Genomic DNA, 121,896 nt, shown 5'->3' with positions numbered 1-121,896 from the left:
TTCTCAGTTGGAGAATCAGAAGGACGTTCTTGTTTTAGACATGGGTAGGATTGCATCATGAATACAGAAATAAGAAAAGCAGGCTCCTTGTAAATCCCATATATCTAAAAAGAATTGCTTGAAGTTTGGTGGAGCCTCAGCTGCCGGGGAGAGGGCTGAAGTAGATTTCCCACTGTTACGCTCTGGTTCTTTGTCCAAACAAAAGCAGAATAAATGAGGCCAGAATTTTAAGAGTAAGAAAAACATCATGCTTATTTGCATTACAGTGGGGCAAAAAAGTATTTAGTCAGCCACCAATTGTGCAAGTTCTCCCATTTAAAAAGATGAGAGAGGCCTGTAATTTTCATCATAGGTATATTTCAACTATGAGAGACAAAATGGGGAAAAAATCCAGAAAATCACATTGTCTGATTTTTAAAGAATTTATTTGCAAATCATGGTGGAAAATAAGTATTTGGTCAATATCAGAAGTTCATCTCAATACTTTGTTATATATCCTTTGTTGGCAATGACAGAGGTCAAACATTTTCTGTAAGTCTTCACAAGGTTTTCACACACTGTTGCTGGTATTTTGGCCCATTCCTCCATGTAGATCTCCTCTAGAGCAGTGATGTTTTGGGGCTATCGCTGGGCAACATGGACTTTCAACTCGCTCCAAAGGTTTTCCTTGGGGTTGAGTTCTGGAGACTGGCTAGGCCACTCCAGGACCTTGAAATGCTTTTTATGAAGCCACTCCTTCGTTGCCCGGGCAGTGTGTTTGGGATCATTGTCATGCTGAAAGACCCAGCCATGTTTCATCTTCAATGCCAGTAGGTATGGTGTTCTTCTTCACAGTAGGTATGGTGTTCTTCTTCACAGTAGGTATGGTGTTCTTTGGATGCAACTCAGCATTCTCTCTCCTCCAAACACGACAAGTTGAGTTTAGACCAAAATGTTCTACTTTGGTTTCATCTGACCATATGACATTCTCCCAATCCTCTTCTGGATCATCCAAATGCTCTCTAGCAAACTTCAGACGGGCCCGGACATGTACTGGCTTAAGCAGGGGGACACGTCTGGCACTGCAGGATTTGAGTCCCTGGCGGCACAGTGTGTTACTGATGGTGGCCTTTGTTACTTTGGTCCCAGCTCTCTGCAGGTCACTCACTAGGTCCCCCCATGTGGTTCTGGGATTTTTGCTCACCATTCTTGTGATCATTTTGACCCCACAGGGTGAGATCTTGCATGGAGCCCTAGATCGAGGGAGATTATCAGTGGTCTTGTATGTCTTCCATTTTCTAATTATTGCTCCCACAGTTGATTTCTTCACACCAAGCTGCTTGCCTATTGCAGATTCAGTCTTCCCAGCCTGGTGCAGGTCTACAATTTTGTTTCTGGTGTCCTTCGACAGCTCTTTGGTCTTGGCCATAGTGGAGTTTGGAGTGTGACTGTTTGAGGTTGTGGACAGGTGTCTTTTATACTGATAACAAGGTCAAACAGGTGCCATTACTACAGGTAACGAGTGGAGGACAGAGGAGCCTCTTCAAGAAGTAGTTACAGGTCTGTGAGAGCCAGACATCTTGCTTGCTTGTAGGTGACCAAATACTTATTTTCCACCATGATTTGCAAATAAATTCTTTAAAAATCAGACAATGTGATTTTCTGGATTTCCCCCCCCCCATTTTGTCTCTCATAGTGACAATTTATGACAATTTCATCTATGATGAAAATTACAGGCCTTTCTCATCTTTTTAAGTGGGAGAACTTGCACAATTGGTGGCTGACTAAATACTTTTTTGCCCCACTGTATGTATAAAGGAGGCAGAATTCAGCCATCTGGAAGCTGCCTTACATCATATATTTGCCTATTGAGTGCATTATTTACTAGACTGGCAATGGCTCCATCCAGGGTCCTTCCAAATGGAGGGATAAAGAATAAAACATGGGATCTTCCACATTTAAAGCAGATGCTCTACTACTGAGATGTGCCTCATGCAACTTTACAGCGTGAATAGATTTCATGCCCTAGAACAGGGTTCCTCAACCTCAGCAACTTTAGGATGGGTGGACCTCAACTCCCAGAATTTCCCAGCCAGCATGGGGAATTCTGGGAGTTGAAGTCCACCCATCCTAAAGTTGCTGAGGTTGAGGAACCCTGCCCTAGAAGGTCCAGGAACAGAGCAGAGAGAGGAAGTCATCTTTGGGTGGCCGGGTTTCCTGTGATGATTCCAAGGAGCTGCCACGAGCACCATTCTTATGAAAGCTTGAAAACCACTAGGTTGGATTCTTGTTTCATCATCACTTTTAGTCAAAGGAGAACATCACAAAGGAGGGAGGTATCCAAATGTCCGTTCACGCTACCAGATCTGAGCTGTAACAAACAACCACTAGGTGGCCACAAAGAGATACAGAAAATTTAGATTCTTCACAGCCATCTAGTAGCCTTGTTTTTGCAGCTCAAATCCAGCAGACCTAATGCCTGTAAAGCACCTGACAGGATTCCACTAAAAAGTATTTCCGTTCTGAAATGTCAGTAGTTTAAGCATGAACTGATCTTGATCTTGGTTTGGAGAAAAAACAAACACATGGCCATTTCCTGTCCAAATTCCTGGATTAGGGAGACAGAAACCATATATAACGTTATATTTAGAAGAACTACAATGAATAGTTTCCCCAAATTGCAAATCTGAAATGATGAAATCTTTCCGAGAAATGACAGAGAAATTTTGAATCTTCAGGTCCAATGTGGGGCACAGACTACACTGAAGTTTATGTTCTTTGTGGAAGAGAAGAGTTATCTTAATACCTCACCGATATTCATCAAGAAAACTTTAGAAAGGAAGAACCTTTTCTATTGGGAACCAGCATATTTTACTCTTTAGTAGACAAGTTAACCTGGCTACTTTTGGACCCAAAATGCAGAAAGGTTTGGCGTACAGAAATAGAAAACAATGTTTCTTAATACTCTTATTCTCTCTCTTTTTTTTTTTTATCTGCGCTCAGCCGTTACCGACTCTGCAGTGACTGCTTGGACGAGTCCTTGCAGTTTTCAAGGCAATTGTTTCAGAAGTGGTTTGCCAGAGCCTCCTTCCTAGGGCAGAGCCCAGCTGGCGAGCGCAGGAGGCGGGTTTCCGTTGCTTCGCGCCCTTTTTGGGCGCGCATGGTTTTTCGCGCTTACCGGCAACTGCTCCCGGCTCCTTTTTGCAAGGCGCCGCCAGCATTTTTCCTCCCACCGGAGTGAGAGTACCCATTTATCTACTCATGTGAGTTTTTGAACTGTTGGGTTTACAGGAACTGGGGAGGAAACAGGAGCTCACCCTGCTAACGCGAAGGCTGGACTCGAACCGCTGAAGCGTCGACCATTTCTGGCCGGCAACTTTCAGCGTCATTAAGCCGCTGCGCCACCGCATCCCCCACCTTACTCTCTACTACCTTGTAAAAAAGGTGCATAAAAGTTTGATATAATCTGTTTCTTGTCTAGATGTTGAACTTCTATCATACCCAGAGAGTGTTAAAGCACAAAGGCAACATACAATAGTCAAACTGAGTAACATTTCTACCTTGCACCACTAAATAACTATTTAAGAGGATGCAGATCTGAGTAAATGGTGCCCTGTTTAGTTATTCCCTTAATTATCACATATTTTAACAGATCTGTATAATAACAAAAAATAACTTCTCTTCTGCAAAATGTTGCTTGCCTTTTTTCTTTGAGATGGTTGAAAGCAGAAAAAGATATCTTTTTCTGAGTTCATTTGCAGTCTGGGCATCATCTATTGCCATACTAGAACTGAGGTACACAAAGGCCCTAGGACTGTAGATGCTCAAAAGACTTGGAAGTAATATCCCCATTGAGAACTCCATATACTGTTGTCAAATTATGTATTTTTTTAATGTGTCAGAAGGAAAAATTTATTAAATACTTAACTGGAGAATAATCCTATTAAAAATTAGATCACATTTAGTTTTTGTTCTGGCCCCATCTACTACTCTGGGGAGCGCAGCCACCTATACACTAGATAAAGGCCAAGCAAAGCCTTCAATCCAAAACTGTTGGGCACTCAGCTCTATGACAAGAACATGTAACCTTTTCCTAGGTTGTTCTTGTTTTTCCCCCCCAAAACAATGAGAAGTTCTACTTAAGAATTTATTAAAAAAAAAAGTTATACTTTGGTCCCACCTTTTTCATATATAGCTCAAGGTAGTGAACGTACCCAATCCTCCTGCCTCCTATGTTTCCCACAACAACAACCTTGCAAGGTAGATTGGGCTGAAAGAGTGACTGGCCCAAAGTCACCCAACCAGCTTTCATGCTTAAGGCAGGCCTAGAACTCACCGTCTCCTGGTTTCTAGGCCAGCCCCTTCCTCACTACACCAAACTGGTTCTCCTAGCATGAAATGTTATAATGCTATAAGTGAAACAGGAATGTTGCCAGCATTTTAAGATGTACCAAAGCCCTCTGAAATGGGAACCTAAATACTAAACACTAGATTGTTCCTCAAGGTCAATGCGGCAGGCAAAGTTTTAAAAATAGATCAAGAGTATCATAGAGGAATCCAGATGAAGCCCTAAAGAGTCATCCTCAGAGAAAGAACTGTAGAAAATGTAATGAATTCAGAGCAATTAAACAAAATATTTTCTTGTGTATACACTAATTTCAGGTTAAAACTTTCTGATGAACTCTGCCCATATTCTTCAACATATATGTTGGTAACTTGTTCAGTGGTACACAATTATGCAGTTCAGATAACTTTTGCAAAGTTTTGTTTTCAGATGTGTTTCTCATTATTGCACACTAATCAACAATACACTATTGAACTAAATTCAGATTACACATGGAATCTTTAAATGAGCCTTTATTTTATTTTTAAAAAAGGAACAATTAGATTTTTTTTTTTTAATAAAAGGGGTTAATTTGTTATAGAGTTTGTTCATCCTATTCTGTGTTCAACGTAAGCTCATTTACTCAACTTGGAAGATTTGATCTTCCTTATGTCACAACTATGAAGAATCAAAGTTCCATTTTTAAATTTTCCCATTCGTCCTGTTGGCAATATATTCTGTTTTGTCGTCTTCTTGGATTTTCTGTTTTTTTAAAGAGAAAACATGCATTTGTGTATATGTGTACGTTTATATACTGACTGATTTTATATTATGTGCCATCAAGTCGGCATTGACTCTTAATGACCATATGGATAGATTTTCTCCATGGTATGTTTCTACACACACACACACACACACAAAACAAATGGAATCATAACTGTTTCTAGAGTTTGGCAACAAAAGTTTTAAAATAAATACATATTTTAATCACAATTATTTCAACATTTTGTACTGAAGTGTTTTCAAAACTGAATCCTGTTTTGGTATGTAGGACTTCATGAAAAACTAAAATCAGAATCCAATAAACTATTTGGATTTTGTACTCAAATAGCAGCTCTGTATGCAACCAGTCTGATGTTCCAAGAAAAAAGATATTTACCTGTCTTGTGTGCAATGCTAGGCACCAATGTGTGCAATGCCCTTCCTTCCCTCTGGCGCTGCAGTAGGGAAGTCACAGCCATCTGCCCGCATTTTCAAACTAACAAGAAATCCCCCTAAAACTGAACCATTGTTTACATTTGCCAAAACTATCAAGTACCATTCACCCACAAACACTTGCTACTCTCTCCTTACACTCTGCACACAGTAATAAAGGAGAGGCTAAAGGCTCAGTCCCTTAATGTCAAAACTACAGTCTTGTTTAGCATTTGATGTGGAAAAGCTTAATAAGCAAAAACAAAAATAAAAAAAAATCAATTTATTACATCTTGTTTATATAAGATTGAAAATATTGACTCACCTCTCTTCGTGCCCTCTTTTCTTTCTCCTCTTGAGTGAATCAGATTTATTTTCCTGTTAATGGACAGCAATAAGAATATTTTAGTTGGTCATTCACCACATTTTGCATAAATCAAACATGGCTCCCAAATGCAGTGGAGATTGGCTGAGTACTACAGATCTGTTGCTATAGTTGTCCTGTAGGTAAAGGCATAGCCCAGGTCCCACTAGAAAGTATTGTACGAGGGCTTTCCTATTGAATTTTACATTTGATTTTTATCTGAAACATTTCATACAAACCACCATATTTTCTTTCTTCTTTGCTGCTTGCTTTTCTTTGATTTGTTCTTGGAGAATTTTGTAGTTCACATATTCCTTTTTTGGAGGCTGCAACAAGAGTTTAATAACTCATTTCAGAAATTTTTAAAAAATACACCAACAAATGTAAAAAAAAAAGTTCATACTGATAGTACAGCCATGTACAAAAATGGTTCTTTAAATGCTAAAATATCTTGATTCTTTCAATAGAAAGGTGGTTAAAATAAGTCTTATCAATGATGTAGCTATGATCTTTGGGAATATGGCTATTTATGAGTCGATTAGCAATTCATAATCACTGTTCTGACGTCTTTCAATAGATGGGATGCTCTGAGACAACATTATGTAGACACTGTTTTGACAGAAATGCAAATACCACCTTCCCTATTTCTTAAATCTTGATGTGAATGCGTTGCTGGCAATACAAATTCAAAGAAGCACAAAGCTGTATTATGTAAGATTTGTAAATATGTTTAATACAAACACAAAATTTTTTTAACAGTTACGCAACCACCACATGTCATGACTCACATTTGCAGGTTAAGAACTACCATATATACTTGTAGATAAGCTGAGAATATCAGGTGCCAATTCACCCAAAAAATCAAGTTTGACTTATCTGCATATGGGCTTATCTATGAGTATATATGATAATACTTTTAAAAAGTATTTTAAAGTACCGTATTTCCCATATATACTCATGGATAAGCCCATCCGTGGATAAGCCACCCTTAAATTTTTAACCAAAATTCCATAAAAAATGGTGGGTTGGCTTACCCGTGGGTGGCACATTTTTCATGATACTTTGGTTAAAAATTCAAGGGTTGGCTTGTATATTTGGTACTACTAGTTTTCAAATCTTAAAAGGCATTTAATATAGAAAACTCTGGATGAAGAATGTTACATTGATCGCCCACAATTTACTTCTGAAATCTCCCCCCGCCAACCCCGCCATGGACCCTGTGATTGGGTACATGTCCATTTGAGGAAAAACAGCCAAAGGGTTTGGTAGACAGGAAAGTTTAAGGATAAAGTCTCTTCTTTTGTAAATCACCTATTGACTGACAATAAAGTGTCATACCTTTGCCCCCAACATGATAGCACGTTCTTGCTCCAAACCCCGCTGTTCTTTCTTTGTAAATCCTGTAATACCAAGACGGTGTACTTCCAAGCGGGCCTAAAGCATTTCAAAAACAGTTAACTTTTTCTTTGGCCTTTTGTAATTCTGCTTTCCAAGAAATACAAACATACAATTTGAGGTTGTCATAGGAAATTCATTTGAAGAATTGTATAACACACCATGCCACCATGTTGTGTAAACAGAATAAATTTTCTATACCTGGTTTCACAGACAATAAAAACTTGAGTCTCCAAATCAACATTCATCAGACTCAAACGTAATGGCAAAATGTTATTTTAGACTTCGCTCCTGAATAACGGACAAACTGATACACTCTGGCGTAATCTGCATCGTAACAGATCTTTTTATGTTATTTGTGTTGATTTATGTCATTTGGGTCATTACATAAAAAGGTCAGGTACTGTAATGGTCTGTGAGAATGTCCTTGAGAGACAGGAAGAGGAGCTGCAGACTAGACAATGGTCAGATAAGAGGCAACTTAGCCCGCAGAAGGAATATGGGTGTGGCAAATGTCTCAGAAGGGACCATCCTTAGTTTCTTGGACTGTAAAGGCATACATTCCCCCCACCCAGCCAATTGAGCTTTCATTGTTTATAAAACAATGGCATCACCTTAGTGAACACTCTAGGAGATGATTAGAGGCTGACAGGCTAGTGGGCATCCTGTTATTTGAAGCTCAGGAACTTTCTGTGTGATGGGCAGATACGGGATGTGAGGGTAGGCCACCTGAAGGTTCAGCAAGGACTGGAATTCCTTTTTCTGGAGGTATTCTATGCAGGATTTCAGGTTTCCATCCAGATTCTTGATACAACAGTTCACCCACTTCAGCTATAGATTGGTGTCCCTGTCTTTGTTCATCTTGGGAATGTTGGGAAACAGGAAGCATGTGGTAGATTTGCCATTGGGAAACCCTCTACTGTCAAGAATCTAACAAGGGGTCCATGAGCACATGGTTCTGGTTTCAGACCTAAAATATTGCAGACTTTCCTAAATCATTGTGGAAAGTCTGCTTCATGAAAGAAAAACCCGGTAGGTTTGGGGCCTGGTCATCGATCTTTTTCCTCATCTAGGGACAATTCTACCTCCTCTCCATCTCACTCCATGCCATCTACATACCTTTAAACACACATAAAATAACTTACTTTTTCCAAGTTAAATTCTTGGGTGTCCATACATGTTTCTTCAGCAGCCGTTTTTGCCTAGATACAATTTACAGCAAGATTTTTGAATATGATAATGGTTCCAAAATTCTTAAGATAGAAAACTATATTATTTAAACAAACACACGAATATTATTATAATAGATATATTCCTGACAGTAAGTCTCACTGAATTCAATGGGACTTTTGAACATATACAACAGACTTGCTGTGGATCTTAAAAATCTTAAATGAGGTATGTACAAAGACTAATTTTTAATAGTTTTCTTTATTGTTTTGTAGCTTTTGTAAGCTGAATATTCTTGATGCAAAGTTGTTACACAAGTATACACAAACAGAATTTAAGCTTACAGAACTTAAGAACTTAAACAGGAATATTAATAAAGCATGTAATATGCTTTATTATATTAAACTGAAGAATTACACACTCTTAAATTTGTAGAATTATGCTTTTTAACACCTGACACCTGGGAAAATATACATATTAACTTGGTCTGCTGAAAAATGAAGAAACTGGAATGTAATTATGTACACACAAAAGCCTTGATTTTCCCCGTGAGAACTTACATATTATGCAAATGGGGTTTAAAAGGATGGGCCTAAAGGAAAATGGAGAGATAACAATCCTCATATAAAGTTTGTTTTATTATTACAAGAGCCAGTTTGGCATAGTGGTTAAAGCACTAGGCTAGAAAGTGGGAGACTGTGAATTCTAGTCCTGCCTTAGGCATGAAGCCAGCCACTCTTTCTCAGCCCTAGGAAGGAGGCAATGGCAAAGCACTTCTGATAAATGCTGCCAAGAAAACTGCATGGGCTTGTCTAGGCAGTCCTGAGGAGACAAGACTGACTTGAAGGCACTCCCCCCCTTCCGCCAAAGCTTATTATAATTGGGGATTGTAGGGCATGGTGAAAAATGAACTATATCACTGAATGTGGGAGAACAGCATAACTAATATCAAAGTCTTTGTGCGATGCTCAATTCAGGTGATAGCTCTTCAACTAGTCACATCCCTATCTAAAGAAAATCTCAAGTATGCTAATAATTGGTACAGGCCGGCCTGTACCAAATCTGATCAGAAAAGAGAGGACTTGTTTAGCAACTAGGATGTAGCAGGATGACAACACAGATACTGGCCCAGTTTACATGTGGCAATCAGGTATTAGCATTTTAAGTATTAGTGTTTCACCAGCATTAACTATAAAATATTCACTAGCACATCTTCATTTCCCCTCATCAGGTACAGCATGAGGAAACATTTCTTTTTGTTTCCAATTTCTTTTAACCACAACCTAAACTTTTAACCATAATTAACCTTAACTTTGGTCAATTCAAACACGGCATTATCATACCACACAGGCTGGATCTAGAATAAACCCTCCTTAGAGAAAACTGCAGGAAAACTTCTAATATAGTAGGGCATTTCTGCTGGTAGAACAGAAGACATGGATGTATTCACCAGTTTCTTCCTTTCTCTGAGACCAATTCCCTCTCCAGTAGAGTGGGAGACATGGACCCAAAGAGAAAAATCTGTGAAAAACGGCTTCTCCATGATGGGAACATTTTGACTGAACTGAGCCCTTTCTGCAGGATGCTCCTATTGGAGCAATGAAAACGCATCCAACTTGAAATTGTTTTTTTTTTAAAAACTAATTGCACTAAAGACAAACTGTTGCTCTATGTTTGGGCATGATGAGTTAAACTAAAAAGGGCAAAATCTTCTGAATTGCCTCATTCTGACCACATCTAAAGATCTGAGAGGGAAGCAGATGCCCTAGCTCTTGGTGGCTTGCTTGCATAAACGTAAACCATGATTTGCATCAGATCCCTTTCGAATGCACTACTGAAACATACCTGCAGTGTATTTCAAAGCTTTTGTGGAGATGAGGAATTGCGGTTTTCATTAGTAAACCTAGTGGGCAACATCTGGTGTGCTACTGACATGGACTGTAGCATCTGCAATTCCTCCTTTCCCTTCTCCTGCCCTGTCATGTCTTTGTGAGCATGAGGGGAGGTTTGATCTGTCCCTTATTACAGTACGACCTGCTCTGGAAGCCTTTAAAGATGAAGGCTGAGATACAAACAGAACTCTACTAAAGGCACACTGTGATTGCAGTCCTGTGCTTGCTTGTGTAATGTATACACCTATAAAAGGGTTTTATAACAATTGCTTTAAAAACTTGTTTCTGGAACGAGATAGGTAATAAATAAATACAATAGAAGTACCCCAGTCCTACTAATAATAAAATGGCTCAGGGGGACGGGATGAGTCCACTTATGGATCTTATGTTTATGCAAAATGTCATGTGCTCAAAACATTCTTGAACCTGACTCCATCTGTTCCTAGTCCAGAACAAAATACCTGTATTCTGGAATTTCATCCTGAGCTCAGAACAACATGGGGCGTTTTATATCATGCTGTTTCACTTGTTTTGAGTGCCTTATTTGTTTTTAAGTTCTCTAAGCCAGGAAGACTTAGTGTGTTAGGCAATAAAACAGGCAATATTTTCAATCTTGCTGCCATTAGTTACAATACCCAAAGCAAGAGAAAGCTGGAGAATGAGGAAGAGTCATTAAGTACATGTTCACAGACTGAGAATGATTTTTGCTGTAAGAAGAAAACTGTTGCCTTTCGGCCCGATAGGTTGAAATTTTGATGCATTTAAATTAATTCCTTTGGGGAGGTTACATGTCTTGGGTGCTAAAGAAAAAGTTGCAGTTGTGTTATGCTTCTTTTTCAAACAAGTTGCCAAATGCAAAAGTGTGCATTGTGCAAGTGTATTACACATAGTGCAATATACTGTTGAGCTAGGAGGGCTGATTTTTTTTTTTTATTATTGTGTTGTTGAAGTGAATCCATTGCTGGCCTCAGTTCTGTTGTTGCTTATGCAGGCTGTGTGCATAAGTGTGCTTAACTGGTGTTCCCTTGTTTGCTACAGAAATGTATTTATTTTTAATTAAGAATAATTAACTTAGTTTTGCATCAGGGTAGGTAGCAGGTCATATGCATCATGGATTACTACTTAAGATGAATATTTTTTTCATTTTGTGTAAGCCTCTAATGATTGTCAACATGTTCTATAAATTATTAAACATATGTGATTCCATAGTCAGTAAACTGGCATAGATTAAAGGAATACAGCAACAGTCATCACTGTGGACAAGTATTTAATTATTATTCCAGTTCTATTCCTCTGTTTATAACGCTCCTTGGAATATTTACATAATGTGAACCAGTGCTCCAAAGCTTTAAACACTTGACTATAAAACTTGTCTGTGCCCCAGAACATCTAAGAGGGAGGAGGGGTAATAAGATTGTAATTATCTGTTGAAAAGAAGGTCGGAAGTCATTCATATATTTCTAAACTTTAGTTTTTTTCTTTTCTGTTTCTTGTACTTTTTTCTTTCTCTCTCTCTCTCTCTCTCTCCCCCCCCTTTTGATTAGTCTTTTATTCTATGTAAAATTCTTAATAAACATAATTAAAAAAAATTGTCTGTGCCCCAGAAGCTGATGGTAAAACTCTGGTAATTAAAGTCTTAATTCTTTTGAAATACTGGTATTTGACAACAACAACAATCATTTGAATTCTACTGAACTACCTGTTTATGAGTCAGCCCCAAACCAGTTTCTTAACAGGTGGGTCCCATGTTGCAGTTCTAGATTTAAAATAGATACCAGGATAGAATAGGCTAGAAATTAAGAACCAGACTAGCCTGATCCCTTGATAATTCCCATCTTCTCCTGTCAGCAAGATTTTGGAAGAATGTTTAAACAGAAAAATTCCTGTCAACTGATTAGATTCGGTACTGGACCTCAAAAGCCAGGAGAGAGATCATAAAATATATGTGCAGTATACACATATAGAGCAATAATATAGTAGAAAAGAAGAGTATTTTATTTCAGTTTCCCACAGCTGCTATTATCCACGGAAGTCCAGTAAGCTCCACTGAGTGCTCTGGTTTGAACAAACTTTACCTTGTCTTAAGAAGCTGAAATACAAGTATAGCTTTGCCTACCTACTCATCTTGTTTGCAAGCACAAGCTAATCAAAGTCTCCTACTTTATTTGATATGGAAAATTATGACTAGTAACTTAGCTTTTTCTAAAGAAAATAATTTTAGGTCTACCAAATCTAGGCTGCAAAAATTCATTCAATCAAGAGATGGAAGCAAAAGGATACATAAACATCTACATGTTTTGTTACTGTCTGAGTGGTCATGTGGACTTCTGCAGACCAGATCAGGAAGCACAGTTCCAAGCTGACTTAACATATGGAGCTGTTCTGAAGTTGGTACGGCATCTCAACCTCAAACAAAATGGGAAGCTATGAATTAATCAGAAGCTTCCTGATGTGACTACTCATCTTGCAAAGAGAAAAGGGGCTGTGTGTTGAGGCAGAATGTTTATTCACATCTCAGCTTGCAACTAAACCACAGTATAATTTTAACACTGAATAAATTTATTTACGAATACTGTGTATTGAAAGATTCTGATACAATAAAACAGGCTTGTAAATGGTCATTTGCTTAGCCAGCAGAGTAAATTCCCGAAATGAAAAGACCTTTCTTTCTCCCTGGTTATCTGGTGACAATGTAGGCAGCCAGGCAGACCAGTAATGCTTTCAAGGCGATTTGCAATTATTTTTGAGAAACGCCTTTTAGAAACTGAATGTCCTACTTCTAAACATGAAGGAATTAAATAAGAATGCCTTACCTTTGACTCATCACCTTCAGAGATTTCAAGTTTAGCTTTCTTCTTTCTGTGTCGACCATGAAATGTCACAACTTCAATCTGCACTGCCTTTTCTTCTTGGGCACTTTTGAATGGGAGAGGATTAGGGGAACTGGATCCTGAGACACACTTTTTCTGATTAACACCTGCCAGTTCATCTTTCAGATTGTCAAAGAAGCTGGAGACACTTTTCCTCTTGCCTGAAAAAGGTATACCAGGTTCAGGACTGACAAGTGATACAGCAGGGTTGGCAGCAGCTGTTGTTATCCGTTGAGAGCGTCTTTTCTCGCTCCTTTTCTTTTTGCATTCATCTGGTGATGATTCGCCTATAGTTTAAAAGCAAACATGTGTTCATCTCCTTGTTCAACTCAACCCAGAAAGATCTAAATATCCTATTTTTTTGAATATTTAAATTAGACTGATTTTTTACTTTTAACAAACAAAAATCATACAAAACACCTCCCACTTAAGTGGGTAGCAATGTCCTCACTCTATCTTATGGTCAAATCTGGATAGCTTCAGGATTCAATGTTCACATTCACAAATTGCAGTATTAAGTGCCACCAATATGGTCTCAACCACATAGGTAAGATTTTCTCCAGGATGATCTGTCCTCAATCTGGTCTTTTAGGACTCTCAATGGTGCATTCTTTGCTATTGTAATCAAGTCCATTCACCTTGTTGCCTGCCTGCCTGCCTCTTTTTCTCTTTCTTTCCACTTTTCCCAGCATTTCAGACTTCTCAAGGGAGCTGAGTCTTCACGTAATGTGCCCAGAGTATTATAGCTGGATATTATTATTATTTGTACCTCAAGTAAGAACTTGGGATTGACTTGTTCTATGATCTATTTGTTTGTTTTCTTGGCTATTTTTGGTGATCTCAAAAGTCTTTTCCAACACAATTTCCCACCAATCACGCTAAGCCATTTTGTTTTACTTTTAAATATACTTCTTATACGGTTCTGTATGTTGTTAGAAAATTCTTGATTCTGGTAAGGATTTTAAAAAGTTATCTACTGTAAACAATTGGGCAGACTAGCCTGGGTGGCACAGGTGATAGATTCTACTTTTATGCAGAATGTTTTCACAAGTATTATCATGGGTGCCATGTATAGTGAACATTGTATAGCGAGCATTGAAGATGTTACCTAGCCAGGTAACAAAATATTTGCAAGAAAGCAACCAAGCTCAGAGAACCCCAAGGACTCCACAGTGAACATTTTGCACATATGTATGAACTAACGAATGTATGAATCACAGCAGATGCCAGCATCTTACTGTGCTTGGGTGACCTCGAAAAAGCTAAGCAGACTTGGATCTGCTTACTACTTGGGTGAGAGACCACCAGGAAATTTCTAGGCTAAACTAAAAAGCATACTGGGAGAAGCCAATGGAAAGGCACTTCTATATAGTTGCCATGAAAGCAGAAGCATTTTTGTGTACTCACTAGGAAGTGAGCTCAACCAGCAAAAGACCTTTTCTTTTTATATGTATTCAGATATATATAAATTCATATTTATGTTAATTGTATTGTGTTTAAGCTTTACCTAAATATGTTAACAGGTGTTACTCTACAGTTGAACATTTTAATTTGTTTAAAAATATTTTATAGCCTTGACACTGTCGATGTACAGTGAGGCAAAAAAGTATTTAGTCAGCCACCAATTGTGCAAGTTCTCCCACTTAAAAAGATGAGAGAGGCCTGTAATTTTCATCATAGGTATACCTCAACTATGAGAGACAAAATGAGAAAAAAAATCCAGAAAATCACGTTGTCTGATTTTTAAAGAATTTATTTGCAAATCATGGTGGAAAATAAGTATTTGGTCACCTACAAATAAGCAAGATGTCTGGCTCTCACAGACCTGTAACTACTACGTTAAGGGGCTCCTCTGTCCTCCACTCGTTACCTGTAGTAATGGCACCTGTTTGACCTTGTTATCAGTATAAAAGACTCCTGTCCACAACCTCAAACAGTCACACTCCAAGCTCCACTATGGCCAAGACCAAAGAGCTGTCGAAGGACACCAGAAACAAAATTGTAGACCTGCAGCAGACTGGGAAGACTGAATCTGCAATAGGCAAGCAGCTTGGTGTGAAGAAATCAACTGTGGGAGCAATAATTAGAAAATGGAAGACATACAAGACCACTGATAATCTCCCTCGATCTGGGGTTCCACGCAAGATCTTACCCTGTGGGGTCAAAATGATCACAAGAACGGTGAGCAAAAATCCCAGAACCACACGGGGGGACCTAGTGAATGACCTGCAGAGAGCTGGGACCAAAGTAACAAAGGCTACCATCAGTAACACACTACGCGGCCAGGGACTCAAATCCTGCAGTGCCAGACGTGTCCCCCTGCTTAAGCCAGTACATGTCCGGGCCCGTCTGAAGTTTGCTAGAGAGCATTTGGATGATCCAGAAGAGGATTGGGAGAATGTCATATGGTCAGATGAAACCAAAGTAGAATGTTTTGGTCTAAACTCAACTCGTCGTGTTTGGAGGAGAGAGAATGCTGAGTTGCATCCAAAGAACACCATACCTACTGTGAAGCATGGGGATGGAAACATCATGCTTTGGGGCTGTTTTTCTGCAAAGGACCAGGACGATTGATCCGTGTAAAGGAAAGAATGAATGGGGCCATGTATCGTGAGATTTTGAGTGAACACCTCCTTCCATCAGCAAGGGCATTGAAGATGAAATGTGGCTGGGTCTTTCAGCATGACAATGATCCCAAACACACCACCCGGGCAACGAAGGAGTGGCTTCGTAAGAAGCATTTCAAGGTCCTGGAGTGGCCTAGCCAGTCTCCAGTTCTCAACCCCATGGAAAACCTTTGGAGGGAGTTGGAAGTCCGTGTTGCCCAGCGACAGCCCCAAAACATCACTGCTCTAGAGGAGATCTGCATGGAGGAATGGGCCAAAATACCAGCAACAGTGTGTGAAAACCTTGTGAAGACTTACAGAAAACGTTTGACCTCTGTCATTGCCAACAAAGGATATATAACAAAGTATTGAGATGAACTTTTGATATTGACCAAATACTTATTTTCCACCATGATTTGCAAATAAATTCTTTAAAAATCAGACAATGTGATTTTCTGGATTTTTTCCCCCATTTTGTCTCTCATAGTTGAGGTATACCTATGATGAAAATTACAGGCCTCTCTCATCTTTTTAAGTGGGAGAACTTGCACAATTGGTGGCTGACTAAATACTTTTTTGCCCCACTGTAGGTGCTTGGAACAGTGAAGAACACAGAACTTTCCATAAGAACTTAAATGAGATCTATACAGATCTAAATTCATAGAATATTCAGAATAATTCACCTACTGTATCTCCTTACACATCACTGAGCACAGGCAACACACCAAACGTGAAAACAGTAACTGTATGATTGGCTTCTTTAAAAATAATTTGCACGCGTGGAACTGCCAGGATACCGAAATTAGGGCCTTGGGGTAAGGATTTGGAACAGGGTTTCTGTACAGAATGAGTAAAAGATGGATCCCATGGAAAATCTGTTATCTTGTTGCTTGAAAGTTCTTTTAGTTTTATGGGTCTAGTCAAAACTGGCTGGTTTCCATGGCCGGAAAGTGCTTTAAGTAGGCTTCTCCTTGGCTTAAAGAACTAAAACCATTAATAAAACACTAATACGTGAAGGCTTCCCAGTCCTTCAACATTCATTTCTACCAACTCCCCTTGTTTCCAGCATTCATTTCGTTGCACAAGCCCCTTGCCCCGCAGAAATGTTGTTAGCATTTGCAGCAGGAGGTGGCTAAGAATCCGGAACGGGAACAAACAAGGGGAGAGGGGGTGGCACGAGAAGAGGGGTGGGGGGGAAGCGACACCGAAACCCGTGGGCCCTGGCAAAGCCAGATTCGGAGACGCGCGGCTCCTCACCCACCGAAGTCATACAGGGAACCGAGGACGGTGTCCAGCAGCCGTTCTGCAAAAGCGGAATCCTCCCTCTCGTCCGCATCTTCGGCCGGCGGGCTCTGCCCGCGCGCGCTTCCAACCATGTCGCGCCTCTCTTTGCCCCTTCCCTTCCCTTCCCCAAAGGCGATCACCGCCCCAGCAGAGGTTTGGCCCCGCACGAGTACCATCGTCCCCAAGATGGCGGCGGCCGCCGGGTACTTCCGCCCTTCTCCCACGAGTGACAGATTCCCTTCTTCGGGCTTGGCTGAGAGCAAGGCGGCGAGGGCGTCGGCAAGCAGGGGCGGGTTGATGGGTGCTGTCGGTAACCGACGGAGAGAGCCAGCCAGCCAGGAGTGAGCGCAGCCGGGCACCGGCAGGAGAAGGGAGCCTGGCGATGGCCGCAGTGGCCGGGGCCGCCCCCCGGCGGGCTCCCCCCGTGTACTCGGTAGGTAGCTGCCTCCGTCTCATGGGGTTGGCCGCGGCACAAGCCGGGGCGGGGTTGGTTCTCGCAGGCTGAAGGGGGGACGCGGAGAAGGGGGAGATGGGGCGCGCTTGGAAGCCCTGCGGCTCCGACGGCCGAGGGCCTCGCTTTTCTTTTCTGTCCCTTCACAGGCGTGCTCGCGCGTGCAGTAACGGGACAGCCGCTTCCTTGTTTGGGGCTAGAAGAACTGGATAATGGTTGCCTGGCGAACAGCATTTTACAGCATTTTACAGTAGTAGCGGCCTCTTTCCCCGGCGGCCGCGAGGGGTTCGAGTGTATTGCTGCCTGCCAGTTCTTGAAGCAGGCTGTCTTCTGCTTTCTGGCTGGGGATGGTGGGAGCTCTGATCCAACACTGCGGACAGGGATCAGGCTGGGGAAGGCTGGCACAGACACGTGCTCTGCACGATCAGAGACTTCTTACATGCATGGATTCAAGGACCAAACCTGCTTGTTTGAATTTCTCTGTACCCATGTTCTTATTCTGGAGTAACGCAGCCCTGATAATTGGAATTATGACATTAGAAACAACCTTAACCTTGAAAGTGTAATAGGGGCTTTAAAATACTACGATTTTATGCTATAAAGCATGAAAATAAGCTCTCAATGTGATGACAGTATGTATGCCTTCTGATTCCTTAAAATTAAGCACTAATGAACTGTCACTTGACTTGCCCACTTCTGTTACACCTCCTCCATTGCAAAGCTGTATGTCTGTTCTAAAGTGAAGTAAACCCTAATCTAAAGTGAAGGATAGACCAAAAAATTTACTATCAAAAGATGTAATTATGGCTTTAAAGGAGAATTATCTGGTTGGGTATTGTATAGTTGGAAAATGGTGGAGTAGGTAGACCTTTGGTCTACTCCAGAACAATAATAATTATGGTGTAAGTTTGTGCCACACATAAATTTGAGCAATTTAAATATAGTTGACTTGAGTAATGCTTTAATTTCAGATATTACTGTGATTGATAAAGGGTGATCCAGACTACCTCTTTGATCCTAAAGGTTCATAATATGCTGAATGTATTTATTTTTTCTTTTTTAGGACATAAAGAAAATAGTATCTTAGGATGCAATAATGCTTAGTGTGGTGGTTAAGATGTTAGACTAGGACTAGGAAGACCAGGTTCAAATCTACCCTTGGCCATGGAAAATCACAGGGTGACTTTGGGTCAGCCACTCTTTCTTAGCCCAACTATCTCCCAGAGTTGTGGGGAAATACTAGAGAGTGTTATGTATGTTGGTTTCAACTACTGAAGAAAAGGTGAGAAATAAATCTCAACAAATACTTTAATAAACTTCTACTTTGTACTTCTCTGTGTTGCCACCAAAGACAAATCTTTAGTTTAGATAGCATTGTCTGTTTTTCACTCAGCATTTCAGCATGTGTGTCCTCTTGTTAGAACAGTACGTGACTTATCAAAATACTTGCCTTATCAAAAGATAATAGATTGCTGACTCTGTTGAAATGTAGAAGGGGTTAGTATCTGTATACAGTAATGCTTACAATTTGGAGATACCCTAAAATAACATTTACTAACCACACATCAGAAATAATTACAGTAGGAATAAGGAAAGATGGGGTGTCACAAAACTGATATACTGCATCCATGTGGTCTTGGAAGAATCTCTAGCAACCAAGAAATTTTGAAGTCCTGACAATTGCTTCTGTATCTTTAGAGCTAATTATTTTTTTTAAAAAGATTGCAGAATAAGTTTATTAAGAGTATCTTTAATAATCTGTATAGGACATATATTACTGTCCCTGTAGAACAGGGAAGCTAAATACAGTACTTAAAGGTTGCAGCAAGCTGGAAAATGTGTAAATACCTCCACAGAGCCTCCTTTCCTCCTCTCAGTGCTAATGGCAATATGATAGTGCTTTAACTGATTTCTTGTTCTAGACTGACTTGTAGATATTTTACATTCTCACATATTATTAATATGCATATTATGCTAGAGGCTTTCTTTCTTTCTTAGAAGTGAAGTTGAATTCTGTATTATAGCACATTACATCCTGCCAGTTTCTTGTAAAACAAAGCTCTTGTCAAAACAGGAAGATTTAATAGTGTTGCTCTAGCAAATAGAACCATGCATCTGTGTGGTTATTCATTAGTACAAAACTAAAGTTTCTCTGGGCAAAGCAGCATAGTGACAAATATGCGTATTTTTACCACATGTGCATCTCTTTGTGGGAAAATATATCTAAGGAAGCTATCAAGCCATTTTTATATGGAGTCACAGTATTAGATCATCTTGCTGTCTATTCTGGTTAAAAGTGGCTCTTCAAAGTTTTGGGCAGCAGTTCTTTCCCACCCTTTCTGTCTGTGATATTTGAAACTGGAAATGCCAGCATTTGAATAAAGATACTTTCCATGTCTTGTTGTGTACTCTGTTACTGAGTTGAAAGGAGAGCAGAGGTAAAACAGGAGGGACTGTATTGTGCAAAGGGGAAAAGGTTGGGAAACTGGTCAAGAAGCCAAGGTGATAAGTCTATTGTCTACATTCTCTTGCTCTTTGAAGATACAGCCCATCCCCCACATTTTCCCATTGAATCCTTTTTGAGGCTTGCTAAGGCAACTTCAGAATGAGTGGGCCCCAAAATGTAGGGTCTAATTTGCATGTTGGAAGGAAATTTGATGGGTTAAATTGGTGCCTAAAGGTTGGAGAAACTTAAGACACATTCTTCATCCCTTAAAACTCTACCCCCATAACAGTTCCTGGTTCTGCCCACTTTTGCAATGCAATCCTTGCAGTGCAAAGCCTGCTGTGGGTTTTGCATTGCAATGCAACACTTTTGCAATGCAGGCCTTTAATGCAAAGTTTGCTGTGGGCCTCGGGCCAACAAAGCTGCACACCACGTTTTCAAAATTCAAGAGAAATTTGTTCCTTCTACTGTCATGACAGCATTATGATTGGATTGTTTTATAGTCAGTGAAGCAAAGAAAGTGGGATGAGGAAAATAATTTGAACTAACGAACCAGTTCCTTGGCAGTAAGTTTCTAGCTAGTCTGTGCAGTTGCTGATAAGTTAGCAGATGTTTTCTGGAAGGGCCAGTGCATTCATCTGATGATATTCTCTGGCAGGAAATTAAAAAGTCAAGTTATGAAAATGACCTGGATCTGTATTGCAAGGTTTCTATTGATCTTGTTGGATGAGTGATAGATTTGGAATTTTGTGAATATTCCATAGATGTTCCCACAAATTGGTGCCAAAAATATTTATTTGTTAGAGACAGTTCTCGCCTTCCATTCAGAAGTTCAAGGCAGCTAACACAGCGTTCCCTTTTCCTTTTTTTCCCCCACAAGCACAACCCTGTGAGGTAGATTGGGCTGAAACAGAGTGACTGGCCCAAAGTCAGCCAGTTAACTGCGGCTGACGGAGGACAAGAAATCAAGTCTTCCTACTTCTAATCCAGCATTTCAATAATTATGTCACATTGGTAAATATCCATGTACTAGAATGCACACTGGTGAGATTATGTCCTGTCAGATGTTGTAGCCTTCCAAGATGTTTCTTATTACTCTAGATGACCTTTTTCTTTATCTAGGCTACTGGACACATCTTCAGACAACTTATAGTACACTAAAACCCTGATTCTCCAACCCCCATTCAGTGGAAGCCATAACTTTTTAATTTGGACTTTACCCACAAACAACAGGCTGTTTATGAAGCAGTGTAGACTACTGACATAATTTGTGTAATTTGCATAATGATGTAGATGCTCCCTTTTGGTGTAGTGGCCAAGGTACCGGACTAGAAACCAAGAGACTCTGAGTTCTAGTCCTTCCTTAGGCATGAAAGCCAGCTGGGTGACTTTGGGCCAGTCCCTCTCTCTCAGCCCATCCCACCTTACAGGGTTGCGGTTGTGGGGCAAATAGGCAGGAATATTTTGTACACTGCCTTGAGTTGTACAAATAAAAGTGGGATATAAATTAAATAATAAAAATTAATTAATAAAATGGGTATTTACATTGGTGTCATTATGAAAATGGCACACATTAGTGCAAAGGACTAAAAGTGCCAATTGCATGACACAAATGATGCATGTTAGATCAACCACAGATATTTGGATTTTGTAGTTATTTAATAGACATCCATTACTTCCAATGATCAGTTAAAACTAGGTTTTATTGTGTTGATGTTCCATTAAGCTCTGTGATGCCAAGAAGGAATCTGGTGCATCAGTTTGTTATATTCAGTCCCACTTTGGGATTACTTTTACCTTTTAACAGGGGGAAATCTGTTAGAAGTAAAGGCAATGCTATAAGATGGTTCTTCGATTTTTGTTTGGAGCCTGGCTTAGGCTTTTTAAAAAAAGCCTAAGATATTGCTCAAGTAAAAATAACAGAAGAGCATTCCAACCCTCAAGTCTATATAAATATCAATATCTTTTCACCACTCTTTTTTACCTTCAGGAACTAATTTCTAATTCCAGTTTTTTATGTGTCTTGTCAGATTATATTGTAAGCCTGGGGGTGTGGTCCATCTCTTTGTTAACTGATTTAGGAGACAATAATTGTTTGAAAGATACATCAGATACATCAGATATATTCCACTAGGCTTGCGTGATCATTTCTGAGTCCTGTTTCTCACACTTTTATCATCTCTGTTCATGTTTTAACATTTTTAAGGAGCTCTACTAATGTTGGGGATTTCACTTAGACTCTAATAATGCAATCTTCTGTGTACACTTCTGTGTACATACATACATGCATAAGTTCCATTATGTTCAGTGGCACCTACTATCAGGTAAGTGGGTAGAGAGATGGTTATGATCCCAGGAATATTTCTTTTGGAGTGTAATATTTGTTGGATCCTGTGCCTCCCTCCCCCCCAACTCCTTAGTCTGATAGTGTTCCAGCTTCAGAAAAAAATATTTATGCCAGAAGCTTGTATAAAGGTTTTCCACTTCTGCTGGGGTCACATTATTAGGACTTTAACATTCCAGGAACCTTTGAAGTTGGAGTTCTTCAGATTTGCGAGTAGGATCACCCTGTGACTATATTATTACTAGCTGTGTTTAATGATGTAGCTTCAAAAGAAAAAAGCAAGACATGGCAGCATCAGTAGGATATGTTTTCTAGAACATGTAGATGCCAATAATTATGCCTTGTGGCTCATTTGTGTGGGCTGAATGTGTCTTACAATTAACAGCAAATATTACAAAAGTATTACATAACAATCACTATAATTCTTACAAGCTGAACAAAGTCATTAAAGCTGCAATACCTACCTGGGGATAAATCTGTTGTGGTTGCTAGGACTTACTTTGAAGTAGATGTGCCTAAGATTGCACAGCAAACGACTTAAAACCTGTGTTCTGTTTGTCTTAAATACAAGTTGCATGCAGCTATAGGGTATTAATTCCTCCCTACATAAATAAATTAGGCACAGATAGTTTAATATTGTATTCAAAACCATGATTATGGTTTATTACATCAAATGAACAACATGCAGGGTAATTCTATAAACTCAGGTTTATAGGTTGGCTTTGAAATCCTGGCTTTTGGGGAGATACAATAAACCGCAACTCTATTTTAGAACATAAGAGCCAGTTTGCTGTAATGGTTTAAGGCACCAGGCTAGAAACCAGGAGACTCTACGTTCTAGTCCTGCCTTTGGCACGAAGCCTGCTGGGTGACTTGGGGCCAGACACCCTCTGTCAGCCCTAGGAAAAGGCAAGGGTTCTTCCAAAAATGTTGCCAAGAAAACTGCAGAACTTGTCCAGGTAGTCACCAAGAGTCACAATGACTTGAAAGCACCTAAATAAATAAACAAATAAACAAATAAATAAAACATTTACTTCTCTGTGCTTTATTTGGTTGCCCACTCATGCAGGTGGGAATGCAAAAACAGGAGCAATGTGTTTCTGTATATAAAAATTTAATAAGCTAGGGTGTTAATTTTAAGTAATTTTAATAAGCAAATATGACCAGTGTCTAAGTCTTCATTTGTATTATTCCCAGCAGAAAAATCTCACATCAAAGAAAAAATATGAATTTGAAGATATTTTGGAGGAACGACGGCAGTCCAGTGACCTCAGATATGCAATGAGATGTTTTACTCCTGCTGTTTATAAAGAACTTTCTCCCTGCAAGCCAAGTGCCATTAAAAGTATTGTTCTACAGTCTGAACAAGTTCAGTATGTCATCCGGCAGGTGAGCCAAACTTTTATCTGCTCCCCCTTCAGTTGTTTATTTGTCAGTTGCTGTTTATAATAACTTGAGCAGTAACTTTGTTATCTACCAATTTGCTAATTATGAAGTCTTATCCTGGCTCCCTAAGTTTTTTCCTCTTCAAGGTTTGTGATAGAGATCTTTCATGAAATAGTTGTGCTTTTTCATTGTAATTTTGTAGCTCCTGGATTCATGTTTTCATATCAGGGAGATTTGTTTGATTTATGTTTATTGTAATTTATTGAGTTTTTGTTTGAAAGTTTTTTGGAGATACAGTGTACTACTCAAGGGCATATCATTCTGATGTTTTGTTAATCAGCTGAGACTAGTCCCACTTCTTTTCTTCAGCAGGATACACACATCTATACAGTTGCTTCTGTTTAATAAAAAGAGAGTACCTTTGGTACGTGACTGCCATTCAGCTCCTACTGTCAGGAATTTATATTAATTGTAATTTTTAACTATTACATACCATCTTTCTCCTGTTGTATATGATTGAATTTTGTTGCTGTTTTTGCATAGACTATAGCTTTTGTACTCCACTTAGAGTTGCTGTAACTGAAGCAGTTTATAAATTCATAAATAAATGCATTAAAGAGGCCTTACGGTTTGACCAATTAATGGAGGTTAAGCTTATCAGTGGCTGCCTTTCATGATGCTTATGTACAGTGGGGCAAAAAAGTATTTAGTCAGCCACCAATTGTGCAAGTTCTCCCACTTAAAAAGATGAGAGAGGCCTGTAATTTTCATCATAGGTATACCTCAACTATGAGAGACAAAATGGGGGAAAAAATCCAGAAAATCACATTGTCTGATTTTTAAATAATTTATTTGCAAATCATGGTGGAAAATAAGTATTTGGTCAATATCAAAAGTTCATCTCAATACTTTGTTATATATCCTTTGTTGGCAATGACAGAGGTCAAACATTTTCTGTAAGTCTTCACAAGGTTTTCACACACTGTTGCTGGTATTTTGGCCCATTCCTCCATGCAGATCTCCTCTAGAGCAGTGATGTTTTGGGGCTGTCACTGGGCAACACGGACTTTCAACTCGCTCCAAAGGTTTTCCATGGGGTTGAGTTCTGGAGACTGGCTAGGCCACTCCAGGACCTTGAAATGCTTCTTACAAAACCACTCCTTCATTGCCTGGGCGGTGTGTTTGGGATCATTGTCATGCTGAAAGACCCAACCACGTTTCATCTTCAATGCCCTTGCTGATGGAAGGAGGTGTTCACTCGAAATCTCACAATACATGACCCCATTCATTCTTTCCTTTACACGGATCAGTCGTCCTGGTCCCTTTGCAGAAAAACAGCCCCAAAGCATGATGTTTCCACCCCCATGCTTCACAGTAGGTATGGTGTTCTTTGGATGCAACTCAGCATTCTCTCTCCTCCAAACACGACGAGTTGAGTTTAGATTAAAACGTTCTACTTTGGTTTCATCTGACCATATGACATTCTCCCAATCCTCTTCTGGATCATCCAAATGCTCTCTAGCAAACTTCAGACGGGCCCGGACATGTACTGGCTTAAGCAGGGGGACACATCTGGCACTGCAGGATTTGAGTCCCTGGCGACATAGTGTGTTACTGATGGTAGCCTTTGTTACTTTGGTCCCAGCTCTCTGCAGGTCATTCACTAGGTCCCCCCGTGTGGTTCTGGGATTTTTGCTCACCATTCTTGTGATCATTTTGACCCCATGGGGTGAGACCTTGCATGGAGCCCCAGATCGAGGGAGATTATCAGTGGTCTTATATGTCTTCCATTTTCTAATTATTGCTCCCACAGTTGATTTCTTCACACCAAGCTGCTTGCCTATTGCAGATTCAGTCTTCCCAGTTTGCTGCAGGTCTACAATTTTGTTTCTGGTGTCCTTCAACAGCTCTTTGGTCTTGGCCATAGCAGAGTTCAGAGTGTGACTATTTGAGGTTGTGGACAGGTGTCTTTTATACTGATAACAAGGTTAAACAGGTGCCATTACTACAGTAACGAGTGGAGGACAGAGGAGCCTCTTAAAGAAGTAGTTACAGGTCTGTGAGAGCCAGACATCTTGCTTGTTTGTAGGTGACCAAATACTTATTTTCCACCACGATTTGCAAATAAATTCTTTAAAAATCAGACAATGTGATTTTCTGGATTTTTTTCCTCATTTTGTCTCTCATAGTTGAGGTATACCTATGATGAAAATTACAGGCCTCTCTCATCTTTTTAAGTGGGAGAACTTGCACAATTGGTGGCTGACTAAATACTTTTTTGCCCCACTGTATCTATTTGTCCTTTGGTACTAGTTGTGGCGGAATGTGAGCAGAAAGTGCTGTTAAGTCTGATGCCCTCTATATGGGTTTTAACAGACATTTGGTGGGCCTCTATGGGGCAGAACTCTAGACTGGAAAGGTTTTGCTCTGATTCAGAAATTCAGTATATCTGAGGAATGTCTTTATTCATTATAGCTCTTAATTTTTATGCTCAGCTATCGAAAGAGACTGGTGAATCCCTTGATATTATACAAGAAGAGGCAGCCGAAATTCTGGATGAGATGGGACACGGCATGCATATGGGAGCTATTCGTTTTTTTGCTTTCACACTGAGCAAAATCTTTAAAAGCCTTTTCAAGAGTGTTTGTGTGAATGAAGATGGTATGCAAAAAGTAAGTATGGGTATGAATATTTCCTGAAAATAAATAGCATTTTAGGCAAATGCAATCAAGTGAATTAATGCAAGAATTCTAGTTACAGTCCTTCGGTGAAACTCTGGCAGTTTAAAACACTGGCTCTCCTTGAGGTAAACTTTCCAAATTCCTTGGGTTGTGCATCTATTACCCATTAACATGACTGTTCACTGAAAGTTGGAAACTGTTGCAGAACTTTACACCAGGATGCAGAACAAGGGACTGGAAAAAGTGTGACTGCAGATGCCCACATGCAACTATCTATAAATATTAATTTTTACAAAATTATATGCAGTTCTTAATATGGGATTAGAGTAAACTGCAAAATAATTCTAAGGGTCTGCTGTTTCTTTAAAATTGCGTATCTCCCTGCTAACAAAAGTAAAAATAAAGGGCTGGAAAGTGGCATCATATCATCAGCCTGTTTACCAGACTTTGTTAGCTATCAATAAAAGCCAAAAAAGCCAACATCTCTTCCTGCTGTTCTTATACATGCCCCACAGAGATTGGCTCCTGTTTTGATGAGTTCTTTCCTGCCGTTGCCCAGCTACATTAAGGGGCCTAGCTAACTTTGACTTAGAAAGCTAAGTAGGCTTAGCTTTTTCCTACCTTTAGAAACGATAGTTGAGATGTGAAACACTGAATTCTATTTTCACTCCACCACACTTCCATTTTAGTGCAGTATATTCTCTGCCCATAAAAGATAACTTAGCAGAAATTATTCTTAAGATGGATTTCTTTATCCCAAATAGGGAAAATCTCAAGGTATAAACAAATCAGACTCCTACAGCCAAGTATAATAGCTCTCTGGAGGCAGGTCTTTGTTTGCTCAATGTTGTGTAACTAGTTGGTAGGTACTTGGAAGATTTACCCAGCTGGTAGAACATTAGTCCAGTGGGAGAGAACATCAGTAACCAATTATGCGGCTCAATCTTTTAGTGAAAAACTGTGATTTTTCATTATATTAGATGTATCGGCTGTGTCACAATTGTCCTCAGCATTGAGGGACTGTTAGATTACTTTGGTAGGGTATATAGGAATGGGTATAGTGGCCTTCTTAAATGAACAATGCAAAGAAATTGAGGAAAACAATAGAATGGGGAAGACTAGAGATCTCTTCAAGAAAATTGGAGATATGAAAGGAACGTTTAGTGCAAAGATGGGCATGATAAAGGACAAAAAAGGCAGGGACCTAACAGAAGCAGAAGAGATTAAGAAGAGGTGGCAAGAATACACAGAAGAACTATACAAGAAAGATCTTAATGTCCCTGATGTCCACGCTGGTGTGATCACTGACCTTGAGCCAGACATCCTAGAGAGTGAAGTCAAGTGGGCCTTAGGAAGCATTGCTAACAACAAAGCTAGTGGAGATGACAGGATTCCAGCTGAGTTATTTAAAATACTAAAAGATGATGGTGTTAAAGTGCTGCACTCAATATGCCAGCAAGTTTGGAAAACGCAACAGTGGCCACGGGATTGGAAAAGGTCAGTTTACGTTCCAATTCCAAAGAAGGGCAACGCCAAAGAATGCTCAAACTATCGCACAGTTGCACTCATTTCACATGCTAGCAAGGTTATGCTCAAAATCCTACAAGCTAGGCTTCAGCAATATATGAACCGAGAACTACCGGATGTACAAGCTGGGTTTCGAAGAGGCAGAGGAACTAGAGATCAAATCGCCAACATTCGCTGGATCATGGAGAAAGCACGAGAGTTCCAGAAAAATATCTACTTCTGCTTCATTGACTATGCAAAAGCCTTTGATTGTGTGGATCACAACAAACTGTGGCAAATTCTTAAAGAGATGGGAATACCAGACCACCTTACCTGTCTCCTGAGAAATCTGTATGCGGGCCAAGAAGCAACAGTTAGAACCGGTCATGGAACAACCGATTGGTTCAAAATAGGGAAAGGTGTACGACAAGGCTGTATACTGTCACCCTGCTTATTTAACCTATATGCAGAGTACATCATGAGAAATGCCAGGCTGGAAGAATCACAAGCCGGAATTAAGATTGCAGGGAGAATCATCAACAACCTCAGATATGCGGACGATACCACCCTAATGGCAGAAAGTGAAGAAGAACTAAAGAGCCTCTTGATGAGGGTGAAAGAGGAGAGTGCAAAAGCTGGCTTGAAACTCAACATTAAAAAAACTAAGATCATGGCATCTGGACCCATCAATTCCTGGCAAATAGAAGGGGTAGAAATGGAAGCAGTAACAGACTTCATTTATTTGGGCTCCAAGATCACCGCAGACGGAGACTGCAGCCATGAAATTAAAAGACGCTTGCTCCTTGGGAGGAAAGCTATGGCAAGCCTAGATAGCATATTAAAAAGCAGAGACGTCACCTTGCCGACAAAGATCCGCATAGTCAAAGCTATGGTTTTTCCAGTAGTAATGTATGGCTGTGAGAGCTGGACCATAAAAAGGCCGAGCGCCGAAGAATTGATGCCTTTGAACTGTGGTGCTGGAGAAGACTCTTAAGAGTTCCCTGGACTGCTAGGAGGTCAAACCAGTCAATCTTAAAGGAAATCAACCCTGATTGCTCATTGGAAGGATCGATAATGAAGCTCAAGCTCAGATATTTTGGTCACCTAATGCGAAGAGAGATCTCTTTGGAGAAGACCCTGATGCTGGGAAAGATTGAAGGCAAAAGGAGAAGAGGACGGCAGAGGATGAGATGGTTAGATAGCATCACTGAAGCAATGAGCATGAAACTGAGCAAACTCAGGGAGGCAGTGAAGGACAGGAAGGCCTGGCGCAATATGGTTCATGGGGTCACGAAGAGTCGGACACGACTTAACGACTAAACAACAATAGTGGGAGAGGAGCAAGGAACAATTATGCAAACCAAATTTGCTTGTATGATATTGCTCCTGATAAATGGTATTAAAGTTCCTAAAATTTTTCTCTATGTGCACAGCATCAGCAAAATAATAGGTGTTCTAAAGTGGGAAAAAAGCAGGAGTTGGGTTGGAAAATGAAGACAACTGTAAAGGTGGGATGGGGTAAGCGAGAGCAGTTACCGTCTAAGTGTCTGTGGATAGCTCTGTCACATTACTCCAGTTGTTGCAATGGATAGATGTATTCTAGAAGTATGTAATTATTACATGCTTGCATCATATGACTGAAGCAATGTTAATATTATGTGGAAATGTGCTTTGACATATAAATTGATACTTTAGGAGGGTTTCTTCCAACAGCCAGCTTTTTCTTTTCTTTTCTTTTCTTTTCTTTTCTTTTCTTTTCTTTTCTTTTCTTTTCTTTTCTTTTCTTTTCTTTTCTTTTCCTTTTTTCTTTTTTCTTTTTTCTTTTTTCTTTTTTCTTTTTTCTTTTCTTTTGCTTTTTTGTTTGACCTCTTAATTTACATCTTGAAACTGATCTTATTTTCTCTCAAGTTTTTTGCTTTCTCTTTGTTGCTCTCCAAAATAAACTAGATTTCATCTCCATGTGGGTAAATAGGTCTGTCATAGTATCAGAAGAAAATGACCAGGTGTGTCTGTCCTATTTAACCACACCTAATGAGCAGATATACAGTCAGGTCCAGAAATATTGGGACATCGACACAATTCTAACATCTTTGGCTCTATACACCACCACAATGGATTTGGAATGAAACAAACACAATGTGCGTTAACTGCAGACTGTCAGCTTTAATTTGAGGGTATGTACATCCAACTCAGGTGAACGGTGTAGGAATTACAACAGTTTGCATATGTGCCTCCCACTTGTTAAGGGACCAAAAGTAATGGGACAATTGGCTTCTCAGCTGTTCCATGGCCAGGTGTGTGATATCCCCTCAGTACCCCAATTACAATGTGCAGATAAAAGGCCCAGAGTTCATTTCAAGTGTGCTATTTGCATTTGGAATCTGTTGCTGTCTACTCTCAAGATGAGATCCAAAGAGCTGTCACTATCAGTGAAGCAAGCCATCATTAGGCTGAAGAAACAAAACAAACCCATCAGAGAGATAGCAAGAACATTAGGCGTGGCCAAAACAACTGTTTGGAACATTCTCAAAAAGAAGGAATGCACCGGTGAGCTCAGCAACACCAAAAGACCCGGGAGACAATGGAAAACAACTGTGGTGGATGACCAAAGAATTCATTCCCTGGTGAAGAAAACACTCTTCACAACAGTTGGCCAGATCAAGAACACTCTCCAGGAGGTAGGTGTATGTGTGTCAAAGTCAACAATCAAAAGAAGACTTCACCAGAGTGAATACAGAGGGTTCACCACAAGATGTAAACCATTGGTGAGCCTCAAAAACAGGAAGGCCAGATTAGAGTTTGCCAAACGACATCTAAAAAAGCCTTCAGAGTTCTGGAACAACATCCTATGGACAGATGAGACCAAGATCAACTTGTACCAGAGTGATGGGAAGAGAAGAGTATGGAGAAGGAAAGGAACTGCTCATGATCCTAAGCATACCACCTCATCAGTGAAGCATGGTGGTGGTAGTGTCATGGCGTGGGCATGTATGGCTGCCAATGGAACTGGTTCTCTTGTATTTATTGATGATGTGACTGCTGACAAAAGCAGCAGGATGAATTCTGCAATGTTTTGGGCAATATTATCTGCTCACATTCAGCCAAATGCTGCAGAACTCATTGGACGGCGCTTCACAGTACAGATAGACAATGACCCAAAGCATACTGCAAAAGCAACCAAAGAGTGTTTGAAGGGACAGAAGTGGAATGTTATGCAATGGCCAAGTCAATCACCTGACCCGAATCCCATTGAGCATGCATTTCACTTGCTGAAGACAAAACTGAAGGGAAAATGCCCCAAGAACAAGCAGGAACTGAAGACAGTTGCAGTAGAGGCCTGGCAGAGCATCACCAGGGATGAAACCCAGCGTCTGGTGATGTCTATGCATTCCAGACTTCAGGCTGTGATTGACTGCAAAGGATTTGCAACCAAGTATTAAAAAGGGAAAGTTTGATGTATGATTATTATTCTGTCCCATTACTTTTGGTCCCTTAACAAGTGGGAGGCACATATGCAAACTGTTGTAATTCCTACACCGTTCACCTGAGTTGGATGTACATACCCTCAAATTAAAGCTGACAGTCTGCAGTTAACGCACATTGTGTTTGTTTCATTCCAAATCCATTGTGGTGGTGTATAGAGCCAAAGATGTTAGAATTGTGTCGATGTCCCAATATTTCTGGACCTGACTGTATAAGATGAATGGCTCCCTGTGGGTTTAATTTTGGAGTACCGTAACTAGGTTTATGCCTCCACAACAGAACTGCTTCTCTGTTTCACAATTCCCTGTTTCCTCCCTACCCCAACACAGAATCTGCTGGGGAGGACACAAGTATTTGCATGTGGAAGATGAGTTTAATAAACTGACAGATGATATTGAGTTGGAAGATGGAAACCATTGTGTTTTGTCAAATAATTCCTTTTCAAGCACATCTATCTATCTGATTATGTATTTTTGTCAAAACAAGCTGCAATATATGCTGATTGGTTTCATATTCCTATTTTCACAGCAGTATTTAAAGAAGGGAATGGGGGCAGATTGGTAACACTGGTAATGTTTTAGAAGTGTGACAATCATGGTAATCAAAGATTTGGGTGGAAATTATCACTTTCATATGTAAAATGTTGACATAAAGTCATTGTTCTCAAATACGGTTAGCAAATATATTGGACTTTTAACATATTATAGTTGTTAATTGATAACATACTTGTGCTCTGTCTCACATGTAACCTGCATCTATATAATCACCCTGACTTCCCCTCCCTTTCCCCCACCTTGTATTGTTGTTTTAGTCCACCCTAGCATGCTATTGCATTTCTGTGCTCCATGCACCTGGACTTTATGTGCTTCATTAGACTTGAATATTCATCATATGGCTCATTAAGCTCAATATCAGTAGAAAAAGTTATGTGCTGGACAGGTCTGCAAAGAGGTTACATTCCATTCATACATGGATTTTATGTGGTTCAGCTAGCCTTTGGTCCCTCTGTATTCAAAGTACTCTTCCAACAAAGACCCCTTGCTCTCTGTTATAAACATGCAAAAATGTAGGTAAGAAACTACATGTTAATTCCATGGGAGATGATAAGTTTAAAATTTGCTGAGGGGGTAATGCAAAGCTTGTTAAAACAAATTTGTTCAAATTAGATTCCACAACACTGCTTTTGTTGCAAAACATAGTCCCCACAATGAATTCTCTTGATCTGAGTCCCAGAGGCAAATTGTCAGATCTCATGGTATTTGATCAATCTCCAAATGAAGAATATATTTAGCTCCATGGCTTTCAAGAGAGTTTTGAGCAAGGTTGAGAGAGGGGCAGAATGTGTTTGCCCAAAAATGCATGGTTTATATGAATGAACACAAAATTCTGTTTCTGGGCCTTTCTTTTTCCCACATGGCATCTGTTTATCTGCCACAATAGCATCCTCAATGTTTACTTTGCAATAGGTTGTGTAAACTCAATGACTCCAATTCCAGGTTTCCCAGATTACTGTCAAATAGCTAGTTTTCTCTCATCTTCAAATCAGGAGCATGTTAATATGAACTAATGTGTGATCAATTAGTTAACTTTTTGTTGTTATATGACAGATTGGTACTAAGCATTATATAATTCAACTGAAGATTCAATTAACTGACGATGCAACTGAAGTCAAGCCACCATTTTTCCCAGATAGAAATAATTGGGAATTAATTAATGCAAAAAATGTTGCATGCTGGTTTGGGGGAAAGCAAAATAAAAAATCCAATAAAAGGAATTTTATCAGTGAAAGATGGGAGAAAAGAGTTGTGAGCTATAAACACCCCATAGGCTGTTATCCTGTCAAAGTATAGGGCTAAATCCCATGTTATGCAAGCATGTTTTTGCACATCTATTTCCTATATGCCCTCCCAATTCCAGTCTTCCAAAATTTTATTTATTTATTATTTATTTATTGTTAAATTTGTATGCTGCCCAGCTCCCCCAACGCAGGACTCTGGGCAGCTCACAGTTAAAATCAAAACCCCGAGAACAATTAAAAATACCCCATAAATAATAAAAAATAATTAATCCATTAAAATCAATTATAAAAAACAAACCCTATACATAAATACTAAAAACATTCAAGATGATGGGCGGGGGGGCAAAGTCAATCACCCGACAAGCCACCTCCACTGGTGCGAGCCCCCATCCGGCCGCAGGCCTTCTGGCACAGCTAGGATTTCACACCTTTCCTGAAGGCCATGAGAGTGGGGGCACACTGCACCTCGGGAGGTAGGTTGTTCCATAGAGCAGGGGCCACAGCAGAAAAGGCCCTCTTCCTAGATCCCACCAGTCGAAATTCCTTGACTGGTGGGGTCTGCAACATGCCCCTTTTGCTGGCCCGAGTGGGGTGGGCTGATATAAAAGGGGCGAGATGGCTCCTCAGATAACCTGGTCCTGTGCCATAAAGGACTTTAAAGGTAATAACCAACACCTTGAATTGGACCTGGAAGCAAACTGGTAGCCAGTGCAGCTCGCATAACAGCGGTGTTATATGTGCCCCTCTAGGGGCATTCAAGACTGTGTTGCAGCATTCTGCACCAGCTGTAGTTTCTGGATACTCTTCAAGGGTAGCCCCATGTAGAGTGCATTGCAGTAATCCAGCTGGGAGGTGACCAGGGCATAAGTGACCATGCGGAAGGCCTCCTGATCGAGGAAGGGGTGTAACTGTTGCACAACATGAAGTTGCACAAAGGCCCTCCTAGGCACAACTGCCACCTGTTCTTCGAACAGGAGTCATGAGTCCAGGAGGACCCCCAGATTACGCACCGGGTCTGTGTAGTGCAACCCCGTCAATAACCAAATGTCAGGCCTAGCTCAAGGAACTCCAAGAGACCATGTAAATTCAGTCCAGCAATGTTTATTAGCTACAACCTCTAGCAAGAATCTTCCCAGACTGAAACCCCAGTTCCCAAGTAATGCCAGCCACAACACTGTGAATTCCTCAGGGAGGTGCCAGTCTCATCCTCTTATCTCTCCCTCACGCCTCAGGAGATGAAAGAAAATGTTTTTCTCCCTGAGCCTGGCCTTCATAATTCCATTCCATCATACCAAAGATGATAAACTCCTAGATCTTGAGGCTCCCTGCGCCCACAGCCACTCCATCTTACCAGGGTTCAACTGAAGCCTGTGGTCCCCCATCCAGGCCCCCACAGCCTCCAGGCACTGCGAGAGGATAGCCAGAGCATCACTTAGGTCACCCGGGATGGAGATGTGTAATTGGGTATCATCAGCATATTGATGATACCTCATCCCATGATGCCGTATGATCTCACCCAACAGTTTCATGTAGATGTTAAATAGGAGCGGCGAGAGCACCGAACCCTGCAGAACCCCACAAATTAGGGGCCGTGGGCTAGACCTCTTGCTCCTTATCAACACCGATTGGGTTCGGCCTTGGAGAAAGGAGCTGAACCAGCATAGCACTGTGCCACCCAGCCCCAACTCCTGCAGCCAACCCAAAAGGATACCACGGCTGATGGTATCGAAAGCTGCTGAGAGTTCAAGAAGAGCAAGGACGGATGCACTACCCCCATTCTGCTCTCGCCAGAGATCATCCAAAAGTGCGACCAATGCTGTTTCTGCCCCATAACTGGGCCTGAAATGTGACTGATAGGGGTCCAGATAATCCGTTTCCTCCAGGATTCTCTGAAGCTGCCGCGCAACCACCGGGAGACTTGACGAAAATTGTCCAGAAGGGTGGGATCTAGCGATGGTTTCTTGAGGAAGGGGCGGACCAAAGCCTCCTTGAAAGGCTTCAGGAACACCCCCTCCTGCAAGGATGAATTGACCACCGCCAGTATCCACCCTAAGGTCACCTCCTTGGTGGCTTTAACTAACCAGGAGGGACAAGGATCTAGAATACAGGTAGCCGCACTAACAGCCCCAAGGACCCTGTCCACTTCCTCAGGGCCAACAGGATCAAACCGTTCCCAGATAAGAACGGGTAAGAACATTCCCTGGGCAACTCCACTGGACCCGCCTCATGCTTGGCCTCCAACTGAGAACTAATCTGAGCGATTTTATCTGTCAGGCGTTCAGCAAATTCCTCTGCACACCCCTGTAAATAGTCCTCCGAGCCCTCCCTACCCAGGAGGGACTGAGTGACCCTAAACAGGGCTGCTGGGCGACACTCTGAGGATGCAATAAGAGTGGAGAAATACTGGCGTTTCGCCGCCCTTACTGCCACTAGATAGGCCTTAATAGCAGCTCTAACCCATGTTAGAGATTTTAGGATAGGGGATAGGGAGATTTTAGGGTAGGGTAGGGGGAAGGTTGCAGGTGGGTTGTAGGAAATTTAATCCATTGGCATCATTATGTAGAAGGTTGCAGGTGGATGTAGCCCATGGACTTCAATGCAAAATGCGCATTTTTAAAAAATAAAATTAGCATTTTAGTTTATATTTCAATTTAGTTTCTCTGCAGAAAAAAATGAGATAGTTACAGAACATGTTTTAGTAAAACACTGCCTTTTTAAACCAAAGGCCATTCAAAATCTCTCAAACTTTACAGTAATAAATAACATGCTGTGTTCTATTAGTTACAACAGGCAATTCAAGAACATCCTGTTGTCCTGTTGCCCAGCCATCGAAGCTACATGGATTTTCTCTTACTGTCGTATGTGTCATATACCTATGACTTGGCTTTGCCTGTCATTGCAGCAGGAATAGGTAAGCATTTTAATTTTTTAAAGTTTGCTCTTTCAGTCCCCAGAATTTTGTGTTAATTGAAGCTGGCTTGCTCTTACTGTTATAAAATTGGATTGAAATATTTCTTCTTTCTTTGTGGTCTTTGTGCATTTATCATAAATCATATATTCCTGGGCAAAAAAATTGTTGCTGAAAATAAAATAAAAAACATTTCAAAAAGGCTGAACTCACAGCCCTCCTGTTCTCACTGTAGGAAACACAATAACATGTCTTGAGGAAATTATAGTGGAATTTCATAATTGAAATTTGTGGCTGAAAATAATCCATTTTCAGAAATTACTTTGATCTTTATTTTCTTTGAGTTTTATTAGCCATGCTGTGTCTTATGTCTGAGAGCCTTAAGTTGAGTAAAAGCCTTGCGTCTAATTAAGCCATGCAGAGTATCCAGGAAACTCTGCTGAGATCTAGCCAGTGAGTCTGACATAGACTTTCCTTGATGGGCTAGAAGTTGCACAGTAACAGTACAGATATGGCTTCTTAATATAATTTATGTTTTAAATATTTCCCTTTTTGTTCAGTAAATGATTCACACTGGCATTTTTCTCAGAGTGGTGAACTGTTTTTCATTCTGTTTAGAGCTAAATACCACTTTAGGGAAACTGGATGTAATGGTATGTAGGAATGAGCTTGGGAGGCAGGAGGAAGAGCCGCAGACTAGACAATGGTCAGATAAGAGGAAATTTAGCCCACAGAAGGAATGGGGGCCTGGCAGACAGCTTAGAAGGGACCCTCCCTTGTTTCTTGGACTGTAAAGGCAAGCGGGGGAGAGATGTATTTTCAGACTTGCAAGATTCTGTTGATGTAACCTTACAATAAAGTTAAAGCTAGTACTTCTGGACTTATCTGGGCTACTTCACGAGGCCGACACTGATTGACTTCATCATTCTACATTCTATGTTTTTGCTAGATTTCCTTGGAATGAAAATAGTTGGTGAGCTGCTACGAAAATCAGGTGCCTTTTTTATGCGACGCACATTTGGTGGAAACAAGCTATATTGGGCAGTGTTTGCTGAATATGTCAAGAGTATTTTGAAGGTGAATAACTTTAAAATTGCCTGTAATTTTGTGTTGGTTTTTGCTAAAAGTAGCTACTTCATCTGCAATATGTAAATACATTTCTGTCCTGTAAAACAAGGGATTGCTTTTAATTTTAGATTTTGATTAATCAGAGTTAAATGTTTTCCTCCTAATTACATTTTATGGTTATTGCTGTTTCAGATTGTTTCTTAATTTTATGGATTGCTTGTTTGAAAAATGTATGTATCTCAGTTATTTTGTTAATTGTTGACTTTCTCTCTCTCTCTCTTTTTTGCTTGCTAAAGAATGGATATGCTCCTGTTGAGTTTTACCTTGAAGGGACTAGAAGCCGCACTGCAAAGACATTGTCTCCAAAGTTTGGTACGTTGGTCAAAAGGTTATAGCTGCTGCAGGTGCAGATGATTTATTCTTGGTACAATGTAGCGGTGAACATTTAAATTCATATTAGAAATCTGATAGGAACAATCTAGTGGACTTCTTAGAGACTGGCGGATTCCACAACATTACAGGGCCAGAATGTCTGCATATTCCTCCCATATCAGGGAAGTGAGTAGCAATCTCTCCCTGCTTCAAAAGACAATCAGCATTAGGATAAATGAATCCCTACCATAATGAATTTAGTGATAAATGAGATGCTGAAGGACACTTAATTTTCAAGGTTCTGTAACCTCAGCCTGTTTTTCCTTATAGTAAATCTGGCTAACAAACTTTGGGAGAATCTAGCCTTCTTATTATGAATAGCTGCTAGGGACTGACACGTGTATGAAATGAAAAATGTGTTTAGTTCTGCACATGGAACAAATACACTGTGGCTTGGAAGTTTAGCCAGACCATTCCAGTCTGGGTTGTGGTCTAGTCAAACTGAAACCCAGAACATCTTTCTTCCTGGTTTGGGTCAAGACATATCTGGTAGGGGCATCTGGGTGAGTCAAGCTAGGCTTATTCCCCCCACCCCTGCTCTGCATGTGCCCCCTCTCAATCTTCCCATTCCTTTCCTTTCCTTTCTCTTCCCTACCTTACTCATTGTGATGGAATGCTTCGATGAAGGCCACGCTCAGGGAGATAAGCATTGCCTTAGCCCCCAGCAGGAGCGTGGGAAGGTTAAGAAGATAAGACTGGCACCACCCTAAGGAATTTGCAGGGTTTTGCTTGCTGGCTTGAGAAGTTTAGATTCAGTCTGGCAGGATTCTGTCTTGTGGTTGGAAACTAATAAAAGCTATCGAACTATACCAGTACTGTCTCGTGGAGTTCTTTCGGCTGAACGTGACACTCATAGACACTCATTGCTATCACTCTTTAACCCTGCTGCAGATGCTCAGGTAGTGACTGCCCCTCTCCTGCTCTTCCCACTTCTTCCTTTCCCTTACCTTTTAAAAATCCCTTTCCTACATTTTGCACAGCACTTGTTGTTTTATCTATTCTGGAACACCTTTGTCCAAGGTATGTGTATTCCAATTCTGTGCCTGGAACTAACACACATATTTTGGGTCTGTGTTAAAAAAAAAAAATGACTTGTTTGGACATGGACTGCCAAGAACTGCTTGTTCTGTGCATGAAAACGATTCACACGCAGAACCTTTTGCATAGCCCTAAAATCTACGATTGAATTCCTCCATGAAGATTAAGTATTAATTTTGATTTTTTTTAAAAAAAGGCTTTTTGTACTTTTTAATTTTTTTTAAAAAAAGACTTCCTTGTATTTGCAGGTCTCCTCAATATTGTGATGGATCCTTTTTTTAAAAGGGAGGTTTTTGATATATATCTTGTCCCGGTCAGTATCAGTTATGAGAGGGTGTTGGAAGAATTTCTTTATGCATACGAACTTTTAGGAGTCCCTAAACCAAAAGAGTCTACATCGGTAAGGAATCAGATTGATGTACCTTGTGGGGGAAATGTTGGATACTGTGCTGGTTTGAAAACCTTGCCTTGTCATTTGCTGTGGCCTTGAGTAGTTGTAATACTAAACTGTAAATCAGCATTATGAAAATAAGATGGGGTGAGTTTTGGAGTCATACACTCCCCTTTTCTTTGTCCAGTGCAGCTTCTAGAGGAAACTGAAAATTTAGGTTAATTCCAGCCAACTTTAAACCATAGTTTATGAAATTGATTTATTTCAACTGGCCATAGTTAGGAGTCTGAACAGTACACAAAACTGTTTAATCTAAAATAAAGGCAGAAGCTTCCCAACTCTTTGCAGTTACACTTAAGAAGAAAAGGGAGAAAAGAGAGTTTGTTGCCTTCCTTTTTAATTCCTACTCTACTAGATTGTAGTTGGTTACTCTCTTTAGGGTACCAGCCTTCACAGACCTGCTTCAGTTTTACTTCTGTAAAATAATAGAAATAATAATATTATACTTTATAGACTTTTTGTGAGGATGAAAGAGGTAAGAATCATAAAGCTGTACAAATTTCAGAAGTACTACAGAAATTATGAGAAAATAAATAATAAATTTAATATATTATATTATATTATATTATATTATATTATATTATATTATATTATATTATATTAATTATATCTGTATATAAAGATGTGGGTTTTTTTCCAGCAGGCCTGGGGATCCCTTTGGAACAGGGAGCCCATGAGATGGCTTTATTATGTAGGAGTTTTTAAACACTTTCCCGTAGTCTTGTTATATGCATGTTTCTTTTTTTTTATGGCTATTTTAAAATGTGTTTTTATTGTTTTGTTTTTATTGTATACCACTCAGAGTCACATTCGTGAAATAGGTGGCTATATAAAATCAATCAATCAATCTTCAAGATTGTAAGTATCTGTGTTACATTTTATTCTTATTCCTTAGGGACTCTTGAAAGCCAGAAAAATTTTGAATGAAGATTTTGGAAGCATACATGTGTATTTTGGGCAGCCTGTATCACTTAGAACATTGGAAGCTGGGAGAATGAATAGGTATCCGTTTAACTTAGTTCCAAGGTATACATTACATGGTTGGTTATTTTTTTAATAGTTTGTAAGAAAAGAAAGGTTTTGGTATCTGTTTTCTATAGGACTCCTAGGTTATCTGCAAAAGTCCAGATAACCATTAAATGGTAATGTAGAGAAACTAAAACTCTGACTCTTCATTGGCTTCTAGTGATTGTTCAGATGTTTGCAACCCAGATCTGGTAGCTCTGTTTTTGTTAAATTCTGAAATCATTGGATAACTGGAATCTAAGAAGTGTGTGGGTTTGTGTGTATGCATGTGTCTGTGTGTGTATGTGTTTCAAAGGGCTGAAAGATCCTTTGCCAAAAAAACAAAGACTTTCCAATGGTTCAGTTAAAGCTAAAGTGGGTTGCAAGATGCCCATTATAAATGCTTTGCTCTTTATACATTTTCTTCTAGGCATGTTCCACAAAAGCCATCTGAAGAAATACAGAAATTTGTCAGTGATGTAGCCTACAAAATGGAGCTCTTGCAAATAGAAAACATGGTACTGAATCCATGGATGTTAATTTCTGCTATCCTGCTCCAGAATTTACCAGCCATAGATTTTGAACTTCTAGTGGAAAAAACACTTTGGTTGAAAAATTTAACTCAGATATTTGGAGGATTCCTAGATTGGCCTGGTATGTAACCATACTTGTATATACTTTCCTTTTCTGAAAGCAGTATAGCTTGTATTATTCTTTGTTTCTATTTTCGGGTAGTCAAAGACTGGAATTGCTTCTGAACCATTTTCCTTTAGAACTCTAAAACTGTTCTGATCCCCTTGAAAGATTGCATGAACATTACTGTAGAATAAGAATACAGGATTGTAACAATTGAAAATGTTTTTAAAAAAAGACTACTGCAGAATCCTTCTAGATGATTGTCATGGAGAATAAAGAACTTTTTGCATTTAAAAAAAAAATTATTAGGTTTAAATCCTGCCTTTATTTTGTGCAACTCAAGGTAGTGTTAATCATGCTCTCTCCTATTTTCCCAACAACAACCCTGTGAGGTGTGTTGGGCTGAGAGAGAGTGACTGGCCCAAAGTCACCCAGAGAGCTTCTGGGCCTAAGGGAGAACTAGAACTCATGGTCTCCCAGTTTCTAGTCCAGCAATTTAACCACTACATCAAAAATTGAGTTGTGTCCTAGTTAAGATGCCAATAGAGATAAGATTTGATGAATTTATCCAGCCCTTGTTCAGGAGTAGATTTGATCTTCAATTATGTATAAAATATTATCATTTAGAAGTAGAAGACACTTTATAAATCATTTTTAAAAAATGTTCTGGCAAATTTAAGCAAAATCCTTCCCCCATAAGCCCTTCTCAATTTGTCACTACAATAAGGTTCAGAAAGGCAGAATTAATATTACTTGGGGAGGAGGGCAAATCTTCCCCAATTCCCATTTTACCTGATGCTTAGCTGCAGTTCTCTGTTGGGTAGAGATTTTGTTCTTTTTCGCTAGTTTACCAAGCAATGTTATAGATATTTCTGCTAGCTATTGAGGGCAGGGAATAGTATAATGTTGTACCTGTTAGTTGTTTGGGGATGGGTGGGGGGAAATCACCATTACTGAGTAAGTTCCCAATTCAGACATTTTGCCTCCATGTACCCAAAATGCAGTCCTCCTTTCCGGTTTTGCCTCTGTTTGTAGGGGTTTAGTGCTACCTCCTCCCCTCCCATTTGCCTTTGATCTTCCTCCTTGCGCTTTCTTAGATTTTGCAAGAGGTGGCTTAGTTGCTTCCAAGTTGTTCTAGTATTAGCTAATATAAAGTCTGGGAACCTTTTTAAAAAAAATCTTCTAGCTCATTGACTAGTCGGGTTGAAAATGTCCTTCTCCAGAATGCCATCAATAGCGAAGAATATGTTTATTTTGGATAAGTCCTCATTTTTTAAGTTTGGACACTTTAGGAAAAACTTTAGCCAGAAGCCTTGGCTGCTGTTTTCCCTTCCTTTCCTCATTCTTTGGTAAACTTGGGAAGGGTTTTCTTTTTTTCTTTTTTTTAAGGGCTAGGGACAACAGAGGAGCTCCTTCAAGCTGGGTCTTTTGGACATTTTCCAAATTGTTTTTTCCCCTGAGAACTTTCCCCAAGGCTCAGAAAGGCTCAGTCCATTCTGAATGCAAAAGAGGCCACTGTTGCCCATTGTTTGTGGAAATGTGTTAATTGTTCTGCCTGGCACCCCCCCCCCCAATTTATTTTCATAGTAAAACAGAGAGCAAAAAGAATACCTTTGTAGATACTGGTATTCCTTTACATTTGTTTATATTATTATGGTTGGTCACACAGTCAGCCAGATGTTTAGGCTCAATTTGGCATTTTTATCCACCTATCGAGTCCTTCCGAAGGACCTGGAATAGGCAGATGTTGTTTGATGGTGTTAAAGGTATTGTCGTTGCAGGATGTAAGCTGTTCCAAGTAAAACTGTCTTTTGCAATTGACTGTTGGTGATTTTGTCAGTGTCAAGGGTCTTCAAGTGGTGCTCTAGATGTTTTGGGATTGTACCCAAGGTGCTTATTACTATTGGTAGTATCTTTGCTTTCTCTTGCCACAGTATTATTATAATTATTATTATTATTATTATTATTACTATCATCATCATCATTATTTATTTATTAGATAATCTTTGTGCCAGCAAAGCTGTAAGATCTGCCTTGGCACTACATTCCAACATTGCAAGCTTGGTCAATGGGCAAGTGATCCTCAATAACAAAGAAATGGGATTTGTTACTACAGAGGAACCTATTTTTAGGCGAGCCCTCTTCATCCTCCTGTGTGGCTCCTATAGGAATCAGTTGCTTAACATCTTTGTGCGACCAGCTCTTGTAGCAATTGCACTGCAGATTACACACAGTTCCAGAAAAGGTAATTTCACTTCTCTGTTGTAATTACAAAGCTAAAATCTAAATCACAGATAAACTCCATTGCTCTGTTGCATAAATCACTAAGTAGACAAGTGTTGACCTTTAGTGCTGTCCCTGGGCTCAAGAGCTCAGTGCATGGTGAGAATACAGGTGCACCAGATGAATATGTTTTGTGAATAGCTATAAAGAATTTTTTTGATGTGGAAATCTTCCTTGTGCTGGATTTTAGGCCTATGAGCTAACCAACACTTGGTGAATGGATTTCAGCTCATGCAGGGCAAGGTTTCCTTTCTGAGCAAACCCTGTCTGTCACCTTAGATCTGCTTTGGTGGGCCTCTTAAAACCTCTGTAGCAGATGGCAGGTTTGCAGGGAGAAGGGGAAATAAATCCACCAGCGGTATCAATTCCAATAGTGGAGGCATACAGTTAGACACAATCCATCAACTTTTTTTTTCTCTCTTCTTTTCGTTCTCTTTATTCTGGAAGTAAATAAATGGTATCAAATCAAGTATGTCCAGTAAAACAGTTTGACATGCCCTAGTATTCATTATGCACACAGATTAGTTTAGTGTAAGTAAAATGTGAAGCTTAGGTAAGTTTGAACTTCATGAAGGTGGGATTGATAGGACTTTATGTTCCATATGTGCTCTTCCCATAGCCTGAATAACTGGGGCTCTGGGCTGAAGTATTTCTAAGCCTTGTGAATTCAGCTAGAATAATTCCTGTGCAACTTTGAACAGGATTCCAGGCTTTATTTGTCAAACCATAATTCTGCAACAACTGTTTGCTGGAGATGTTGATGGATAAGCTAGAAATTTTATTTGCACTGTTTACCATTGAAACAATCATCTTGCTTTTTCTGGAATTCTGAATCATTTCAGTGGAGTTTGTGCAAGAGAAGCCTCTGAATGCATTTCCAAATTGTGTCCACAATGTGTACATGTTCAGTTTATGTAGCAATTGTTCCACTGTATATATATTTTATAATAACATCCTGCACATATTGTCTTTTAATAGCAAAACACTTTGAAGAAAGGGCTTATTCATAAATAAATTATGTTTTCCAGAGGAGGTCTATAACCATTTTTCATTCTGGCGTGATATTTTTTCTGAGGAGTTTATCTTCTTTCCTGGAATATCCCTGAAGGTAAACTTTCTGGTCTTGACCTCTTAATATTTTGGGGAATTTGTCATGATTTAATTGAGATTAAGACTAGAAGCAGGTCTTTATGTTGGAGGTTTTGTTTTTTAGTTTAGTTTTTGATATTCTTTTCAATGAAAAAATAATATAAACAACATAGAAACAATCATATAAACAAAAAAAAAATCCCCTATTTTGAGTATTTTGGGCTTGAAACAAAGTATTTCCAAACTCAAAATATTGGATTTCAAGCTCAGAGCATTTTCGGAATGCTCTCATGAAATCTCAGATTCAAAACAGTTCAGAAAAAACATTTTGCACATCCCAACCACCATCCAGATGTCTTCCCCTTTATTTTAATCACCTAAAAAAATCATAATCTATTGGTAAACAATTGCCATTCAAAGTTTTTTGAACTTTAATTGGATTAAATAAACCTATAGCCTCTGTCCAGACAACTCCAAATTATTTTTGCTTACATTCATATCCCAGTTACGAGTGTTTCTCAGTTAACCTAATTGCTCCAGTTATAATAACAGTTTTAAATAGAAATATATTTAAAAGATTAGAAAATAGAAACAAAAAAGAGCCAAGAGCTGCTTAGCAGTTTGTAGGATCATTTTACATGGGTAGACTAACATACTTGTCCCCCTTCCTGCATGCCCTCATCTATCTTTGCAACTTTCTAGTTTTGTAACTTTTTTCTTCTAACAATCCATCCTCTTTTTCTACTCATTTCCACTACAACTGCTCTTATCTTGGGGTGTTACCTCCTCTTTCCACTGCTCTGCTTGGATTGAGGCCTTGCCACATTTAATTCATACCCATTTTGACTCGGAGGAAAAGCCACCACAAACAGGCTGGCAGAAAAGTACATGCACAACCGCTTAGTCTAGTTTAGCTGCTTAAAAAAAAAAAAAAAGGAGAGGTTCCTTCAGCCCAAGTTTTCTCCAAGTGTTGCTATTGTGCCATATTCAGTCCTTCACTTTGCTCTTATATAAGCCAAGCCACAACTGTTTGCTATGGATATTGTGGTGCAGTTCAGTTACTCTGCCTCTTCAGAATTTCAAGTTGAAAAGGCACTTCATCTTGTCTCGGTATAATAGTTCAAGAATCCTCAAAGCAGTACAGAATGCTCAGTTCTAAAATCTCCATGTGATGCCTTTTCAAGTTCTATGCCTTTTTTTTCTAATTTTGATATAGAGAACTCTTGACAAACTCTTTCTCTTCCACCCTGACAAACTGTTTGCACTTGCTTGACAGAGTAGTTGGGAGCAAAACTCCCAATGGAAGACCCAGAATTCTAGGAATGGCAGTGGGGCAGGTGATCTGATAATGAGGATGATTCCAGAGCACTCCTGGATCACACTGATGATTTTCAGCTATATCATTTTTCCACAATTTTAGAAAAATACATGTGCAAAATAGGATTATTAAGCTTCCATGAGGTTTAGTGTATGTATTTTGCTCCTTTAGCCCCCTCCCATCCCAAAAACAAGCAGAAAAGGGCTACAAACTACACCCCTGCTGCTTTGAGGGGCTGGAAAAATTACTAGATGGGCAAGCATGATTTCCAGGAGCAAAAAGGTTGACTACTGGCGATTTAAATCTAGACAATTTACATAATGATTGAGATGGACAAGGAAAGAGTACAAATGAAATTGTGGGGAAAATGGAAAATTAATCTTCTAACTACATGCAAACCCTACAGTGTGGATATTCTTAATTGTGGTTAGTTGAAGCCAACTACCTTCATTGGTTATATTTTGGATTAAAATGGACTTGTTTCAAATAAGCAATAAATAATCTGCTGAACTGATAATCTTCAGTTAATCAAAGCTGCAGGCAAAGCTCTCAGTCACCATCTTGCAACTGTATCAGAGAAGGTGATGCATATGAGAAGGTGGTCCTAGCCTTTCTGGAGCTCATTTCTGTCCCAGTAAAGCAGGCCATTCAATTAGGTCAGATGCATTCTGGCTTACAATCCTTCAATCAGTATTAGTTGGGAAAGAAGAATGTTGTAGTGCAATAGCTCTGACTGAAGAAGGCTATAAATAATTGGCTATAAAACAGTTGTGTCTACAATGATAAATACAATAGAAAATAAATGCTTGGAGGATTCTTAAAGATCTGTATATTACGTATCATTTAAGTCAGAGTTGAGAACCTGTGCTGAGCTACAACTCTCAGCAGCTCAACTTCGCTAGGAGTGAGGTCTTCTGGAAGATGTAGTTTGACATTTGAAATGCAATTGGTTATTTACCAGCAGGTTTTCTGTCAGTTAGCAGGCACATACACATTTTCTCTCCCCCTCCCCTCCCCTCCCCTCCCCTCCCCTCCCCTCCCCAGGATCATACAATGAGTGGTATAGGCCCCATTGAGGCCAGGAATATGACTGTGTTCTCTGATCTGTCTGCACACTATTCCTCTTTTGTTGTCAACCCACTTTGTTTGGAAAGTAGTTCATACTCATTCTGATTGGAAGGTTTTGTCTTTGGGCTGGATCTCTGCATGGTTAACTTACATTCCCAGTGCTGTGTGTTTCAATATATTGCTATTTTTATGATTTGATGTTCCTGCTATTTTATTAGAATGTGTATTGTCCGTTTTAAGGCAGTTTATGAAGGTTGCTCAAAGTCAGCTGGGATTTATAGAGTCAGCAGTTTATAAGCCCAGTAAAATAAATAAATAAAAATAAATTCTTCATGTCATGTGAAACACAGTTGTATTGCACTGCTGAGTTTTGGGGCTTATTTTGTAATGCTGTATTTCCATTCCCTCAAAAAATATACTGAACTGAGCCCACGATGGATTGGTTAGACTTAAGGTGCTGTTAGACTTTAGTTGTATATATACAAGGTATAACAATTATTCAAAAAGTGTTATCTAATCTGAGTATCAGTGAAGGACAGGAAGGCCTGGCGCAATATGGTTCATGGAGTCACGAAGAGTCGGACACGACTTAATGACTGAACAAAAAATCTGAGTGTAGAGATGAGGCTATGTGGCAAACTGGAAGTAGCTATGTAACTTGCACCTCCCTTTCCTATTTGAAAGTTGTTCACATCCTAGCAGAGATGAGACAGGAATTTTAAAAAAATGGTTGTAATATTCTGGCAAAGGGACTGTATTAGTCAAGGTGCATATCATGCCTAGTGTCTTTTATCTTGAAAAGCAGGTTTTGATTTGGAGTTCTATAATTGGACTCCATTTCCACTATATTATTTTGCTTCATGTGTCCATAGTCTGGTTTTGTTTATGATAGATTAGAGCAGTATTTTTCAAGTTTGGCAACTTTAAAAAGTTTGGATTTCAACTCCCAGAATTCCCAAGCCAACATGCTGGCTGGGGAATTCTGGGAGTTGAAGTCCATGCATCTTAAAGCTGCCAAGCTTGAGAATTGGATTAGAGTATTACTTCACAAATGAGCCAGCTGGGCTCTCAGAACAGTAAATGCTGCCAGTGATTTTCAAGATGACATTCCTGATTCCCTACCCTCCCTCCAGTTATTGAAGTAACACTTTAATAGAAGAATAATATTTAGACAGCATGTTAACATTATCAGTAGATTTGTTTTTCACTCTTCTGAGCATATTGATTGACATTAGAACAAAATATGGATGTTACATTTGGGTTTACATACACTAAAAAATATAACCAACTTTATTTAACCTCTAGGATTTTGAAGAAGGTTGTTTCTTGCTTACAAAATGTGGAGCAATTCAAGACACTCCACAGCAAATCTTTGTCACGGAGAAAGGAAGTACAGTAATTGCTTTCCTGAATGCAATGTTTAAGCCATTTGTAGAAGGTTACCAGGTATGAGTTTGTCAACATTCTTTTCATTAGTGGTCGTCCTTTTTTGTTGTTGGGAGTGATAATAAATATTACATGCCAGTGCTGAGCTTCTGTCTTTAAGTCTTGTTGTAAATATATCCTGTTTCTTAATTCCAGTAGTTTTTGTGTCTGTAATACAAGTATGCTTGCTGAGTGTAAAAAGGAAGAAGAATCTCAAAGTCCATCTTAAAACAAGGTTGCAGTGCTTTATGTATATTTATTTTTTTATTTTATTTATATGTCACATTTATATAGCCATCCATCTCACACAAAGTGACTCTGTGTTTCTATATACAAGAAATGAAACAAAAAAATTAGTGATAAAATGCAAACGTTATCTAGCATTGGGTTATACGCCTGGCAAGTAAAGAGGTCTTTGCTCAGCAATTACAATTTATCACGTCAGGTGATAACATGAGCTTCCCTAGGGAAGAGTTGAGGGCAATACCATGAAAAAGGCCTTCTGCTTGCTTTCCTTCTGCCTAATTTATGATGGCAAAGGCACCTGAAGAAGGGCCCCCACGGGACTACCTTGATTTACAGTACGTTCAAATGGAAGCAGGTAGTTTTGTTACTTTTCAGATGGCTGGGTCTTTAATTGTCACAATTTCATGCTGGGCTGCCTGGGCCCAGTAGTACTGGAGTTGAACTCCAGTACTACTGGGGAGTCACCATGTTGCCTATTCTGGCTTTATTTGAAGCTGTTTAGGGCTTTAGAGGTTAAAACCTGGGTTGATTTATTGAACGATAACCCCCCCCCCGCAAATCTTTCTACTTTAAGCAAGTACCAAAGGCAACTTTAGTATTACCAATGTGCTCTAATTTAATCAATTAGATATGTTAAAAGGAAAATGAAACACACACGGCCTTTTATGTAAAGTTGCATCACCTCACTAAGTGACATTTAAGATATAATTGAGCATTATTATATTATAGCATTATAGTGTATTCATGATCCAGTGAAATGAGTATTGTATGGAAAGGCTGAAATTGTCTTACCTATGGAAATAAGCCTCTTCCTATAGGACTTCCTGGTTTTTTTTACTTATCCTTATGTCATTCATGATGCAAACAATTCCAGTTTTTGCTTACAAAATGTTTTGTAAAAGTAATATAAAATTTCCAGAAACAGATTGAGCTATATAGTATGGGAAAATTTCCATTCAAAGAAGAAAGAAAGAAACTAATTTTACTGGGAATACTGAATTTTTGGAAATAGGTCTTAACCTCCAGCTTCAACGCTTTCAAATACTGGGAAGTATTTTTCAGCTCCCATGTTTTCAGTTTGTTGCATGTTGTCCTTTCCAGGGAAAAGAACAATGGCTATTTTGTAATGTGCTTAGTAACTCCAATGTTTAAATGTCTTTCTTAGATAATCTGCAGATACCTTTCTAATGAAACAAATGAAGCCTTTACTGAGAAGCACTTTGTATTTGGAGTCAGAAGCCTTGCTTCACAGCTTCTGGAGACAGGTGTGGGGATTTGGACATCCCAGGGCTATATTGATGTTAGCTCTTAAATAGAAAGACTGAATTTTTCATTGCTCCCATTCCTCCTGTTTAGGGAGCACTCATTGTTATGAGGTCCTGTCCTCGGATATGCAGAAAAATGCTTTGGCAGCTCTTGTGCGATTAGGCATGGTGGCAAGAATGAAAACGTGAGTAGATACCTGGAACTCACAAAAGAAGCTGAATTACTGTTCTAATGGTAAAAAGAGTATAAGTTTATTACCATTCTACAAAGCATTCAGTACTAACTACTTAACATAAAAACCCCTAGTATGCCCTTGCTCAGGGCCCCTAGAGCTGTAGCTAAAATCACATGAGCAGATTGTTGCCTGTGAAGTGGGAGCTTCCCTTGTCCTGTTCTCACTTGCCACCCAATTTTGGAGATATTGTAGTTTGCAGTACAATATACCAACCATAAGAGAGCTTAGGTAGCAAGTTTGTATATGTTTATTTTCTGTAAAGATTTATATTCCATCTATTCCCTTTGTGATTCTGAGCAGCTTACCGTACAATCAAGTATCCATGAAAATGATTATTCCAATTTTAATAAATAAAAATATAAAACTTAAAACATTAAAAGGGTGTGTGAATAAGGCTTTCAGCCCCATCTTAAACTGTAGTGCGGAGGGGCTTGCTTCATCTCCTGGCAAATTGTCTTACAGCATGGTTTGTATCATGGGAAAGAGACACAATTATTACTAAATGCAAATCCATGGGAAGACCCATAAAAGATGCACCAGCTGGTTCTAATGAAGGCCATGTCATTTAGTTCATAGCTCTAAAAAGTTGGCTAGGTTTCTGCAGATATAGTCAGAGACAATCCATTGTTTCTGTTCCTTTCTGATTACTGTAGCATAGGCTTTATAATGATTATCTATTGTGTCCATCAGCCTAGTCACTGGAATGCAGCATGATCACTCAAGTTCTCCTTTCAGTGTGCTTTTCCCTCTTAATGACCTGGGTATATAGGAGGAGTAGGTGTTCCTGTATCTATAGGTACAGTTGCACATCTAATAGGATTGAAACTGAAATACCCAAGAGAACTGCTGGAAAGTTCTTGCGGACTTTACCACCACTGGTGTTACCACAATCTGGAATACCAGATGTAGTAGTGAATCTGGGAGTTCCAAATCTATGAATATGATAACTCTCTTCAGTGGTCCTAATTTGAAGGCAAGAGCAAACTCTTAAATAATGCATGACTCAGATTATGAGATTAAATGTCCATTATTTGACAGACATATAATGAAGGCATGAAAGCCAAAATTCAGGGAGTTGACATGTATATTCCCCACAAATATGGGGCCATATTGCAGATGATAGAATTGTTCAGATGATCTGCACAATGAAACCCTTAAATCAGGTAGCAAATGTTGCCTGTGGAGAACTAAGTGGTTGATATCTTCTGCAGACTGAGTTGTACTTACAGTGCATTGTGGCCAAATACATGTCTGGAGCAAGTGTTAGTAGTACAACATTGTAGGAGAGTTGTATTAGTCTATGGTAACCCAAAAACTTCTTGCTTCGCTTTTTAAGACTAACCAATTTTATTATATGGCATAAACATATGTCTTATAATAAAATTTGTTAGTCTTAAAGGTTGCTAGTGTATGATTTTTGATACACTGATCCAGTAATTACTTTGCATAGTTAAACTTATGACATCAACACTCGACCTCAACCATACCAACAAGTATGATGTGGATTCTGATGACTTCATAAAATAGTTAGAGGATAAATGATTTTTGTGCTGTTCTTTAGATAATAAATTAACTACTGTCCTCCAGATTACAATGGTTGTTATTACTTTCCCTTTAAAAAATTTCTGAAGCTCTGAACTGTCAAACAGTAAGAAGTATTGCCAGCACTTTGTCAAATCAGTGTGCTAAATGATTTGCCTCAGCATTTAATGTCCAGGTTTCATACTGATGGCAAGAGGATTAATAATTTTAATGTTGTTTACATGCTCAGAATATAGAATTCGTTTTATAGGTTTTTTTCCTAATGGAGACTAGGACATTATAGAACCTCATTCAAGTTCTTTCTCTTTTCTTTCTCACCTCCATCCCCAGGACTGATGGATTCACTTACAGAGTAAATAAAGAGTCTCTGAATAAGACTGCAGGAATGTTTGGTAAGTGTGCATCTTAATAAATTAACAGAAATCCTCGCTCTCCCCAATTAAATGCAGGACTTTTCTTTGCATCACTGTTTATATAGATTGTTCATTTTATTCCATGCAAATAAAACCAAAGTTTTAACTGAATTGTTATCATGTCATTCACATAAAGGGGTGGAAACCTTGGTGGAAATTGCCAGTGCCCAACAGTCTTACCTGTGTATATTCACAGAGCCATACTATGCACGTTCTTACGTTGGTTTAGTCCATCTTGTTTTTCCTTTCCTGTCAATTAGATGATGGGTGGAATTTTATCATTAAAACAAAACAAAATCTTTCTATTTTGCATGTGTTTCTGTTGTTTAGGATGGTCATATTTTAAGACCTAACAGGTAAACCTGCATACCTGATGTATAGGAACCTGGGGGTGGGAACCATGACCTAAAATAATTTTGCTGACATACTCTAATGTCTAGATTTTTAAACTTTTTGTTGTTGTTGTTAATGAAAAACCCTACAAATAAGAGATGTAAATATTTGATTTGAAAATGGATGCAGTAGGAGATACTGAATTACAAAGAAGTTGGGAGAAAAACTGGATGTTACCTCCTGCACCTTTTATTTTATCAAGCAGCTTATTTGTTCCATTTGTGCTGGGTTTTTTTTAAAAATTGTAATAAACTTATTACTGCTGCTTGCTGAACTGATGGCAGAAAGCAGGGAAATGTCTTTCCGTAGTGGATTCCTGAAGTAGTGATGGCATGCCACAGATAGCCTGGATATGGCATAAAGCACCTTGGTTATTGTAGGGAGATGTGTTATCCATTTTGACAAGGCTTCTTTAACCCAGCTCCAGAAGTATCTTTTTGTAAAGCAACTTTAAAACTTCCAAAGAACTTAGATTGTAAGGAATAGCTTATCCTATCAGGATTTTAGGGAGAAAAATACCTTTTTAAAAGGTATAAAGCTAACAATCATGATATGAAAAATTAATAGTCAAAGGCGTGTGTTGGCTCAGAAGAAAGAACTTCACTATAGGTAGTCCTCAAGTTACAACCATTTGTTCAGCGACCATTCAAAGTTACGACAGTGCTGAAAAATGGACTAACAACTGGTCCCCAAAGTTACGGCCGTTGCAGTGCTCCATGGTCACGTGATCAAAATTTGGATGTTTGCAGCCTGCCTACACTTACAACCTCAGGGGCACTTCAACTCCCCCCACCTGCCTGTCTGCCCCCCATCTCTGCCCTTTTGGCTGCCCTGTAAGAAGCACCTGAGCTGCACTGCAGTGTGAAGCCTCAGCTGCCCCAGCCTGCCCCAGCAAGCCGGAGCACCTGGGAAGCCCCAGCAAGTATTTGTTTTCCTAGCTGTCTTCTCTCCCAGTTCCCCACACTGACCTTTTGCCTTTTGCACCCAGCCACTGTGGCTGAAGCAGAAACACCTCACTGCCTTTGCTGTTTCCTTTTCGAACCCGCAGCTGCCATGCTACCCCAGGCGCTCCAGCTTCTCTGGCAAATGCTTCCTACACGTGGCTCCCTGAGTCTTCAGAAAGCTACACTGTTTTTGGAAAGTTGCGCTGTCTTTCCAAGGGGTTTCTGAAGACAGCATAGCTTTCTGAAGGCTAGCCTCCTCCTTGAGAGAGAAGATTGTGTGGGCTAAACTTGCTCTCTGGCAACATTGACTACTTATAGCAATCCGAAATTTGCCTGAATAGATGATTCCATTTTCCTAACAGTACTTGACTTCTACGATGAAGCAGCTAAACAATTCATAGAATTGATAGTGGGCCTGGATCTACACATGCTAGTGATCTTAGCAGGAATCAAGAGTTCCAGATATTCTGGAGGAGCTGTTGGTCTGTATCCAGCTATAGTGGATTTCCATGCTATGGATGCATTTTTTAAAATTGTAAGCTTGTCATAGCTGGAAAGAATCCAAATAAAATCTTGGAAATCCACTTCCTATCAGTGCAGGCAAGGTACTAAGCTGATGAACCAATGGTTAGCTTCCTATGATACTCTGTTCATCCTGAATTATTATTTGATGCTACATATGTTTGATCCTATACAGTAAGGGATCTTATGTATGTATGGCTCTTATGTTTTTCAAAACAGGAAGCAGAATGTATTATAATTTAGTATTTTTTATGATTTTCAAAGTACAATATTAAACCCACCTGTTTCTATCAGTTGCAACCTTATGGAAGTGGAGCTCCATTAAGGCTTCAATGGATGTTACTAATTGTTCTACCATAATTAACAGAAGCATAATTAACTCTTTTAAAGAAAAGCATAAAGAGAATACATTCTGCTAAACAAAAGTTCATCTATTCATGATTATTTGTGGCTCCCTTAATTTCTCACACTATAGGAACCAGTGACTTTTATGGGTACTTAAAATATGACCACTTCTGACATTTCTGTCTCAGATGCGCACTGAACAATACACAGTATTTCTGTAAGAGTTTTGGAAAGCGTTTGGCAACCGTTTCCGCTTCTCTGTCTCAGAACTGTTTGTGCACCGCATTCCTTCTTTTTTTAGAATCTAGGATACCTGTAAGGAAAGCAGTGGCTGCAAGGCTTTAATTGGAGAAGGCTAGAATGGCTCGTCTTACGTACACTGTTAACGGTGCAGCCCAGCTGGAAATGAAGCACACAGTGGGGACAATGTTACTGAAGACTACAAAATACACTTCCCACCTTGACATGTTTTTGCTACACAGTGGTGGGGAAGAATTCCAAGGGTCAAACTGTTTACACCACCACTTGAAGAACTTTATCAGCATTAATGCTTTGTACATTCAAGTTCCCTTCAGCAAATACCGCTTTCTCTTTCACCCAGATATTAATATTTGAGCGAATAGTAAGGTAATATCTGAAATGTTTGTCATGATAACAAAATGATTGTTTTAATATGGTTATTTTGTGGTTGTGAAAAAAATGTAACCAAGAAACTAAGGTTATAACATTGAAAGCAATATTTAAAGAAAAATATTATTGGTTGCCATTATATTTATGAAGAAATTGCTCTGTTTCATGGACATTAATTGTCACAAAATGTTAATGATGTAACTGATTTAAAAAAAAAACATATTTGCAACTCTTGGAATATTAAAAACTAACATAGGAAGAATGTGTGTGCTGCTTGCTGTTCTCAGTTGTTGCCCACAGACTTAAATGTGCAGTGCCTTTTTTTTTCTTTCCTTGCTGTTAGGTTTTGAAAATGGAACCCATCACAATGGTAGGTCGGATCACTCGGAGCTGTCCTCCCGTTTTGACTGATTTCTGCTCAGAATCATCATGCCTTCTGTAACTTTTAAATCCTCTTGTGCACATTCAGAGTAGGAGGTGGAAACAGAGTTGTAACACAGGCCACCTTGTCATGTGAGTGTGCAATGCCTGCTGCTGTTGCTGCTGCTGCTGCGGTGGTGAATCTCTCTGTGTATGCACTTTGATGCTTGGCGTCATCATAATCTTGGGTGTGTTTGACAGAACCAGCTTCTTCGTATATTAGACAATTTCATATGCTTTATCATGTTTTAAAATAGAAGTATGGGAAGCTGCCTAATATTGAGCCCATGTAGTTTCAGTAACATTTGTGCTGATTGGCAGCAGCTTTCTAGTGTTACAGAACAGAATTTGGACAGGTCAGGGATTGAACATATGTCAGCCTCACTAGGCAGGCCAGACCAAGAAATCAACTCCACAGGTAATCTAAAACTACTTTTCTTGAGATTGGCTATAATAACAGATCTTGCAAGTCTGATTGTGCCTTACCTCCTCCTCCTCCTTATACCCCAGTGAATTAGGCGTCTGCCTGAGCCACTTCTGCATGTTATCTCATAGTTCTGGACGTAAAAAATGTTTTAGCCCAGGTAACAGTCCCTGCAGGTTTCCAGCAAGGTCATCTTTCTTACTCTGTACACCAGTGTTTCTCAACCTTGGCAGCTTTCAGATGCGTGGACTTTAACTCTCAGAATTCAGAAGTCCACACATCTGAAAACTGCCAAGGTTGAGAAACACTGCCCTACACCATGGGACTTTCTCCATGCAAAACAGAGGTCTGCCACAGAACAACAGTTCTCTTCTTTCATCTTGGAAACAGTGGGCATTCTGTAGACAATGGAGTCTATGAAAAATGTCTGATACGGTGGGAAGGGGAAAAAATGGATATACTTGGCCAGGGTCTGGAGCTCACTTTATTTTTACATGGTTGAACAGCTTATTTTTTTTAAAAAAATATTAATTTATTAAATTTATATGCCACCCATCTCCCCCAGAGAGTGACTCTGGGTGGCTCACAATTAAAATCAAACCTCAAAAACAATTAAAAATATAGAGATCCACATTAATTTAGTTAAAAAATCAAACTAAAAAAAATCCCTAAATTATACATAATCAGATAACAAAATACATATTTTTGTATTACTTTAATTTTGTTCTTCAGTAATAGTCTTGAGAACCAGTTTGATCTAGTGGTAAAGTGCTGGATTATGAGGGGGAAACCTGAGTTCTAATCCTGCCTATGAGATGAAAACCAGCTGGGTGACCTTAGATGATCTGTCAGCCTTAAGAAGAAGGCAATGGCAAACCACCCTCTGAAAATGCTACCTGGAAATGGCCTTGTCCATGCAATTGCCAGGAGTTAAGACTGACTTGGAGACAAAAATAAAAACAGGTTTTGGAACTGCATGCTATTTTTGGAACTGCAAATCTTGTGGTTCTGCCTATAGTATTACCAGAACAAAGTTTCCCCTGTGCAAATATAAATACAGGAGAAGTGTAAGGTAGGTAGAATATGCTATCTTCCAAGTGTTATTCTGTACAATGAGTTACTTTTTGGTTCTGAAAGTTTAGATTCTCAGTTTATGTATGGCTCTATTATATAGTTGTAGTTTTGATTCTGATTGTGTAAATAATGGTATATTGTCTGTTTTTAACTCAAGTTACAAATTTGGGGAAGTGGATGCTGCTCAGAGTCACGTTGACTGGGGTTCCTTATAAGCCTTAGAAATAGAAATAGTAAATAGAATTCTAAATATTGTAAAAAAGTAGCACACTCCAGGTCCTTTATGAAGAAATATAAACCCAAAAGTACTCCATGCCATGCTGTTTCAATTCCCCAATTCTCACTCCAGTCTTTATAAACAATTTAAAGTTGACGTAGAATTAAAGGTGACATAGAATCGTCCTTGAAATGTTGAAAACCGGGTGAGGCAGGGCACACCTGCAGCTGTCAGTACTTTGCTCTCCAGCTGATAAGGGGGAGAATGCAAAAAAGGCCAGCCAGGCCCCTGAGTGGCTGCTCATGTGGAACAGTAAATATTCTCGTACTCTCACTCTATTCAAAAGGGAAATAAAATAAACATTTTTTACTCTCTCTCTATTCAAAAGGGAAATAAAATAATCTTTTACCATCTATTCCAGTGTTGTCCAAACTTGGCCACTTTAAGATGAGTGGACTTCAACTCCCAGAATTCCCCAGCCAGCCATGCTGGCTAGGGAATTCTGGGAGTTGAAGTCCACTCATCTTAAAGTGGCCAAGTTTGGACAATACTGATCTATTCAAAAGGGAAATAAAATGAATGGCTGCTCACTACTGTACTATCCGTATTTCCCATACCTACAGATGTGAGGACAACACCTGTACTTGGGAATTTGAAAAAAAACTTTTTGAAGGAGTCTGCTCCCTCCCACGAAGTTCTTTGTTTTAAAAAGATATACATTGGATATAAATGGAGAACTGCAAAATAAAAAGTGCAAAAGAATTCACACTGATTAAATTACACGGTTTTAGGATGATCACGAAAGCTCTGCCTCAAGATACAGCGACCGCAAGAATCCACTCGGCCTGAACGGAAGATCGCTCTGCTCCCGTTGTGAGGAGGACGTCTTCCTTCCCCCTGCAAAATCTGCAGTGCTACCTGAGTTGGAGAGGTAGCATAAGAGCACAAAAGTCCTTGTATCGGACTGATTGTGGAATTCACAAACCTCATCTATGGGACCCTTCAGCTTTGATCTGGAAAACGCTCTAATATAGAGCGGAGCCTTCCTTTATGCTGGTGTTTCTCAACCTTAGCCACTTTAAGACGTCTGGACTTCAACTCCCAGAATTCCCCAGCCAGCCATGGTGGCTAGGGAATTCTGGGAATTGAAGTCCAGACGCCTTAAAGTGGCTAAGGTTGAGAAACACCGCTCTACGCTGAACTGGAAGCCGACCGCGAAGTGCAGCGGAACCTGGACGGGATAGAGAACCCGCCGCCCCGCCAGAGGCGCTCACTCCTCTCGCCGCGGACTTGCTGGGCTGCTGACGGCTTCCGGGGGCGGCTGCCGATCGCTAAAAAAGAAAATGTGCTCGCCGCAGGTCGAGCTGGGCTTCGTGGAAGAAGCGGCCCCTTGGCGGTTGCGCAGTGACCAGTTCCCCTGCAAGGTCGGCGGGAGGCCGGCTTGGCTGGGCGAGGCCGGCTTGCCGGGGCCGTCCGAGCTGCGGTGCGGCGTGTGCGGGCAGCCGTGTGCGTTCCTCCTGCAGCTCTACGCGCCGGCGCAAGAGCGGCCTGAGGCCTTCCACAGGACCCTCTTCCTCTTCGGCTGCCGCCGGCCTTCTTGCTACCGCCCCGCCGGCCCAGCCCCGGGCAGCCTGAGAGGTGAGGGGGCGCTGCGCGTGGGTGGGGATCAGCCCTTTCCGAAGAGGCCCTTTCCCGCCCGGGAAAGAGTCGGGCGCGCAGCTGCTCTGCGCGTTTGCCCGATGGTTACGGCGCAGCCCGAACGTTCCCCGCGCAGGCGGGGCGCGGGGGAGGGGGCAGCCGAAGCATCTTCAGCACGTTCACTTGGAAATAACGCTTCCTACACTTACATCCTAGTGAGCGTGCAACGCACTGCCTCCTGGGAAGGAAGCAGCCGTGCGCCTGCGGGAGTCGCTTGCGATAGGTGGTAATAAAATCAAATTAGTTAGGCTTTAGAATGCCACAGGACTGTTTTGTTTTGTTTTTGGTAAACCAGTTTTCAGTTTGGCATCTTATTAAGGTGGGGAATCCCGCGTGCTGTGCTCAGAGGTTGAACCCTGAACCTTTTATATGCAGAGCATTGCTACCACCCAACAATAGCCTTTTCCTAATAAAAATACAGCTTTCTCCTGAAATACAGACTATTGACTTAGATCAATACGAGCATGTTGAAGGAGGATACTGCAGCTCCTCAGGTGCAACAGTGGATTATCATGATCACTTTGGGGATTCGTTTGCAAATGTTTACCACCATTGTAGAGATCCACCCAAAACACTCTGGATCATTGATTTTTCTCCCAGACCATGCTGCTCTGTGTGCCTTTCTGGAAGTGAATTGTCTGGAGTGGGACACAGTTTGTGGCATTAAAAGCTCAGCACCCATGAGATTGATGTTGCCTTGTAATATAAATACACGGTAAATACAAATGCATAAATCTTTTCAATAATTGTATGAAAGTACAGTATGTCTTGGATATATATCAAAATTGAACATCTGAAAGGGCAAAAAAAGAGCTGACAGGGCTATGCAGTTTCAAAGGAGCGCTTTGAGTGAAGCGCTGCCTAGAAACTCCTGCATAAAGCAATAAGATCACATGTTCTGCAACTGGTCTTGCAGCTTGGCCAGGCTTTGATAAGCAGTGGAGGACCCACCTCTTGCCTCCTCTGGATTGCTGACCAAGAGTTTTGGCCAGCCCCACAAAGGATGCACAGCTTCCCTCTGCCAGCTGCCTCACCCCAAGGTTTGACCTGCCCTGCTAGAAACCTCCCCTTCTGCATGCCCTTACCAGAAGGCTCCACCAAAGATTCTTCTGGCTTTGACCAGTGACAGATAGGAGACAGGGAAAAGTTTCAGGGCAACATGAAGCACTGTGTAGAAACGTAGCAAGGAAGTGAATGAAATAAATATACTATTATGTTTAGAGGGGCAAAACTACTTTTTTTACATTCCCTGTATATGCTGCATATTCTATTGTACTGCACTCTTGGCAACATTTTCTCTAGAGGGCCTTCAAGAATTAAATGGGCTTATAATGCATAAGGGTTAACCCCATGGCACTGCAGTGTATTGTTTTGGCACAGTGTGGGCAGAGATTAAACTAGAATTACATAAGAGAAGTATGTCATGCCTATTCTCTGAGAGAGTTCATATATTTTTTTCTGATTCAAGTTTTTAGGAATCAGCTTCCAAGAAAGAATGACACTTACTCTTATAATCCACCACCTGAGGAACCACCTCTGGAAGAGTTACCTTCTGTGAACCTGCAGCTAAAATGTGGAGCTATGCTTTGCAGAGTCTGTGGTTGCTTGGGACCCAAAGCATGTTCCAAATGTCATAAAGCTCATTATTGTAGCAAAGACCATCAGATTAGAGATTGGAAAGCAGGACATAAGGTATCGTGCTTACAGTCTGGTAGGTAATGAGAAATACTTTTGGATTGTAAGAGTGCACCAGAATAATAATATAGAATAAATACAAGAATGTATGTTGGAAAATGTATAGCATTTTGGTTTCGTTCATTAGCATTCTGATTCTGAGAGACTTTACTTTCAGTGTTACTATTTCTAAAGAATTGGCAATGGATTAATAATTTTAAATACCAGTGTCCTTCTAGTGCCCTCTTTAGTATTTTACTTAGAATAAGCATGTGTTTGTTTTGTTTTTTAAAAAAAAGATTTCTAAAGGAAAATAATAAAATGAACATCTCTAATTGTCTATATGCCTAGCTAATGACTTAGCTACTAGTTTTATAAATATAAACTTGTTTAATGTGTTTATTTTTTAAAAAAGGAAAAATGCTGCAGTAAGCATTGTCAACTCTAGTTGGCCCTGCGATGTCACAAGATCCTATTTGCTGCTGTTCCAATTATGCATTTTGGTTATCCATTTTGGAGCCTTAGCCAAAACGGTGGTTTGCTTTGAAGCTTTTTGGAAGAATCTTCATTCTTTAAAACATAAATCCATTGTTCAATTAAATATGTGTACTGTGGGGCTTTTTTTAGTGCTCCATACTGGACTTGGCTCACATATGCTCGGGCATAAATCATCATTTATAAGCTACAAGGGTCATAATACCACTATGTCCAACCCAAATAAACCACCTTGTGGCTAGTACAGTTCTGAATCTAGTCCACATTTGTTAGTAATTCTAAGGTTTGCTTCACAGCCCCTAAAATGTCTATATATTAAGGCATATCTGTGTCAGGATGAGTTGCCCTGACGGATGTGGGATGCAGTGGTCTCAAGGTTAAAGGATTTTTTTCCCCATAGACACCAAGAAGCTTCAGGCTTAATTAAAACATCTGCCTCCTAACTCTAAAGGGCAGAAACATTGAGTAGAGGAGGAGGATATTGTTGAGCATGGTGTAGACTGGCAATACTGTATACGTCAGGGAGGAGGAGATTTAGCAGGAATAAGCAGGACTCAGAGAGATCTGATAAGCAAACTATTTGGTGGAAAGGACTGTCATTTTTGGAGAACAGATCAGATGCCAGCAAAGACAGCTTGACAAAGATGCTGGAATCTCAGAATCATGTTATTTTACCCTCTTCTCATTCACCTCCCTGGGATTGAAGTGAGCCCAGAAATAGAAGTGCAAAAAGCAGCTGAGAGAGGGAGTGAATAGATAAGATACTGTAAAAAGCTCCATTTGAAATTGTCTGTTTAAGGCTGTATATGTACAGTTTGTTAAGCTAAAACCATGGTATATAGTAAATATCACTGTAAGTAGAGAAGAACCAGGGGGTGGAGGTCTCTGGAAAGTTCCTGTCTCTCTTTCCCTCTCTCTGTCAAATGTATAATGATAAAATCTAGGAGAAAGTAAATGAAGATACTGGCTTCTTGTTTTGTAGAAGATATGAATATTGTAATTCCGGATCATGAATTTCTGTTCCCCGAGTATGAAATTGTAAGAGAGCACGAGGAATTAGATTCTGCTGCTGTCAGTTATACAGAGCAGGAGGATTTAGACAAAAATGAGGAAGCAGCGACTACGGGTAATCTAGGTAAGTAGTGTGAATGAATGTCCATATTTGAAGGCTGTTTTTAAATTAACATTTATTTTAAATTGAAATATATCTTGCCTTAAAGAATGTATAGATTTGCACTTCGGCTTCCAAATGACAGAGCTCTTTTTCAAAATTGTAAGCTTTTTTAGTTAGAATTTGCTTTAAAGCAAGGGTTAGCCTGAGAATCAGACATGTAACTATTGGAGTGTAATTGCTAAAAACATCTGGCTCAGTTTCCCCCCATTTTGACATGGAAAATACACACCACTGTAACAGAAGCCCTAAAATGGATTTAGCAGTGGTTTAAAAGGGCACCACCAAATTCTCCTACCCCCGTTCAGGTAAAAAGAGGAAACTCTTGTGTCACATAGGCTTGTAACATCAATTTGCACTCTTGCCCTGCACAGTGCAAATCTCATTCCCTGCCTCCCCCCCCCTTTTTTTTTTGCAGGCTTCTAAGATGAACACAGTACTGCTCTTTGTTGATAGGAATTTTCTTTAATTCAAATTTCATAAATACTGACTCATCCCTGACAGACTAAACCAATAAAACCTTTTTACAAAAATGCAGTGTTACAATTTAAACACGATACTTTTTTTTCCAGATGAAGCTTCTGAATTCTTAGAAGAGTTGTCCTTGGAGACAATGGCAAAACATGAAACTCAAGAAGATAGAATTTTTCAAATGTTCAAGGAAAGAATATCTTTGGAACCAGAACAGGTGTTTTAAATGCATGTTTCATGTCCATTAATGCTTTACACTGGGTTATTACTATGGGAATGGTATATGAATAATCTAGCCCAGAATTTTGTCACTTCAAATTCCTTTCCTACTTTGTGCTACTGAAGTGTTTAGATGTGAGATGGGGACAGGTAACAGATTAAATGAAACCTGAGTGGAAGAGTTGAATGCTGGGAATTAAGGGCCAGATTAGGAAAGAGCCATTAGTAATGTTCTGCACAGAAATACTAAAAGACAAAGGCTATATTCACAACATGCTAAGTCAATGTAAAAAGTTAACAAATGTGTGCATACTGTGCCTCATCCTTCAATTGTGTTGTGACTCTTTCACCAGGGAAGGAAGTCATATGAATCATGCAAACTTGGACTGGCTGTCATTTCCATTTGCAGAAATTGGAATTTAAAACCCAAAAGCTTTGGTTTCAAAGTATGGTTTTTGCAGATAGATAATAGCAGATGGTCCAGGTTCATGTGATACAAGTTTCATCTTCGGCTGTTAAGCCATGCACACGGAAAGATAGAATGCAAGATGGTGATGCACTTATTAACCCTTTACAATGGCTTAGAAACTAGAACAGGTTTAGAGGAGAGCCACCAAGATGATCTGGATACCAAGCTTCATGAGAAACAGTTAAAGGAGCTGGGCGTATTTAATTTGCCAAAAGACAGAAGGTAGAGATGTTAATAGTCACAAATATCTCACAGGCTGTTATGTGCAGGAGAGGGTAGACCAAAAGGTTGAAATGAAAAGGAGCTTCAAACCTGGAATAATGGTGGACATCCCCTTGTTTGAGGTTCTAAAATGGGCTGAATGGCTGTTTGCTGGAAATGTTGAATGGATTCTTGGGCTGGGCAGAGGGTTGAACTAAATAACATGTAAGGTCTCTTCCAATGCATATGCTATATATACAATGATGAGGTCTGAGCTGGCAGTGACCTTCCAGGAAAAAGGTCCAGGAATTTTGGTGGATGGCTGAATAAAAATATTAACCAAATGGCAGCTGTGAAAACTAATTCCAAGCTACATCAGGATTGATGAACTATGACCTTCTAGATGTTGCTGAACTATACATCTCAGCATCAGTCATTAGAGACTATACTACCTTAGCTGCTGGATGTTAATAGCTCAGTAACATCTGGAAGGCCACAAGATCACCATACTTGCAAACAGATTCATTTTGAAAGGAACCAAAACTGTCTCAATGCCTTTCTACCAAACTGTCCTGCAACCACATTTGAAACAGTGGGCAGAGAGTTTTAGTCAACTTTTCTTTTTAAATCCAAATCTGGAAGTTTGGGCCTAAATTTGTTGGAATGGTAGGTTGAAGAACTAAGTTGCAATGTTTAGGACTTTTCAGTTTAGAAAAATGATGGGATATGGATGGGAGAATCACAGATAAGATATGAGCATAAAGGCTCTTTAGTGCTGTGCTACCCTTCTCACTGTAGTGGAAGCATACTTCATAAAATCCTGCATCTTTAGTATGTAATTACATGGTACATAGAAATGGGCATTTGCTAAAAGGTTCTTTAATCCTGTCCATTCAGAAACTAGAAGACATTTCTCTTATTTCATATGATATATGCTCCTACAAAGTCTGCATAATTTTATTTTCAACTCCATGATTCTTCTTGAATTTCAGGTTATCAGATACTGCAGAAATGGAGAAGGGCCCATCTGGATTTCAGGGATAAATATTCCTCAGGACACAGATATTCCCCACTGTCAGTGTGGTAGTAAAAGAGTATTTGAATTCCAGGTATGGTCATATGGCAAAAGTGCACATAAAAGGGCAGTAGAGCTGAATTTTAACACACTTTCTCTCTCTGCCTACTTTTCTCTTGGACATTGGTAATACGATTTAATCACTTAGTTTGCAGGTTATAGATTAAAGTGATTTGATCATTTTGTTTTAAAAGTTCACTTAAAATATTTTGTATGTTTAAGGTTATGCCACAGCTTCTAGCTCACTTAAACGTTGACAGTCTTGGAGAAAGCATTGACTGGGGAATACTGGCTATCTACACATGTGCTGAGAATTGTAATCTAGGCAACCACTATGCTGAAGAGTTCATCTGGAAGCAGGACATTTCCAATTCTGTTTAATTTCTGTGGAACTTAAACAGTAAGATAATTTTCTTCTGCATCATTTTTTTCTCACCCTTTATATTCAAACTGACAACGATGCTCACCATTCTCAAACTCATAATAGACTGTGATTCACTATAATAAAGAAGTGATAAATGAACTCTGATTTCCCTTGTCTGCTTTCCTCCATCCATTCCTGAGACCATTCCCACTGCCACCCTTGGTGAAGGATCCCAGAAGAGAGGCAAGGCAGGCAAAGATCCTTTCAGAATTTGCTCCAGGTGAGCTGTCTCTTCCTATCCCATAACCATGACCATCAGTTGCTTTGTGGGGAAGATCCTCAGCACTTACTGTTTACTGTGCTCTTCATTCTGGATGCTGCCTTAGAATGATTTGTATCCTGAAGTGGAATGTAAGTAATGGTAATATAGTCTGCTTCAAAGGAAAACTAATTATTTTGAAATAAGATTTAAGAAACCAGGAAAGCTCTGGTAAAACCAGGTGTGGAAGGAAATTAGAAATATGGAATTCATAGATTAACTATGGAATATTAGAGTGGGATTATCCCATCCAGGTACTGATCCTTTAATTCCTTTGATGAGAAATGGAAATAGAAGGATTAGCATCTCTGAAACATACATAGGTTAGTAAAAAGGCAAACAAAGCATGATTTTTTTAACAATACTCTTCAGTATGTTGGCTGGCATATGCCATTCATATCTGACAGGGCATTCACTCAGAATCTAGAATCTTCACATACATTGTGTTGGACAAGGTTGTTTTCATTAGGAAATTGGTTGGCTTGTAGCTGGCAAGTCACAAAATAAATAATGTCTAGTTGTCAGTACAGTGGAAATAAACCTATGGGATGAGTTTTGAAGTACAAATGGATAGGAAGCTTTGCTTTTGAGGTTTAAATTTCAATGGTAGTTTACAATGTAATTCAATAAAATTTTAAAAGAAACACTTCCAGGTATATTTCTGAATATAGTACCTCCTATCCTTTTATTGGCTGTGCTCTGACATTCCTTATAGTTTACTGAAATTGTAGCTCAATGCACACTAAAATTGTAAGATGGAGATCACCCAATTGTGGAAGTGTAATAAAATTCTTGTCTATTTTGGTACTGAATGGCTCAAACCTCTTCCTTTACTACATGAACTGAACATTGTAAGGGACTTCAAAGGAAGAATAGATATCTGAGGAGAACATTCTATCTGATCTGCTGAAATTCACCTAGTTGCTAATAGGGGAGGGGTGAGGAAGAAATGTTTTTGTCTCTGGCACTTAAATGTGCATAAATCCCCCCCTGCCCCAAACCAACAGAAATAAAGTAGTGCAGGTAGGGTAGGTTGACATGAGGGCTTTGGATATACAGAATTCATGTCCCCTCCAAGTACAGCACCTGGCCTGCTTCATTTTCTTTTTTTTTGGATAGTGGAAGGAATGGATCTCCGAAGCTTTTTCTATCATTAACATATTCTTCCCCCTTTAATATTGGAAGGAAAAAATCCTATAGCTCTAAGTCCTCTTGGAGGTAAGGACCTCAGGCTAAGTCACTACTAAGAAACAACACAGAAATAACTTAAATGGCAAAACATTACTTTAATACTGGATTGTTAAGAAAAATCTTATAAAAATCAAGATGTTTAAGCTATACGCATGCAGTTAGCACATTAAAACAGCAAAAGCAAAGATTGATCACAAGTTTTACTATCAAATTATTTAGTCAAGTTTCATAAACTGTTAATTATACATTTAGAATTGCTTCACAAAATGAGAAATATATACAGCCATCTGTCTTCGCTAGCAAAGTTTCTGTCCTGCTGAACACTGGAAATATAGGGAATGTGGAAGTAGGTCTAAAAGCATAAAATTAAAGTTTCTGGTTATAAAATCCACGGTTGAAAGAATACTGTAAATAACCCCAAGGTTTTAAATGTTGGGTAATACAGTTTAGCCAACTTGCCAGCATAAGCTTTTCAGATTTTAAAAATTATCCATTTTAAGAGCCAGAAATATAAATAAGCTCAGTTATTTCTCCAATGAGAACATGGTGAAGCAATGCACAGTGACTCAGTGCAGACGAAACACACAATGATATATCCCCTTCCCGTGAAAAACGGAAACAGGCACTATCTGGGAAGATATTCCAAGTCCTGATGTGTGTTTTACCGCTGTGCCATAATCAATACCTTTTAAAATGTGCTCCAGCTTCATGAATAAGCACATGGAACTGTTACGTTGTTTTTCTGAATCCTTTTAAAATAGGATAAATATTTTCAAATGCTTCATAAATTTCACCTCTGACTTTTGCACCTAGAAAGAAATACGAATATATTTAACCACTATGTACATACATACTACAGAGATTCTGTGGCTACCAATGTCTTTAGTTGTCTGTTTTTCTTAAGATGTGGTAACAGACTGTATATGTGGAAATTGCTCATAATTCAAGCCTGTGAACTGAATTCATAGAGCTTTTGCTCAGCTGATGCACCAGCTGCAGTCCTATCTGAAGCAGGAGGACCTTGTGACAATAACTCATGTCCTCATCACTACCTGATGATAAAACAATACTTAACATTAGTTTAAAACTGGAGAAATATATGAACAATTCTATGGCACTAGTCAAAAAGCCCTCTGGAAGAGCTCTCTTTTAACCTGCTTCCAGAAGGCCCACAGAGTTGGGGCAAATCTGACCTACGGTGGAAGTCTATTCCACAAAACAGGAGCCATAATAGAGAAGCACTTCCTTCTCAATTTCATGGTAGTGGGAAGCTACCAACAAACAGATTCTGTTGAAAGAGGCAGCCCCACGGGTTCTGTAGCACCAAGCCATACAAGACCATCAGACAAAGCTTGCATTCTAAATTGCACTTGGAAATTTACAGGCAACCAAGGCTGGGCCTGCAGCATAAGAATAATATATTCATGGCATCCAGCACCAGTTAGCACATGAGGGGGCTGCATTTTGTACCAACTGTAGTATCTGAGTGGTCTTTAAAGATACATTAACAGAATTAATTGCTGTGACACATTAACACTACAAATAAAAATAATAAAGAGTGCACCCAAACAGTATAGTATAAAGCACAAGAAAGGCACAAGCCAACAAATTAATATATTTGGATTTGTTAAGTCGTTACCCATTTGAAATTTTTCTTTGGTACCTTTCAGTTTGCTACAATCAGTGCAGTAATTTGAAATATGGCTTACCAGTTAAAACTACCTTTCCAGAAACAAATATAAGCAGTACAATTCTTGGTTTGATCATTCTGTATATTAAACCAGGAAACAACTCTGGCTCGTAACTGAAAGAAAAGTTCAAAGTAAGTTAAACGGAAAGCTAATATAGATTGATTAAGGTATTTGCTTAGAAATAGAAATCATTGTTTCTTCTTTGCCACAGGTTGATTAAGCTGAGATGATACTAAGACATGTCTTATGTACTCCAGGGCCCCAGCCTATCTGTACTTTTCATTATTAGTGCTAATTCCTCAAGTGGGTGTATACTCAAAGGTTTCAGACCAAATATACAAGATTACACATAAGAATTATAGAACCATATCCAATTCTACACTCTATGTAAGGCCAAGAACTTTTTAAAGATGCTGGGCTTAGTGTGAAATGCAAATTTCATTTCTAGAGCTGCTCAATTAGCAGTGTGCCTTATCTGCTTTCCATTATTACTCTAAGGATTTAAATTACACCAATACTTATTAACAATAAACAGATACCATTTTTCTGTTTAAACCAAAAGTCTTTTTCTATTTCAGTATTGGAGAATCAAGCACAGAATGTTATAGAACTTTACAGATTTAAAATAGTCTGAAATCAGCTATACTTGACAGATATATTAGAATTGCCCATGGCTGCATCTCTTTTGCATGCACAGAAGTACATAAATGACCCAAAACAACTATGTTACATTTTAAATAAAACTGAGAAACACAAAAATAAAAATATTTTCAGTATGCATTATTTAAGATAACAAAACTTTTTACCTACCTGCTAAACTGTTGATGTGTAAGAACCAATCCCTCAAGTCTGATAGGGAATTTTACATCACAACTGCCCACCATATTTTGAATTTTAAAATCCAAGAATTTTGCGGGAAAGCCCAACTTCTGTACAACTCTAGCATACTTTCTTGCAGCCAGCCTGGATTGCTCCTCACTGAAAAAGTATAGGATGCATTGTATTTCATCAAGGAAATACTAAATGATATACATACAGTAGTGTAACGTACATACCTATTAGTTGGCCTTTATTACTCTTGTCAAATGACTATGTCTGTAAGGCCAAATGCTAATAAGCTAAATGGGTACAGATAATTGTTTGCGCTTGCATACCTTTTAGCTCCTGTACACACCATTTTTCCAGAGCTGAATATGAGGGCTGTTGTACGTGGCTCTCTTATTCTCATAATTACAGCAGCAAAACGCTGAAACACAAAGAACAAATGCTATTATGACAAAAAACCTAATGTACAGCTAATAATATTGAAGTTGCATTAATCATCTCCATTCTTCAATTACTTTAAAAAAAATCTGGAAAAAACTATATTTACAAATAAAATCTAATGTAATATAATAGTTATTTTCATCTGTTCATGGAAAACACATTTCTCAAACTTCTTTGGTAGTCAAAACGTTGGAGTAAGTTTGGTTTGAGGGTCATGTCTAAATTAAATACAAGTAGAACAGAAAGTGCTTTTTCCTCAAATTGATTCTAGAAGAGATTGCTTTATGAATGCTTAAGTAGTAAACATCAAGAATGGAATTGCTTCTTGTTTTCATGCAATGCTTCACTACTTTGTAGAACTTTAAAGTTTTTTTTTAAATTGCAAAGCTTTGCCCTTGTTCCTATCCCTTCTTTTACAGAGAGGTTAACAAGATCTTCATCCTACCATTGCTATCAAGGAAATGAAAGTCACAATATGAGTTGCTTGGTTTTGACTTAGCATGAGGTATGAACCCAGCCAGCTTTATAAACCATTCTTTATGGCTGAGTAAATATGGGACCTAGTACTTCTGCCAAGTTTCACCTTTTGTTTTATTTTATCAAAGCTACCATGTATCCCAGTAAATGCTTACATGCTTGCACAGCAAGCCTTGAACTGACTGGAGTTTTGTAGCAGTGTACAAAACCTTTCAATTTGAACCACAAGCACGAACCCTTGTGAAATTCCAATATAAATGGGAAGCTTTGAGCACTTTGGGGCTCAAAAACAGTCTTTTGCAAACAAAATAGAACTGTTCCAAGTCCAAAATACTTCCAAAATGTTGAAATAACTTATTTCACATTTCAGAATAAGGTTTGCAAAGTTTTTAGCATAAAATGATTTGACACAACATGAGTGCATAGCGGAATTGGTCTTTAAGGCTACTATTGCAGCTCCAAAGATCTCCAAAGACCTTTTTCTTGGCTATATTTGCAAAGCATATTCAGAAATCTCCTTTGTGATAATTGAAGCCACATGGCCTAATCGAAGCATAAGTAGCAAATAATCATCACTGACTAATGGAAGAGTAATTGTTACCTCTCCATTATCCCTTACCTTGGGATTGTATTCAGCATTTCGAGCACGAAGAGCAATGGTTTTTAGGTCAAGTTTGCAACCAAGGTTTACTGTAGACACAATATTCCTAGAGACAATTTAGATATATATTAGGTAAGCTTAAAAGCTTCAAATAAAGCCGTCTTACAAATATTGATTACAACAGTAACTATGAGTGCACTAGTTACAAACTACAATACTGGTAGAAAACTAAACTAAAGAAACCCAGAGACACCGAGGAAATTTTAAACAACTGAAAGAAAGTATTTTTAAATCCAATTTAATGCATTTGGCACTCTGAATAAATGCCTGTAAGGCATCCATTTTCACAGACTTTTTTCTCCAAGCATTCAACACAGCAACACATGCTGCTGAAATACAGCCATTTGGCAGCACGAACTCAGAGTGCAGGTTGACCACCTTGGTCTTTTAAAAAAAAAAAAAAAAATTCAATACAACATTCACTCTTAAAAAGTACCATCACTAAAGGATAGCATTTGGGAGCAGAGTAGAATCTGCACTTACTGCAGCTGCGGTACAATCCCAGAGCTTTCAGAAGCAGGGGTGGCAGGTGTTATTGGGGTCATGGGCGTCATTGGAGAGGTGTAGAGAGGTGTGGTTCCGGGTAAAGGAGCAGTTGTAAGAGTCTGTGAGTGGAAGAGCTGTGGGGTTTGGCCAGATGCTCCTTGTGTTGGCTGTGAAGTGGACTGCTGTGCTGCTGCTTGTTGCTGCTGTTGCCTCTGTTGTTCTTCCAGGATAGATAAACTGTTGGTACTCTGAGCAGGTTGGGGTGTGAGCCCAGTGCCATAGGGCATCATGGGACTAAAAATAGGGATACCTGGAGTCATTGCACTCTACAAAACGAATATAATTTTTAAAAGTTAGTCTACAACATACAGGAACTATCATACACAAGATCAGGAATGCGTGGAGTTGTTTAAAGAACTGCTGTTACATTCTGGATATCAAAACTGCAATTCAATGCACATTTATCCTGAAAGTAAGTCCAATTGCACAGAAATCTGCTTCCGAATAACCATGCAGAAGATTTTGTCCAAAGCAAAATATAGCCAAGATGAATATTCACCAAGCTGCTTTTGCCACCATATTTTACTTTTGGATCCTGTTGTATGAATAATTCACATTTATAAGTATCAGAATCGAATTTTCAATGTTAAAACATACAATCAAAATTTGATTTTACCAAATATGCCTTAACTAATCCTGCAATGTCTTAAATCAATATTTCCAAAGTTGAAGCTAGCAAGAACACCTACCCTGTTAAATGAAAATAAGACATTCACATTACACTGTTCATTTGGAATTTATGCACAAGATTTTTAGTTCAATAATTCATTGTGCTACTGAAAACATTTAAGTGGCACAATTTAGAGGTGTTCTAGGAACCACAAAAATTGAACTGTGAAAGGGACTTTCAGAGAAGAAATGATGGGCTTAAGATGGCTCCACAAAAAGCGGAGTTGATGCCTATGGTGGAATGAAGATCCAGCGAGTACACCAGCTCTTCAATAATTCCTCTCCAGACAAGGAGAGGACTTGAGATCACCCACAAGTACTTCAGACAGCTGCTCCTTGCGAGGGTACTGCAAGACAGCGGCCTCTGGCAGATTTAGAGCTCTGGGAGATGAGGAAATAGCCATCTTACTCAAGCCACGGTCAGTGCCTTTGAAAGGACACTAAGTTTGCATACTTCCTTTCTAATCACTTGTGGAAATTGCTTGTTAACAGTTTTTCAGCTATTAAGAATCTTTGGATTCACATGTTTTACAGCACCAGGTTAGTTTCCTTCAATCCTTAGCGAAAGAAGTTTTAACTACAAGTTTTTTTTTTTGAATAAACAGCAAAAGGGTCATTAAAACTTTGATTTTAGAAAGTTACAGATGGACGAAAGGTCCAGATAAATTTGAAACAAGATTTTGGAATCAATTATAAAGAATCCTTCCTATGGGAAAATGCTTTTGTTTTGATTTTTTTTAGAAAAAACTTAAGACTTCAAAAATTGGACACTAGAGGGAACTAAAGATTACAATTAAAGAAGAATAAATGATTTATAATTACAGAATGAAGCAAAATATTTTAACGTTAGGCATATTGAAGGATATTTTTGAACAAAGGACCCAGAAGTTAATTTTAATAGTGTCTGCCTCTATAGACATAACATCTTTTAAACACAGTCTATCTATTTATTTTTATTTATTTATATTTCAAATTTAGATACCGCCCAGAGTCACTTTTTGTGAGATGGGCGGTATCTAAATTTGAAATATAAATAAAAATAAATAAATAGATAGACTGTGTTTAAAAGATATTATGGAAGAGGAACAAATTCTATCTGACGGGACTGATTTGAAAGTGGATTTAAAAATGATAGGCTACAAGAATGATATGAAATGATATGAATGATATAATATGAAAAAGATGTTACACTGGACATACAAAAGAAACTGGCTGATGTCTTAATAATTAAAAGGGATATACAAATAATAAACCAAGAGAGTGACCTGAATAATTTTCCTATATTGGATTTACAAAAGAGGTTTGTTAAAGTTTTGAAGAACTTCATGAGAAGGGACAAAGAAAAAATGAAAAGAAATGAAGTTCTATGACATTATTTGAAGGGAATAAAGATCAAGACTGTTAGAAGTAAAAGGAAGGAATATAGCATTGTTTATTTGATCAAGGTTAAAATAGATATCTTGTTATCTCTGGTAACCCTCAATGGACTTTTGCTGACATCAGGACTAAAATGCCAAGGCTTTATGGATTTGTTTATAGATAAGGATATGGGAAGAAGAGATCATTTGTTGTATTTTAAGAGAAGGTGATAAGTTACTAAAATCATACTTGTGATGAAGGGGAAAGTCACTTCTTTATATATTTCTCTTCTTTTTCTTTACTATATTCTTCTTTTTCTTTCTTTTCTATTTCTCTATTTTTTCTCTTTTTTCTTTCTTTTCTGCACCTTCTGTTTTTTCTTTTTATTCTTTTTTTTAGTTTGTATTAGTTATTACTATTGTAATTGTAATCTTTAATAAAATTACTATTTAAAAAATTGAACTGTGAAAGCTACATGTGCTGCTTTTGGCTTAGTTAATGTGTGGACAAATGGGGGGGAAGGGGGGAAGGGAACAGGATTTTAAATTACTGAAATTACTTATTAAATAACTCTAATTTATTTTCTGTAATTAGAAAAATAAACCACTCTCTTTTCCACTCTAAGACGACAAATCAAAGACATAGAAAAAAGAAAATATTTTAGGTAGATGGCTATTCTTAATGGTTCACCTAACCACATCTAAAAAGAATAAAGGAGGGGAAAATATCTCCAATGCTTTTAGTTCTGGTTCCAACAAGAAGGTTAAACTCAAAAGTAACTCCTTAATATGGAGGGGCAAACCAAGAAATATATCCATATGTATAACTCAGGCAGATAAACCTGAAAAAAGTCTGTCATGCAATCATTGTTGTGTCCATACTAGGAGTCTCAAGAGTGGAAAGCTGTACAAAAATAAGCAACTGTTACTGTTTTCTTTAATATCCATCACTTAAGTCACTGAAAAGATAGAGATAGGAATTAGCAAAAACTTGTCCTGATCTGTGGAGAAGCTGGCATTATAAGTAGCAACTAATCAAATATTGAGGTACAAAGAGGTTATATACAAGGTTGTTTTAAAATTCAAGGCAAGGAGATATCAAAGTAAGGTGAAGCATTTGTGGAGTCCGCAACACATCCAACACTGCAAGTCTCTAAAAAACATTCTGAAAGTTTTGTTATTCAATAAGTTCATCGTTTATATATCTTTACCTGTGGGGATGCTAAGCCCTGAGCGTAGGGTGGTAAACTGTTGTTTTGATCCATTGTAGCAATCAGGTGTCCAGTCAAATGACTACTTCCAGAAACTAAATCCAGAAATGAAGCTTCACAACATCTGGCTTATGAAAGTAGCTTTCCTTAAAGCATCCCAACAACTAGCTTTGCAGTCTGTATTGACATATTTGGGGAAACATCAAGTATATAAAATACTGTAAAGATTCCAGACCTGAAAGAGAGAAAAAGTCTCACATGAATATGTTCAAGTAAAATTCATAACGTATATTACTGCTGTGTTGCATAGCTATCCTCAAACTATTTTTCATAGACCAAACAATGTTATCAAGTTTGCTGTCTCCAGCATCACAGGCATGGGATTCAGAAGTTAGTCACATAAATAGCTATCACAAAATGTCAATTAAAAAAATTTGGAGTGATAAATCTGTCTTTGAAGCTTTCACTTAAATAAACAATTGATTAGTCTAATATTACATTTAAAATTATAGCAAAAAGTGCATGAGGGGAGCCACCTGCTGGTAGTGGGTTTTTTTTTTCAGAGTAGGCAAAAAAAGAGATTACTATTACCCAATTTACTCAACTTTGAAAACAAAGGGAACTATACACATAGAAAAAAGATTTAACATTTAGTTTCTTCTTCCTGCCTCAGTAATACTCTGAATTAAGGAATAATTTATAGTTACATTTTGGAAGCATAACAAGCAACAGCAAATCAGCTTGTTACTTTTATATTCCATTGTAACTGTTAAGAAGCTCAGAACCAACCAAACTAGCCTGAAAAAAAGATGAAGTAAGTTTCTAATAACTGTTACAAGATTGTTTCCAAAGAAAAAGGCAGAAATTATGAGTGAAATAAAACATACTTGAATTTAAACTGGTTTTGTCCTATTCTTTTATTTCACATGACTGTCAGCTGCCTTCTTTTGAAGAAAATTTCTAGACAGAAAAAATCTTGTCCAGCTCTTTCATTTGTATCACTGCATATGCCTGTTTCCTTTGCATACATTTAGCTAGAAAGTTGCTCAGAAAAACCAGGACAGTTACGCTTTATTTTAGGAGGAGAAACTTTCACATTCTAAAGGATACAGTAGTGAACAAGCAAAGTCAAAATATTTATGTAAGACAAAAATCTTCTTTAAAAAAAGAAAACCTTGGTCAGATGAGGCAAGCATAGCCAAACTATGGTAAAACAAAACATTGTTACAGTTTTTACTTGGTGCCAACTACTTAATAGCAATGATTCTCCAACCATGTTCTACAGAGGTGGTCTGCTGCAGCCTCCCTGCATTCACTAGCGGCAGCCTGCTCACTGCCTCAACCCCTTGCCTCCTTGTTCACTGCAAGTCAGCTGGCCAAACCAGAGTGTGTTCATCACCTCAGCTCCCACTTCCCCATGTTCAGCACCAGTCATTGGCTTGCAAAAATGGATCAGTGGCTAAAAATCGGTTTAGTGAAGCATACAAGAGATAGTACTCACATTACCACTTGTATTAACATTTGGAAAACGGATAACAATAAAAAGGTATCAAGCACAGTTCCTGACAATGAGTCCACATGTGCTGAGTTAGGTGGTACTGTGGTTTTGCAAAAGCAACCCCAAAAGAAAGGTGCAAATAGGAAATAGGATAATGAATATCAAAAACAGGGCTTCACTGGAATAGAAACCTACTCATCCCTTGACCCTTAGTATCCCAACATTTTACTAAAGAACATACTTGACCAGAAAGTCTTATAATGTCATAAAATAATTGAAACAGTATATAAATGTTTAATTTTGGATTAAATTTTTGGTACCAAATTTAGTTTAAAAAGGCCTTTAAAAACGAAGGAAATGGGAAAATATACATACACAGTGGGGCAAAAAAGTATTTGGTCAGCCACCAATTGCGCAAGTTCTCCCACTTAAAAAGATGAGAGAGGCCTGTAATTTTCATCATAGGTATACCTCAACTATGAGAGACAAAAATGGGGGAAAAAATCCAGAAAATCACATTGTCTGATTTTTAAAGAATTTATTTGCAAATCGTGGTGGAAAATAAGTATTTGGTCACCTACAAACAAGCAAGATGTCTGGCTCTCACAGACCTGTAACTACGTCTTTAAGGGAAATTTTAAAGATTCAATTCAAAATTGCACAATTGGTGGCTGACTAAATACTTTTTTGCCCCACTGTACATGCAACTATAATTATTTATTCCCAAATATGAACTTACATGCTCGTAAAGACAAAAATATAAGGAGAGTTTATTTAACTGAGTAATTCTCAATTACAAAAAAATTGAGAAACACTGGCTCATAGGTTAATGCTTGCTTGTTCCATGTAATGGATAAGAACTTAATACAAATGCTGAGTAAAGCAAAACATCAAAATATTCTTAGCAATAACTGTTTCAAGACACAGTGTTCTGGACTAAAAATGCCTGTTTTGAGGTTAGACCACTCCCAGAACACAATGAACCACTGCTGGTCTGAAGGATTTATTTTTTGAAAATGCTGAATTACCCCCAGATTGTTACAGTCCAGAAATAAGAATAAATAAATATAGCTACAAAAAGGCAAATGAATATTGAGGCTGCATTTACAGAAATGTAGTTTCCAAACCAAGGGAAGTAAGTGTTCTACTTTATTCTGCAGGAGGCAGACTCCGCTTTGAGTTTTGTGACCCATACTGGATAGCACACTTAAATAATGATTCAGACTGACTAGAATAGAGAGATTGAAGGAGCCATGAGAGGACTACAAAAGAATGTGATACTGCTTTTCGAAAACCTGAAAGTATATCACAGAGAAGAAAGTCAAGACCTACAGCCCAGAGTACTATACCCAGAATAATAGACTTAATTTACAGGAAGACAGATTTTGACTCTTACAAAAACTTCCTAATAGTAAGAACAGTTCAGCAGGGAAACTGACTGCTCAGAGAAGCTGTTGGCTCCCTTTCACCAAATGTGTTTTAAGATGAGCCTAAATAACCAATGATTGGAGATGATTAAATTTGAATTCCTGCACAAATCAGGAGTTGATCAATGGCCTATGTGGACCCATCCAACTCTATGATTCTAATAACATTTTAATAAACAAAAAATGATTAACCAGGGCTTTGGATTATTGTATGGAGTTCAATTAAATGGCTGCATCTGCTCATCACTTTTACCATGACAGTCTCTCTGTGGTATTCCTTCTAGCAGGAGCTGTTAAAGAACCTCTGAAATCTCCTTTCATGGCATATTTAGCACAACATGGAAAAGAGGATCCTTGTCTCTTTCCCCCCCATAAAACAAGTCATAAATTAATCAAGAACAAACCATGGTTATCAATTCTGGTTTGTCACAAAGGTAACACAAGACTTCTCTACTTGCAAACACTAAATAAATCACAGGAGGTTTTGTAATTTGTTAGCCACCCCCACTAATGGGAGAAGCCAAGTTGCACTAGTAGTCACTCCCACTAGTAGGAGGAGCCATTTTTTTAAGAATTGTGATTTAACAGTGCAGTAGTGAAAATGGAATATCAATTTTTTTAAGAATTGTGATTTAACAGTGCAGTAGTGAAAATGGAATATCAAATTTAATGCTCATTCAATAGCCTAAAACTATCTAGCTAAAGCCCATAAATGAATCAGCATTAAAAGATTCTTTTTCCATAACTATTTCTAGCTGCAAAAGTTGTAATCAGGACAGATATGGTACAAGGAAGTGTGACAACCAGCAAAATATTCTAAATTCAAAGGAATTTATTTCCTGTTTTGTGGTTTATGTATGGTTTTGTGTCTATAAGCCACATCAACCATAGAATTTACATGCAGAGTGCTGAACAATGGGGGATGAAATTTAAAAAGAGTTGTTGCATATGGTTACATTTTATCTATATTTGGAAGAATGTATGTATTGGCATTAATATTTAAATTAATGCATCAGTAGTTTAAATGGGATTAAGAAATCTCATTTATTTCTTCAGTTCCTATCAGACACAAAGTCAGAACAAATATTAAACTGCCACTATTACAATTAAGTCTACAGTTCTGCTACATTTAAAATAATATATAAAATTATTATTCTGTTATTCTCAGTTTCATCAGAGCATGACTAAGCTCACTGATGATAACTCACCCCTTCTGCCATTTTCCATGGAATCCTCTACATTTTGATCAATTCTTGCAGTGGGTTCTAAAATATTATAGGAATGTTACAACCATATCTAATGTGAAAGAGGATAGCTGAAGTGGATAAGGGATCACAACAGAAGTGGGCCCAACCACAAGGTTCCTGCTTTTTTTTCTTTTGATACCACTTATATGAGAGAGTAGAAGGCCTTAATATAGCTATTTCAGACTTAAATGTGAGGAACTATCATGTGAGGGAGGGGGGAGGTGAATTCTCAATCAATAAATCCTTTTTTGGTGTAAGATTTCCTCTCTTCCCCAATACAAATAGGCAACCACAACAGGCAGATCCTAGCTTGAATATAAGCTTAAGTGGGGGATATGGTGCCTATAAATGCCACTACACCTTTTGAACAGCATTTAGGGGGAAATTGCAAAGTGGGGGCTCTCAAAGGCATCAAACAGATTTGTCTGATACATTGAACTTCAAATGCCCTTTACCTATTAATAAGTTTAGAATAACAATATAAAAACATTACCTGAGTTCTTTTGTTGGTTGATCCATTTAAATCAAGTACTTGAACTAGTATAGATCCACTGAAAACTGATTCATGGCCACTGGTACCATTGGGGAAGCATTTTGGAACAAGATTCCAGGGCTCCACTTAACACACGCAGCGAGGCTGTCTCACCATGTTTTGAATAAACAGAATTACATACATTGCCACCTAAATATGGGGTCGACCATAAGTGCAAAGTCTAAAATTGCAAAACTATTCCATTCTTAAGAACACGTGCCACAGATCCGTGTTGGCAAGAGTCCTTTAACCATCTCAAGAGAGCTGAAGATCAATTCAAATTGCACCGAATGAGTTTCAGAGACGTATTCTTAACTACTCTACATCTCTTTGGTCTCCCCGTGTTCAAAAAGATGCAGAACTAAGCCTACCACTGCAGCCTGGACAAGGGATTTTCTTTCACAAGCGCGCGTGCCCACTTCCCTGCAAATCAGCCCTATTGAGCAGAGCATGTGCCGCTTCCAGACAAACATTCCCAGGATCGGTCTGTGTTAACACACAACAGCAAGCTGAGGAGTTACAGGAGCACCAATGGCGTTGACTTTTCACGGTTGGTGAACCGCACTGGTAGAGGAAAAAGGGGAGGGGGGATAGAAAGCAATGCGCCCCTTCCCGCGGTTCCACTTCAAGCGGCAAAGCGACTCAACCCTGCGGGCCCAAGCAGCGCTCAACGGACACGCTAACTTTACGTCCTGACGTGACGGGGACGGGGAGTGGGGCGGATAAGCGCTGGCGACCGTTTTCGGCCAGACCGCCTCCACTCTTGAGAAGCCCCCTACGGAGACTCTCTCCCGTGGCCCGAGGACGGCAGGCTGAGGCACCTGCGGGGAGTAAAGGCGGGCCCGGCGACTTACCGCTCCAGAAGTTCTCCCGACCAAAGCCGTGCCCCCGCGCTCGCCTCATCCGGCGGCGCATCTCTTACGCGTCATCAAGTCAGTTGCTGACAGCCTTTACGGGCGGTTTCAGCGGGCACCACCTTTCTTAAGGGCGGCGAAGAAGGCGAGAATGCGCAGGCGCATTCCAAGGTTCTGCCTCAAAGAAATCTTTTGGAGACCCGCTCCCCAGCCGATTTGTGCGTCTAATGGGAGTAATATATAAATTCACGCATGGGGGGAGGGGGAGGCATCAGTTTTGGAAAAAAAGATAAAAGTGGCAGAAAAGACCACCAGACCCATCCCCTGGGTTTCTAAGCACCGCTGACTGCCCGGTTACCCCGATGCCGACGGGCTGCTGAAGCGCAGTCCAGTAGTTCAGGAGACTGATGAAGGCAGGCACAGAACATGCAGAGATCCCGGGGACAGGCAGGCAGAATTGCCTCCTCTTCTCTCTGTACTCCTTATCCCAGGCTGGCTAGCTTCCAGTGTTCAGAGAAGTATAAGGTTTGGTGCGACTTGGCTCTGCTTACGTAACCTCCGTGCCCAGATCTCCATCCCGGGGGGATATCACATCCTTTCTATTCGCCAGCCAACAATTGCTGGAAAGACTGGAAGCGATTCCCAGGTCACATTTTGGACAGAGAAGATAGGTGGTTTGAGAAAGGAGTGAAGGTATCCATTTATGCCAAAGTGGAAAATCCTCCCCTCAATAGAGGTGGAGGCCTCAGACAAAACTTGTCTCCCACTTTTCCTGCTGCTCTGTCATCAATCCCCAGGAAGATTAAGACCACTTCACAAGTTCACCAGGGAGGCAGCGCTTAACGATCCACTCGGGGATGAGTGAGGGATTAGGAGCAAGACATTCACATCCCAAAGAATCTACTAATCACTCTTCTATTGTCCCTTCAACGAGCCCATCATGCCAGTGAGAAACGCAGCCACCCTGGAAGACATTTATGGGGTCCCTCCTAACCAGCTTTCTGGACTGAAGAAGCTGCTTGGACAAGCAGCGAAACGTATCAAACCAAAAGAAGTCCAGTTGCCATGACTCAACCTCCGGATAATTCCACCTGGGTGACTGAGAATCTTCATCAACATGTTCCCAGGTGCGTCCTCCTCCTTTTCCAAAATCACTCCCTTCTCTAATTACGCCCTGTTCGATTTCACCCTGGCTGGCGCCGTCCCCCTGAACCGTGATCCCCACAGCTTTCAGCTGGCAAGAGCTCTGGAGAGCGCCAGCCGCCCGACGCGCTCGCACCGCCGCCCGACCGCGCTTCAGCCGAGCGTGTCGCGCAAACCCAGCCCACGGCGGGGCGTGCGTAGCATTGGAAGACCGCACGCACGAGCCGAGGACCCGCCCACCTGCTGAGCTTTTTCATATCCCGCCTCGCCGAGGGGGCGCTGTGACGAGCGAGGGCGGCCGGCGCCGGGTGGTGGCAACGGCCTCTCCGCTTCTGGTTCCACCATCTTGCTGTGAATCAGCATCGAGCGAGGAAGCGGTGGATTCGGAGCAACGATGCTGTCGGCCGCTGCCTACGTTGATCCTGGGCTCGGGTTGCACGGAGAGGTTAGACACGGCTCTGCGGTGCAGCATCGCTTCTCCCCTTATACCTTCAATGGCGGGTAAGCGTTTCCCTCGCATACTTCCTCTCCCATTAGACCGATCCCTGCCTTTCAGCAAACCTTCCCCGAGCGGGGTTCGTTTCTTTTTCTCGTGCGCAAGTTGCGCTGCCCCCTCAGCTCCCTGTGCAGTAGGAGGGTGTCTTGTCTTGTTTCTCCTCAAGCTCCGTTTCTTTAATAACTTTTCAAACCCGTCTATAAACCCTGGAAAGGCCTCGAGGGTGGCTTCTAACTAAATGAATAGAAATGATGGTAAAACTCAGTAAGAAAGATCCTTAGAACCACAAAGGCCTTACCCTGACATTAGAAATAGCAGCAGGGCATAACAGTGTCGGTTTAGGGATGCATGAAATGTAGGGTTTCTTCCAAAGGCAACCCAGAGATTTCAGCAAGGCTGAATTACCAGTAGTAACTCGTTGAAGTTACCTTGTGCCAGGGCTATAAGTCACGGTTGATTTTCTAAGCCCAGTGCAGTGTATTGGTTTTGACTTTCAAAGGCCTCAATAGTCTCCAAGAGAAGTTTCCTTAGATTTTAGTTTCACTTTTCTTATGTGCTACTGCTTGTTTATTCTTATCCAGGTTATTTAGGGAACCTCAAATATCAGAAGCCTTAAAATATAATAAATAAATATTGCACTTCCATTTTAAAAGCAAGACAACAAACAGTGTTCCTTGAAAGCTTGCAATCTTAGTGCTCTCTATATTTTTTAAATACGGATAGAAAGAGATTAGGGAAAATTTCCAAGTTAAGTTAATAGCATCTGAACTAAAGGAGGGCATCTTGAGGCCTCAGAGTGAAAAGAGGCCCCAAAATCTCCATTCATGCATAGTTGTGGTAAATTGGAAGAACAGTTTCCTGCCAATTTGAGTGGGAAATGCACACTTTAGGGCAAGCCTTAAAATAGGATGAATGTTGGAGGACTTCTTTAATGTTTCTAAAAAGTAAACTTCTTGACACAACCCTCCTCCCTCCCAGTGTTCTGTGCCCATATGTATCACTAGTGGAAAGTAATGCCCCAGCCACCAAAAAGTTATTGAACCCTGACTGAAACCACAGATCTTTACATTCCGTGGCTGTGAACAGCTGAAAATAATCCTGTCACTTTTTTGAAAAAAGTCAGAAGTGCACAGCTAAAACTAAAATCCCACATGCAAGATTCCAGAGTCATTTAAATGAATGAATGCTAAACAATTACAAAAAAGTAAATTATTTCTCTTCTGTTGCTCAGGACCATATTGGCAATTGCTGGTGAAGACTTTGTTGTTGTCGCCTCAGACACCCGACTGAGTGAAGAATATGCAATTCACAGCCGGAACAGCCCTAAATGTTACAAGCTGTAAGTTTAAAGCAGTAAATATTTTGATGAGTTTGATCCAGGTTTAGTCATATCTGGAACAAACCCGTTAAAACCATTTATTTCAGTGTCTCCAATGGAAGAGAATATGTGGAGTCCTTGGTGCTCTCTGAGCTTGGTTGTTTGATTCCTGCATGTGACCGATGGGTCTTGATGAAGTTAATGGCCCCGTCTAATTCTATGATTCTGGAGTATAGTTATTTTGGAAAGACTTTTCATTTGCAAATCAACTATGTCTGCAAGTAGTGAAGAATTAAAAACTATACTATTCAGGTTATATTTATACATTTTTTATTGGTTCTATGATTGCTCTTTTTCCAGGAAAATTATTAGAATGGCCTCTCTTGGCATGGAAACACAACCTTATAGATGCGACTCTGTTGCCAAATTTGTATTCCAAGATATGAAAATCTCAGAGCAACTTCTGCTGTATTGTCAGTGGGTCCTGATTTAGAGTTGTCTAAATTTTCTGTACATTTTTAATAATGAAAAATGTATTTTGAATTGTTTTATATTTGAATATCTATGGCCTTTCACTTTCTATTTTAAAACTGTGAACCAGTTTGCATGTCATTATAAATAATAAATCATGTTTGTGGAGACCATAGTGCTCTCTGAGCTTACCTGTTTTCTTGCAGACATTTTATTATCCAACTAGGTAACATCATCAGTGCTAGTGAGTGTGGGGTTTGCTCTCTGTTCATAATACAGTAGCTTGCCCTGCCAGTGTTGGTGAGGGAACGGTTTTCCCCTTGGTTATTTCCATTATGAGGATATTGTTTTCTACTTGATTGTTTGTCTGTGTAAATCCCTGCTTATCTGGGTGTAGGCTGCTGGAGAGGATGTATTCTGGTCTTTTTGTTTCCTTCTTAGCTTTTTTATTGTCTCTTGAATGGTGTGTAAATGTGGCTTATCCCTGTGTGCCCAAGCTTCCAGGATTTCCCTAGTGTTTTTGGATTTAGCTTGGTCTAGGATGCTCACAATTTCCCAGTTGAAATTATGGTTGAGTCTGTCCACGTGCTGTGAGATTAAGGAGTTTTCATCATGTCTTCTAACTGCAAGTTGGGGTTCAGCATTTCTTTTTCATGGTAGCCAGTGAAATGCCACTGAGTAGTTCTTAATCAGGATAGAATAAAATAGTCCTCTGTATTGTTTATCCCCGGTAAAGGGTATTTCGGGGGGACGCGGTGGTGCAGCGGCTTAATGACACTGAAAGTTGCCGGCCAGAAATGGTCGATACTTCAGCGGTTCGAGCCCAGCCTTTGCATTAGCAGGGTGAGCTCCTGTTTCCTCCCCAGTTCCTGTCAACCCAACAGTTCAAAAACTCATGTGAATAGATAAATGGGTACTCTCACTCCGGTGGAAGGAAAAATGCTGGCGGCGCCTTGCAAAAGGAGACGGGAGCAGTTGCCGGTAGTGCGGAACCCGCGCACGCCTGGAAAAAAAAAAGTGCGAAGCAACGGAAACCCCGCCTCCTGTGCTCGCCAGCTGGGCTCTGCTCTAGGAAGGAGGCACTAGCAAACCACTTCCGAAACACCTTGCCTTGAAAACTGCAAGGACTCATCCAAAGCAGTCACTGCAGAGTCGGTAACGACTGAGTGCAGATTTTTTAAAAAAAGGATATTTAGTGGCATATTGTTAATCAAGTTGTATCTCGACTAATAGGCTTTGGATGGATTGTGCTTGAGTGGCCTCTCCACACCCATGGATCCCGGAACTCTCCATGGTTTATGGAAGAGCTGAGGGAGGTGTGGGTGAAGAGATGCCTAGAGTGCTGCTGGTAGATGACAAGGAGCCAACCCAATCGAACACAGGCTAGAGCCACTGTGGGAGTCTACCTCAGGCCGTAAGGGTGGCGAAATTTTGCATATTTGACGTAGATTATGGCAGTATAGAAAGAAATATATAAATAAAATAACCCTAGGAGAATACATTATTGTAGTGGATCAAGATTACTTACAACTTTATCAATGCTATGTTTGTACAGGACAGAAACAACAGTTATTGGCTGCAGTGGATTTCATGGAGACTGTCTTACACTTACTAAAATCCTCGAAGCAAGGTTGAAGGTAGGTTATTGTATATGCCTCAGTGCTGGAATTGTATTCAGTTGTTAACATTAATTTGATACTTTGACATTTAAATCCCATTTTCATCTTTGTACACATAACAAATTCAGTATTTAATTCTACTTGCTCAAATTGTTACTAAGTGCTTTTACATACAACTTACTTTTTCTGCTAGCATTGTGTTACATGTAATTTGCATCACAGTAAGCCCTTGTAAAAAACAGAAAATACTCCAAATAAGTGTCTGAGTTTTTTCTTTTTTTCCCCCAATTTTCATCTTTTTATTTTGTAAACTATCTTGTTTTATTATTCTGTAAACTGTTGGGAGACCTTTTCAAAGTGACCTGTAGCATTCAAATGAATATGTTCCTTTCGAGAAGGTCCTGCGATATACTTCACTTGTGTGGTGCTGTTAAAAAACAGTGCTAGTCACAAAATAAATTTGCTGCATTTTCTGTTTGCTGTTAACCTCTGGTATATAAGTGAGATATAGGAAACTTGTAATAATGGATGATCATGGCTGTTAGAAAAGCTTATTGCAAACTTGTATAGAAGAGCTGAATTTGTAGCCAAAATTAGAAGTACAGTGCTAATGTATTTTTGTAGCAGAAGAGGAAAGTTAATCTTCTACCTTGGGAGTGTAATACAGTGGTACCTCGGGATACGAACTTAATCCGTTCCGTGACTCTGGGCGTATCCCGAGTTGGTCGTAACCCGAAGGAAATTTCCCCATAGGGTTCAATGTAAATCCGGTTAATCCGTTCCGCCCTCTGAATTTGGTCGCACCCCGAGGCAAATTTCCCCATAGGGTTCAATGTAAATCCGGTTAATCCGTTCCGCCCTCCGCCCGAATTTGGTCGCAACCCGACGCAATTTCCCATAAGGTTCAATGTAATTACCGTTAATCCGTTCTGGCGTCCACGGACCACACGGAAAGCGGCCGGGTGCGGCGTAGTGCGGCGCGAAAATGGCCGGGTGCAGCGCAGCGCGGCGTGAAAACGGCGCGGCGCGGCGCGAAAACGGCCCGGCGCGGCGCGAAAACGGCCGCGGACCACGCGGCAGGGCCGGAAAAACAGCCGCGGACCACGTGGCACGGGCGGAAAAATGGCCGCGGACCACGTGGCACGGGCAGAAAATGGCCGCGGACCACGTGGCACGGGCGGAAAATGGCTCGTACCCCGAGGCGGAGTTCGCAAACCGAGGTAAAATTTTGGGGCCAGAGCTGGTCGTAACCCGAAAAATTCGCAAGCAGAGGCGTTCGTATCCCGAGGTATCACTGTATAATAAATAAATTATCAACTTTGTCATTATTTCATTAATGAATTCAGTTTTTCCTGGGTACAGCAAATGAGTACTGTTTTTCTTTTATTATGTTTTCAACTGATATTTGCTTGTGTTAGGAACAGTTTCAGCAAGAACATTTGCTTATTTCTATTGTAAAAATGTTGTCATTTTCTTCCAGATGTACAAACATTCCAATAACAAGACCATGAGTTCAGGCGCTATTGCAGCCATGCTTTCTACAATTCTGTATTCCCGACGCTTCTTCCCTTATTATGTTTACAACATAATTGGTGGATTGGATGAGGAAGGTAAAGTACCATTTAGATTCCTGTGAAAGTGCAAGGAAATCACCTCTCCAGAGATGTTGGATAATAGCTTTTGACCTTTAAAGTAATTCTTGTAATATGATTCCGAAGTTACTATTTAAACAGTGAAAGCTATTTCTGATGTGGACTGTATTTTAATATGAATATAGCAGTATTTGTTTTAGTACAGACACTAATATAAAGATTAATTAATTATTTAAATTTATTGTAGCTGCCTACTCTACTGGACTCTGGGTGGCTTACAAAATATAATACTAAATTAAAACAATTAAAAACATTAACAAAACAAGGCAGACTAGACTAAAAACAACCATTAAAACAAAGCATGACAGCCCCACCTCCCCAAACACATTAACTCCCAGATAATAATTGTATATTTATAAATGTATAATTCTTTGGTAGAGCAGTTAAAAATGAATGCTGGCTTATGATTTCACCATAATAATTTTCACTAGTGGTATGTGTATATACTAGTGGTAAAAATCACAGTTGGTGGTTAAAGTGCAGAGGGTGCTTGGACAGCCTGTGGTGAATTTATTCCAGAGGTGAACTTATTCCATGGGTGGAATTAGGCTTCTAGCCTTGACTTTCCAGGAAAAAAAACAACCTCTGTATATTTATGTTCAGTTCTCAAAGGAGGAGTTTCTTGTTTTCTTGAAGAAAATTTCATCCTTCTAGAAACAAATACAGTTCATGCAAAAAAAAAAATTGGTTAGATCAAAAGACAAGCATGCAGCAGGCTTGTGTGCTGGCTTTTCTCCCTAGCTTTTCTTTCCTGAAAAGCTTCCTCCAAGTTTGAAGAACTACCGAGTGTCCTCTAACAGAGAGGACTAAAGGAGAAGCCTGAACATGGGACAAAGATTTCTATTAGAATTGTTATACATTCACAAGGGCAGATGCAGAATTTTCTTTCTATCAGTATGAGGATTCTTCTTTGGAACCAATTTTTTATTTTGTAAACAAGCAAATCTAGAGTCTGCAAAAGAGCTAGAATCAAACATAGAAGCATTTAATATTTACAATTGAATATTAAGCATCTAGTGCACTTAACTATTGCTACCAGTCTTTGATTTTAAAAGTTGGGGGAAGATTAGTCTTCTTGATCTAATGTGCTTTACATGTGTTAAGAAATGAAGCAAACAGATTCTTATTATCTCATTTTCTCTGTTTAGCAGTATAAATTCTGTGGAACAAAAAGTATGTGGGAAATATGACACAGGCTTTACATTATGCTTTTATGTAGTATAAAACTTTTACTCGGTTACAGATTTGTATGCCTTTGTTGCAGTCAGTTAGTGCTCATACCTGTTCAGAAAATATATAAATTAAAAAATGCAGGGCTAAATTAAAGCAATCCTCCCGGCCTTTTAGGAAACAGAAATCTTCCAGTTTACATTAGGTGGTTTAACTTAGTTCATTATTTTGGACTATGTTCTCATCTTACTAGTATTATCTTTTGGTGATTATCATTTTGAATACAGTTTGTTACACTGTTCGTACTTAACTGTCAATTCCCCTTGTTCCAGCATGTGACATTATTACTAATTTATTTTACTTTTCTAGGGAAGGGTGCAGTGTACAGTTTTGATCCAGTAGGATCCTACCAGAGAGATAGTTTTGTAGCTGGTGGATCAGCTAGTGCCATGCTGCAGCCCCTGCTGGACAATCAGGTAAGAGTTCTTCCATTATTACGCATTTAGTGATACACTGATGTCCGGGGTCTTAATTCTGTCTGAAATATTTGAAATTATTTGGGACCTATCAAAACAATTCTTTTTCAGAAGATGAAAGAATCCTTCACCCTAAGCCATAATGTGGTTTATTCAGCACCTTAAACCATAATGTGGTTTGTTTGTTTTGGATTTATTATGCAGCCAATTGGCTAGGTACAGGTAGTCCACGCTTAATAACCATTAGTTTAACAATGGTCCACAGTTACGATGACCTCAGAAAAAGTGCTTTATGACCTGTACTCGCACTTACAACAATCGCACCACCCCTGCGGTCACATGATTGTAATTCTGGTGCTTCACAACCAGCTTGCATTTATGACTGGTTGCAGCGTCCTGCAGTCACATGATTTCAATTTGCATCCTTTTTTGCGGGCAAAAAATGTCAATTGGGGAAGCTGGATTTGCTTAACGACCATGTGATTTGCTTAACCACTGCAGTGATTCGCTTTATAACTGTTGTAAAAATGGTTGTAAAATTGGGTCTGGTCACATGGTGACTCACTTAACAACCACACTGCTTAAACAACCAATTTTCCAGTCCCTATTGTGGTTATTAAGCGAGAACTACCTGTATACTGAGATGTAATATATCCTGTAAACACAGCCTAGGAATAAGAAAGGTAAATCCTTAACCACTGACATTTCATTGCCACTTTGCTTGTGGCAATCAAAAATGAACTTTATAAGCCTAGATTGAATAGTTTTACGCAACCTAGGTTTTCCCTCTCTTGCCTACTAGCTTTGAGTTCTCTGTGAATAAGTGGGAGAACAATCATTTCTGTGGTAGAAGTGTGTTTGATGGTGTGTGTGTGTGTGCTACAAAGCAGTGCTGCAGTTTGATGAACTGTGTTCAGTTATGGACATTGGAAGGCTACTCATGTACAAGGGAAGAACAGCAACCTTATCCCTTTTGATACACCTTGTTGATCTGAGTGCTATTTTTATTTAAATGATAAGAACACCTTTGCTTGGAGTATGTTGATGTGCTTCATTTAGATGATAGTTGTATTAACGCATCTGAACAGGTGAAATTATTATAATGTAATGATGAGTTATTACTGTTATAATCAACACAGTAGACTTGCTCTACCAAGCTATAAACTATTTAAAATGTCTTTCTCTTTAAAAGGTTGGCCTCAAGAACATGCAGGGTGTGGAACAAGTGTCTTTGTCTTTGGAAAAGGCTTTGCAGCTGGTAAAGGATGTCTTCGTTTCTGCTGCAGAAAGAGATGTATATACAGGAGATTCACTAAAGATCTGCATTATCAGAAAAGATGGAATTAAAGAGGAAACCTTTTCATTGAGAAGAGATTAATCACTGCACTGTTCAGTTAAAATGTTTGGTCTCTAACAGTCATTTTTATGCAGATTGTTACTGGTAACATGTTAACATTTGATGGATTAAAATAAGGAATCAAAAGAAATAACGCTTCATTGTTAATGTTTCATGGCATGTGCTACAAGTAGAATTTGAGTTACATGATCTTAGTTTGTGGAGATAATTCATTTGTAAAATCTAAAATGTTATTATTTGATGCAGGATAAAAGGAATTTCTTAAAGGTCACAGGATTAGCCCATGATGTATTTTTGTAGGTAGGCTGGCTGGGAATTCTGGAAATCCCAACATTTCTGGAGGGCACCCTGTTGTGGCTGCTCCTTCTTAAAAGCAGCCATGCCAACTATGATGTTAAATACATCTTTATATATAACAAGCATTTTTTAAAAACTGAAATAGTAGCAGCTGAGGAACTGACATTTCTTGGTATCAGTTCATTTATTAAAAAAAAAAGATGGATGCCATGTAGTTTTCCTGTCAACAATATACAGTAGAAGTGATTTGCCATTGCATTGCCTTCTGGGATTTTTTTTTTTAATTTCCTGGTCTAAACTACAGTCCTGGTATTCCTTACTGGGCTCCCATCTAAGTAACTAATCAGGCCTGACCCCACATAGCTTCTAAGCATAGATGTCAACCAGATGATGCCGCTTGCTGAGACTACCAATGGATAATTCCTCTCAAATGCAGACTGCCTTCTTTGAAAATGATTCAGAGGAAGTGCTTTAGAATGTGTGAGTGCAGTGTCTTTCTATTATCTATCTCTCTTTTAGGCTTTTACAGGAGCCTAAATAATGATGTGGCAACTTTAATTAGTAGTATAGAGAAAAGGTGCTATGATGTGGTTCAGCACTTCTCCTGAATCATTTTCAAAGAATGCATTGCCCTACAGAATAGCACCTTCAGAAGATAAGTTTGCATTTTAAAATGTTGTATCTGGTTGGCTCAGAATATTTACATTTTAAGGTCTCTAGTATACCTGTCTTTCCATGAAATATCCTCTCAGTTCATGGGCAAGATTAAAATAAAAAAAGAGAAATTTGTGTAAGCTTAATTATTCAAATATTGATTCCTAATGCGTAGTTAAGTTCAGCAAACTGACAGTTCCAGGGGTGTCTGCAGAAAGCCATGGTTTTGTCAAAGTGATGAAACTCAAATCATGTCATCACAAAGCAAGCTCCATCCCATACATAACTTGTATGCATTGTGATGAAGCAGGTACAAAAGGAATAGAGTTTGCATTGCGATATTACAAAGTGTGTTTCATCATTTGTCTTTTCTTCCCCCACTCCACAGATGCCCACATACAGTACCATCATGTATCTTATTCAGTCTCTGGCTTGGAAATCTTTCCAAAATAATTTTACAAGATATCAGCAAACTTCTGATTATGAGGTCAAGATGCCATCTTTGGTAATTTATTAAGGAATGTGGATATAAATGACCTGTTGCCCACCGATTGCTAATTGTAGCTAAATGATATATAGTAGTGGCTGCAACTTGGCAATAGGACATGCTATGTGTTCAGAAGAACCCCAAATTCAGTCTCCAGCATCTCCAGAACATAGATGAACAGCTGGTCTGAATGCCATCACTCATCAGTGTTGATAACATTGGGCTAAATGGTTCTTTATTTAACAGAAAGGAACATCTTGTTTATGTCTGCTTTTGTAAGTAAAAAATGAATAGAATTCATTAATCTTGCCTGGATCGTCAACTTATATTCTCCCATGATACTGTACATGAAAGAAGAGAGTAAGATCTGTGCCTGTGTCCAAAAAGGTGATTCTTTCATTAAAATGGAAACCAGAAAGAAGTTCTAGTCTAAAAAGATGGCTCGTCTGAAGCTAGGTAATCTTTTTTAAAGTGAACCTGTATTTCATCCACATGTCATAGCAATTTCGCTTGCTAGCCTGGAATGATGAAAGTGCACTCATTTTTGTGTACTAAAATTAGTAAAGTAGGTAATCTCTACGCAGTTTTTGTACATTGGTATGTCTCAAGACCATGATGTAATAACTGGATTTTTTTCCATTGGTTATAAGTTATGAATGTGAAAATGCTAGGTTCCCTATATTCTTTGACTAATTTTAAGGCCTTGTGTTACTTTAATGAACATGCTTTATTCAAGGGCAATGCCTTTCTACCAGAGAGATTGGCAAAGCTTTTGCAATGGTGGCCATTAGGTGGCAACATTGTTATTTTGAAGTGAAGAACAGTTTCCAAGGTAAGAAACATGGAAAATCTTTCTGAATGATAGTTATTTAAACAGAATGAATAGCTGATAATAAACTTATTATGTACCTATGTCACTGTTAACATCTTCCTAGGCAGGTTCTTTCACAGTATGAGAAGGTTCGTCCTAGTATTAAGCTCTGTCAGGAGAATGTAGATGATAGCTTTATTTTTCTTACATACATACATACGACAAATACTGCATAGCTTTGCCTACCAGCCAATTTTATTTGGTGACCCCAAGTTTTAATATGGCAATGGAAGTCAAAATTTCCTTTTGCCTAAATAGTGTCTATGATTTTATCATCCTCTGCTGTATATTCTCTTATTAACATGTCTAAAAATGAAAACATAGATTCTCCAACCTTTTCTTTCTAGATGTTGCCTTTAAAGCTTGTTCTTTTCTGTACTTGTTAGTTCTATTATCTTTTGGTGATTTGGAGAATTCTGGGAGAAACCCAGAATTGAGCACAGTACTTCAAAGATGACTTTATACTGGGTTTTCTTCCCCGACCTGGTTATCACAATTAGTTCAAGTGCTTTGTGTGCATTGTAAAAATAAAAGAATGAAAATATATTCAAGGTGCTGGGAGGAAAAACTGGTAAGTGGTTTTCCAAATGATTTAGAAAACCCCACTGGACCTGATCTAATATGACATTTTCTAAGTCAGTTCATGTTCACCAGAATAACACAAGGATTTTCACCAGGATGTCCTCCATCATACCTGAGACTAGTCAGTTTCAGCTCTCTTGCAGATTTCCTCTGCATGCTAAATCCTGTTACAATTGCAGCATATGTCTCTTGTGTGCAACAGTTTAGGCAACGTTCAGGAATTAGATCTCCCACCTCTTGCCTAGTGGGAAGCCTTTGGACTATCAGATGTTGCTAGTCTACACTCCCAACATCCCTTGCCTATGTTCTTGGTTGAAGTTGCTGCAAGTTATGCTGGAACATAGGCAGACTGGTCGCTGATGAAGGACCCAGTTACTCTGGCAATCATGTCTTGTGATTTTTTTCCCTAAGGCTTAGTGATCTTTACAGTGGTTATTGCTTTATCTGCTCTGATGTCACGGAGAGCTAAGTATTTATATGAATTGGGGTGGGAAATCTGTTGTCTTCCAGATGTTGCTGATCTATACCTCCTCCCAGTCCTAGCCAAAACAGTCAAGAATGTGGTCTCCTGACAGGTTTAAATCCTCCTTTCTAACAAAATTGAATATCTGGGCACTAAGGGAAAGGTAAAAGACATTAGTGGCAAAGAGGAAGTGACTAGAACGGTATTTCCTAACCTAGTTCCTTTAATTCTCACATTGGTTGGGAATTCTGACAATTGCAGGCCTAACACAGTAGAGGTTGGGGAAGGTGGGACTAGACTATTAGTCTAAGAGAAGAGAAACCCATTTTCAAAAAGTCATACAGATGGTCCTTATTTAACAACCACTTGTTCTGCAACTGTTCAAGCTTCTGACAGCTCTGAGTAAATAGTACTGATGACTGATCCTCAAAGTTGTGGCTATCATAGTGTCCCCTGTGGTCACGTGATTGCATTTCAGGTGCTTGGCAACTGGCCCACACTTCCAACTGTTGCAGCATCCTGTGATCACATGATTGCAATTTGTGACCTTCCCTGCTGGCTTTCCACAAGCAAAGTGAAAGGGGAAGCTGGTAGGAATTTGCAGTCACCTGAGTTCCTTGCTTAATGATGGCAACCAGGACTGCCTGAAATACGTATACCAACTTTCCCAACCTGTTGTCATATGGTTTTTCAGCTTACGGCCATGTCACAACAATGGAGTTTCCAGTCCCAATTAGCGTTGTTGAGCAAGGACTACCTGTACAGCCATTGAAACGTACCTTAGGCTAGTTACTATTTCCCAGCTTAATCTGTCTTACAGAGGTGTTGTAAAGACAAACAGGGCAAGGATACACAATATGTGTAAGCTATTTGGAACGGAAGTGCAATAAGAACATACAGTAAAAATTGTAAATGCTGCTTACCCGAGTTAAATATAGTTGGTGCCTTGTGAATGCAAATCAACTAAGCTTTCAGTTCAAATGACAACAGGTTGGGAAAGGCTGGTATACATATTTCAGGCAGATTCCCTTTTTGCAATTTATACAGTCATGTTGTTGCCTGGTTTTGTTTTATATTTGTAAAGGTCTATTTGTCGCATACTATTTAGTAAGATTTAAAGCTAACATTTGCTGCTGACATAAAGCCTTAAACATAATAAGCTCCATCGCCTAGTAATGTCCCTCCTCAAACAAGCCCAGCCATTATGGTCATCAAACACAGCTAATAGCCCCTGAATGACTGAAAGTTCAGCAGTCAATCTATTCTATGTAAACACCAAGGCAAAGTCCTCATATTCTGAAACAGAGGACTCAGAAATCCCCCATTTTAATTGGATAATGAGTCTATTTTTTGTTAATGGATCATCTTCCTAAGTAGGCCATCTGGTATAGCGATCATACAATGCTCTTTCGTGTTTGTGTAATGTCTGCCCACAGAGATATCCAATTCTGATTCTAAGTAGTTTTCATTCAAGCATATGAATGTTCAGTTATCAGTGCACAGTTTAGAATGCTGAAAAGTAGCAGACTTGTAATTATCTTTGACTACGTTCTCACTGTGAACCATGAGTTGGATCCAGATGTTCTCAGTAGAGCCACTGAAATCAACTTGCTTTTACTGCTTAACATGCCCTTGATCCTAAGTATAAGTGTACAGTTTTTAAGCATCATATAGATTAGGTAGGATATATTCAGGATTAAACATAGTTCTCAATATATTTTGTATAACTTTATAATACATAAGAAAATATACATGATTTATGGTGCCCAGAAGCCTACATCACGGCTTCAGTACAATGCCAGCTACCAATTTAATCAGTAGCCTATCACTCCTTTTCCACAGCTGGAACATAGGTTATCATTTATTTCTAGGTATACATGGGAAGAAGGGAATATGAATACTTTAATGCAGCCTTTGAAAGCCACAGTCACCACAAATGGGGAGGCAGTGACCACTTTAAATTTGATCTGAAAACAATGCAGAGCAATGAATGGGTTCATTTGTGTTCTTCATTGTTCAATTCTCCTCAGGGTTTTGTGGTTCATTCTGGGGGATGGGCCCTTTATGTTTAGCCCAGTGTGCCCTTTGCCATTCAGCTGATGGGATTTCAGTAGGCCAGAAGGTGGAGCCATGCTCTGCCTTTCTGTATCTCTCTCTCTTTCTCTCTCTAAAAATGTATTTATTTGCTGACTGAGCAAACAGTTGTATTTTAACCATGCCATAGTAGTTACCAACTCCTCTGCTAGCTGAATCTGAAGTGATATGGGCTAACTGAGCTTAGGTGTTGCTGTTACTTGTTTCAGAAAAAATGTGTTCATACAATTTTGACAACTAAATGAGTGAGCATATATGGTCATAAAAAGCAGTCATAACCATGTTTGTTGGTGGGGAAAATATCTAAAATGTTAATCTATAGTGGTTTGGTATCTTTATCTCCAGATTCTAGAGAACTTGAAGGCTGACTGCTCCTTTTGGGTTAATTTGTTTGATCTTAAGGTATCACCCAGTTACGCATATTCGGTTTCTCTTCCTGTTTCACCCCACATTAATGATGTTGATACATAAAAGACACTTCTAAAGATCTCATGTAAAAATGCCTTTACTTTTTCTAATTTCATTCTTAAATAGGGCTCTCGTGGCAGGTCTTTTACAGGGTAGGATGGTTAGAATCACAATCTATTTGATCTCAGCTATAGAATGAAAAAAATACTTTTTTTGCAAATTTATCACACACAAAAATTATTTTCTATTTGCATGTACATTTGGTTCAGTTTATTATATATGCTGTATTAACAGCTAGGTTTTTCTTAAATAGCAGTGCGTTTGTCACAATTTATCTGTTGCTTGCCATATTCAAGGCAGAAAACTTGATTGGCCTGTTCAGACTGGGAATAGTTCCATGGCTAACAGTCCCTGTCATCTGCTACTAGATCCTTTTGGGTACCATGAGAAATACCTCTGAGATGTCACTGACTGAGTTTGGAATCTTCAACTTCCAAAGCATGTACTATGCCACTGAGTCATGTTCCCTTCTGTATGGTTGAACATATATTTAGGGCATATTCTCATGTGTATAAAGTATTGGTGTGATCAAGAAGTGTGACTACTGAATGGGAGGTAGGATGTAGCATCCTTTGAGACTGTTGTGTTTCCACAATAGAGGCCGCCTCCTCCTCCTCCTCCTCCTCCTCCTCCTCTTCCCCTTTAGTCTTTCTCCCCTGGTCTCACAGACTTTCTCTACATATTTTTTATTAACAATAGTAAATTGCAGTGATTTCAGTCCCATCATAAATCTTAGCATGGGAGGATGTGATCCAAACATGCAGATAGATTAAGGGGAAACCAGAGCTCTAGCTACCCTGCACAATGAGTATGGAAGGTATTGAAAGTTACAGGAAATGACTCCCCTGCCGTGTCAGCTCTCAGTCCTTCAGATCCTGGCCCGTTTTGATCTCTATCTCTGCCATCACTGGGAATTAGCTGTTTTTCTATTCTGAAGGGGCTTGGGGGAACTTGATATTGCCTACACGCCAATAACAAAAGCTATTACCGTACCTTCCATGCATGGGGTATTTCTGTTCCGATTAGATTTCAGGAAAGCCACCCTTCTCACAAGTCTCATGCTTGGCAGTTGGTTTCCCTTCTCTCTCAAGTTTGGCTGGAAGGATCTTTTAAATGCAGGATAATGATGTGTGACATTAAGCAGATAGTTAATCCCATTCCTTAAGCAGATGCGGCAACAAACATATCAGCGTGATAGGTGTTTATTTGCTAGCTGCAGAGCAGACTCCCAATCTTGTTAGTGCTACATTTACTCCTTCAGCCAAATGGAGAGTGAAATGGACAGTTTTAACAGCTGTTCAGACTAAAAGTTTCCCTATGTCCTCGCTCAGTGGCAACCTCCATGAAGTTTGAGTAGGTAGAATACATTTTTAAAATAAACTTTAGAAAGACTCTGCCACTCTCCTCACAATTCTCATGACACCCTTTTTGCGTTACTGTGCAACATTAAAATTAGATTCTTTTTCAGGCCTCACAGGGTGTGAGGGGGAAAAAATCAGCTTCCCTCAAGGTCAAAGGAATTACTCTTCTAGCACTGTCAGCCAGAGAGAGCAGATAGATATATTTGTTTTAGAGAAGGAAGTAGTCAGGATATTCAGGGAAAGTTAGTATCTGCTAATATTTTAATAGAGATTTGTAGCAACCATGTTTATTTTATTTTATTTTATTTTATTTTATTTTATTTTATTTATTTGCTTAATTTATATAGCTGCCCATCTCAGGTACATGACTCTGGGCAGCTCACAACATTAAAACAATTAAAATATGTACAAATATGAAAAGAAAGCAAAAACTAACACACAGCAACCGGAGAATTGTAATAAGCCTTCAACATAGCCAAGAGATGGGCTCTGTTTCACATCCAGGGCCCCAGGCTTGGGCACAGGACCAGGTCTTCAAAGCCTTATGAAAGACCAGCAGGGTGATCTCAGGAGGGATGATATTCCAGAGGGCGAGTGCCACAGCGGAAAAGGCTCTTTTTCGGGGCCCTATCAGCCAACAATCCTTGGATGATGGTACCCACAACATGCCTCCTGCCAGATTGGAGAAGACAAGTAGACATAGCTGGGAAGAGTTGGCCCTGTAAGAGTTATATCCATACACCCTTCGATCCATAAGCCCCTCTAATCTTGCTGCTGTGGGAATACCTTGCAACATGCTAGCCTATTTAGCTATCTAGAATTTATGTATGTATGTATGTATGTGGATTATATAGCCACCCATCTATGTGCATGACTTTGGTGGCTCACAACATTAAAACAAATAAAAATATATACAAATGCAACATAAAGAAGAAATAAAACACACAGCAGTCAGAGAATCATAAAAAGGCCCTCAACACAGCCAGGATATGGCACATGAATTACTTCATCATATGCCCAGGCTTGAGTATGTGAGCCAGCTTTCAGATATCAAGAGTAGAACTGGTGAATTTGTTTTAAGGGATTTAAAACAAATTAATAAAAATGTAAAAAATAATAGAACTAGGTATGTTTGCAATCGCGTGAAAGATATATTTCCACAATTATTAATTTCCTCAGATTTTGTATCCATGGTAAGTAGGTGGCTCCTTTTTTAATGGCAGCAGTAGCCATGGGGATATTGTACAGTTGCCCATCAACAATCTCTTTATGTTTTTTTCCATAAAAAACATAAAGTGTGCTTTTTTCACATGTTGATATACAACCTTCAACTGTATTGGGATTGTCTGACAGCCTGCCAAGCCCAGTGTTTCACCTGATCAGATTCTGAAATCTGAGTCACTCTATGAGTCTAAGATCAGGTAAAGGTTGCGCGCATGGATGAATCACTGCAGATTGAACTAGTGGATATACCCAAATCAATATGTACAGTATAGTTATTGTCAATAGATTCAACCCAATTATTCCACAGGAAGTGAGCAATATTGAGTGATCCAGTGTAGAGAAATCAAGTAATCACATGCATGTATGAGCCAACTCTGATTTGGCTAGATCAGTGTTTTTCAGACTTGGCAACTTTAAGATGTGTGGACTTCAACTCCCAGAATTCTCCAACATGCTAGGCTAGATGAGTAATTGGGACTCCATAAGATAATCTTTGCCAGGCTCCAGATAATCATGGTGACCATAATGTCTTCCTACAATATCAGACATACAAAAATGTAACCTGCTTGTGAGACAGCATCACAAGAACAAAGGAAAAACTATGCAAAGGAGGTAAAATACAGATATGGATGCAAAGCTAAATCAGCTCTACTGACTGAGATGACTGAACTAGAATTGCAACCTCCCCTCCATCAGCACTACAAAGATAATTTATATAAAGATACCACATACTGTCATAACTTGCCTGACTTTACTAATACTTGCTCAGTATCTGGATAGATTTTCTGAACTTTATACATCTTGTGGCTGGTTGTAGCCCTTGCACATAACATGCGTATCCAAGGTTAATTTAACTCATGGTTTACTCTTTGATTCTCCTACAATGAACAATAAAGTAAGCACACAAGTTGGGTTCACACACCATGCTAAATGCTAGTTCATCGCTCAGCATGTCATTTGCTTGTTAATACACTCCAAGCTCAGCACATTATTTGCTTGTCAATACACTTAGAGCTTCGTACAGGGATCTTTTGGCCTCTGCTAGAACACAATGCTGGATTAGTCAGCTCTAATCCAGCAGAATTATTCTTGTGTTTCTGAAAGATAAAAACCATATAAGGGAGCAAGTAACACAAAGCACCCCAGGTTAAAGAAGCCAACAACTAAATAAATGTGATACAGATTCATCCAGCCTAATGTCTGTGTGGTGTGCACAGTCACATTCAGATGTATACCTTTGTTCCATCCCTAGATCTATTATTCAGATCAAGCCAAAACCAGATTCGAGAAGTTGCAAGGCCTCTTGCCCCAGAGGCTTTCCTGTTTGAAATGACATGTCATGACACATCAAGACACATCATCACATCTGCCCCTTTGACAGAATTTCATCTGGGCTGTACCCTTGCCCCCACGCTCACTGCCCTTTAAAGTTGCACGGTCAGCCCAGTAAAAGAATATATGGTTTCCTCTGGAGCTTCACAGTAGGAGGTCTCCCAGTTCAGGTGTCAATATGTAGATGTCAAGGAGAGCAGAAAAAGGGAGGGGACGGGAGGGGAAAGGAGAAAAGAGAGAGAGAGAGAGAGAAAGAGAGAGAGAGAGAGAGAGTTAGTTACAGGCTTCGAAGCCAGGCCTGCCTTGAGTGGGTGCCAGAAGAAGCACAGGGATATTCAGAAATCAATAAGCCGATGGATCACAGGGCCTGGCGACTCTTCGGAAGAGCTGTTCCGTGTATCTGCACAGAGGCTGAACATCTGTCAGGCAAACAAAAAGCAAGGCGAGCAGAACAAAGGAAAGGATTATTTTCACTCAAGTTCTTCTTCAGTCTCAGCAGGCAACGTTCAAGTCATCCTAGCATTCAAGCTCTGCAGCCTTATGGAGTCCAGGCTGTCCGGGAAATGCCAAATGGTGTTACCCTAAGACAAAAGCAGGAACAAAAAGGGGAGCAGAGGCGGGAAGTTCAGAACGGCTGCAAAACTCAACAGTAGCCGCCAAGGGTGCAGAATCAGCAGAATAGAGCATTAGAATCAGGCTGATATAACTTCTTACTAGGGATAGCAACACATATTTCCTTCTTAAATGTAAGCCAAGTCTCACAGTCTAAGGTGAGATTTATTACACATACTTTAATGCTGGCAACAGTAGCAACCTTTCCTTCCATGGTTTTGAACACTTAAATTTACCTTCAATAAGTTGATTACTTTGCCGAAACTGCAATGGTGTATGTGTCTGGTGTTTCCCTTTCAAAAAACCAATGGTTCTAAACAGTTTGCATTCAGTTGCACTGGATATTTTCTCCATTATATCTGGGAATCTATTTCCATATATTCTTACAAAGAAAATACATTTCCCTTCATCATTTCAGATGCGTGGACGTTTGCTTTCATTTGAAAGCAAGGCTCTTTTAACAAGGTTTGAAGCTTTATAGCTAGAAACAAGACAGATGATGATTTTTACAACACAATCCTTCTTAGCCACATTTCCTCAATCAGAAAGTTTGTAAGATCAAAACTTTGGTTATTCAGTTGTGTTTACCGACAATCCTTTCCTACTATAGAAAAATGTAATAGGTTCAGCAGGTCATAATCTTTAATCAATCTTTCCTTAATTTTATATGTTAGAATAATAGACTATCAAGCATCTTACACAAATCTATGAAATTCCACTAGAACAGTCTTTATGGAAGAGAAAAACAAATCTGCTTTGGCTTCCACTGCATTAAAAATCATCTACCAGAAAGAAGCTGAATCCAAGTGAACTTCTTTTCTCTTTTTCGGTAGCTATATATAGTAATGTATTTGTTTCTGCACTCAGATGTGAATAACTATTTCTTTCCTGGTATGTTTTTGTTCATTAGTTTAGAGACTTAGCTTTCGTTTTATTGACACTGACGTTCTCCACATTGTGGAAATGCCATATAATAATCATTTCTAGCTAAGAGTTCCACATGACTGACACGAAACTGTGATACGGTTAAGGCATGTGAGTGAATTGCCTTCCTTTTTTATTTTGTGCTCGTCCACAATGCTGCTGCTTGCTCCATGCTCTCTCTTGTTATGAACATTACTGTCTACATATAGTTACCCAGGTGAATAGAGAACCATGAATAAACCAAGTGTGGGAGGGAAGGGTCTAAATCTTCTTCCAAGGAGCTTCTGAAGCTTATTTGATAAGATTCCTCTACTAACCAAGTCCCAGCCTACCTTTACTTGACACTTAGACACTTGTGTTTGTTCCAACACAATGGGATGATCCTATTTAAGCTACCCTGAACTGATGGAAGGAAATATAGAATTAAAATGAGAAAAGGATAGTTTCAATTCTGTACCATTTTAGGTTGGGTATTGCTTTTATTGTTTGGGTTAAACAGCAGACCCCTTTGCCATGTGACAAACGGGTTTTGGAAGTCATCTCACTGCAGTTCGAGGAGTGGCTTGTCATGTGGAATGGGCAAAATGGGGGAAAGGCCTTTTACTGGCTGAAATGAAGGACAAGAGTCCCCATTAACCCCACTTCTGTATTCCACACAGAGAAGTTGACCAGACTGGCAGTTGAAACTTGGTTTGGTTTTGACAGAAGATAACATCCTCCACTGCAGTTGAAGGACTGCAGGGCAGGCCCAAGGAAAATACAGGTCTGTTCTCCAAGACTTCATGAAGCCCATTCTCCATGCTACCCATCAACCCTAGTCTGAGGTAGTCACTTCATTCTGTTCAATGGTAGGGCCAGCATGGAACACATTTATCTGGATCCTAGCCATGTTAGGCTAATTCAACTATTACAAGACTAAAAAGGAATGACAGATGCTACTTTAGCCTTCCTATACATTCTTAGCTGTTGTGCCTGCAAGTAACACAATGTTGTTTACATCTATAACAGAATACAGAGTTTTGGTTAAAAAAAAAACTGTTCTTTAGATGTGATTGATTGAGATGTAGGAATGCATGTAGCTGAGCATGGCATTAGCTGGGATCCAAATCTGTTTGTGCTCAGCAATCTGGAAAGGGGCGGGGGGAGAAAAAAGGGATGAAATGTTACTGCAAGAAAGTATTGGTATTTTATTACTTGGTGGACAAAACCTTTTCCAGAAAACGCTAAAGTTCACTTTGTGGGTAAGGTTAACTCATAGTGAGAGATAGACTGCGAAAAACACTTCAGAGTTCAGTCTAAATCAGTTAGAAGGCAACTGACAGGCAAATCTGAATTGTGGGATAGCATATATAACAACTTCCTTTGCAGTTTAGAAAGTGGCTTTTGAGAAAGGCAGCTTTGAAGCTAGAAAGGTTGGTTTGCTTTTTAAACTTTTTATTATTAAATCAGCAACATAGGCAGAGAAAAGAGGGGCCTGCTGGGCTGGAAGCAATTCCCCTTAACTGTGTTTCATGGTAGTTGAAAGGCAAAAGGGCGAAGGAACTGTGAACAGCTGGTAGATGGCAACCCTGTGCCAACAAAGGGGGCAGGGAGGAAGTGTGTGGGGGAAATGAGGAAGAGGATGGTATAAAGGAAAAGTGGCAAAAATGGATGACTCCTAAATGAATCACTTCTTAAAATACAGCTTTGTGGCAGAATTGTCAGTCACCAGGGATTCTCACAGCAAGAGGGCCATTGTCCTCTTTTAGGGGTAAGGGCACATACCAAAAAAATAACATGCTGGGCTGGGAAATGAAATTGCTCTCACTCTCTCATTCTCCAGTGAAAAGCCCATGGAAAGCCCTCATTGTGAAGGGAATATTTTGTTCCCAGCAATCTTTCAGCAATTTCTACCAATCTGAAAATCCCTCTGCACATTTGATAATTTCTTTTCAAAGGCTTCCTATCCAGCCTTATAAAATATAGTTCCTAATATTTTTATCCCTTCAATTCTCTTCAGTTAAATCTTTACTTGGGAGATAATCTTTTTCTTCCTTTCAGTCATTCTTTCCTTGAGTTGGTAGACTGGTTTTAGTATGGCAATTTTGCAAAATATGATGGAGGCCCCTTTTTTCAGATTTCCCAGCTCCGTAACAATATAATCCTATATATGTCAGACAGGTGCGGTAATTCCAATTTAATCCCACATATTGGAATTTATCCCAGATTAATGGGAATGGGATATCCTGTATTCTTCTAGAATCCAAGACATCTCTTTCTCTACAAAACAGGTAGATTAAATTACCCTGAATAAATGCATCTGAGTAATTTCTTCATCTTATTGTTCAGTGAACACTGCTCTGTGAAAATCAAGTAATAACTTACAGTTTAAGTGTGAATTGAATTTGTTGTACATTTATCTCAAGTCTTCTCAGGTCTGCAGCTTATCATGCCCCTGCAGCTCTGATGGATAATAGTTCTCACATTCCACATCTCTTGATCTCTGTGGCTGGAGATGATAGGAGCTGTAGTGTAACACATCTGAAGAATGCCAAGTTAGGGAAATTTGCTTCAAGTGATGTGCATTTCTTTTTCAATCCCTAAAATGAACATTAAAGGTATTCTCCTAAAAGTACCCTTGCAGAATTCTGTAAAGCCTATATCAATTAAACTACCTAAAAGATTACATTATAGTAAAGCCATTGAAGGATAATTCCTCATAACATCCTGGCAAGGAAATTCTGCTAGGTTACCCTATCTGGGATGCAAAAATTCATACAATCTCTAGATAGCTATAAAGAGGAAAAGTATTCTGTATCCCTTTCCAACTAGTAGTCAACTAGGATTATAAAATTCTGATATAATAGGTCTAGATTGCACATTCCCTCCTAAAAAAATCTTCTAAAAATGTGCATCATGTGATCATATTCTCAAAGGAGAAAGAAATCCTCTGGCAGAGAAATATTAAACTGTGGAGAATAAATCATGTATATCAGCTTATATGTGAATAATGTATTTGAACTGAGAAATTTTGGTTTATTAATTAGCAAGACCACCTCACAAATGGACTAATATTCCTTTGACGCATGAACAAAAGGTACCTAGAGTTCATTACAGATTTCTCTTTTGGCTTTTAGCTATGTTGTGAGGAAATCCTAAGAAATCCAACACCCTTTGCTTTGCCATCCCTCACTCAGATCATTCAGCTCCTGGGCCATATCCATATCCCACATGGGTGCTAAATCCCATCAGTATCTCAGTCAAATTAGTATGAAAGGTGGGGGAAGGGTAGAAGCTGATCGTTTGATCTCCAAAGGCTCTTTCATGGTTCATTTGAGAGGCAATGGCTATAGAAGGTGAGATTCCCAGTTTATCCTCAGTTAGGTGTTGATGGCCTTCAGATAGTCTGGGAACATAATAGAGGGAAAATATTTACAAAACAAAGACCAGACCAGCATTAACATTGTTAATGGGCTCTGGGAAGGGTGGATGAGTAAATAATTTGTAAACTCTACCCTCTTGGGTCTGTACTCCTTAAAAAGACAGAATGATAGCACTACTTTCTTTATACTGTAATATTTGGGCTACCCTTGACAATCATTGATATGAAGAAAAATGGTTTTCTTAGAAATTTGTCTTACAATATATGAATTAGGGTTCCATAATAATTAGCAAAAGCCTGGGTGGATTGTGCCCGAGAAATCTATTCTCATAGTCAAAATGGACCATGGTACTACTAAGCAAATCTTTAGAAAAACAAAGCATTATATAGATCCCCAAATGATGATGCAATTTTGGTTTATTTACATCAGGCAACAGTGTTGGAAACTAGTTCAGCTTTATTCCCTGATCATCAAGAAGAAGTAAAATTTGACTCAAGAGTAAGAAGCCTTTGGTCTTCCAAATGTTACTGAGCTTCAGCTCCCAGGATTCTCAGACAGTATGGCCAAAACTGAGGGATTCTGGGAGCTGTATTCAGCAATATCTGGAGGACCAAAGGCGTTGCAGCTTTGATTTAACTAAAAATAGTCCTTCCCTTCAGATCCATTGTCCTGTGGTAAACTGCTTTTCTTCTGAACCAAACTGTTCCCCTCTCCCATCCTGAGCAAAGCCTTCTATACCAAATGAAATAAATATCAGAGGATATGATACCCTGCCCATATGCCTAGGTTTGAGAAAATGATCCAGTCTTAATCTAATTTCTTTGTATGCAGCAGTATTTCGTAGTCTGAAGACTGAGCAATAGTATTGTAAGAAAAACATAAAGGCACACCATAGTGTAAGTTAAAATATTATTTCTTTGATATATATGTGAAACAGTAAGTGTATATTTATGTCTTCTGTCATGGGACAATGGATGGAGAAATTTTAAGATATATAGGTGCTGGTAGAAAGGTAGTGGGTCTTTTGTAAATAATGAGTATTTGCTGAAAGAGGCAAAATTGGTTAGGTATAAGAGTGTGGTTCTTCTCACTTTGATATAGGAAAGTAAAAGCTGGGTATTTCGGGAGAAACATAGAATTAAATAGAATGCAATGGGAAGGGGTTATTGTGCTGAAGACACGTAAGGAAAAATAAGAAGAGACAGGGTCAAGAAGGAATGGTACTGCATGACCGTGGACCAAATATGAAAGTGGAAGAAAAAATAAATGAGTTGGTTTGGTTATGCTGAAACAATGAAAGAGGCACATTTCTCCAAATAAATATATGAAGCCCAAGAGGAGGGGGAAGACAGAGGAAGTTGTGGGTGGATCAAGTTGATGAACTCCTCAAACAGAGAGGTGAAAAGTTCAAGTCAATGTAAGAAACAATCTATGAACATGATAGAAGTGGTCTGCAAGGATAGAAAGATAGAAGCACATTCATGTCAACTGAATAGTAATTCCATTAAGTTCAGTAGGACTAAAGTGTATGAGATCACTGCTGAAGTAGCAGTTAAAAAATTCTTGGAATGCATGAGGAGTAAAGAGCATGATTTAACACATGAAATAAATGAAAGAAAAAGAGAGGTGCTATGTGTCTGTGAAACTAAAAGAAATGTATTGTTTCTGAATGAAGGAGGTCTGATCTTATGGAGTGGAGTTGACAAATACATACAGGAAAGTGATGGTGATGCTTTAATTATGAATGAAAGACCTAAACTATATGACAGAAAGTATCTTTTCATGTAGCTGGATGAGATTATTTCTATAATTTAGAGCACCTCCATACCACCACCTTTTTTCTGTCCAAACCCAAGTTGAATCTGAGCTGCTGCAAGTGCTGCACCAGCCCCAATCCCCTCACTTCCACTCCATGCAAGGTAGGCAGGTGCCTTTGCAGAAGCCAAGGAAGAAACTCACAACACACTTGTTACTTTCACCTTTCCTTGCTGCATCCAGGCTACTAAGAGGAGTTTGCAAAACCATCACGCTACCATTTCCCTTACAGGACCTGGAAAGAAGGGTAAGGCAAGAGTTCCTCCAATAGCAAAAGGAACATACAGTCTCTTTAAAAACAAAACAAAACCCACACCAAGCCCAATGTAGCTTAGCCAGAAATAAATCGACTTAGCTTTCTAACACAGAGGTTCAGAGCTAACTAGCAAAGTGGCTCAGAATCTTCCTGTAGAATTTAAGGACCCTTGCTTACAACTGTGTTGACATATCCAGGTTGAAACAAGAGGATTCGGCATCCTAACTAGGGCATTGAATGATCTGATCAACACTTTTGTTTGCCCTCTCTGAGGCTATGTGTATTTATTCCATAGCTCACTAGCAAAGAACAGAATTATAGCATGTCTGCTGTCATATATCTTGTAGGGTGTGGGCAGATTTTTGTTGTCTTTAGCTGAAAAGGTTTGGTTCCCTGTTTCTAGTCTCTTAATTCTGAGGCATCTCAGGATAAGGCTACAGCAGTGTTTCTCAACCTTGGCATGCTGGCTGAGGAATTCTGGGAGTTGAAGTCCACACATCTTCAAGCTGCCAAGGTTGAGAAACACTGGGCTATTAAATATCTTTCTATGAGAAGGTTCCACCAAATAGGCATGGTGCCTATTTTTGGATGAGCATGCTGAAGATCTCACTATTAATCCTCATACCAATGGATTTCTCTGATATTTATAATATATAGTCCCAAGACACTGACCACTAGCTCTTACTCTCCCAATGCCTCTAATTCAGACGAGTCATGCAACAGGCTACATGAAGTGTACATTCAACCTGCAGAAAGAGTTGCACTGAGCTATACTGGTCTCCATTATCAGGTTAGATTACCAGTAAAGTATAAACTGAGGGTCACAGAGTCCCACCCTGCAAATTCATTAATCAATCTTGATGAGCTGAGAACAGGACTTCAGGCCTTTGGCAAAATAATTGTATAAAAATACCATGTTTTTAAAAAGCCCTTGGGTTTTCTCCCATAAACCTTTCTCTTTAGCTTTGCTTAGTTATCACTGTTGTCATAATCAGTCTTTCTTGAAGGAGCTTGGAGAACTTTTCACGTCCTTGTTAAATGCTTCAGACCACAAAGCTTTCTATGAGTTCCCTTGATCATGTCATTGCTATGGTGTAAAATTGAATTACTTTTTACAATGCAAGCAGTACCCTGACAAACTAAGGGGTTTTTTTGTTTTGTTTTTTTCCCACACTTAGAAGAAGAGAAAGGCATGAGAAATAGATGCTTAAGGATGAAGGGAGGGGAAACAGGATTTTCATTTTAGGAAAAAAAGCACTTAACATTTACCTTGAAAATGAAGATAACTAGACATCTTAAAAAGTATCCTCAACTTCTAGTGCGGTGAAGTTCCTTGTTTCCTTACAAAAAGTTAAAGGAAAAAAAATCAAAACTATAAATCTTAACATTTATATTGTAAAACATTGGGTGCCTGAAATGAATTTAGGGGGAAAAAAAATACCTACACCCAATTGGCAGCAAGTTGAAGTGACTTGGTTCAGGCAATCCCGTAAGTTGAATATGGTTGGCGCTATGCCAACTGGAGCATTGCTTGGGGCCCCAGTTCTGGCAGCAAAATGTCTTAAGCTAGTCCCACATGGCTGAAATTTGAGATAAGCAAATGAGGCTTTGCTTCAAGCTCTTTCCTGTTTGGATGGTAATGTGGCGTTCACAAAGAAGCAGGGCCTTTTCATTTGTAACCCTCAAATGACAGAATGTCTTTATCGGTATTCAGCCTCCTGTGCTCCGGGCACTTGACTCTAGCTGGTTCTGTTTGTTAATAGTTGTGTTTATTATATTTGCTTGTTTTATTCTTTAACTAGAATGTTAAACACAGCTGGGATTTTTTCCTTCTGAATTTTTATTTAGTTTTTTAAAAAAATCCAGAAACAACTCCTTAAAACAGTGTTATAAATATGCATGAATTTAATATTCTCCTCCACCTCTTCCTCCTCTCCTCCTCTTCCAACCCCAGTCAAGGTAGAGCATGGCTTTCTCCTGGCTAAGACAAGGTTTGAACACCAGCATTGTCAGTTTCACATCTCAGATATGGCAGGACACATCACGTGCCACCACGTTTCATTTCCAGAGCTGAATTGCTCGAAAGAACTTTGGGAGATATGACATGTGAAACTACTCTGTGCCCCTTCAAACACTTCTGCCATCTTTCCTTTATTAAGAAAAGGAGAAGAGGGGAAAGTTTAACTTGCACCTTTCCTTTCCTTTCTTTTCTTTCTGTGTTTCTTCCTTCCCTCATCACTGTCCCCTTTGGTTCGCCCAAGAAGAGTTGTGAATAGCGAAGGGTCACCAGAATCTCACCTTCAAGCTTTGTAGGTGATGAGATGTTGCTTGTTCACACTGATATGAGAACAGCCCCGCAGCAGGGAACTATGTTGTTAGAAAGTCAGGATAAAGTTAATAATGCCCTGACACCTCTTTCAGCTTGCATTCCTCCCTTGAAATTCACACAGTGAAGAATGGATGAACCTGTGTTAGCCTCATTACATGCTGAAAGGGATAAAACAGTCCTTCTAATGCTGGTGTGAGGCTCCGTTTACTAAATTTAGATGTAGTACTCTGCTTCCCATTTCTCATTTCAATATGAAATTGGGGTTTTAAGGCCAGTTGACTATATAGAAATTCCTCTGTATCTTAGTGTAGAATAAGAAAATAAGTACCAGAAGAGGTGAGAAAGCATTATTTCTTGTTCTGAAATGCTACTGGTGTAGAGATAGTGCAGGTCTTACCATGGAAAGCTATGAAGAAATGGCTTTCAACAGGTGATCCCAGAAAGAATACTATTTCCACCTATGTGTCATTAAAAAGAAGAAGAAAAGAGAAATCCAGTTATCAATGCTACTGTGCAATATTCTGAATCCCACTAGTGTACTTTATTTATTTATTTATTTATTTATTTATTTATTTAATCACATTTATAAGGTCACCCATCTCACAAGAAGCAACTCTGGGGGGTGTATAACAATTTAGAAGCATTTATTGTGGGCACAATTTAACATATATCTGAATCTAAACCCGAAATGTTTTAGGTTTTACCTTCTTCTGCTTCAAAATAGAATCAGCTGTAATAGAAGGTAAAGAAGTTACAGTTACTTGTAGGATGGAATTTTCCACAGTGTGGCTTTTTTGTACATGAGTGAGGTCAATTAAAGTCCTCCAGGTTGAGCCCATGTGATGTTAAATGTTCTATTTTATCCTGTGTATCAGTTGAATTCTGTGGTCATTCATTCTCTCTCAGTGCAGGCTGCCTTGCTGCGCCTTTGTTTTGTGGGTAACATTAAGAAGACTTCCATATATGCTTTGAGTTCTGCTCTAAGAAGGGCGACCATACAAACCTTTAAATAAATAAATAAATAAATAAATAAATAAATAAATAAATAAATAAGCAAGCTACCTTGAGTTTTCAGAGAGGGGAAAAGGCTTATTTACAGTCTTGCTAGATCAAATGATATCTCTATTGCAGTAGTTGATAAATCAAGTAGATTGACCAGCACCATCCAATGTAATCTGACAATAACAGTTTGTGTCAGTTGCTTTCTCAATTTTTTCCCAGAGCATTTTTGTCTCCTTCTGGTAATAGCATATTTCAACAGATCAAGCTCCCTCCCCCCCCCCCCCCCGTTTATCTCTTTGAGAAAAGTTTGAAAGAAAGAATTGGCTTCAGGTGCATACTTGGCTTTTTTGTGTGGCTTAAGCTCTGGTGTATCTTGTCTAGGCCAGAATGTCATTATATTTTTGAAGGTGTGATATTCAGTTCTATGCTACCAACTTTTTTACTTCCACTTCCAATAATCAATTTGCCCTGGGGTAATGGGAGGCGAAACTGGGAGCATTTCAAAGCCCCGGAAGTCCTCTATTCCACTGGTGTGAGTCCAAAGGACAAAAAGAATTCATCAGCACAACAATGTTATCCTAACACCTTCCAACAATAGTGATCTGCACCACAAACTTAGACACAAACCAAGGACAGGTCTGTTTCCTTGTGCATTTGTTTTTAATTCCTCCAGATGTGAACAAGGTCCAAAAATAAATAGGTATAACCTAACAAATTACACCAAAAAGTAATGGCAGAAAACAGTTAAGCTTGTTTGATGCTAACTATGAGTAACTGACTGGAACATATAGTGTAGGGTCATATAATCTAGTATTAAACTGAATGGCATTTCAATTGCATCTTTCCTAAAAGAAAGATAGACAGGATTAATTAATGTGTTTTAGGTATACACACTAGGGCTATCAAATCTGGGCCATAAAAATTAAGATCACCACTAGAAGGCTGCAAAGAAATTCAGAAAACTATTTCTTTGCTACAATCTAGTGGTCATCTGGATTTTTGCACCCCAGATATAGTTGTCATTTTATACTGCTTTGTAGTTAACCCATGCCATTATTTGAGTTTGGAATCCCCATCTTTAAAGATGGCATTCTAGCTATTGTGTCATAGGCCCTGTGTAATCCAAATGTATTTCAGCTCATGACAGAAGATCTTGTCTGAGTGCTTCTCAATGAGGCTTTTGAAGTAATGCTTTTGCAGGTTTGTGGAAGCCGCAACCAAAGTGGTGGTGGTGGTGGTGGTGGTGGTGGTGATTTTTAAACAGAAGGGAATGATCAATACTCAGGTAATAAATCTTAGGGGAACAAATATGGCAAAGTCTTAATCCAATGCCAGAACAAAGCAACATCATGGTTTAAACACCAAAAGTATTGCTTCACTGGTTATGATCCTTGTTGTCCAAATGCATTGGGTGTGCTGTCTTGGAAAACTCTTCAGATGGGGCATGGAACAAGGGATCATGTAGTCCTTGTGAGTATGAGGAATCAGTAAAAATAAAGCACCCCTGGTTATAGGATCAGTCTGCTGTCAAAATGTTTCTAGATGGGTAGGCAAGTTTGCGTCTTGATGCTCTGGAATTGAAGTGGGAATTGAATAGAAACAGTACCTTTCCATTTTTTTAAATAAGGAGCTGAGAAAAGTATAACAGTTGTGACAATAATTGTAGATGGTATAAAACTAAGAATGAACTTAATGGGAATATATGACTTAAAATATACTTTTAAGGTTTATTTTGTGCTAGTTTGGAGAGTGAAAAAAATCAGTGTAATTCTCTGTATCTTGTGTTAGCATGTACAATGTTCAAGTTGTTGTTTAGTCGTTAAGTCGTGTCCGACTCTTCGTGACCCCATGAACCATATTGCGCCAGGCCTTCCTGTCCTTCACTGCCTCCCTGAATTTGCTCAGTTTCATGCTCATTGCTTCAGTGATGCTATCTAACCATCTCATCCTCTGCCGTCCTCTTCTCCTTTTGCCTTCAATCTTTCCCAGCATCAGGGTCTTCTCCAAAGAGATCTCTCTTCGCATTAGGTGACCAAAGTATCTGAGCGTGAGCTTCATTATCGATCCTTCCAATGAACAATCAGAGTTGATTTCCTTTAAGATTGACTGGTTTGACCTCCTAGCAGTCCAGGGGACTCTCAAGAGTCTTCTCCAGCACCAGAGTTCAAAGGCATCAATTCTTCGGCGCTCGGCCTTCTTTATGGTCCAGCTCTCACAGCCATACATTACTACTGGAAAAACCATAGCTTTGACTATGCGGATCTTTGTCGGCAAGGTGATGTCTCTGCTTTTTAATATGCTATCTAGGCTTGCCATAGCTTTCCTCCCAAGGAGCAAGCGTCTTTTAATTTCATGGCTGCAGTCTCCATCTGCGGTGATCTTGGAGCCCAAATAAATGAAGTCTGTTACTGCTTCCATTTCTACCCCTTCTATTTGCCAGGAATTTATGGGTCCAGATGCCATGATCTTAGTTTTTTTAATGTTGAGTTTCAAGCCAGCTTTTGCACTCTCCTCTTTCACCCTCATCAAGAAGCTCTTTAGTTCTTCTTCACTTTCTGCCATTAGGGTGGTATCGTCTGCATATCTGAGGTTGTTGATGTTTCTCCCTGCAATCTTAATTCCGGCTTGTGATTCTTCCAGCCTGGCATTTCTCATGATGTACTCTGCATATAGGTTAAATAAGCAGGGTGACAGTATACAGCCTTGTCATACACCTTTCCCTATTTTGAACCAATCGGTTGTTCCATGACCGGTTCTAACTGTTGCTTCTTGGCCTGCATACAGATTTCTCAGGAGACAGGTAAGGTGGTCTGGTACTCCCATCTCTTTAAGAATTTGCCACAGTTTGTTGTGATCCACACAATCAAAGGCTTTTGCATAGTCAATGAAGCAGAAGTAGATATTTTTCTGGAACTCTTGTGCTTTCTCCATGATCCAGCGAATGTTGGCGATTTGATCTCTAGTTCCTCTGCCTCTTCGAAACCCAGCTTGTACATCCGTTAGTTCTCGGTTCATGTATTGCTGAATCTCCTCCTCCTGAATCTGTGGAACTCTATGCAATCTCTTATGACATTATTTTTTGTGCCAAGCAGCAAATAAAGTTGGTTACCTACTCTTCAGCATTCCTATTGAAACTCTTGCTTAAAGATTATTATTAAGAAGCATAATAAAATAAATAGTTGCATATATTGGGGGGTTGATTTTCACTGTTGTCCTCAAAAATAATTTTTATACAGAATGAACCTGAGTTCCACTTGAACAAAGGCCTGTTAAATTGCATATGCTATTAAAAATCACAGCACAGAGCAGAGCTGGAATAGTGGCATATATAATGATTTCATAAAATGATCCATAAAAGAGAACAGGATTTGGCGAGTAGACTTTTGGAAGAACTCATCATCCGACCACCAACATGGCCAACGCAAGTGGAGGACACCAGGTTGAGAGGACAGGGATAGACCATTTGCTCAGCTGGTTTACTTGTCAGTATGAAGAACTCTGCAATTACATTTTTGGTTGCTATGTAAATTAGGCCAGCCTGTTGTGATACATCAATTAAGCTGTTTGAATAAATTAATCTGAAAATTCTATGAGGATGTGTCTTTGCTTTGGGATTAGAGGGGGGAAAAATCAAAACAAAGCAAAATAATCCTGACCCAGTCTCTTTGGAGGGAGAGATCTATTTTGTGATTTGTTTTCCTCAGCAGATAATTCATGGGTTGAAAATCTTCCGTGCATATATTGTCATGTTTAAATAAGGAGTCAAAAGCTTCATCATTTGGTTTAAAAGGCCTCAAACACTTCTCATAATTTAACTTAATAGACTTCAGCAATGTGCCAGCTAAACAAAATGCCATGTGCATATTGAGATCAGGCGGCAGTTTGCAGCTGACTATTGCTTCATTATTTCTACTGATTACACATTCATCTCGCCTCATGGAGCAGCCTTGCTGCTGATTCGAGTGAAAACTATTTACGCTGTGCCAAGTGGAATGGCTGCTGCACTGACTTCAAATCCCAGTTTTAATGATGAATGTAGGTGCATAGTGGGACACAGAATCAAAGTGCACAGTCCCCTGCACTGAAAGGTATGGACGCTGAATGGGCTTAAGCAATATTATGCTAGCAGATTAACTCGGCATAAGACAGGCAGACCTAGTCCTGCTGTCCTAAAGGCTCAGTAACAAAAAACTCAAACAAGCAAAACTATGCAGTCTTTGATTATAATGGTCTTTGCTGCCAAGAAGTGTTTTGCTTTGTGTCCCCTGTGATAGTAATTTCAGAAGGGGAGCCTCAAGGTCTTCAGCGAGGATGGAATCTACTCAGTAGCCGTGGCATTCTTGTAAACATGACATTATAGTTCTAAATAATACAACTATTACCTCTCCTAAGAAGAGGGAATAATAATGGTTTCTCAAGTGTTCAGTGGTTATCAATGGCTACTAGTCATGACAGTAACATGAGGCCTCTAGGACCAAAGATTTCTAATTTGCAGTGTACTGAAAATTCCACAAATTACCATTTCATCCCTTCCAAAGCTGAGAGGTGAGTGTAGCTTATTGTCAACCACATGCAAGAGTGAGATTTCAACAGGGTTGGGGAAATCAGGAACATTGAGCAGTTCTTAGTGGAGAAAAACTTACCACCAAGCATTGCAGGAAGGACCACAGACGTTCAGTGGCCATTTAGTGTTGTCTGTTGGCTCAGTATTGTGGTGTGGAAGACAGAAAAAAAAGTGTGAGATGACAGATTTATTTCTTTAGTACATTTACAACCTGCCTTCCCTCTAAATTGCTCAAGGAGGTGTTTGTGGGATAACATAACAAGTCTGTGAGACGGGTTGGCCTACAAGATAGTGACTGACCCAAAAACATGAAGGAGCCCCATGCTATGATGCACGGAAGATAATGTCTGGGTGGCTGACCAGAACGCCAAAAATGATGCTAAATGCAATCTTACATTGCATAGAACAAATACATTTATATAAACACAAACTGAGGATAAGGACGAAGATATCCTTTGGCATGGCATCACCAAAATTACCCATTTTACTAAAATCTCAGTATAAGTGCTTTGTATATACCCCTTTAGCGAAAGAGGATAATTTTAAAATTCTCCCTTTTAAAAATGACTTGTTACAGACCCACTAGAAACAAAACAGCTTCCCTAATAAGACAAGTGTATCTTTGAATCTTTGATCTCATGGATTAGATTTGGCCAGCTTTAGGTTTGCTTATGGCCCTGGATCAGGATTGTATAACGTTTTGCCCAGATAAAGATATACAGTGCATGCCCCATCTGGTCTGAGAAGATCCAAAAGTAGTTGTAATGTGCATTTGCATGAACAAGGTGCACATACTGATCTCCAGAGCTGGAACATAGCTGTTTATATTTTCTATATGTCTGAGTATTCTGGACACAGTGGAACATATTGGGGCTGGGTGGGAAATTACTACTAAGATTAATTGCCAAAAAACTCTTAACACATGAAAGATTCCCTCTGGAATTGTGCCTCTACATCACATTCTGGCAAAATAATAAGCATGAAGGTTGAGAAACAATGTGTGCTTTGGAGAAAAGGGTGGTGGCAGGAAAAGGGTGGTTGGTAAATATTGCAGACCAATTATTCAAATACCCCATTCACAGTTCGTTATTAAAGCCAGACTAAATTAGCAGGTCACCTCCCCACTCAAGTCATGTCTGTTTACTCTCAATAATGACAAAATGTAGACGACTGTCTGCTAGGACCAGGGTAAAGTTGGCACACGCATCCCAGACTAGCAGAATGTTGTGGGAAACAGAAATGGAAGCATCTTGATATATGAGAAACAATTGTCATGGGAATTGTTGTTTCTCAGTGCAACAGCTATAATAAATAGTTGCCATATGCTAAGCACAGATGCCTCTTTGAAAAGCATCTCAGTGACAGCCCAGTCAATGTTCTCTAGAGTCTCTGGTCTTTTATCAAACAATTGCCTCATTGCAATATGAGCTAGTGCCCCCAAGAAAAGGTATCTTGCAATCTCTCTCTTTCTTTCTTTCTTTCTTTCTTTCTTTCTTTCTTTCTTTCTTTCTTTCTTTCTTTCTTTCTTTCTTTCTTTCTTTCTTTCTTTCTTTCTTTCTTTCTAAAAAAGACTTCAGCTACAAAGCATGTTACCAGTTAGCAGTAGTGGCAATATTCTGGGGGTTTCTGCAGGAATCTGAAACTGAATCACTTCAGCAAGGTGAAAGATGTTGCAAAACCTATCCTTAGATTTCCAAATGTTCCTTAGCATTTCTAGGAGGAGAAGAATTAGGAGAAAATAGTGCTGGCTTTCACTTTCAGAATAGGAAAAACCATGTAACCTAAGAAAAGGAGGGGGGAAGGGAAAATGCCAAGTTTATTTGGGTCTACTGAGAGGATGGGGTAAACCTAAGCAAGTGACTTCAATAAGATTGCATTTTAGAAACTAAGAGTTGGAGAGCTTAATGGGAGAGAATGTGATTTGTCCTCAGAAGAATCCATCCATGTCTCAAGGTTTAAATACATCTCTCCAGCAAGTGAGAACTGTTGCTGGCCACCAATCCAGGGTTTCTCAAACTGTGGGTTACAACCCCCTGGGTGGTTCTGAGCAACTTGGAAGAGGGTCCAAATTTGGGTGGGTGGGATGATGTTCAAACTGACTTTGGCTTTCCCTGGCTTACTCAAGAAATCTGGGGAATGAAATCTGACAACACCATTTCTTCCAGGACCCAAGAAGAGAGCCACCTCTGCAAACAAACTCTTAGTAGGGGCCAGCATGGTACCAGTTTGAAGGGCATCATTCAGTCTCCCAGCTGACTGGCAGCAGCCATGGAGAAGCTGCTGTCATTGGGGGACAGATTGGGGCCAAACTGCTGCTGGAGCTGGACATATTGGTCTCCTGCTGCAGCAGCCTCCCTGATCCTAAGACTTCTTAGCCAGTCTCAGGATCATCCACACCACTGCCATTTACTTTTGTAGGGGAAAGATGATTTCCTTTGAGATGCCGAGAAGGAACGTCTTTGTTCAACAATCAACCCAGATGATGGGGGGAAGCCATTTTGTGCCCTTAGTCTCACAATGGGGTGTTTCAGACAATGCTGGAATTACTCAGGCTGGGGTGACCAACAACCCAAGCTGGTTCCTGCCCTTTGTGGGCTGAGGCACAGAAGCAACAGGTACCATGCACAGAGGTCTGAGGCCTTGGCAGACAGGCTACTTAGCACCCAACCCAGAAATCTCTTTTCTGCAAGGGTTGTAGGTTAAGATTTGCTGTACAAATACTAGAGCCAAGAAGGCAGAGCAGCAGAGGTAGGACATGGAATTTAAGCAACCATGGGCAGCAGGCTAGGCATAGACGTGGGAGAGAGTCTCCTCTGCTCAGAGCTTTTCCACATGGAAGAAGAAGGTGCCACTTGCCTGTTTTAACCTGGTGTGAGATTTGTCAGCAGACACCCCATAGTGCTCCTGGCCAGTTCTGCTGCTGTCAGCTTATAGTGCCTGCTCAGGACAGCCAGCACATATACATGTGGTGTCTCCTGGTAGTCATTGTAACTGAAAACACCACACAGCATATGCACTATGTAAAAATAGAGAAATCTTGGAAATCATGAAAAATTCTGTACATGGAGACATGACATAATGTATCATCCGAATCACTCTGCTCAAAGAACTTAAAGGAAGGTGAAGTGCATGTACCATTCTGAGATATTCCTGCTTTTGTCTCTGAGACACCACTCTGCCTCTTGCTGCATGAACCTGGAGCTGTCCAGTGAATTTCACAAACAGTCCTATCAGCAAAACAGATCTGAATTCTTCTAGACAGTTTTTAATCCATTTCAAAATCCCTGTAAAAATGTAGAGATTGATTTCCCCACTTAGGTAAGCAGCATGCACTGACCACAGCTTTCAAGCCTCAAGGGTCAAGAAAATTATTAATTCTATTTCTCTCTCTGAACATGCCTAGAAGCACTGCACTGTAAGCTATAACAATGATTTTAGCTGTTGGGAAAAGTGCTTAGCTGGGACACTGCAGTGTCATGGAATTATCACAGCTTTCAATGGGAAGTTATAAGCAGGAAGGATGACATCTTGATGGCCAGGTGATTCTCCCTTCACTTTAATGGCTCAGAATTTTGTTCAAAATGGCCAGTCAGAATCAGATACCATATTGAAAATGAAGCATTGTGTTATGAATACAGTATATAGTTTATACACTTGTTTCATATTACCTGATTTTGGAAAGTTGTATTTTTAAAAAGTAAGCCATATCCAGAGCATTTTTTCTTTGAATGGAACTGAAGGAAGTGATTTTGGCCAATGCCTCCTTCCATGTCTTGTCCCCACATTATCTCACTTTCCAACACCAAGCCTATTGAGTATATTTTCATGAAAAAAAGGAATTGGTAAAAATTATTATCTCTTATCAAGAATCTGAACATTCTGTGAGCAGAATTCCACTCATGAGAAGCCATAATTGTCAATTTAAATATTCTTAAATGTAAATCTAAATAATAAAAATCCCAAGATTTGTAACTTCTGTCCAATCAGTTCCATGTGCCATGGCTCTTTGGTCTGTGTGAGTTTCTTAAACAACAGCTTCTGAAGTTGCAGAACAAGCTGTTTTGGAACAAAGGAAGTTTCAAAAGCACCTTAAGATAAGGTGAGATGCCTTCCTCTTCCCTCATATGTGAAAGCTGTACCACAACTCCCATTATCTTCCTCCGTGATGGTAGCTGAAGATGAAGACAGCTGTAGTGCAACACATCCAGAAGATGTCAAGTTGGGGATGCCTGATCTACCAAATCATCAAGGCAACTGCATTCATCTGTGTAGGTTACACTGAGAGGTCCAAGTATTCATTTGGAAATCTGTGAAAAAGAGTAAACCAGGGAGCCATTCTGTTGCCACTAGAATATCAAAATGATAGCAGACTCATCTGTTGGTGGATACACCAGGAGAAGTGAAGGAATTTAAGCAGCATGGGAATGTAAATACCTAATAGCCCAAAGGTGGGACTAGGTTAAAAAAAGAGGAACTCAGCTAACACTGCTACTGCTGTGAAAAGGGCCATAAAAGTCTTTTAAAAGCAAATGGCACCAAAAAAAAAAATCACACTTGGTTTCACACTTCACTTTCTAAGGATGGCTTGAAGACATACTCTGGCTGAGGGATAAGAAAGATCATGAAGCTTAAATAGAATCATGGCAACCTCTGGGAAAATTAACACAATTTCTGCCAGAAGTCTTTTTTTCCCCTTCAGTGCAGAAGTAAGTGTACATGTCGATACATAAATGCCTAATACCAAACACACTGCCCCATATATTTGCAGCTGAGAGTTCTCTGTCACGCAGCTAAACAATTGGTGTGCATTGTTCCAGGTAAGTCTGGAATAATTTAGTGCTGATGGAGTTCACATCAGGATAACAGCAAAGCATCTGTGCTGGTGAGGAAGTATGAATAGAGTCCCCCTCTCCCCCTTGCTTCTCTTTGCAATGACCAGATGGCACTGAATGGCAGATAGTTAAAAAAAAAAAAAAACCAACAAAAAAAACAGAGAGGCTCCATCTATTCCTCTTCTCACTCTAATCAAGGATGATTGTTGTTATTTAAAAACAATAACAAAACAGCTAAAACCCAAGACTAAATCTCCTGGATGTTTTATCAGACACTATTTTGCTTCATTTATTCATTGCCAAGGAGACCTCTGTAGTTAAAATAGCTATAACTGCCCAAATATGTTCATGAATGTGTTTGGCCAGCTAGTGAACAAGGAACTGCACAAGCATGCTGTGATTTGTTATCAAACAGGGGGTTATATATCCATAAGAAGTACATACAGCCATTGAATTAGTTCACTTCTCATGCAATAGCCAGTGGCACAACTGAGCTTCAGAAACAGAGTCCTGCTTTCACAATATGAGGTTGGCACCTGCTTTGTCTCAGGTCCTGTTCCAGAGAAATGCTGAGAGGACAGCTTAGCATGGCATTGATGGGGACTCCTGTTTCACCCCATGTCTTGGCTACTAGGTGTCCCCCTCCCCAACTACAAGAATGCACGCACTCATAGCTCTAACACTCCCCTGGCATAGTCATCTCCACCACCACCACTTGCTGGGAAAGAAAAACCATCAAGGAAATTAGAGGACACCAATTTTCTCTCTCCCCTGCTGGCCAACTGGATAGGCAGGCCTTCCTTCCTCTCCTCATCGATTGAAGTCTAAGAGAACAGACATGAGGACACTTGTGCAGAAATGCTCAACGGCAGTGGAAAGCAAAGCAGTGAGGCCAGGGGCTGTGTGGAAGTGCTCAGATGCCTCAGCTTTATCTAGTAGCTGAATTCTACACTCATCAATAGATCCGAGGCCACACCCCTAAATGGTGAAGAGTACAATCAGCCATCTTAGGGCAGTGGCCACAAAACTGCTAGTTCGTATTGCAGCAAGCAAAAAGTTAACAAGGTTGAAGCAGTACTGACACTTTCCATTTATGTCTTTGGCAGGTAAGAGTCTCCGTGCCTCTTGTTGCCCAACTTGAGGAACATATAATGTGCCATAGCTACCAACTGGAGAACTGGATCATGATCATTGTGCTTACCTTTTGATTACTACAATATACATTTAATAATGGGGGGGGGGGTTCCAAGACCACAGGTACAGAAGACTTCGCATGTCGATGCTTAGAAAGTACTACTATATAAGAATTCACTTTTTTTTACTCTTCTATAACTGCACGGCAATCTTCCAGCAAGAGGTCTACCAGCAAATACTATATGCCCAAATTTATCAAAGATCTCAATTTCAGACCAGTTCTAAAATGTCCTTGGATTTCAAGCAAATGGAACACAACAGCAAGAAGAATTCATCCTTTGCTCTCCATAGTAGGGGCTCTCCTATAATTCCCAGTGTAATTCTCAAGTTAGACTGTGGTCACTCCAAAATGTCAAAAATTGACATGCTGTAAATTTGCTCAAGGCATCTGGAAATATCCGTGTCCTTTCTGGGTAGGGCCACATTCATATTTTATTAATTTCTATGTTACTTGTCTATTAAAGCAACCAATGCAGCAGCACATATTGGTGCCCATCTCTTAACATGATTGCAAGGGTGAAATGATGAAAATATAGATGATGATGGGAACCCATAGTTTTGTTTGGAACTTTTGCTCATTTTGTATGTATGACATAGGTTAGGATAGAGAAGAGACTGGAGAAAGAAATTGGTTCTGGGTTTCACCAGTCTCGTTTTACAGCAATTTGATCTTTTTCAGCTAAGCATATGACATGTGTCATTTTACAATTCCAACAATTCCAAAAAGAGATATAGCAAGATTGCTTAGCAGCTATTGTAGGTGGGTAAGATAGAAGTGCCCTCAAGGTAAACCTGACTATGGCAACTGCATGGACATATCCATTCCGGTTTCTTGGCAGCAGTGCAGAAGTTGCTTGCCTTTGCTTTCTTATGCAATGATTCTCTTCTCTTCTCTTCTCTTCTCTTCTCTTCTCTTCTCTTCTCTTCTCTTCTCTTCTCTTCTCTTCTCTTCTCTTCTCTTCTCTCCTCTCCTCTCCTCTCCTCTCCTCTCCTCTCCTCTCCCTAGGGTTTCCTAATGGTCTCTCCTGATTAACTTCCTGAGGTTAGTCAAGGTCAGCTCTGCTGCCATTTGCTGTGACTGAATAAGGTAGAGGTAGAGATAAAATGCAGAGAAGCAGAAAGATTGAGATATGAATGCCAGCATATTTTGCTAATTATCTTAAACAGAAGTTCTGATAGATCCCAAAGAATTTACTTCCAGGTTAGTGTTCATATGTTTGTAGCCTGACTTCATGGTTTATGCATGTTTATTTAGATCCACTGAGTTTAGTGGGATTTAATTCCCAGTAAATGTGCTTACAACTTCAACCCAGGTTTACAGTTCTGTATCTGTTCAATTTTCTTTTGCACTCAGTGGCCCTTCTGAGTAGAAGTGGATAGATTTGCATTGAAATGTATGTTTGCCAGCATAGTAGCAGGATGGAACTATTTTGCAAATAACATGAAGCCTTGGGACAACATTACAAATTGAGTTACAGCTCTCCTGTTCATTATTCATTTCTAATGCAGTCAGTGAAGATAAACTATTTGCCTGCATCAGGCAAGACTGAATAATAGCCTCAGCTTCTTCGTAATGCATCATAATATTCTTTCTGGTGTTAAGATTTGCTCTCAAACTTATAAAAGCAAAGCTTTTTTTAAAAAGGGGGGGGGTTCCCACTGAATAGTTTGACTATTTCATTTAAATGCATTAGCTAGGATCAGTATATACTGTACAATTGCAACTCATCAATATTTTCACACATTCAATTAAACAGCATGCTGTCGAAGGGGAACTCTGATGCCTCACTTAATGACCACACCACTTAACAACAATTTTCCAATCCCTATTGTGGTCATAAGTCAAGGACTACCTGCATTTCTAAAGTTCAGTCCAAGTTGGCTAAGCAGTACCTCACAAACCAAAAACTCTACAGTCATCTGGGCAATACAGAACCATAGAATTGTAGAATCCTACAGTTGGAGGGGAACTTGGAAGTCTCTACTTCAACCCCTTGCCCAGAGTAGGAATCTTCAGACCATCCCACCATATCATTGAAGACATCCCAATGCGATTGGAAAAGACGCTTGTGTTTTCACAAGGAGTCAGTTTTCTCCTTGCTCATACAGTCAGAAAGTGCTC

General features: G+C 39.4%; 5 protein-coding genes across 10 annotated transcripts; 3 read left to right on the top strand and 2 right to left on the bottom strand.

The window, feature by feature from the left end:
• Positions 1 to 2,117: 2,117 nt before the first annotated feature.
• On the bottom strand, positions 2,118 to 17,254 carry FSAF1 (40S small subunit processome assembly factor 1). Of its 2 annotated transcripts, none has more exons than XM_088143316.1 (7): positions 17,056 to 17,254; positions 13,132 to 13,475; positions 8,402 to 8,458; positions 7,200 to 7,295; positions 6,101 to 6,187; positions 5,823 to 5,875; positions 2,118 to 2,587 (listed from the first exon to the last, which is right to left on the bottom strand). In XM_088143316.1, exons 1-7 carry the CDS (start codon positions 17,252 to 17,254, stop codon positions 2,518 to 2,520), a joined length of 906 nt encoding a protein of 301 aa, XP_087999442.1. In that variant the 3' UTR covers positions 2,118 to 2,517. The 2 variants fall into 2 exon arrangements, with proteins under 2 accessions (XP_087999442.1, XP_007441327.2); XM_007441265.4 differs by lacking the exon at positions 2,118 to 2,587 and adding an exon at positions 4,821 to 5,065.
• Positions 17,255 to 17,377: 123 nt separating this feature from the next.
• Positions 17,378 to 54,686, top strand: GNPAT (glyceronephosphate O-acyltransferase). 4 transcript variants are annotated; one of them, XM_088143305.1, is made up of 16 exons: positions 17,378 to 17,511; positions 23,520 to 23,708; positions 26,201 to 26,377; positions 35,955 to 36,084; positions 37,031 to 37,158; positions 37,446 to 37,521; positions 38,868 to 39,019; positions 39,966 to 40,096; positions 40,506 to 40,729; positions 42,711 to 42,956; positions 44,023 to 44,102; positions 47,775 to 47,915; positions 49,306 to 49,405; positions 49,497 to 49,590; positions 51,514 to 51,575; positions 54,102 to 54,686. In XM_088143305.1, exons 1-16 carry the CDS (start codon positions 17,461 to 17,463, stop codon positions 54,143 to 54,145), a joined length of 2,025 nt encoding a protein of 674 aa, XP_087999431.1. In that variant the 5' UTR covers positions 17,378 to 17,460; the 3' UTR covers positions 54,146 to 54,686. The 4 variants fall into 4 exon arrangements, with proteins under 4 accessions (XP_087999431.1, XP_087999433.1, XP_087999429.1 ...); XM_088143307.1 differs by having other exon boundaries at positions 17,379 to 17,511; positions 23,517 to 23,708; positions 39,966 to 40,072; XM_088143303.1 differs by having other exon boundaries at positions 17,379 to 17,511; positions 23,517 to 23,708.
• A 3,182-nt stretch (positions 54,687 to 57,868) lies between these two features.
• Positions 57,869 to 64,561, top strand: PDCD2 (programmed cell death 2). Its single transcript, XM_007439487.4, has 6 exons — positions 57,869 to 58,203; positions 59,732 to 59,974; positions 61,415 to 61,567; positions 62,176 to 62,291; positions 63,956 to 64,072; positions 64,261 to 64,561. The coding sequence occupies exons 1-6, from the start codon at positions 57,909 to 57,911 to the stop codon at positions 64,417 to 64,419; spliced, it is 1,083 nt and encodes a 360-aa protein (XP_007439549.2). The 5' UTR covers positions 57,869 to 57,908; the 3' UTR covers positions 64,420 to 64,561.
• Positions 64,562 to 65,157: 596 nt separating this feature from the next.
• On the bottom strand, positions 65,158 to 80,599 carry TBP (TATA-box binding protein). 2 transcript variants are annotated; one of them, XM_007439485.4, is made up of 8 exons: positions 79,350 to 80,599; positions 73,792 to 74,026; positions 70,491 to 70,819; positions 69,966 to 70,053; positions 68,758 to 68,849; positions 68,414 to 68,581; positions 67,622 to 67,716; positions 65,158 to 66,721 (listed from the first exon to the last, which is right to left on the bottom strand). In XM_007439485.4, exons 2-8 carry the CDS (start codon positions 73,843 to 73,845, stop codon positions 66,642 to 66,644), a joined length of 906 nt encoding a protein of 301 aa, XP_007439547.1. In that variant the 5' UTR covers positions 73,846 to 74,026; positions 79,350 to 80,599; the 3' UTR covers positions 65,158 to 66,641. The 2 variants fall into 2 exon arrangements, with proteins under 2 accessions (XP_007439547.1, XP_087999417.1); XM_088143291.1 differs by lacking the exon at positions 79,350 to 80,599 and adding an exon at positions 78,457 to 79,312.
• Positions 80,600 to 80,768: 169 nt separating this feature from the next.
• PSMB1 (proteasome 20S subunit beta 1) lies at positions 80,769 to 90,987 on the top strand. Its single transcript, XM_007439484.4, has 6 exons — positions 80,769 to 80,993; positions 82,220 to 82,327; positions 84,333 to 84,414; positions 85,877 to 86,006; positions 87,588 to 87,694; positions 88,887 to 90,987. Exons 1-6 carry the CDS (start codon positions 80,887 to 80,889, stop codon positions 89,070 to 89,072), a joined length of 720 nt encoding a protein of 239 aa, XP_007439546.1. The 5' UTR covers positions 80,769 to 80,886; the 3' UTR covers positions 89,073 to 90,987.
• Positions 90,988 to 121,896: the final 30,909 nt, after the last annotated feature.

The sequence above is a fragment of the Python bivittatus genome, unplaced genomic scaffold (assembly GCF_059951505.1).
Source record: "Python bivittatus isolate LINGU-HERP-01145 unplaced genomic scaffold, Pbiv_v1 ctg000020_np1212, whole genome shotgun sequence".
In the NCBI taxonomy this organism is placed as follows: domain Eukaryota; kingdom Metazoa; phylum Chordata; class Lepidosauria; order Squamata; family Pythonidae; genus Python; species Python bivittatus.
This window is presented reverse-complemented; position numbering and strand designations above follow the sequence as displayed.

Coding starts and splice junctions, on each gene's coding strand:
- FSAF1 (XM_007441265.4), bottom strand. CDS start 17,254: ATGGTACTCGTGCGGGGCCAAACCTCTGCTGGGGCGGTGATCGCCTTT. Junction 13,476..17,055: donor CGGTTCCCTGTATGACTTCG/GTGGGTGAGGAG, acceptor TTTAAACTATAG/GCGAATCATCACCAGATGAA. Junction 5,876..6,100: donor AGAAGAAAGAAAATATGGTG/GTTTGTATGAAA, acceptor GTCCATTAACAG/GAAAATAAATCTGATTCACT.
- GNPAT (XM_088143303.1), top strand. CDS start 17,461: ATGGCCGCAGTGGCCGGGGCCGCCCCCCGGCGGGCTCCCCCCGTGTAC. Junction 37,159..37,445: donor ATGTCAAGAGTATTTTGAAG/GTGAATAACTTT, acceptor TGCTTGCTAAAG/AATGGATATGCTCCTGTTGA. Junction 40,730..42,710: donor AGGATTCCTAGATTGGCCTG/GTATGTAACCAT, acceptor TTTATTTATTAG/ATAATCTTTGTGCCAGCAAA.
- PDCD2 (XM_007439487.4), top strand. CDS start 57,909: ATGTGCTCGCCGCAGGTCGAGCTGGGCTTCGTGGAAGAAGCGGCCCCT. Junction 59,975..61,414: donor GGTATCGTGCTTACAGTCTG/GTAGGTAATGAG, acceptor CTTGTTTTGTAG/AAGATATGAATATTGTAATT. Junction 64,073..64,260: donor AAAGAGTATTTGAATTCCAG/GTATGGTCATAT, acceptor TGTATGTTTAAG/GTTATGCCACAGCTTCTAGC.
- TBP (XM_007439485.4), bottom strand. CDS start 73,845: ATGGATCAAAACAACAGTTTACCACCCTACGCTCAGGGCTTAGCATCC. Junction 70,820..73,791: donor AGGGCTTAGCATCCCCACAG/GTAAAGATATAT, acceptor TTCGTTTTGTAG/AGTGCAATGACTCCAGGTAT. Junction 70,054..70,490: donor GGGATTGTACCGCAGCTGCA/GTAAGTGCAGAT, acceptor AATTGTCTCTAG/GAATATTGTGTCTACAGTAA.
- PSMB1 (XM_007439484.4), top strand. CDS start 80,887: ATGCTGTCGGCCGCTGCCTACGTTGATCCTGGGCTCGGGTTGCACGGA. Junction 80,994..82,219: donor CCTTATACCTTCAATGGCGG/GTAAGCGTTTCC, acceptor TCTGTTGCTCAG/GACCATATTGGCAATTGCTG. Junction 87,695..88,886: donor AGCCCCTGCTGGACAATCAG/GTAAGAGTTCTT, acceptor TCTCTTTAAAAG/GTTGGCCTCAAGAACATGCA.